Source organism: Dendrobates tinctorius, unplaced genomic scaffold, assembly GCF_039654945.1.
Source record: "Dendrobates tinctorius isolate UK_male_01 unplaced genomic scaffold, ASM3965494v1 ptg000380l, whole genome shotgun sequence".
In the NCBI taxonomy this organism is placed as follows: Eukaryota; Metazoa; Chordata; class Amphibia; order Anura; family Dendrobatidae; genus Dendrobates; species Dendrobates tinctorius.
This window is the reverse complement of record NW_027362046.1, coordinates 383,999-513,572: the sequence shown is the minus strand read 5'-3', so window position 1 is coordinate 513,572 and position 129,574 is coordinate 383,999. Positions and strand designations below refer to the sequence as shown.

The 129,574-nt window shown below is 47.1% G+C and overlaps 2 protein-coding genes across 2 annotated transcripts; both read left to right on the top strand.

Annotated features, from left to right (window-relative positions):
• The first annotated feature begins 12,844 nt into the window (after positions 1 to 12,844).
• On the top strand, positions 12,845 to 33,265 carry LOC141075911 (gastrula zinc finger protein XlCGF53.1-like). Its single transcript, XM_073563119.1, has 6 exons — positions 12,845 to 12,922; positions 13,052 to 13,231; positions 13,314 to 13,437; positions 13,521 to 13,618; positions 28,475 to 28,565; positions 33,252 to 33,265. Exons 1-6 carry the CDS (start codon positions 12,845 to 12,847, stop codon positions 33,263 to 33,265), a joined length of 585 nt encoding a protein of 194 aa, XP_073419220.1.
• A 92-nt stretch (positions 33,266 to 33,357) lies between these two features.
• Positions 33,358 to 115,691, top strand: LOC141075910 (uncharacterized). Its single transcript, XM_073563118.1, has 3 exons — positions 33,358 to 34,592; positions 34,648 to 34,684; positions 112,925 to 115,691. The coding sequence occupies exons 1-3, from the start codon at positions 33,721 to 33,723 to the stop codon at positions 114,356 to 114,358; spliced, it is 2,343 nt and encodes a 780-aa protein (XP_073419219.1). The 5' UTR covers positions 33,358 to 33,720; the 3' UTR covers positions 114,359 to 115,691.
• The last annotated feature ends 13,883 nt before the right edge of the window (positions 115,692 to 129,574 follow it).

Below are 129,574 nucleotides of genomic sequence, written 5' to 3'. Positions count from 1 at the left end.
CCCATATACCCGTCATACATATCCACCATCTCATAGTCCAATGCCCATATACCCATCATACATATCCACGATCCCATAGGCCCGTGCCCATATACCCATCATACATATCCTCCATCCCATAGGCCCGTGCCTATATACCCATCATACATATCCTCCATCCCATAGTCGAGTGCCCATATACCCATCACACATCCTTCATCTCATAGTCCCATGCCCACATACCCATCATACACATACTCCATCCCATAGTCCCGTGCCCATATACCCCATATACCCATCATACATATCCACCATCTCATAGCCCCGTGTCCATATACCCGTCATACATATCCTCCATCCCATAGTCCAGTGCCCATATACCCATCACACATCCTCCATCCCATAGTCCCGTGCCCATATACATATCCACCATCCCATAGTCCCGTGCCCATATACCCGTCAAACATATCCTCCATCCCATAATCAAGTGCCCATATACCCATCATACATATTCGCCATCCCATAGTCGAGTGCCCATATACCCATCACACATCCTTCATCTCATAGTCCCATGCCCATATACCCATCATACATATCTTCCATAACATAGTCCCATGCCCATATACCCGTCATACATATCCTCCATCCCATAATCAAGTGCCCATATACCCATCATACATATTCTCCATCCCATAGTCCCATGCCCATATACCCATCATACATATTCGCCATCCCATAGTCGAGTGCCCATATACCCATCACAGATCCTTCATCTCATAGTCCCGTGCCCATATACCCATCATACATATCCTCCATCCCATAGTCCAGTGCCCATATACCCATCACACATCCTCCATCCCATAGTCCCGTGCCCATATACATATCCGCCATCCCATAGTCCCGTGCCCATATACCCCATATACTCATCATACATATCCGCCATCCCATAGTCCCGTGCCCATATACCCGTCAAACATATCCTCCATCCCATAGTCAAGTGCCCATATACCCATCACACATCCTCCATCCCATAGTCCTGTGCCCATATACATATCTGCCATCCCATAGTCCCGTGCCCATATACCTATCATACATATCCTCCATCCCATAGTCCCGTGCCCATATACCCATCATACATATCCGCCATCTCATAGTCCCGTGCCCATATACCTATCATACATATCCTCCATCCCATAGTCCAGTGCCCATATACCCATCACACATCCTCCATCTCATAGTCAACCATTATGACATCATAATGAGCGGCGGAAGGGCTTGCAACCTATGATGACATCATGATAAACCGGAGAGACTAGAGTCTAGGCTAGTTAACAAAAAATTATCAAATTTTTATTAATCATAAAAAGTGACATAAAATGTCAGTATATGCAAAAAGACACTGAACACAATACACGAGTGAGCAGACAGTATGGAAAGGGGTACTTATATAATTAAAAGTGACCTCAAAACCCTAGAACGTGGCATGAATTTCCTACGATCACGCTTAGTACATACGGGATAAAGCAGATATATATGTGCTGCCACTAGTCACAGCAGTCTTAGTGGACAAAATAGTCCCAAGTATAACAAGCATAATGCTAAACCCCAGGTACCGAGGTTCCCCCAATTATAATCAATGTCGTAAATAGACAAATCCAATAGCACTAAATAATATGGAGGGGTACCGGACACTGCGGCATGTGAAGAGACTAAAGATCCATAGTTAGTGAAAGGTGTATTAGGCAGAACAATTGAGATAAATGAATCAACCAAAATACATCGCTAATATGTAATTACCCGTCATGCTTCCAAGCGTGAAGGCAGGAGGACAAACCCCGACGCACGTTTCGATGTGTAAATCTTCCTCAGAGGGCGTGGCTTTAATATGCCTAGGTTCCCATTTAAATACCCTACTTGTTTGCGAAGTTACCAATAGGAATGTAACGAAGCGAATGGGTGTCAATGTATCCGCCCATGAACGTCACACTTAATCCCAGTTCAATTGTTCCAGCTAGTCCCCAGAGGCGGAAAGGGCACCTCCACCAATGATATGCTCAGACATCAACGCTGACAAGCAGGAAGTGAGGGCGGTGACCCTCACTCCTGCCAGTTAAGTACACACACGTCACTTCCGCCCTCAGTACGGAGCGGTGAGTGGCAGTATGGGGGGCGGGTATTAACCCCGTGCCGCTGGTGAACCCGCACGTCACTACCACTCTGCTGCTGCGTCACGTGGGACGGCCGGCGCCTAGCCGTCACCAGGCGACGCAGTCATGCAGGAGATGGAAGGGACGCACTAAGAACATCCGGCAGTGAGATGGAAAGGACGCGTTAGGAGCATCAGGTAGTGAGGGAGACGTATAGGCATAGTAACCATGAACAGATTGCTTACAGGGAAAGTGATGATATAGGGGATATATCATGGAATTTGACCTATATCATCACTTTCCCTGTAACATTTTTGGAGCAGTTCCTCCATTTTCTGAGACCCGTAACATTGTTATTTTCCTCCGGTGGAGCTGTATGATGGATTATTTTCTGCTGGACGAGATAACGTCTTTATTAGTACAATTGTGATCGCTCGTTACAGCATTTTTTGTGGAATTGTGCCATCCATAAATACGTAATTTTGGCAATTCTCACATTTTTTCTATTTCCGGTGTTTACTGATCGGGTTAATTGTTTTTATGTTTTTTACAGAGCGGTAAAAGACACACAGGCAGTGCTGTACAAAAACCACAGATAATGTAACAAAAAAGAACAGCGAGCACTGAAGGAGATAAAAACTGCCAAGATCCTGTTATTAGAGAAGCCGATAAAGGCAATAATGTAGTGTTAGTAGCAATGGACAATATAGTAAGGAGCAGAAAGACAGCGATCAGAGAGCAGCACAGAGAAAAACAAGCGCTGATCCCACAAATAACGAGAAGGAACAACTAAGATCTTCTCTGAGATTTCACATAGAGAAGGGACGATTGTCTAATATCAGAGAAACTCTTCCCTGAATTTCCACACAAGCCGCATTGGTGTTATATTCCTAAAGTCCACAAAGACGCAGCGCCCCCACCAGGCCGCCCGATAGTGCGCGGGGTCGGATCAGTAACAGAATCTTTATCTACATTTATAGACCGGTGTCTGAGACCATTACTGAGAATAGCACCTGCTCACATCAAGGACACCGGAGATTTATAGAGAATTGTGTCCGGTATAGATTGGCAGGAGGGTTATAAATTGGCTTTGATCGACGTCGGGAGCTTGCACGCACGAATTCCACAAATCACAGGACTGGAAGCAATAAAAATCTATGGAAAACACTGCTGAAACAGATGACTATATTGGATTCATCCTGGAAAGCCTGAATGTTATATTGTCCCATAAGGCCTTCTCTTTTGGGAGCAGCTGGTCCACCCAGATGACGGGGACAGCGATGGGGGCGACAGATGCTGCAGTTTCACTAATTTGTTCTTGCCAGACTTTGAAAATAAATATATTTATAGTGTAAAACCCACCTGACACCTCCGTGCGGACCACCGGTACGTGGATGATGTGTTTCTGGTGTGGGCTGGGACAGAAAGGGGTTAATGATTTCATTACATATTTAATGAGGAGAATAAGGTTAATATGAGATTTATTCACAATTTGGACAGAATAACTTAGATTTCTCAGATGTGAATAATAAAATAGTGGATGGTAGAATAATAACCAGCACCTATAAAAACCTGCAGCCACCAATATGTCCCTCCATTCTAATAATGCGCACCTGGAACATACTAACAGAGGCCGACCATACAGCCGGTATCTGAGGCTGAGAACAATGAATAGTAGAGAAGAAGGTTTCCTACAACAAGCGGATGACCTGACAGACGACTTATTACACAGAGGTTATCCGCCAACATTATTACACTGTGCTAGAGAGATGGAGGAACCCATGTGGGTCTAGTTACAAGATCCAGGAGGAAGAGCAGAAAAAGGACGAGATAATAAAAGGTTTACTGTTACTTTTACACCTAATCCCAATATGAATGTAATAAAATCAGCGATAAACAGGAATTGGCATTTGTGAGGAGATAAAGATTTAGCCGTAGCAGCAAAGAACAACCCTCGATTGCTTCTAGAAGAAGCGGTGACTTAGATGACTTATCGCTACAGGAAAGATTCCAGGAGAAGAACAATAAAGTCACCTGGTTACATGGAAGACGTCCAAGAGGCCATTTCCATTGTGGGGATCGCTCCTTCTGTCATCTCCACCTTACAGGAGAAATCTGAGGATCGGGGCGATGACGGTAGATAAACTAATCACGGCAAGCGCTTTATGTCATATACTGCCCAGGACGATTCTTATATTGCCCCGACTATTAGACCGCGGCACATCAGGCTCAGAGAACATTTCCATTCAGTTACACAGGAAAAGGATCTGTGACATTAATGATATAAGAGAGGTCCATAATGCGGACCCCAATGTGCTGAGATCTGCAGGAATTGAGCCCGCTGATTATCCTGTACAAGGCGGTGACCAGAATAGATTACTACTAACAAGAGAAGCAGCATGGATTGTGGATTGCGATGCACAAGTTCCCCTTGGCCTCAGTGATACATTGAATATGTCTGTGTGGCTGTGATCTATGTTATAGTTCTTTACATTTTTATATTAATCATTTCTCTGTACTCACTGTAAATGTTTTGCAATTCTCAGTTAATCATTCCCTAACCCTTGTTATAAGGAAGTGGTGTAACCCCCTGACAAGCATGGACCGGTAGAAGCGCTAAGCAAGTGCGAAACGGCCGTAGTCCGTCAGGCTCTCTCCTCTGTATAGCTCCCTGCTACCTGCACGCCGCACTCTAATATGGTTTGATGTCACGTTTCACCATGGAATAAAATTGTAAGAAGGATCTGGGTGACAATTCTTTCAATTCCTTATGATTACTCTTATACGTATACACAATGGTGATGAATGGAAGGCCGCATTCAATACACCGGAGGGGCATACTGAAAATTTGGTGATGCCATTCAGATTAAACAATGCTCCGGCAGTCTTTGAAAATGTCATTTTTTTCTCCCCGATGGGTAGATTTGCGGTAGTTTACCTGATGATATATTGAGTTACTCACGTCCTCTGCAGGAGCATCATGAGCATGTCAGACAGCTGGGGTGGGAAAAACATTACCCAGCAATCCCTTTTTGACATTTTGAAGACTTCCATCATTGAAAAATGTCCTGGCACCAAGAAACATAAAAGAGAAGAAGTAAGATTTGCTAAAAATCGCCTGTACCGAATAAACTCATTACATGCAATCTGAAAACTTGCCTCTGCTGTGACTCGATCTGCCATGGTCTCTCTGAATTCACCCTTATTTCTACCGGTGAAATTTTCCCGACCAAAACTCCCATGTCATGTTCCACCAGTTATGTTACATACGTGATTATATGCTCATACCAGAAATTATATGTGGGAAGGGCGACCCAACCCCTCCACAAAAGGCTGAACTCACACCGTCCCAATACTCCATAGGGTTTTCTCCAACATGGGCTTTCACGTCACTGCACCATCAAACACAAGAAAGATTCCACACAACTGAGAATATTCCCCACAGAGGAGATTCCCCCACAGGATCAGAATCGCATTGGACAACTACATCGGGAAGAAATCTTCTGGATTTATAAACTAAACCCCCTTACTCCAAATGGCCTCAGTGAGATTACATATGTTACAGAGGCTCCTGCTGCACCAACCTGGGATAAGTCAGATCATCGCCGGATCCCCGAACACCTCCAGTGACCCGGCTCCACCAGCGCTGCCGATCCCCCCCCGGGTTTACTGAATTCGGACTGTGGGACAGACCCCCATTTGACACATTAACTTTTGCCCTATTATCCTTCTGAATATTTGGGGTGCGTCTTATGGTCCGGTGCGGCTTATAGTCCGAAAGATACAGTATATCTTTATTCATTCTTTTAGGTGACCGCACTTCATTCATAGGCACTTTATAATATAATTATTGTATGTAAGTGTGTTCTGTTTTCTCATGATCTATAATTTATCTGTGTGTGACAGACTTTCTCATGAACTTTGACATTTTGTGCTTTGTTGGTGTTTTTCACTCCAAAGACATAAATGAGATTTGGGCATTTTAGCTCCTGGTGTGGAGTCGATAGCACAATCATATGCCGCCATATAGTAGACGGCCGGTAACTGGGGAGAATTCCCTCCTGTGTGGGGTCTATTTCCCTCCAGAGAAATCACACGTTACATTCCACACATAACACTGTGTAGAGAAGGCGGCGCGGGGTAATTGTGCCAGTAGTGAGGGGCGAATAATGGCGGGAATGTCACTGACTGAGGAGAAGGCTCCATGGAGGTCTTCTCTCTGGAGATCATGTGACCCCTGACTCCTCCCCTCCTGTGACCTCATCACAGGTCCTGTGCACAGAGCAGCCATATATGTGGAGTGCGGCTCTGCAGGTTAGTGATGGGCAGTCCGGCTCTTCTGCCTCCTTTCCCCAGTTTTTTCCCTCCTGTCCCTTCACTATAAAGCCTGGGCCTCATTATACAGCTGTACAGGGGTCTAGTGAAGGCTTTTTAGCCCTTTCCTCAGACTGTAGCTCCTGGGCACAGGCCCTCACTCCTGTCCCTTCACTATAAAGCCTGGGCCTCATTATACAGCTGTACAGGGGTCTAGTGAAGGCTTTTTAGCCCTTTCCTCAGACTGTAGCTCCTGGGAACAGACCCTCCCTCCTGTCCCTTCACTATAAAGCCTGGGCCTCATTATACAGCTGTACAGGGGTCTAGTGAAGGCTTTTTAGCTCTTTCCTCAGACTGTAGCTCCTGGGAACAGACCCTCCCTCCTGTCCCTTCACTATAAAGCCTGGGCCTCATTATACAGCTGTACAGGGGTCTAGTGAAGGCTTTTTAGCCCTTTCCTCAGACTGTAGCTCCTGGGCACAGGCCCTCACTCCTGTCCCTTCACTATAAAGCCTGGGCCTCATTATACAGCTGTACAGGGGTCTAGTGAAGGCTTTTTAGCTCTTTCCTCAGACTGTAGCTCCTGGGAACAGACCCTCCCTCCTGTCCCTTCACTATAAAGCCTGGGCCTCATTATACAGCTGTACAGGGGTCTAGTGAAGGCTTTTTAGCCCTTTCCTCAGACTGTAGCTCCTGGGAACAGGCCCTCACTCCTGTCTCTTCACTATAAAGCCTGGGCCTCATTATACAGCTGTACAGGGGTCTAGTGAAGGCTTTTTAGCCCTTTCCTCAGACTGTAGCTCCTGGGCACAGGCCCTCACTCCTGTCCCTTCACTATAAAGCCTGGGCCTCATTATACAGCTGTACAGGGGTCTAGTGAAGGCTTTTTAGCCCTTTCCTCAGACTGTAGCTCCTGGGAACAGGCCCTCACTCCTGTCTCTTCACTATAAAGCCTGGGCCTCATTATACAGCTGTACAGGGGTCTAGTGAAGGCTTTTTAGCCCTTTCCTCAGACTGTAGCTCCTGGGCACAGGCCCTCACTCATGTCCCTTCACTATAAAGCCTGGGCCTCATTATACAGCTGTACAGGGGTCTAGTGAAGGCTTTTTAGCTCTTTCCTCAGACTGTAGCTCCTGGGAACAGACCCTCACTCCTGTCCCTTCACTATAAAGCCTGGGCCTCATTATACAGCTGTACTGGGGTCTAGTGAAGGCTTTTTAGCTCTTTCCTCAGACTGTAGCTCCTGGGCACAGGCCCTCCCTCCTGTCCCTTCACTATAAAGCCTGGGCCTCATTATACAGCTGTACAGGGGTCTAGTGAAGGCTTTTTAGCCCTTTCCTCAGACTGTAGCTCCTGGGAACAGGCCCTCACTCCTGTCTCTTCACTATAAAGCCTGGGCCTCATTATACAGCTGTACAGGGGTCTAGTGAAGGCTTTTAGCCCTTTCCTCAGACTGTAGCTCCTGGGCACAGGCCCTCACTCCTGTCCCTTCACTATAAAGCCTGGGCCTCATTATACAGCTGTACAGGGGTCTAGTGAAGGCTTTTTAGCCCTTTCCTCAGACTGTAGCTCCTGGGAACAGGCCCTCACTCCTGTCTCTTCACTATAAAGCCTGGGCCTCATTATACAGCTGTACAGGGGTCTAGTGAAGGCTTTTTAGCCCTTTCCTCAGACTGTAGCTCCTGGGAACAGACCCTCACTCCTGTCCCTTCACTATAAAGCCTGGGCCTCATTATACAGCTGTACAGGGGTCTAGTGAAGGCTTTTTAGCTCTTTCCTCAGACTGTAGCTCCTGGGCACAGGCCCTCCCTCCTGTCCCTTCACTATAAAGCCTGGGCCTCATTATACAGCTGTACAGGGGTCTAGTGAAGGCTTTTTAGCCCTTTCCTCAGACTGTAGCTCCTGGGAACAGGCCCTCACTCCTGTCTCTTCACTATAAAGCCTGGGCCTCATTATACAGCTGTACAGGGGTCTAGTGAAGGCTTTTAGCCCTTTCCTCAGACTGTAGCTCCTGGGCACAGGCCCTCACTCCTGTCCCTTCACTATAAAGCCTGGGCCTCATTATACAGCTGTACAGGGGTCTAGTGAAGGCTTTTTAGCCCTTTCCTCAGACTGTAGCTCCTGGGAACAGGCCCTCACTCCTGTCTCTTCACTATAAAGCCTGGGCCTCATTATACAGCTGTACAGGGGTCTAGTGAAGGCTTTTTAGCCCTTTCCTCAGACTGTAGCTCCTGGGCACAGGCCCTCACTCCTGTCCCTTCACTATAAAGCCTGGGCCTCATTATACAGCTGTACAGGGGTCTAGTGAAGGCTTTTTAGCTCTTTCCTCAGACTGTAGCTCCTGGGAACAGGCCCTCACTCCTGTCCCTTCACTATAAAGCCTGGGCCTCATTATACAGCTGTACAGGGGTCTAGTGAAGGCTTTTTAGCCCTTTCCTCAGACTGTAGCTCCTGGTCACCATGTGATCTCACCATGACCCTAACAAGCCAATTAAGGTGTGAAATCTTGGTCAAAATTATCTCAGTACACAAATCTCCAAGGGTGCTCAAAGTTTCATGGGTCGCCCTCCCAGGGCTGTGGGGTACTCGTTACCGGGCCGGTAACTCAGAGGGGAAGGTGTCACAGCAGCGGTGACCCGGTCCGTGGCCCTGGGCGTCCAATGTAAAAAGGGATTGAATGGTGGAATGTAGTTGATTAGATGAATAGTTCGTGACGCCACCTGTGGTGTTCGGCAATAGAGATGTAAGCCGACACTGCAGACAGATCCTCTGGGACTGATGGTGTGGTGCAGCAGTGAGGTTATAGCCCTCCACAGGCAGGGCTGTAGTCCCAGGGCAGAGTAGGTGAACTGACACGTAGATGGTGTACTGTCTGGCGCAAGGGATGTGGCAGTGCTGGGCAGGTTGGCGCAGGACTAAGTGGAGGACACCAGGGCATGTAGTTCCAAAACTTTACTCACAGTTTGTTGTACAAACAGGTGCCCGCCTCCGTGCCGTGTCCTCCGGGTCAGATACTCAGTCAACCTCCAGGCCAGATGGAATACTCCTTTCCAACACTCCGCCAACATGTGCCTTTCTGAATGTCTCCTCCTATAGCGCCATTAAATGAAGTACTCCTAGTACTGAGTTACACTGGAGTTCCTCCTGTCCGATGTTCTTATAAACTCTCCTTGTACGGCAGACAGCTGTAGCCTACTTCGGGGACTCCTTTCTACTAAGTCCCGGCTCACAATGCTGTTGTGCCCCCAAGTCTTGTGTGGGAATAAAGTGGTCACTACTTCTATTCCTCCGGTGTCTGCTGCAGGACCATTAGCATCCATACAACCTCGGGGACCGGGCCCCGGCCTTGCGCTTAGAACTTCTAGGAAGGGTTCTCTTCTAACCCAAGTCCTCTGTTCTCTTTTACTCCTCACGCTCCGTACTAATCTTCCATTCTATGGAGAATCAGGCTTTCAGTCTATGTTGCTCTCTCTTCCTTTCCCGTGCCAGCAGACCCAGGTCACTGGGATCTGCTGCAGCACTTCCATCCAGCTATCCCTCTCTCCGGGGATCTTCTTCTCTCTGACTCTTTAACCAACTGACTCCTCAATCCTCAACTCTTCTCGCTCTCTGTAATATAAACTAACTCCACCCACCTCCCAGCATGTTTCGTGTTCCAAGCAGGGAGCCACCAATGGGTGCTTTGCTATACTCCAAGCAGGGAGCCGCCGAAGGTGCTTTGCTACACTACTTTGAGGTGTGGGGTGCAGGTGTGGGAGTGTGGTCAGGTGTCTCCATCTTACCTGGATGGTGGGGTACCACACCTCAGGAGGAGGTGCAGTACCTCTGTGGCGACTGAGCCTCAGGGGCGCCACATTCGCATCGCCCCTTTTTTCTTTTTGCAATTATAAAATTATAAAAAAGTCTATATATATATATATTTTTTTATTATTATTTTTGCCTAAAATAAAAAGGCCATGTGTCATCTTAGAGGTTCGGCCTTTTAGAGATCATTTCATCTTCATCTTACTACTGCTCACAATAACGGTCATTTTGCCCCGGGGCGCCCACACTTTTACATGCCGCTGTCAATGCTTCATCCCGCTGGTGCTCAATATTTAATAGGGTCTTACTATTAAACGTAATGAAAAGTTCAGTGAATTTCTTTGAGCTGTTATTACTAGAGATGAGCGAATATCGTCGGAGAAGTTGTTATTGGCTAATATCACTTACCGAATAGCTGCATCGGGACCCCGGATCCCTGGAGCGCTCCCGATAATCAGCTGCATGTGTCGTCCTCCACGCAGGTGCTGTGACTATCACACAGCGCGACACATGCAGCTGACTATCGGGAGCGCTCCAGCACACTGAGTCCTGCACACACTGAGGCCCCTGATCATGTGACCCCTGACTCCTCCCCTCCTGTGACCTCATCACAGGTCCTGTGCGCACAGAGCAGTCATATATGTGGCAGACACTCCTGGATCTTCTGCTTTATGGGCCGGTTCCTCCTGTGAGTCCTATTAACCCTTTCACTCCCTGTATTCTCCTTTCTGACCAGGACAATATCTGAATTCGGATAGTGTAACAGGGATTTAAGCAATGTGGAAGGAAAAAATGACAATTTTACTTTTTTTACTCACAAAAATGTGACTTTAGCCCCAAAATTGGCAGTGTAACAGCGTAACATCCAGGAGATGTGGAGGGGGCCGTATGAGGGCAACAACCCAGCAGCAGGACAGCTACCTCCACCTTTGTGCAAGGAGGAACAGGAAGGAGCACTGCCAGAGCCCTGCAAAATGATCTTCAGCAGGCCACAAATGTTCATGTGTGTAAGGATTCCCAAGGGTGAACCCACTGGACCGTGGCAAGCGAACCTCCCCTGGGCGAGCGGACCAGGTGGACCACCCCCTATACAGGGAGCGTTTGGGACAGGCCCAGGGGAAACTACTCACCACGGCAGCTGGTACCCGAGGACGGAGGTGCACAGTAGAGGATGCAGCGGGCAGGCGGAAGGATGAGCTGGACTGGAACCGGCAGGACTGGAGGCCAGGAACGGAGGCTGAAGGATACAGGCAGGCAAGGCTGGAACGGCAAGACACGGGTCAGACGCAGGGCACAGGCTGAACACGGAGACGAGATGGCGGGCACTGGGAGGAACACAAGGAACGGTTAGACAGGAAGCACGAGGAAAGGGTAAGAGCAGCAGGAAAAAGGCAGGCAGGCTGGGGCCAGAGTCACAGGGAGAGGAAGTGACGATCAGGCGGTGAGCTGGAGGAAGAGGCTGCCTCTTATAGAGGCAGGAGTCTCCGGGTCAGGTCAGCAGGGTCAGGAGGGCGGGGAGAAGGCCTGGCTTGGCCTGTAGTGGGACCTGGAGCGCAGGGTGCGCATGCGCCCCGGGCCGAACGCCGGGACAGAGCGCGGGGTGGAGGATAGGCGTGCAGGTGAGCGCGCGCCCGCCACGGGAGCACGCCGGAGGCGGCGGGCGCACCCAGCGTGGGGAGAGGCGGCAGCAGGAGCCGAGGACGCGGCGGGAGCGGCGAGTGTGGAGCCGGCGGTGAGCGTGACAATGTGTCTGCACAAACGATTAGAAACTGACTCCATTAGGATGACCTGAGGTCCCGATGTCCACAGATGGGGGTTGTGCTCACAGCCCAACAACGTACAGGACGCTTGGCATTTGCCACAGAACACCAGGATTGGCAAATTCACCACTGGCGCCCTGTGCTCTTCACAGATGAAAGCAGGTTCACACTGAGCATATGTGACAGCCGTGACAGAGTCTGGAGACGCCGTGGAGAGCGATCTGCTGCCTGCAACATCCTTCAGCATGACCGGTTTGGCAGTGGTCAGTAATGGTGTGGGGTGGCATTTCTATGGAGGGTCACACGATGTTGGGCTGTGAGCACAACCCCCATGGAGACACAATTGTGCCTTTATCTGTAGATAAATTCCCAGTGGGGTGCAATTTCCAAAATGCAATAACTTAAGTGGGGAATTTATCTCTGTCAGTCCCTGTTATCTTGGCTGACCCTGGTCCCCAAAGACTCCTTCCCTTACAAGGGCAGTCCACAGCTGACCCTTAATGTCTAGCCAGCCCTGGACTGACCATGGGTGCCTCCCGACGCGTTTCTTCAAACGTATGACTCATCAGGGAAATGGCACCTATCGGGAGAAACCTTGGGCAGCATGTCCTTCCATATGAAGCAAGAGGCAGTGGTAGATGTCAGGGAAGAAAACTAAATACTGTAAAATAATAAATCTCCTCATATGTTTCCCTTGTTATCTCCAGTAATTGTATTATTACACAGGATTCTTATGATGTTACATCGGCTCATCTTCTTTTCATTCAGGTCTCTACAATATCGGATCCTCTCAGTGAAGATCTTCTACAGAAGAGAATTTTCCTGATTTACCCATCAAGGATGGATATGGACAGAGACAAGATGGCGGAGAGGATATTACACCTCACCCTAGAGATCCTCTTCCGTCTCACTGGAGAGGTGAGAGATTCTGATGACGTCACATTACATCATTCTTATCTATGGGAATAACAGATGGACAGAACTGGAGAGGTGAGGACTCTGGAAATGTCTGTAGTGAGATTTATTAATGTGTCTCTCCATTACCAGGATTACACAGTGGTGAAGAAGACCTCTAGTGATCGCTGTCAGGACCCTGTGTCTGAGGGATGGGGAAGACCCCTGAGCCCAATCACGGGGCCTCCACCTCACCCCCTGATCCATGAGGACATCAATGACCAGAAGATTCTAGAACTCATCTACAAGATGATTGAGCTGCTGACTGGAGAGGTGACACTGCTGGGAATGCTGGGACTTTATACAGTAACACTATGAAGGTATCGGGGGATGACGGTATCATTGTATGTGTCAGGTTCCTATAAGGTGTCAGGATGTCGCTGTCTATTTCTCCATGGAGGAGTGGGAGTATTTTGAAGGACACAAAGATCTGTACAAGAACGTCATAATGGAGGTTCCCCAGCCCCTCACATCTCCAGGTAATAGACAGGACTAAATACACACGGCCTATAATTATCTGTATGTAGAGAATGAATTCCGTCCCTGTATGTGTTTCCTCCAGATCTATCCAGTAAGAGGGCAACACCAGAGAGATGTCCCCGTCCTCTTCTTCCACAGGACTGTAAAGAAGAAGATCGCAGTGCTCCTCAGGATTATCAGGTAGATGGAGAGAAGGTGTCAGGAGTAGAGTTGAGCGACTATTGGTTTTTTAGGGTCGCGTTTCGTTTCGTGAAACCCGACTTTTCCAAAAGTCGGGTCGAGCAAGATCGTCCGATTATAGGGAAAAGTCGGGGTCGTCCCGAAACACGAAACCCAATGTAAGTCAATGGGGAATAAAAGTCGGCAGTGAGAGGAGGACAGGAAACACACCTACAGTGCTCATTTGAATGCCAAAAGCATCAATTCTTCTTACTTAAGCTTGTCAACCTTAATTAACTTCATAATACAAGTTACGCACTGAAAAATGGGGGTTATTTGGCTAAAGTTGTGGGGGGGGGGCTGGCTTCAGGTTTTCATGTGCCCTGGGCGAAAGAGCGCCCCTTTAACACATACCAAAACTCATCATGCTCCGATACGGCAGAGAAATAGCGGTATAGTACAATGAAAAATACTTCACTTTTTACATCTCATGACGAGGCCCATCTATTTCTCCATACAGAATCATTGGTCCCATATAATGTTTGAAACAGTATATGATGAGCTCCACATAATGCTACAGTATATGTTGGTCCCCATGGATGAAGCTCCACTGTCTTATGGGCCCAAATAATGCTCCAAACATTATGGGCCCCATTTCTAATGCTCTAGTGTATAATGGGCCCTGTAAATGCTGCTCCAGTGTCTGATGTCCACCTTTGGAATGTTCCAGTGTATGGTGGGCCCCATCTATCATTCTCCAGAGTAACGTGCTCCCCAAAAATTGCTGTCCCAACATTGAAAACAATCAAATAAGTCTCCTCGCTAGGGAATCCCTGTACTAGTCTGGACTCCTCGTCGTCCCCATCTTCCATCTCACTGCACAGTATTTCAACCTTGCAAGTGCTGTGATCCTGAGCAAGCAGGGGGGGCCCACTCGTTGGCGACGGCACTGGCACAGGGCCCCTGATAGTACGGTGGTGTGTCTGATGGCGGGTGGGCCGAACCTGCACTTTCATCTGCAGCTTCCTCTTTGTCACCGTGTAAGATGGAACTGTATATGGGAAGGGTAACCTGAGTTTCATCAGGGTCAGATTCAGGCCGTGTAGCGTGCGAGGGGAATGTAGTGGTCTGGGTCAATGTACCAGCAGATTCATCGAGCAGTGGCTGGGCATCAGTGCACTTGTGTCGCCCCCAGGAGTACGGTCGCCACAGTGGCATTACCTTCCTCCTAGGGAGTGTGATGTCATGCTTGGGAGCAACGAAGGATCTCTCTAGCAGGTTAACTGATTGGGCGGCGTTATTCCCACGAGTCATGACCCTCCAAACAGCGTTCATGAAGGCAAAGTGTTTGTTTTACGTGGGCAGTATGGTTGCAAAGCTGAACCTTAAAGGAATGTCCAGAAGGGCACCACCAGGAGTGGAGCCTACAGTTAAATTCGACTCCACCTGGGAAACCTCAACCATGCCAGCTACAGAACAGATGCACACATTGCAAGCTTAATTCCGTTAACGAACGAGACTCCGTCATGCCCCGCGGTCCGAGTCCGGCTTACTAGAGGGACACGTGAGGCTCTGGAACATGAGATTGGCCAATAACTGGTGTGTCATGCCCTTACATGTCCGTGGCTGCATGTGCGCTACAATGAAAAGGCCAGCGTTTGTCGCTTACAGGTGCAGATAACCCGCTGAACAACGTTAGTGATGGGGATCACTGATTACAATTATTATCCGCAAACAATGATTTCCCAGTAAGTGCAGGTCAACTGCAGTTCCGGAATTAGGCCTAACCGTCATTCCTGAAAAAATGAAAAACTTACGTGTGCAAACCACAGGTGCTGTAGCTTGCTTAACAGCTCGCCAGCCGTTCTCACGCCCAGTATGGATTACACGTGATTGCACAAAGGTTAGAAAGGGTACCGTATCCCCAGATAACATGTATGGATAGCGTACACATTCAAAATATATGTCTCAGGAGGCAGGCTCAGACGGTGTTAGGCCCAGTATGGATTGCACGTGATTGCACAAAGGTTAGAAAGGGTACCGTATCCCCGGATAACATGTATGGATAGCGTACACATTCAAAATATATGTCTCAGGAGGCAGGCTCAGACGGTGTTAGGCCCAGTATGGATTGCACATCATTGCACAAAGGTTAGAAAGGGTACCGTATCCCCGGATAACATGTATGGATAGCGTACACATTCAAAATATATGTCTCAGGAGGCAGGCTCAGACGGTGTCAGGCACAGTATGGATTTGACGGCCCAGATTACACAGCGGAGGAGCAGGGAGAGGTAAAGATTGCAAATGCTGGGGCCCTGCCCAAGCAAGGGGGGCCCACTCGTGGGCGTCGGTACTGGCACTGGGCCCCTCATAGTACAGCGGTGTGTCTGACGGCGGGGGTGCACCACCACCGTCAGAGACACTTGATTGCACTATGAGGGACCCTGTGCCAGTGCCCGCGCCCAAGAGTCGGCCTACCCACCTGTCCAGGGCAACGGCACTCGCACGGTGTCGTGCGCTAGGTGGTGACCCCGGCCATGGGGGGGGAGGCAGCACAGTTAGGGAGTTTTAGAAAGTGGCATATGTTGATGTTGGACATTCAGCTGATGCAAAAGGCGAAATAGGTGAAGTCCCAGGAAGAGGTGGACCAAAGCAAGCCATTTTTCTGTCACCCTATGTGTCATCAGGGGAAGGTGGGACAAAATCCTTGGAAACCCATGCATGGTTCATTTTAATGAAGGTTAGATCATCCACATTTTGGGTTGACAGACGGGTCCTTTTTTCTGTCAGGATTGATCCAGCTGCACTGAAGACTCTTTCCGATAGCACACTTGCAGCTGGGCAAGCGAGCTCCTGTAAGGCATATTGGGCCAATTCAGGCCAGGTGTCCAGTTTAGCGGCCCAATAGTCAAAGGGGAATGACCTGTGTGGGAGAACATCGATATGGGAGGAAAAGTAGTTTGTAACCATGGTTGACAACTGCTGTCTCCTGTCACTTTCCATCGATGCAGTATTACCAGTTGTGTGAGCGGTATTTGAAAAATCAGTCCACAACATTGTCATGAAACCCCTGTCTCCAACGCCACTTCTGCTGTGTGCACCACGAACACCTCTGCCAAGCTGCCCCCGGCCCGTATGGCTCGTGTGAGAACCATCACCGCTGCTGTGTGCGGGGAATGCCTCAAGCAACCGATTTACCAGAGTTGCTTGTTTATTAGCCAATATTAGGTCAAGGTTCTCCTGTGGCATGATGTTTTGTAATTTGCCTTTATAGCGTGGATCCAGGATGCTGGCCAACCAGTAGTCGTCATCGTTCATCATTTTGGCAATGCGGGGGTCCCTTTTTAGGATCCGCAAGGCATAATCTGACATGTGGGCCAATGTTCCCGGTGTCAATGATGCACTGCGAGTGCTGGTTGGAGGAGCACTTTCTGGCAAATCCACATCCCTCCAGTCACGCACAAACCCTGTACCAGACCTTGCCATGCCAACATTTTCACTTGCCCCACGAGATGCATCCTCCTCCCCTAAGTAATCATCCCCATCATCATCCTCCTCCTCCTCTTCTTCCTCCACCTCGTCCACGAGAGGTCCCTGAGCAGACAATGGCTGAATGTCATCAAGGATTCCCTCCTCCTCTTCCTCCTCATCAACATTGGGTGCAGACGCCTGCTCCTTAAGGTGTGTCAAAGTTTGCATGAGCAGACGCATAAGTGGGATGCTCATGCTTAGGATGGCGTCGTCTGCGCTTACCAGCCGTGTGCATTCCTTAAAACACTGAAGGACTTTACAGAGGTCTTTCAGCTTCGACCACTGCACACCTGTCAACTCCATGTCTGCTCTCAAAGTGCCTGGCCGTGTATCCTCCCACAAATGCATTATGGCCTGCCTCTGCTCGCACAGCCGCTCCACCATGTGCAGGGTGGAGTTCCACCTTGTTGCAATGTCGATAATGAGGCGGTGGTTGGGAAGGTGGAGCAATCGCTGCAGCTTCTGCATACGAACGGAGTGTACAGGCGACCGGCGGATGTGCGCGCACAGTCTTCGCACCTTCTGGAGCAGGGCTGTTAACTCCGGATAATTTTTGAGGAAGCACTGCACCACCAGGTTCAAGGTGTGAGCCAAGCAAGGTATGTGGCTGAGTTTTGAAAGGGCTATGGCTGCCACAAAATTACGGCCGTTATCACTAACTACCTTGCCTGCCTCAAGATGTACACTGCCCAGCCATGACTCAGTTTGTCACTTCAAGTACTCGGCCAGCACCTCGGCGGTATGTCTGTTGCCCAAACACATCATCTGCAACACAGCCTGCTGACGCTTTCCACTAGCTGCTCGATAGGGGGACACATCGTGTGCAACAGTGGCAGCTGCAGATGGAGTGCTCGTACGACTGCGCTCTGTGGACTAGCTTTCGCTTCTGGAGGAGGAGGAGGAGGAGGAGGAGGAGGGTGGAACGCCTACAGCCAACTGTTTCCTATACCGTGGGCTAGGCAGCACTGTCCCACCACCGCTGTCCCCTGTGGACCCTGCATCCACCACATTAACCCAGTGCGCAGTGATGGACACGTAACGGCCCTGGCCATGCCGACTGGACCATGCATCAGTAGTGAGGTGCACCTTTCCGCTCACTGACTGCTTGAGTGCATGGACAATGCGGTCTTTCACATGATGGTGGAGGGCTGGGATGGCTTTGCGAGAGAAGAAGTGGCGACTGCGTAGGTCATAGCGTGGTACTGCATAGGCCATGAGTTCGCGGAAAGCTGTGCTTTCCACCAACCGAAAGGGCATCATCTCAAACGAGATTAGTTTGGCAATGTGGGCGTTCAAACCCAGTGTACGCGGATGAGAGACTGAGTACTTTCTTGACCTACTCATAGTGTCTGGGAGGGTGAGCTGGACTTGAGAGCTGCATATGGTGGAAGTAGCGGTGGACAGGGCGGACTGAGAGAGGGTTGATGATGGTGATGGAGTTGGTGTTCTTTCTGATGGCCTAGAATCAGTCTTTCTTTGATATAACAGTGGGATTCCCTGACTGCTGTGGTCTTGCAACGACACCTCAACATTTGCTGCTGTGCTAACCGGTGGGCTTACAGTGGGGGAAACAATGTAGCGTTGCTGACTACCTTCGTTGTGATCAGTTGCACATGTGGCACTTGAGGTTTGGTGTTGTGTCCACGCTTGCAAGTGCATGCTGGTTAAATGTCTAAGCATGCAACTGGTATTCAAATTTTTCAGATTTTTCCCTCGGCTAAAGGTCTTTGCGCACTTCTTACAGATAACCTTGGCCTGATCATGAGGATTTTGTTCAAAAAAGTGCCACACTGCACTCTTCCTACTTTGGCAGAAATTTTGCGGCCTAGCACGCTGTGATCTTTTGACCCTCTGGACAAGCTGTCCAGCAACTCTTTTGATGTTTGGAACCTGTCTTTGGAGTGCTCCGGGCCTGCCAGATAACAGCTGTTGCGATGTCGATGTCTGCTGTGGATGCTCCTCATCTGAGCTATTGGAAGCAGCACCCTCTTCCCCCAATGGATGCCAATCTGGGTCAACAACTGGGTCATCCATCACCTCCTCTTCTATGTCATGTGCACCTTCCTCTGTGTCACCGTGTATGGTGGTATAGTGTGCGGGAAGGGGCACCTGAGTCTCATCAGGGTCAGAATCTGGCTCTGTACACTGCGAGGACAATGTAGTGCTCTGAGTGAATGTACCAGCAGAATCATCCATCAGCGGCTGTGCATCAGTGCACTCCATGTCAGATTCATCTTGGCCTGGGTAATTCACCATTTCACTTGATAATCCAGGCATGGTATGTGAAAACAGCTCCATGGAGTAATCAGTAGTATGGTCTGCGTCATCCTTCAATCTTGGTTGGGGTGAAGGACACAAGGAAAGGTGTGGTTCATGAACATGAGCCTCCAATGACGACTCAGTGCTTTTACTTTTTACAACTGAAGAAGAGGAGGCGATAGAGCTGGAGGCTGAGTCAGCAATGTAAGACAAAACCTTTTCCTGATGCTCTGGCTTTAAAAGCGGTTTGCCAACTCCTAGAAAACTAAGCGTTCGAGGCCTTATGTAGCCAGACGATGACGCAGGCTCAACACCTCCTGCATTTGGTCCTATTTTGCTCTTGCCACTACCATCAGATCCACCACCAACACCATCATTACCAGCTGCCAACCCCCGCCCAATTCCACGGCCTCTTCCACCAGCCTTCCTCATTTTTGGTAGAAATGTAGACAAAATCCAACAAACTATATAGTATGTAAAACAAGGTACAAGGTGTCTATAGGACAGGGGAGATTTTGAATTTCTGCACACACTTTTGGACACTGGACACTTTTGGATTGTGTGAGGCCCAATGAATATCTGAGCGCTATGTGACAGGCTCGATGGCACAGCTGTGACCTAAGTGACTAGAGGATAAGGGAGATTTTGAATCTCTGCACACACTTTTGGACACTGGACACTTTTGGATTGTGTGAGGCCCACTGAATATCTGAGCACTATGAGACAGGCTCGATGGCACAGCTGTGACCTAAGTGACTAGAGGATAAGTGAGATTTTGAATCTCTGCACACACTTTTGGACACTGGACACTTTTGGATTGTGTGAGGCCCAATGAATATCTGAGCGCTATTTGACAGGCTCGATGGCACAGCTGTGACCTAAGTGACTAGAGGATCAGTGAGATTTTGAATCTCTGCACACACTTTTGGACACTGGACACTTTTGGATTGTGTGAGGCCCACTGATATCTGAGCGCTATGTGACAGGCTCGATGGCACAGCTGTGACCTAAGTGACTAGAGGATAAGTGAGATTTTGAATCTCTGCACACACTTTTGGACACTGGACACTTTTGGATTGTGTGAGGCCCACTGATATCTGAGCGCTATGTGACAGGCTCGATGGCACAGCTGTGACCTAAGTGACTAGAGGATAAGTGAGATTTTGAATCTCTGCACACACTTTTGGACACTGGACACTTTTGGATTGTGTGAGGCCCACTGATATCTGAGCGCTATGTGACAGGCTCGATGGCACAGCTGTGACCTAAGTGACTAGAGGATAAGTGAGATTTTGAATCTCTGCACACACTTTTGGACACTGGACACTTTTGGATTGTGTGAGGCCCACTGATATCTGAGCGCTATGTGACAGGCTCGATGGCACAGCTGTGACCTAAGTGACTAGAGGATAAGTGAGATTTTGAATCTCTGCACACACTTTTGGACAATGGACACTTTTGGATTGTGTGAGGCCCAATGAATATCTGAGCGCTATGTGACAGGCTCGATGGCACAGCTGTGACCTAAGTGACTAGAGGATAAGGGAGATTTTGAATCTCTGCACACACTTTTGGACACTGGACACTTTTGGATTGTGTGAGGCCCAATGAATATCTGAGCACTATGAGACAGGCTCGATGGCACAGCTGTGACCTAAGTGACTAGAGGATAAGTGAGATTTTGAATCTCTGCACACACTTTTGGACACTGGACACTTTTGGATTGTGTGAGGCCCAATGAATATCTGAGCGCTATGTGACAGGCTCGATGGCACAGCTGTGACCTAAGTGACTAGAGGATAAGTGAGATTTTGAATCTCTGCACACACTTTTGGACACTGGACACTTTTGGATTGTGTGAGGCCCACTGATATCTGAGCACTATGTGACAGGCTCGATGGCACAGCTGTGACCTAAGTGACTAGAGGATAAGTGAGATTTTGAATCTCTGCACACACTTTTGGACACTGGACACTTTTGGATTGTGTGAGGCCCACTGATATCTGAGCGCTGTGTGACAGGCTCGATGGCACAGCTGTGACCTAAGTGACTAGAGGATAAGTGAGATTTTGAATCTCTGCACACACTTTTGGACACTGGACACTTTTGGATTGTGTGAGGCCCACTGATATCTGAGCGCTATGTGACAGGCTCGATGGCACAGCTGTGACCTAAGTGACTAGAGGATAAGTGAGATTTTGAATCTCTGCACACACTTTTGGACACTGGACACTTTTGGATTGTGTGAGGCCCAATGAATATCTGAACGCTATGTGACAGGCTCGATGGCACAGCTGTGACCTAAGTGACTAGAGGATAAGGGAGATTTTGAATCTCTGCACACACATTTGGACACTGGACACTTTTGGATTGTGTGAGGCCCAATGAATATCTGAGCACTATGAGACAGGCTCTATGGCACAGCTGTGACCTAAGTGACTAGAGGATAAGTGAGATTTTGAATCTCTGCACACACTTTTGGACACTGGACACTTTTGGATTGTGTGAGGCCCAATGAATATCTGAGCGCTATGTGACAGGCTCGATGGCACAGCTGTGACCTAAGTGACTAGAGGATAAGGGAGATTTTGAATCTCTGCACACACTTTTGGACACTGGACACTTTTGGATTGTGTGAGGCCCAATGAATATCTGAGCGCTATGTGACAGGCTCGATGGCACAGCTGTGACCAAAGTGACTAGAGGATAAGGGAGATTGGATTGCTTTTAAAAAAGCAGTTTGCGGAGCAGTGGGTAAACAGCAATGCCAGCCTGTCAGGAAGCCTTAAAAGGCAGCCCAACAACCAACACTACTGATACACCACAATATAGCCTCCCCTTGCACTGCACACACAGTGACTGGTGTGTTGTGCAGGCCAAATTGCTATCAGCAGCAGAAGCAGTTTTTTTTTCTTCTCAGCAGGACAAAAAAAAAAATTGGGCTTGCTTTTAAAAAAGCAGTTTGAGGCCCAATGAATATCTGAGCGCTATGTGACAGGCTCGATGGCGCAGCTGTGACCAAAGTGACTAGAGGATAAGGGAGATTGGATTGCTTTTAAAAAAGCAGTTTGCGGAGCAGTGGGTAAACAGCAATGCCAGCCTGTCAGGAAGCCTTAGAAGGCAGCCCAACAACCAACACCACTGATACACCACTATATAGCCTCCCCTTGCACTGCACACACAGTGACTGGTGTGTTGTGCAGGCCAAATCGCTAGCAGCAGAAGCAGTTTTTCTGTCTTCTTCCCTGCCTAACGCTCTCCCTACAGAATCAGCAGCAACCTCTCCCTATGCTAAGATCGGCAGAAGTAAGATGGCGGTCGGCGTGCACGCCCTTTTATACCCCCTGTGACGCCCACCAAAGCAAGCCAATCACTTGCATGCCCTTCTGAAAGATGGTGGTGACCCGTGCCTATGTCATCACGTTGCCCACAGTGTCCGTGGATCCTGATTGGCTGAAAAAGAGCGCAAAACAAACTTTTGAAACGCGACTTTGGCGCATAAGTCGCCGACCTCGTGGCCGACCTCATCCTAGGGTCGGGTTTCGTTTCATGAAACCCGACTTTGCCAAAAGTCGGTGACTTTTGAATTTTTTCGACCCGTTTTGCTCAACTCTAGTCAGGAGATCTCCCCTATGATGTGTAGACGGCTGTGAAGGTCTTGTGCTCAGTCTTGTTTTATCTCACCATCCTGGTAGCTCTTCTCTGAACTTGCTCTCGCTTGTCAATGTTTTTTTTTAACTTTGATGCCCAGAACTGGACATAGTGTTCCAGAAGAGATCTGATCAAGAAGGAGAAGATGAGAATAATTATTTGACGTAATGTAGACTCTATACTTCTCTTAATACATCACAGAACTTGTGTTGGCAGCGGATTACTCACGATTCTCTCCAAGCGTGTGACAACAGAACTTGCTTATTCAGGAACAATCAGGAAAAATATATGATAAGCTTAATAGATCAGGAATAAATCATTTGTTTGTCTCTATCTGTACAGCATCTGCAGCAGGCTGCTTCTCTCATTCACAGACTCAACAGGAAATACAGTCACATGCTCTCCCTGTGTGAGCCTCTGAGAGTTTTTTTTAAAACTTTATAAACAGCATACAAAACTAGCAACTAAACACTCATACACCCCCACTCAACAACTACTTATCCTGTTTTTCCCATTGCGGTTCTGAATTCCACAAACTTGGCTCTTGATAATGGCTTTGTCATGCCATCAGCTATCATCTTGTCAGACTCGCAATAAACAAACTGGAGTACACCACGTTCTACTAAGTCACGTAAGTGGTGATGTTTTACATCAAATTGCTTAGTCCTTGCACTAATCTTCTTACTGCTGGCAAGGTAGCTGTTGGTTGAGCTAATGGCTTGCCGAAATCTTCCAAAAGTTGTTTCAACCAAATTACATAAGCAGCAGACATATATTCTGCTTCTGTAGAAGATAATGCAACTGACACTTGTTTTCTGCTGGACTAAGAAATTGAATTTTCTCCTAACTTGAACAAGTAACCACTTGTTGATTTTCGATCACTTGAATCTCCAATTTGCATCCACATAACCTTTGAGTGTGAGATCTCCTGATGCAGATATCTTAACATTAACCTTTGAGTTTCTTTAAGATATTGAAGCATTCTCTTAATTGCATTCCAGTCACTCTGGCGTGGCTTGCTTACACGTCGACAGAGAATTCCGACTGTGGCCGTGATATCCAGACAAGTTGTGGTTGCTATGTACAGAAGCTCCCCCACTGCTTGTCTGTAACTCTCAGCCTTTGGCTTCTGATATTCCAAACTGGTTTAGGATTGTGGAAATTTTAGAGCTTTGGTTGAGAAGAAAACTCCCATCTTCCTATCTATGGATTTGGATTCCCAAATAATATGTCATATTTCCAAGGTTCTTAGTCTCAAAGTGCTGGTTGGGAATTTCTTCTAGCTTTGCAATTTATTTTTCATCTTAATAAGACATGATTACATCGTCTACATATAGGAGAACATACATCCACTCCTTTGCTACATTTTTCATATACAAACATGGATCAGCTTGAGATCTTTTAGATCTTTCATCCATCAAGACTTTGTTCATTTTTGAGTTCCAAGCTCTTGCCGACTGCTTAAGTCCATAGAAAGACTTTTGCATTTTACAAACAAGGTGCTCTTAAACAAAGTAACATAGTTAGCAAGGCCGAAAAAAGCCATGTGTCCATCCAGTTCAGCCTATATTCCATCAGAATAAATCTCCAGATCTACGTCCTTCTAAAGAACCTAATAACTGTAAGACACAATATTGTTACGCTCCAGGAAGACATCCAGGCCTCTCTTGAACCCCTCGACTGAGATCGCCATCACCACCTCCTCAGGCAAGGAATTCATCACCCTTTTTAATATACCCCTTGGGTTGGCTCATGTACAACTCTTCTTCAATGTCACCATGTATTTTTTTAGGGAAAAAATGGTATGTGGTCAGTTTGAGGAGCACTATGGCAATAGAGCACACTGCAATAAGTAGATAGTGAACAGCCTTTTATTAGACCTCTACGCGTTTCGGCAGCGGATCGCTGCCTTCCTCAGGTGATTTATCATTGTCACCATGTAGGAAGGCTGTTTTGATGTCAAAATGTCTCACTGTCATCTGTTGAACTGCAGCTACTGACATTAAAGTTCTGAATGTGGCTTGCTTCACAACTGGAGAAAATGTAGCATCATAATCTTCACCATACTTTTGCGAGTACCCTTTTGCGACCAATCTTGCCTTAAACCGGTGAACGCTACCTTCTGAGTCATATTTCTTTTTGAAGACCCACTTACATCCGATAGCTCTTTTTCCTTGTGGTAGCTCAGTAAGCTCCCATGTCTGGAGTTAGTGAAGGGACTCCATCATTAGCAGCATTTATCCACTTCTGCTTCTTGTGGACTGGCAGTTTTTGCATCTCTTGCCATGACTGTGGCTCTGGTTCAGGAAGAGTTCTGACCATATAAGAAAGTCATCTAGCTGGGATACCTTTGTTTGGCCTTTCTGATCTCCTGACTGGAGGTTGACTTGGTTTTTCTGTGTCTTCCTTGGTGGCTTCAGAGCTTATCTACACTTCAGTGTTTTCCATTACGGCATGTGGGTTTGGTGATTAAGATTCTTGTTCTTGCTTCTTAGGTTCAACAACTGGTGTAACATCATGGATTTTGAGCGATAGAGTTTTCATCAATCACTACATCTCTGCTGATTGTTGCTATGTTGGTCTTTGGGTGTAGGATTCTGCATCCCTTTTGAGTTTCCCTATAGCCCACCAGGACTCCTTGCTTTGCGTGTGTTTCCCACTTGGAACGTTTTTCTTTGGAAACATACACAAATGTTTTGCTTCCAAATATCCTGAGGTGCTTCAGGTTAGGCTTCTCACAGTTCCACAGCTCATATGGAGTTTTATTTGTGGCTTTACCTGGCACTCTGTTTTAAAGATAGCAAGCTGTCATGATGGCTTCTACCCAATACATTGTAGGTAGACTCGCATCAAACAACATACTTCTTCCACTTTCACAGAGAGTATGGTTCTTTCTCTCTGCAATTATTATTATTATTATTATACATTTTTATAGCGCCATTTATTCCATGGCACTTTACATGTGAAAAGGGGTAAATATAGACAAGTACAATAAACATGAGCAAAACAAGGTGCACACAAGTACAGAAGGAGAGAGGATCCTGCCCGCAAGGATCCTGCTTACATGCTGCGTTTTTATCTTGAATTCATCCAAAAGTGTGCCTTTAACATACTCTAGTGTCAGCTCATCATCTGGCCGTGCATCTAGTGCAGTCACAAGTCTGTCATAACTCTCTGGAAGACCACTTAATAGAAATGCAGCAGCATGAAAATCTTTAATTTCTTCTCCAAAACTCCTGAGACGCTCCACAATCTATAGGGTTTTTCTTATATAGTCCTGCATATTACGTCCATCACTTAGCTTAAACTGATATAGCTTTCTCATGAGATAAAGCTTATTGCTGAGATTTAATCTTTCATGCACTTTCTGTAACTCATCCCACATCTCTTTTGCAGTTGCACATTTGCGTATATGCACAATCTGATTATCATCTACACTGAGGGAGATCGTGCTTTGTGCTCTCTGATCCTTCTCTAGCCAATCACCTGATAATGGATGAGGCACTTGATCCTTAAGGTACTGTCACACTAAGCGATGTACCAGCGATCCCGACCAGCGATATGACGCGGTCAGGATCGCTGGTACATCGCTAAGTGGTCGCTAGTGAGCTGCCACACAGGCAGATCTCACCAGCGACATTGCTGGGGACGGGGATCGCTACTTACCTGTCACACCAGGCGATCCTGCGTCCTCCCGCCCGGCTCCACGCGTCGCTGGTCTCTCCACAGGAAGCACCGCAGGAAGCTGACGACGAGAAACAGTCCTGGACGTTCTCGCGCGACCAGCGATAACCAGCGGGGGAGCCGGTCGTAGGTAAGTATCAGACACAGCGATATCGCTAGCAATATCGCTATAACGTCACAAGTTATAGCGATATTGCTAGCGATATCGCTTAGTGTAACATGCCCTTTAGTGTATTTCTACCTATCTTCTCTTATTAACAGCATCTTTCCCTTGAATTTCCAGGACTGGTATATCTGGTTTTTGAGGCTTGGCACTGAGAACTTGACAGGATTGCTGCTAGTGGACATCTTCTCTATTGCTCTGTGCTGCTTTTGCTTTGGGCTATAGTTGCTGTGTTACTCTGGGCCCATAACCTGTTGGCGGATTGCTCACGATTCTCTCCAAGCATGTGACAACAGAACTTGTTTTTTCAGGAACAATCAAGAGCAATATACAGTTAGGTCCATATATATTTGGACAGAGACAATATTTTTCTAATTTTGGTTCTAGACATTACCACAATGAATTTTAAACAAAACAATTCAGATGCAGTTGAAGTTCAGACTTTCAGCTTTTATTTGAGGGTATCCACATTAAAATTGGATGAAGGGTTTAGGAGTTTCAGCTCCTTAACATGTGCCACCCTGTTTTTAAAGGGACCAAAAGTAATTGGACAATTGACTCCAAGGCTATTTCATGGACAGGTGTGGGCAATCCCTTCATTATGTCATTCTCAATTAAGCAGATAAAGAGTTGATTTGAGGTGTGGTGCTTGTATTTGGAAGCTGAAACTCCTAAACCCTTCATCCAGTTTTAATGTGGATACACTCAAATGAAAGCTGAAAGTCTGAACTTCTACTGCATCTGAATTGTTTTGTTTAAAATTCATTGTGGTAATGTCTAGAACCAAAATTAGAAAAATGTTGTCTCTGTCCAAATATGTATGGACCTAACTGTATGATAAGCTTAATAGATCATATATATTATACAAAGAATGGTTGCACTCTATCATGTTAAGGCATGTCAATGTGGAATATATGTAATTAGAATAGCAATACAGCTTTAGAATTATAGAAAAAATATATGAGACTCTTAGCATAAAATTTGGCCAAATATTATCTGCCCACCAGCCAACGTCAAGGCGGCCTCAAATCTGATGGCTGGTGGGCAGATAATATTTGGCCAAATTTTATGCTAAGAGTCTCATATATTTTTTCTATAATTCTAAAGCTGTATTGCAATTCTAATTACATATATTCCACATTGACATGCCTTAGCATGATAGAGTGCAACCATTCTTTGTATATTGTATATGGGGGTAGCTCCTCTTGGTATGCACCTATTCACATTAGTCTGGATGTGCCAGTCAGTTTTTTTGTCTCTTGTAAGCTTAATAGATCAGGAATAAATCATTTGTGTGTCTCTATCTGTGCAGCATCTACAGAAGGCTGCTTCTCTCATACACAGACACAGCAGGAAAACAGGAAATACAGTCACACGCTCTTCCTGTTTGAGCCTCTGGGAGTTTTTTTTAAGCTTTATAAATAGTTTACAAATTTAGCAACTAAACGCTCATAGACAGGAATGAGTTTTTGTACCAAACATATTTCAACAACTTGTTTAATGAGAACGGTGGAGATGGCAGGATTAGAGCTGATCATAGATGGGACTTCTCCATCTGTCGGTGACTTTTACAATATTTGTTTCAGGGTGAAGATCTGACCCATATTAATACTACAGAGACATATGTGAGGGGTGATGAGTGGTGTAAAGAGGAGATTCCCACATATGACTACCCAGGTGAGTAGTAACCACTGAATGCAGAGAAGTCACAGATTCCTCTCAGTCACCGGCTGTGGCTGCTTTATCGGTGATGTAGTCCGGCCGTATTACCATGATCACCATTTTGCCTCTAGACCACAACATTCTGCTCCACCCAAAACTGTTCAAATGACTTTGGGCATTGAAAGCCCTTTTCTATAGAACTTACAACCTGGAGGATCCATCTACTTTAAAATGCTGATGTTACCTGCCCAGATCTGTAAACTATAAAGCCAAATGACAGCGTACGTAGAATGTGCTGGCAAGTTAGAAGATCACTTGAAGAAAAATATTATGATGGGCCTGTAAGAGAAAGCGGAGGGTAATGATGCTAATGGCTTCCTAGAGTCCTGAGATCTAATTTCAGGGCTGAAATTTCATATCCTGAGATCTTGATACCGAAATCGCCATCAGCGCATGCGCCGCCCCCCGGCAGCCATGTTTACAGAGTCCACCGCACAGGACATGCGGGGGCTCTGGCATTTCACAAAATGTTGACAGAGTCCCCCCACAGCGGCGGACACCCCAGGCAGCAGCAACGGTGGCAACCCCGGGCAGCGGCAGCAGCAGCACCCCACTACTGCCTCCTCCAGCAGCGACACTATGACCCCACTTCACCACAGCAATAAGACGCATGGATTAAAAGAAGCGCCACCATGTTATTAAAAAAAAAATTCCTATTTTTCTCCTCAAAATTTGGGGTGCGTCTTATAATCAGGAAAGTCTTATAGTCCAAAAAACGGTAACATGTTTTTTATTCTAGTTCTTTTTGTACAGGTTCATTTTGTATGGTAGTTTGATGATGGTGTGTTCGGCCTGCCTCACTTATGTGAGTCTGCAACTACCTGGTAGCCTTTAAAATTATATCTCCATTACCTCTGCCAAATGCCTGAGATCTAAATTTAAGACACCTCAGCTCTGCACTATTATAAAAATGCTTTGTGAATGTCTAATATTTCTTCTTGAAACTCATCTGATGGAAAATATTGGCCATTACGATAGTTTAGATTGCCAAGAGCCACTGAGCCTCATACTCTAGTTACCCAGAGAGTGTTCACCAGGATAATAGGAAACAAATGGACCTTACAAATTATTTCCCAATGTCTCTTGAATCCAACAATCCCCTATATATGGTTGTACACTACTTTCTGGGCACATGGTAGGGGTAAGAAAGGAAGGAGCGCCATTTAGCTATTCGTACACAGACCTTGATGGAATAGTTTGCAGACACGATGTATTGGGAGCACTGTTAGTGATCACCTGGCAGATCAAAAGATGGCCACCACAAGAAGGCTTGGCTCTATCTACTCTATTTTCCAGATCCCAGTGACTGCCATGCTCATCTAACACCATTACATGGATCTGGGCCATTGTGTTACCTGCTATTCTGTGGAGTGAGATGGCAAGAAGAATAGTCAGGTAGTTGGCCATAACCAGGAGAGCAGAGAAAGTAGAAAATCAGAAGACACAAGTGTAATAATAATAATAATAATTTTTATTTATATAGCGCCAACATATTCCGCAGCACTTTACAATTAAGCGGGGACATGTACAGACAATAAATTCAATACAAGTTAAGACAATTCAAACAGTGACATTAGGAGTGAGGTCCCTGCTCGCAAGCTTACAATCTACAAGGAAATGGGGGGACACAGCAGGTGGAAAGTGCTTGTTAATTCAGGTCTGGCAATTATAATAGGGATTTTCATATAAAGCTGCATGATCCGGTCATCAGCCCGTGTGTTTAAGTGCAATAGACAAGTATCAAGTGCAGTTATCATGTGCATGAAGGGTGTGGAGACAGATGAATAGTAGGGTGCAGATTCAGAATAATATTTGGAAGGAGGGAACAGGGCAAAGTTAGCTTGCTGAGTAGTTGATGTGGTAGGCTTGTTTGAAGAGATGGGTTTTCAAAGCGCGCTTGAATAGGTCAGGGCTAGGTATCAGTCTGATCGCCTGGGGAAGTGCATTCCAGAGAGCTGGAGCAGCACGAGAGAAGTCTTGGAGACGGAGGTGCGAGGTTCGGATTACGGGGGATATTAGTCTTAGGTCATTTGTAGAACGGAGGGCACGTGTAGGGCGATAGACAGAGATGAGAGAGGAGATATAAGGCGGTGCAGAACAGTGGAGAGCTTTGTGGGTGAGAGAGATGAGTTTATACTGGACCCTGTAGCGAATAGGTAGCCAGTGTAATGACTGGCACAAGATGGAGGCATCGGTGAAGCGGCTGGACAGAAATATGACCCTGGCTGCCGCATTCAAGATGGATTGGAGAGGAGAAAGTTTGGTAAGAGGGAGACCGATCAGAAGAGAGTTGCAGTAGTCCAGGCGAGAATGAATAAGAGCGACAGTAAGAGTCTTAGCAGTTTCAAAGGTGAGAAAAGGTCGGATTCTGGAGATGTTTTTAAGATGCAGGTGACAAGAGCGACTGAGTGATCGGATGTACGGAGTAAAGGAAAGTTCAGTGTCGAATATGACCCCAAGACAGCGGGCATGCTGCTTGGGAGTTATGGTTGAACCCTCCAGGGTTATTTCGATGTTAGGTAGAGTGAGGTTAGTAGAGGGGAGAAACACAAGAAGTTCAGTTTTAGAGAGATTTAGTTTCAGATAGAGGGAGGACATGATGTTATAGACAGCAGACAGACAATCCTTGGTATTTTGAATTAGGGTAGGGGTGATGTCAGGGGAAGAAGTGTATAATTGGGTGTCATCAGCATAGAGATGATACTGGAACCCAAATCTGCTGATTGTTTGTCCAATAGGGGCAGTGTATAAAGAGAAGAGGAGGGGGCCTAGGACTGAGCCCTGCGGGACCCCGATAGTAAGGGGACGAGAAGAGGAAGAGGAGCCGGAAAAAGATACAGTGAAGGAGCGGTCAGAGAGGTAGGAGGAGAACCAGGAGAGGGCCGTGTCCTTGAGGCCTATAGAGCGGAGCATAGTGAGGAGGAGCTGGTGATCCACAGTGTCAAATGCGGCAGAGAGATCCAGGAGAATCAGCAGGGAGCAATGACCTTTCGATTTAGCTGTTATTAAATCATTAGAGACTTTAGTGAGGGCAGTTTCAGTAGAGTGTAAAGAGCGGAAACCAGATTGTAAGGGGTCGAGAAGAGAGTTATCCGAGAGATAGCGGATTAGACGGGAGTGGACCAGGCGTTCCAGGAGTTTAGAGATGAAGGGAAGGTTAGAGACAGGTCTGTAGTTAGCAGTGCAGTTCTGGTCCAGGGATGGCTTATTAAGTAAAGGGGTTATGATGGCATGTTTAAATGAGGAGGGAAATATACCTGAAGAAAGAGAGAGGTTAAATATTTTAGTCAGGTGAGTGGTGACCACTGGTGAGAGAGACTGCAGGAGCTGTGAAGGAATAGGGTCACTGTTGCAGGTTGTAGGCCGAGCAGAAGCGAGGAGCTTGGAAACTTCTTCTTCTGAAACAGGCTCAAAGATGTCTAGTGAGCTTGAGGTGCGGCAGGGAAGGGGATCCAGGCACTGAGGAGATAGGGCTGAGATATCCTGATGGATGTGGTTGATTTTTTCTAGGAAATAAGTGGCCAGATCCTCACCGCTGAGGTTGGTGATGGGGGCCTGTACTTTAGGTTTCAGGAGGGAGTTTAAGGTTTCAAAAAGTCGTCTTGGGTTGTTGGATAGTGAGGTGATGAGGGTGGTGAAGTAGGATTGTTTGGCCAGATGAAGGGCAGAGTTATAGGTTTTGAGCATGAACTTATAGTGGATGAAGTCTTCTGCTAAGAGAGATTTTCTCCACTGCCGCTCTGCACACCTCGAGCAGCGCTGAAGAAAGCGTGTTTGCGTTGTGTGCAGTCAGTGTGTAAGTGTGTAAGTGTAAGTAAGTGTAGTCAGTAAGCGGGCTGGGATTACACCAGGAAACAAATACACCAGCTGAGCACAGAGGACTGAACCAGAGGAGAACAAGGCTGTATCTGGCAGATTCCAGGAATATGCTTCAAGCTTTAGGAGGGTTTGGTGCTTTCTAATTGGCTTAAGCAGGTAGCAGATTACTACCAGATTGCTGGACAGCACACAAACCCATACTGCCAGGCTGGATGAAACTACTGGTCTCAGGCACCCTAATCTTAGTGGCTGGACAGAGCCAGCGCCACCCAGAGCTTCTGGTTTCAACGTCTCTTCTATTACCAGCAACGTCTGCACCATAAATAAGGCGCTGCTTGGTGATAGAATCAAACATCGCAGGAGCAGATTCCAGTGGAGAGGGGACACACCATCTGCAGATGCCCTAATATAACACAATTACAGGAAACTAAAGCAGTAGAAATCCCCATAAAGTGACTCCATTATGGAAATTATAACCCTCAGTGAATTATTCTATGGGAGTAGTGACACTTTACGGAAATTAGCTCGCACTGGATGTTGCAACATGAAAATTGCACATTTGCCATTTTATTATCCAACACATAATGCCCAGATTGTGCTCCAGGAAATACACACCGTAAATTAAGTGGGTTCTTCTCACTATAGTAATGCCACATATATGGATGCTAAATATGGTTTGGGCGCACTACAAGGCTCAGAAGAGAGTGGATATTTGACTTTGGGAGAGCGGATATTGCTGGATCGGTTTATGGAAGCCATGTTGCTTTTCAAGAGCTTTTGAGCCACAAATATTGTGGAAACCTTTTGGTTTTCCTCTGACAGATGATGGATCTTAGTGGTTTCTTGTGTTTCCGTGAGATGAGTAGAAGTTTTATTGGTATAATTTTCACCTATATAACATTGTTTGTTGGCTTTTTGTTCCATGTTTGGGAGGCAGAATGAGCAAACCATTGAACACCATGATGCACTGGTTCATGCTATGAGGCTTTCGATTAGACTGTGAACTGTCATTGTCTTGGTGAATAATTCAATATTTCTTAAAAAGCTTGTATTTTTTATGGACAGCTTAAGTAGAAATGTTCAAAAGTATAAAATTTGAGGATATTTTATTCAAAATTATTAATTGGTTTTATTTTTAGCAGATGAATGCACCAGGAGATCAGAGGGAACGCTGACATCTTCAATTTTTAAATCTGATGATCTTGAGCTCTCACAGGATACAACTGAAGTTAATGCTGTTACTCCAGATATACCATCATCCCTTCATAGCAAAGATCTGTCATCTGATCCTATGAAACCGGTCCCATCTTTTGGTTCATTACCAACTACTAAGGAAAATCAAAGTCACGATATAAGCATTAAAAAAATAATTGATTCTAAAGGAAAGGAGCCATTTTCATATTCAGAATATGGAAATAATTTTCTTGAAAAGACTTTTCTTAAACATGAAAAAATTGACATAACAGAGAATAGATTTTCCTGTTCAGAATGTGGGAAATGTTTTACTCAGAATTCACATCTTGTTACACATGAGAGAATTCACACAGCAATGAAGCCATATTCATGTTCAGAATGTCAGAAATGTTTTACTCAGAATTCACATCTTGTTGCACATGAGAGAATTCACACAGGAGAGAAGCCATATTCATGTTCAGAATGTGGGAAATGTTTTAGCCAGAAATCAGATTTGGTTAAGCACCATAGAACTCACACAGGGGAGAAGCCTTTTTCCTGCACAGAATGTGGGAAATGTTTTAGCAATAAATCAGATTGTGTTAAGCACCATAGAACTCACACAGGGGAGAAGCTTTTTTCCTGTTCAGAATGTGGGAAATGTTTTACAAAGAAATCAGATTTGGTTAAGCACCAAACAACTCACACAGGGGAGAAGCCTTTTTCCTGTTCAGAATGTGGGAAATGTTTTACCCAGAAATCAAATTTGATTAAGCACCAAAGAACTCACACAGGGGAGAAGCCTTTTTCCTGTTCAGAATGTGGGAAATGTTTTGTGAACAAATCATCTTTCTTAGTCACCAAAAAATTCACACAGGGGATAAACCTTTTTCATGTTCTTAATGTGAGAAATGTTTTCTACCTAAAACACCACGAGAAAACTGAAAGTGAGAATTTCAGAGCATATAACCGATATAATCTCTCTTGGCAGTTCTAAATCGGACATGTCCTTTTCCTCTAAACATTTTATTTCTCAACATCAAAGGAATATTTCTTCACTTCAAGCGGTCGGATTTGAGAAAGTATGTGTTCCATCAAGAGATGGGGATTTTAAAAGACGTCTAGTGACCAGAGAAGCTTTCTGGATGTTCCAGCTGAAAACCTGCGTTCCAAATGGACTGAATGCACGAAAGGAAATTATGTTCCATAATTGATGTGCATATTTTTTACATTGGAATCCTCTATATATCTATATTCGTTTATATTTAATTGGTATATTTTATACTGATTTGTTTTTAATATTTTTCTGTTTTTGTATGACTGATTTTATTGCTATTATGCACCATGTGTGTTTAAACTGTGATTGGTGGGAGGTGGTATATATTCAGCATGGTGTTCACTTGAAAGTAGCTTGGAAAAAGAACTTATTGTTCGAAACGCGTTGCTATTGCTACTCCGCTATGATGGGGCTTGTCCGTGTATCTCTGTTCTTATGCCTTCAATAAATTTTTTGCATGTTTCGAAGCTGGATATTTTTTTCTTTTGGACCGTTTTCACGTGTGTTTACACGGAATCCGAGCCTCCTTGCATCACCATTAGCCAGGACAGGTGAGCTGGTCTTTTTCACTCGCTGTGTATAATGGCAGACAGTTCCAAGGAGAGGGAATGAACGTCTGAAGTGTGAAGCAGCTAAAAGGTAACCCAGACAGGGAAGATTAACTGAGAGACTGTATAGCCTGATGGCTAGATAAAGCATAGCCTGTGTGACCACAGGCCTAAAGGTGCAGAGCTCCACTATGAAGATTCATTGTTGTCTGCTGTAAGAATGTTCTGTTTTCCTCATGCTGCCACGGTTTATGCTGATTAAACAACAGAATATAACTCCAAGTAAATCAAACTTCTGTGACATCAACCTGTCCACTTAGAAAGCAACACTGATGACAATCAATTTCACATGCTCTTGTGCAAATGGAATAGACAACAGATGGAAATTATTGGCAATTATCAAGACACCCTCAATAAAGGAGTGGTTCTGCAGGTGGGGACCACAGATCACATCTCAGTACCAATGCTTTCTGGCTGATGTTTTGGTCACTTTTGAATGTTGGTTGCGCTTTCACACTCATGGAAGCATGAGATGGACTCTACAACCCGCACAAGTTACTCAGGTAGTGCAGCTCATCCAGGATGGCACATCAATGCGAGCTGTGGCAAGAAGGTTTGCTGTGTCTGTCAGCGTAGTATCCAGAGGATGGAGGCACTATCAGGAGACAGGCCAGTATACCAGGAGACATGGAGGGGGCCGTAGCAGGGCAACAACCCAGCTGCAGGACCGCTACCTCTGCCTTTGTGCAAGGAGGAACAGGAGGAGCACTGCCAGAGCCCTGCAAAATGACCTCCAGCAGGCCACAAATGTGCATGTGTCTGCACAAATGGTTAGAAATCGACTCCATGAGGATGGTCTGAGTGCCCAACGTCCACAGATGGGGTTGTGCTCACAGTCCAACAACATGCAGGATGCTTGGCATTTGCCACAGAACACCAGGATTGGCAAATTCGCCTCTGGCACCCTGTGCTCTTCACAGATGAAAGCAGGTTCACACTGAGCACATGTGACAGACGTGACAGAGACTGGAGACGCCATGGAGAGCGATCTGCTGCCTGCAACATCCTTCAGCATGACCGGTTTGGCAGTGGGTCAGAAATGGTTTGGAGTGGCTTTTCTTTGGAGAGCTGCACAGCCCTCCATGTGCTCACCAGAGGTAGCCTGACTGCCATTAGGTACCGAGATGAGACCTCAGACCCCTTATGAGACCATATGCTGGTGCGGTTGGCCCTGGGTTCCTAATGTGGCACAATGCCAGACCTCATGTGGCTGGAGTGTGTCAGCAGTTCCTGCAAGATAAAGGCATTGAAGCTAGGTACTGGCCTGCACGTTCCTCAGACCTGAATCCAATTGAGCGCATCTGGGACATCATGTCTCGCTCCATCCACCATCACGTTGCACCACAGACTGTCCAGGAGTTGGAGGATGCTTTAGTCCAAGCCTGGGAGGAGATCCCTCAGGAGACCATCTGCCGCCTCATCAGGAGCATGCCCAGGCATTGTATGGAGGTCATACAGGCACGTGGAGGCCACACACACTACTGAACATCTTTTCCTTATCATGATACATTTCCACTAAAGTTGGATCAGCCTGTAATTTTATTTTCCACTTTGATTTTGAGTATCATTCCAAATCCAGACATCCATGGGATATTCATTTTGATTTACATTGATAATTGATATGTTTTATTGTTCTGAACACATTCCACTATGCAATGAATAAAAATTTGCAACTGGAATATTTCATTCAGAGATATCTAGGATGTGGTATTTTAGTGTTCCATTTATTTTTTTGAGCAGTGTATAAGCCCATATATATCGGGAACTAGAGTATATCAGGTTCTGGGATTTAATTATATTTTTAATAACAACTTCATTCACGATTATTTACTTCATTCATTGTTCATTACATTTTCTTAATAAATTATCATATCTCTTTGTTACACATCCTAATACTGATTTACTTACCGTATTTATATTTCTATATTTTAATGAAAACCTTTTTTATGAGTGTATACACTTCACAACAAACACTTTTCCATATATTTTATTATCCATCACTGTTTTTTAAGCTGCTTTTATCTTTATATTTATGACGAAGTCAGCTTACTCTGAGTCGTTTTCTTTAGAGTGGACCCTCTGGGTCGTGGCACCTAGGGCGAGCTGACCTTGTGAGGAACCACCCCCTATACAGGGAGTGTCAGGGGCAAGACCAAGGGGGTGAGCCACCATGACTGCTGGAACCAGACGGCCGGCTCAGGTAGACACTAAGTGAGAGTGTCTGATGACAAAGGATGTGCAGGAAACAAGGCAAGACATGAATTCAAGGTATCTTAAGGCGAACTCAGGGTAACATCAGGTGCAAAACGTGATAACAGGAAAAACACAGCAAGGTGCGTGCATGGGCACGCCAAGGTCCATGGCATGGTACGTGCCAGGTGGCACGCCTGGGTACAGGCAAGGGCTCGATGGCATCGGACTCCAGACAGCTGGCAACGATCAACAGGATCAGGGCATCAGGCTGCGGACATCATCTCTGGACATCAGGCCGCTGTCGTCAGGCTTACGCTCTCTGGCAGGTACCGGGCATCCGGCAGGCAAAGCAGGGTTCAGGCAAGGAGGCACGACAGAGGTCGAGACAGGGTGCGTGTTAGGGAACACACCAAGGTCCAAGGCAAGGTTCCAGGCAGGGTGTGTGCTAGGGGCACACCAGGGGCAAGGTGCAAGTGTAGGGGACACGCCAAGGTACAAAGTTCAAAGTACAAGACACGGTGCGTGTGTAGGGAACACGCCAGGGTTCAAAGTCTGAGATCCTGCATGTGCAGAAGGGCACGCCAGGGTTCAGGCTAAGGCAAGGGTCTGCGTGTGCTAGGAGGCACGCCAGGGTTCAGGCTAAGGCAAGGGACTGCGCGTGCTAGGAGACATGCCAGGGTTCGGGCTAGGGCCTGTGCGTGCAAGAGGGCATGACAGGGTTCACGCTAGGGCCTATACCTGCAAGAGGGCATGACATGGTTCAGGCTAGAGCCTGTACGTGCAAGAGGGCACGATAGGGTACATGTCAAGACCTGTGCGTACTTTTAGAGTAGCACGGGGAGGTATGCCAATCAGCAGGCTATGGCCTGCGCGTGCTAAGAAGGCACGCAATGCCCAGTGCAGAGACAGCGTGGGTGCAAGGAAGCACAGAGAGCATAGCTGAGGCACTGGCTAGCTGATCGGACTGAGGCACAGACAGCTGGGCAAGACTGAGGCGAACCAGGCAGAGGCATAACAGGCGACACAGCTGTCACTGGCTGACGAGCACGGCTGATGCACAAGCAGGCGGGCACGGCTGAGGCACAGACAGGAGGCTAGAAAGGCCAGGCGTGTGCAAAGGGCACTCGAAGAAACAAAGCAAAGCAAGAAGCAAGGCAAGGCACAGAACAAGGAGCGGAACATAGGCAGAAGCACAGAGCCGGTCAGAGAGAGTATAGGACTAGCAGCGGAGCGTAGGCCGAAGCCCAGAGCGGGTCAAGGCAGAGCCTTGAGACTAGCCTGGAAATGTGCAAGAGAGCACCATAGGGCAGAGTAAGGAAAACCAGGCAGAGACAGAGAACGTGGAGGTACTACAAGGCTCAGAATAGCAAAGGCCAGACATGGCGAAACAGGCAAAGGCAGAGAACATACGAAGTACTACATGTCCAAGAATAGCAAGGACAAGACATGGCAAAAAACAGGCAAAAGCAGAGAACATAGGAAGGACTATAAGGCAAAGCATAGCAAGAACAAAACATGACGCAAAAGACAACACTAGACAAGGCATGGGACAAGAGGCAGAGAACAAGCACAGAGCGTGTGCAGAGACACACAACAGGGCAGAGTGCAGGGGCACAGAATACAGGGAGCGACCGAGCAGACCATGCAGCCATGTAGGGAAGCAACATGATACTCAGGCCCCGACCATAGGAAGGGGCGGTCTGATATAGCACTTCCGGGTCAGGACCGGGGAGGACTTCCGGTTCAGATCCTCCAGGATCATAAAGAGGATCACATGGTCGAGTCCTCCAAGACCATAGAGAGGACCACATGGTAGAGTCCTCCAGGACCATAGAGAGGATAGTTGGGTCAGACTGTGCTGGACCATAGAGAAGGTCACATGGTCAGAGTCTCCAGGAACAGAGAGGATTGCTGGATCAGACTGTGCTGGACCATAGGAAAGGTCACATGGTCAGGGTCTCCAGGATCACAGAGGACAGCTGCAGGCAGAGCAGAGACGGATGGCCACACAGCAACGACGTGCAGCCACGAGGTAAAGCACACATGCGCACTGGCAATGGCAGGCAGCCATGAGATGAGGCGCGCGTGCACACTGCTCCAGGAATCTTGCAGCACAACAGTCATGAGGTGCGTGTGCACGCTGCTCCAGGGATCTTGCAGCATAAGACATAACGGGCATGATAGTTTGGTGCACGTGCACACTGCTCCAGGAGTCATGCGGCATACCAGACATGGCGGGCATGACAGTTCGGTGCGCGTGCACGACAGTTCGGTGCGCGTGCACACTGCTCCAGGGGTCATGCGGCATAACAGCCATGGCGGGCATGACAATATCTTTACCATATCTCTTTTTATTCTCTTTTCTTATCCGTTGCACAGTTGCACTTTCACTGGTCACTTGGTGATGTCACATTTGGCACTTTTCACATGCATTGTTTTGTTTCCGGACTCACCTCACTATCACTTTACCTGATTGATCGCTACCAGATGGCTCTATGCAGCATTATTCATCTTGGACTTACCAACAGGCATTCATCCTGAACCTCCTGCTTCACTGGGGATGCTAAATGCTCTCCATGGCAACGAGTCCATCCAGCATCATTCCGGTCACTCTCCCTCGGTGACTCCATCCAATCGGAGGTGCCTGGAGGCGGAGTTACCCGGGATAGCGTGTAACGCTGTTTCCTGGATCCTGCACATGACACACCACCCGGGGGCGTCACAGATACAATTACCCATGTGGGGTATACTCGCTCCCTGTGACCTCTGATTGGCATTTGCCCCAGGTCGTTCGGTTTACACCAATAAGCCATCAGGGGTATGTCCCCACCACTATTAGGTGTCACGCCAATAACATGAACCTGGACAGGAAATGGCTGGTATAAGCAATAACCACCGATGTGATTGGCTTACACTCACGCCAACGCTCACATGCTGACACACGCTCACACTCACAAGCTGACACTCACTCTCACATACTATCTATTCCTAACACTGGAGTGGCTTATAAACTTATGAAGTATATAGTTTGAGGTCTGGGATCTGCCAATATGTGGCTAGTTTTCTGTTTCGGATAACATGACACATAATTTTAGTTTTTTTTTGTCTAGTTTCTCTTGAATGTAGATCAATATTAAAGTCTCCTGATGAGTCGCCTTTGGTGAGGACAATGAAACCCTTAAAAATGAGAGGCTTGAAGAGTGGGTGTGTATACATCACCTCACCCTATATACTGAACTGTGGGGTTCATGTTTTTTCTATTAGTCACCTACTGACTAACCTTCAGGGGGAGAATTATAGGTATAGTTTTACATTTGGAATTAATAAAGTTTAGTTTTATCCTTTTGTCAGCAAATGATAAGAGACAACCCATTTAAGAAAATTCAAATTTGGTTAAAACTATTCCAACATTATGAACATAAAAAAGGCTTCTCCCCTATGTGACGTCTCTGATGTTTATTAACAGCTGATTTCCAAGTAAAATATTTCCCATATTAAGAAAATGAAAAAGGCTTCTCCTCTTTGTGACTGCTCTGATGTTTAACAAGAAGCGCTTTCTGGTTAAAACATTTCCCACATTCTGAACATGAAAAAGGCTTCTCCCCTGTGTGAGTTCTTTGGTGTTCATCAAGATTCCATTTCTGGCTGAAACATTTCGCACATTCTGAACAGGAAAATGGCTTCTCCCGTGTGGGTTCTTTGATGGCTATCAAGATCTATTTTCCGTTTAAAACATTTCCCACATTCTGAACATGAATGAATGCAGGGATTGAAGCTTGAGGAAGATAATTTGCATATTCCAGGTGCCTTCTAGGAAAAGCAAAGTCTCCATAAGCAAGAAGATCGATGGGTACAGTCGGGACCAGCTGCTTGGACAGCATCGCCAAACCAAGGATGGAAGCTTGAGGAAGATAATTTGCATATTCCAGGTGCCTTCTGGGAAAAGCGAAGAGTCTTCCTAAGCAAGAAGATTGTTGGGTACAGTCGGGACCAGCTGCTTGGAAAGCATCGCCAAACCAGGGATTGAAGCTTGAGGAAGATAATTTGCATATTCCAGGTGCCTTCTGGGAAAAGCGAAGAGTCTCCCTAAGCAAGAAGATCGTTGGGTACAGTCGGGACCAGTTGCTTGGAAAGAATCGCCAATTTTTGCCTCTAGGACATTATTGCAAGACAGCTTGGCTGATTGAGTAGATTACACAAGAAGGTTACACACAATAGATTGCACAAGAAGGAAGGCACACAGCAAGTCAGCAGGATCTAGGAGCAACATGGCAGATGTGAAAACCTACATGGTGAACTGCAACATGTGCTACATGTTCACAGATCAACCAGAAGAAGAATCCAACTTCACCTGCCAGAAGTGTAGACTAGTGGCCCTTTTAGAAGAAAAGGTGCGCAGTCTGGAAAAAAGAATTGCAACTTTGAAACTCAAAGAAAATGAAGACTTCCTAGACAGAACAGAAGCATCTCTACTGGTCACAGAAGGTGAAGAAAGTGTCAGAGAACCTCCAAAAGCAGACGAATGGGAGGATGTGACGAAAAGAAGCAAGAAGACCATAGAGACATCACCAACCACTCAACTGACAATCCGATACCAAGGCCTTGTGGAGGACGAAGATGGCACACCTAAGGATGAGGCACCACCAGCAAGCAAAGAAAAGGGCACACAGCAACACCCAGAAGTGACAACAAAAAGTACAGCGAAGAAGAGTGGTAGTGGTGGGAGACTCATTACTGAGAGGCACAGAGGCAGCCATCTGCAGACCGAACATAACTGCAAGAGAAGTATGCTGGCTCCCAGGTGCGAAGATCAAGGATGTGACTGATAGGATACCAAAGCTCATCAGTTCCAGGGGCGTCCACCCATTTCTTCTGATACATGTTGGCACCAATAAATTCATGGACTTCTGTGCGCTGCCAGATAAATTCACCAATCCAGTTTGTGAGAAAGATTAACCGTTTATTTCCCAACGCGTTTCAAAGTGTATACCACTTCTTCTTCAGGGGATGACATATATGATCAGATAGAACTGTCACAGATTATATACAACCAGGATTCAAAAATTGGCGCCAATGATCACGTCATCTAGTACAAATGTCAAAGATGACATGTGATCATTGGCGCCAATTTTTGAATCCTGGTTGTATATAATCTGTGACAGTTCTATCTGATCATATATGTCATCCCCTGAAGAAGTGGTATACACTTTGAAACGCATTGGGAAATAAACGGTTAATCTTTCTCACAAACTGGATTAGTGAATTTATCTGGCAGCGCACAGAAGTCCATGAATTTATTCCATAATCTGAAGCTTTAAGCGGTCGCAGAGCTGACCTTTGGACGTGCAGCAAGCAGACTACTGATCCTACATGCCTGAACCTCTCCTGAAAAGGGTGAGTAAATTCTAATTTTTTCTTCTGGATATAACTCGGATAAGACCCTATTGCGCTATTTTGTTCCTTTAGTTTGATCACAATGTTGGCACCAATGACACGGCAAGGAAGGACCTATCGACAATCTGCAGGGACTTTGAAAAGTTGGGGAAGTAAGTAAAGGAACTGGATGCACAGGTAGTTTTTTCTTCTATCCTTCCAGTAGACTGGCATGGCACCAGATGGAACAGGATCCTTGATGCGAACTGGCTAAGACGATGGTGCAGACAACAAGGATTCGGATTCCTGGACCACGGAGTGAATTACCTGTACGACGGACTCCTCACCAGAGACGGACTACACCTCAACAAACTTGGGAAACACACATTCGCCAGAAGACTCACTACACTCACGTTAAACTAGAAGAAGAGGGGACGGGAAGAAAAACGTTAGACACAAACATGAAGCCAGAAATGATACTGATGAATGATGTGAGGTGCGGCAAAGATCCAAGACAACATACTTGGAAGGAAGGTAAGAAAATTTCTAAAACAATCCACAGGGAGGAGATGGAAGAACTAGAAGTAGAAATATCTACAAGTAACTATGACATAGTGGGAATAACCGAGACATGGTTAGATGAAAGCTATGACCGGGCAGTTACCTTACAGGGTTACAGTCTGTTTAGAAAGGTTCATAAAAATCGGAGAGGAGGAAGGGTTTGTCTTTATGTAAAGTCTAAAGTCGACTTTGAGGGAGGATATTCGCGAAGGGAATGAGGATGTCGAGTCCATATGGGTCGAAATACATGGAGGGAAAAATAGTAACAAAATTCTCATTGGGGTCTGTTACAAACCCCCAAATATAACAGAAATCATGGAAAGTTTACTACTAAGGCAGATAGATGAAGCTGCAACCCATAAAGAGGTCCTTGTTATGGGGGACTTTACCCGGATATTAACTGGGAAACTGAGACCTGCGAAACCCATAAAGGCAACAGTTTTCTGCTAATAGCCAAGAATAATTATCTTTCACAATTGGTTCAGAATCCAACCAGAGGAGAAGCACTTTACACCTAATACTATCTAACAGACCTGACAGAATAACAAATCTGCAGGTTGTTGGGCATCTAGGAAATAGCGACCACAATATTGTACAGTGTCACTTGTCTTTCGCTAGGGGGACATGTCAGGGAGTCACAAAAACACTGAACTTTAGGAAGGCAAAGTCTGACCAGCTTAGAGATGCCCTTAATCTGGTGACTGGGACAATGTCCTCAGAAATAAGAATACACAAAATAAATGGGAAATGTTTAAGAATATCCTAAATAGGCACTGTAAGGCCTTTCACACTTCAGTTATTTGCATCAGTTACAATCCGCCAAAAAGGCGGAAAAGCGGATCCGTTCTCAACTGATGTGAACGGATGGCACAGGATCCGTTTTGAGACGGATCCTGAAAAACGCTGGCTGGGGAGAGAGAGAGAGAGAGAGAGAGAGAGAGAATTTTTTTTTTGTCCGGCACCTAGACAGAATTTCGGGTTAAATAAGTGTCTGGAGGATCCGCTGGGAAAAAAAACGTTACAAGCCCCATTTCGAAATCTTTGAGAATGGAAACGGACAGCAACATTATGGCGGATCCTCACAAAAACGGATGCAACGGACAGCAATCCGTCAGGATCCGCCACTAATGATATTCAATGGGGAAAAAAACGGATCCTCAAAAGAAAATTGCGGATCCGTTTTTTTCAAAACCTGGCGGATTGTGACTGATTGTAAAAAACTGAAGTGTGAAACAGGCCTAAGCGGTTTATACCTTGTGGGAATAAAAGGACAAGAAATAGGAAAAACCCAGTGTGGCTAAACAAAGAAGAGGGGCAATTACCAGTAAAAAGAAAGCATTTAAACTACTAAAGCAGGATGGCACAGTTGAAGCTCTAAAACACTATAGGGAGAAAAATACTTTATCTAAAAAACTAATTAAAGCTGCCAAAAAGGAAACAGAGAAGCACATTGCTAAGGAGAGTAAAACTAATCCCAATCTGTATCAACTACATCAATAGTAAAAAAATCAAAAGTGAAAGTGTAGGCCCATTAAAAAATTGTGAGGAAAGAATGGTTGTAGATGACGAGGAAAAAGGTAATATATTAAACACCTTCTTCTCCACGGTATTCAAGGTGGAAAATGAAATGCTAGGTAAAATGCCAAGAGACAAAGAAAACCCTATATTAAGGGTCACTAATCTAACCCAAGAAGAGGTGCGAAACCGGCTAAATAAGATTAAAATAGGGTCCGGATGGCATACACCCACGAGTACTAAGAGAACTAAGTAATGTAATAGATAAACCATTATTTCTTATATTTAAGGACTCTATAGCGACGGGGTTTTTCCACAGGACTGGCGGATAGCAAATGTGGTACCAATATTCAAAAAGGGCTCTAAAAGTAAACCTGGAAATTAAAGGCCAGTGAGTCTAACCTCTATTGTTGGTAAAATATTTGAAGGGTTTCTGAGGGATGTTATTCTGGATTATCTCAATGAGAATAACTGTTTAACTCCATATCAACATGGGTTTATGAGGAATCGCTAATGTCAAACCAATCAGTTTTTATGAAGAGGTAAGCTATAGGCTGGACGTGGTATATCTTGATTTTCCAAAGCATTTGATACCGTGCCACACAAGAGGTTGGTACACAGAATGAGAATGCCTTAGTGATAGAAAGCAGAGGGTGGTTATAAATGGTATATTCTCTAACTGGGTTGCTGTGACCAGTGGGGTACCGCAGGGGTCGGTTTTGGGACCTATTCCAATCAACATATTTAGCAACGATCTGGTAGGTTTACACAGTAAAATATCGATATTTGCAGATGATACAAAACTATGTAAAGCCGTCAATACAAGAGAAGATAGTATTCTGCTACAGATGGATCTGGATAAGTTGGAAACTTGGGCCGAAAGGTGGCAGATGCGGTTTAACAATGTTAAATGTAAGGTTATACACATGGGAAGAAGGAATCAATATCACCATTACACACTGAACGGTAAACCACTGGGTAAATCTGACATGGAGAAGGACTTGGGGATCCTAGTTAACGATAAACTTACCTGGAGCAGCCAGTGCCAGGCAGCGGCTGCCAAGGCAAACAGGATCATGGGGTGCATTAAAAGAGGTCTGGATACACATGATGAGAGCATTATACTGCCTCTGTACAAATCCCTGGTTAGACCGCACATGGAGTACTGTGTACAGTTTTGGGCACCGGTGCTCAGGAAGGATATAATGGAACTAGAGCGAGTACAAAGGAGGGCAACAAAATTAATAAATGGGATGGGGGAACTACAATACCCAGAGAGATTAGCAAAATTAGGATTATTTAGTCTAGAAAAAAGACGACTGAGGGGTGATCTAATAACAATGTATAAATATATAAGGGGACAATACAAATATCTCGCCAAGGATCTGTTTATACCAAGGAAGGTGACAGTCACAAGGGGGCATTCTCTGCGTCTGGAGGAGAGAAGGTTTTTCCACCAACATAGAAGAGGATTCTTTACTGTTAGGGCAGTGAGAATCTGGAATTCCCTGCCTGAGGAGGTAGTGATGGCGAACTCAGTCGAGGGGTTCAAGAGAGGCTTGGATGTCTTCCTGGAGCGTAACAATATTGTATCCTACAGTTATTAGGTTCTTTAGAAGGACGTAGATCTGGGGATTTATTATGACAGAATTCTATAGACTGAACTGGATGGACTAATGTCTTTTTTCGGCCTTACTAACTATGTTACTACGTAATATGGTTTCTCTCCTATGTGAGTTCGCTGGTGGCCAACAAAATGTGATTTACGTGCAAAACATTTCCCACATTCTGAACATGAAAAAGGTTTCTCCCCTGTGTGAGTTCTCTGGTGACTAATAAGATTCCCTTTGTGGTTAAAACATTTCCCACATTCTGAACAGGAAAACGGCTTCTCCCCTGTGTGAGTTCTCTGGTGGTTAACAAAATGTGATTTATATGCAAAATATCTCCCACATTCTGAACAGGAAAATGGCTTCTTTGATTCAGGAGCAGCTTGTTTTTCATTGCCTCTTTTGTGACTTTGATTTTTCTTAGTAGTCGGTAATGAATCAGAAGATGGGACCTGTTTCATAGGATCAGATGAGAGATCTTTGCTGTGAATGGATGATGATATATCTGGAGTAACAGCAATCGCTTCAGTTTTATCTTGTAGGATCTTAATATCATCAGATTTAAAAGTTGAAGATGTCAGCTGTCCCTCTGATCTCCTGGTACAGTCATCTGTTAAGATGAAAAACATTTTTTTTTAATAAAATATCCTTGAGTTTTATATTTTTGAACATTTCTACTTAAACTGTCCATAAAAATGGCAAGCTATGTAAAAAAGTCTTTATTTATTTACCAAGACAATAACAGTTCACAGTCTAATAGAAAACCTTGTTGGATGAGCCAGTAGTGTGTGGTGTTCAACTGTTTGTTCATTCTGCCTCCCAAATATCGAACAAAAAGAAACCAATCAATGTTATGTAGGCGAAAATAATACCAATTCTCATCTCACAAAAAACAAGTCCCCACTCAGGTCCATCATCTGTCAATGGAAAAACAGAGGTTCCCACACTATTAGTGGCTCAAAGGCTGTTGAAAAGCAACAGAGTTTCTATAAACCAATCCGGCAAAATCCGCTCTCACTTCGGAGTCTTGCAGTGTGCGCAAACAACATTTAGGATCCCTGTATTTACCAATATTATAGTGAGAAGAACCCACTTAATTTGTGGTGTGTGTCTCCTGGAGAACAATCTGGGCACTATGTGCTGGGTAAGAAAATGGCAAATGTGTAATTTTCACTCTCCAACATCCACTGCGTGTTAATTTCCGGAAAATGGCTGTGGAGTCAAAATATTCACTCCTCCTACACACATGGTCAATGTTGTTGGTACCCTTCATTTGATGACAGAAAAACCCACAATGGTCACAGAAATAACTTGAATCAGACAAAGTAACAATAAATAAAAAATCTATGAAAATTAACAAATGAAAGTCAGACATTGCTTTTCAGCCAGGCTTCCACAGAATTAAAAAAAATAAATAAATAAAACTCATGAAATTGCCTTTACAGAAATTATGGTGCCCTTAACTTAACCACTTCATGACTGCCAACGATAGATAAATGTTGGCGCTTGCGCCGTTTGTCTACTGTTGGCAGTTTTATGCTCATCAGGACCCCCACGTATCTTATAACGATTCCGGCGCACATCGCTTCCTGTGACCCCCGCCCTCATCGACATCTGATTGGTTCAGGTCCTTATGACGTCAGCGTCACACCAGCCAATGAGACAAATCACTAGGAAAGTTTGTTGTAGCAGTGAACTTTCCCGGGTGATCTGTCTCATAAAAACGCTGTTTCTCCTCAGATCTCTGGTCAGTGAGAGATTAGAGGAGAAACAGTGTTACAAGAGCTGCTGGGAACAGCTGTGTCAGTCAGCGATTGTGCTATAAAGTAAAAAACAGATAAGGCAGGTTAGGATTAGTGCTATAGTTAGGGTTAGTGTTAGGCTAAAGTTAGGGGTAGAGTAAAGAATTAGGCTTTTCTCAATTGTCTCCCCAATAATTTGGTCACATCAGTCATGTCAGTTTTCTATTTCCGGGAAAAAAAATGAAAATGAATAAAATGGCCCGTCAGTATTATAGTACAGAGGAGGCTTATGCACTTTTATGTTCTGACAGTGAAGAAAGTGCAGTGTCAGATGGCGATGTGGATTTCGAGGGATTTAGCAGCAGCGACAGTGATAGCTCAGAAATGAGCAGTGATTCTGGTCCATCCTCACACACAAGGACCAGTACAACAAGAAGGACAAATAGCGCTTCTGGAGAAATGTCTCCAACTCAGGGAACAATGCCCAGTACTAGCGCTGTCCCTAGTGCTCGTGAATTGGCGCACACCAATGTCCAAGGGGCTTTGCCTCTTGATGTAGCATTTCCCAGATGGGAGGCTTCGGATTCGGCTACTCCATTCATCCCTAATTTTAATGCCATTCCTGGTATAAATGTGGAGGTGGAAAATTTTGGACTAATTATATTTATTAGTTGTGACAGATACAGTTGTGGCCAAAAGTATTGACACCCCTGCAATTCTGTCAGATAATACTCAGTTTCTTCCTGAAAATGATTGCAAACACAAATTCTTTGGTATTATTATCATCTTCATTTAATTTGTCTTAAATGAAAAAACACAAAAAGAATTGTCCTAAAGCCAAATTGGATATACTTCCACACCTAACATAAAAAAGAGGGTGGACAAAAGTATTGGCACTGTTCAAAAAATCATGTGATGCTTCTCTAATTTGTGTAATTAACAGCACCTGTAACTTACCTGTGGCACCTAACAGGTGTTGGCAATAACTAAATCACACTTGCAGCCAGTTGACATGGATTAAAGTTGACTCAACCTCTGTCCTGTGTCCTTGTGTGCACCACATTGAGCATGGAGAAAAGAAAGAAGACCAAAGAACTGTCTGAGGACTTGAGAAACCAAATTGTGAGGAAGCATGAGCAATCTCACGGCTACAAGTCCATCTCCAAAGACCTGAATGTTCCTGTGTCTACCGTGCGCAGTGTCATCAAGAAGTTTAAAGCCCATGGCACTGTGGCTAACCTCCCTAGATGTGGACGGAAAAGAAAAATTGACAAGAGATTTCAACGCAAGATTGTGCGGATGTTGGATAAAGAACCTCGACTAACATCCAAACAAGTTCAAGCTGCCCTGCAGTCCAAGGGTACAACAGTGTCAACCTGTACTATCCGTCGGCGTCTGAATGAAAAGGGACTGTGTTGTGAGTTCATTTTCCCCTTCACTACTGAGGCCCGATGAACTCCCTCTTCTGGTAAGGAAAGGTAGTGAGCCTGATTATCAGCCACCTGAGCCTAATAATGATGACTGGCTGAGTGGAGTTACGGACTGGATATAAGGCTGCCGACGCCCTTCTGCCCTGCGGGTGATTTCTCTGTGGGATCCTTGGAGACCAGTCTGAATTCCTGCTCTTCTAAAGCTAAGTTTTTCTGCTCTGCTTTTTGCATTTGTGCTTTGACTTTGTTTGCTTTGTTTTTCTGGACTTCTGCCATTCCCTGCTGGGGTGAGCTGAATTCCTTTAGCTCTGTCTTCTGAAAATACCTGAGTGCTCATATAGTTTTTGAAGCCTAGCTGCTTCAGGGTCTTTTTCCATACCAGCTGTTGGCTTACGTCTTTGATAGGATTTTGGCAGATTGCAGACAGCAACCTTCCTTTCCTGTCCTGTTTACTTCAGCTTGGGCCCCATCGTTTGCTCAGCCTATCTTTCTATCTGTGTGAGTGTTTTTTCATCTTGCTTCACCATCATTATATGTTGGGGGCTGCCTTTTACTTTGGGGTCTGCTCTGGGGCAGTTTAGATTTCCTTTTCTGTCTTTAGGCTATTTAGCTCTCCGGCTGTGATAGAGGGGTCTAGGGCACTGTAGGAACCCCCCACGGCTACTGCTAGTTGTGTTGATAGGTTCAGGGGTCTGCAATCTGATAGTTGCCAACTTCTCTGGTTTTCTGGACGTAGCTTCTATTTTTGTGTCTGCTTCCTACGGTGACTCATTCATAACAGGACTGTATGGTAGGAGACCCAGGAAGACCCCACTTCTTACCCCGAGACATAAAAAAGCCAGGCTGGAGTTTGCCAAAACTTACCTGAAAAAGGCTAAAACATTTTGGAAGAATGTTCTCTGGTCAGATGAGACAAAAGTAGAGCTTTTTGGGCAAAGGTATCAACATAGAGTTTACAGGAGAAAAAAGAGGCATTCAAAGAAAAAACACGGTCCCTACAGTCAAACATGACGGAGGTTCCCTGATGTTTTGGGGTTGCTTTGCTGCCTCTGGCACTGGGCTGCTTGACTGTGTGCATGGCATTATGAAGTCTGAAGACTACCAACTCATTTTGCAGCATAATGTAGGGCCCAGTGTGAGAAAGCTGGGTCTCCCTCAGAGGTCATGGGTCTGCCAGCAGGACAATGACCCAAAACACACTTCAAAAAGCACTAGAAAATGGTTTGAGAGAAAGCACTGGAGACTTCTATGGTGGCCAGCAATGAGTCCAGACCTGAATCCCATAGAACACCTGTGGAGAGATCTAAAAATGGCAGTTTGGAGAAGGCACCCTTCAAATATCAGGGACCTGGAGCAGTTTGCCAAAGAAGAATGGTCTAAAATTCCAGCAGAGCATTGTAAGAAACTCATTGATGGTTACCGGAAGCGGTTGGTCACAGTTATTTGGCTAAAGGTTGTGCAACCAAGTATAATGCTGAGGGTGCCAATACTTTTGTCTGGCCCATTTTTGGAATTGTGTGTGAAATGATCAAAGTTTTGCTTTTTGCTTCATTCTCTTTTGTGTTTTTTCATTTAAGACAAATTAAATGAAGATAATAAAACCAAAGAATTTGTGTTTGCAATCATTTTCAGGAAGAAACTGAGTATTATCTGGCAGAATTGCAGGGGTGTCAATACTTTTGGCCACAACTGTAGCTTGCTAGAGCATATTGTCCTACAAACAATTTTATATGCGTCCCAATTCATCAGCCAGAATCCACGATCCTATTATGCTAGGTCAAATTTATGGACACAAACTAATGTCCTAGAAAAGAAACAGCTTTTCACATTTATGAGGGGAAACACAGCCAACTAAACCCACCAGGATGCCCTACTTATCTGGGGACATCGGGAAAAATGGTTTTGAGCCTTTTTTTTTTTTTTTTATAAAAAGGCTACAATCTATATGTTGACAACTACTACACCAGCATACCTCTATTTAAAAGTCTGGTTGAACATAACATAGGGGCTTGTGGGACCATTCGCAAAAACCGTCAGGGGTTTCCACAATCATTGGTCAGCAAAAAGTTCCGAAAGGGGCAGTCAGGGGCTTTACACAATGGAGAGCTGCTTGCCCTTAATATTAAGGATAAATAAAATATTTTTATCCTGAGCTCGATCCACACAGATGCCACAAGGGCCACTGCAGACCAACAGGGATCCACTACTCCAAAACCTGTGTCTGTCATTGACTACAACAAATATATGGGGGTGTGGACCTTGCAGATCAGGTTCTACAGTCATACCAGGTGTCAAGAAAATCATATATCTGGTATAAAAAGTTAGTCATGTATTTGTTTCAGGTGGCTACATATAATTCTTTTGTGTTATACAAAAAAGCCAGAAATGCAGATACTTTCCTTGATTATCAGGAAAAGGTCACTGAAAATCTTGTTTTTGACAATGTTGTCTGCCTCCTACGGTGACTCATTCATAACAGAATCACCCGCCACACCGCTGATCCTAGGGTACTCAATAGCAGGAAAGAATTGCAGAAAAAAAAAAAAAAAGTGTGTATATTTTTTCCTCTATATCTCTGAGGCCGTAGGGGGAATTTTCTTTTTCTCTCAATGGAGATAAAGCAATTGTCTGATAGTGTGGAGCAGCTCGCTGCGGAAGTGCGGGGAATTTCCGCCTACCTTGCTCATTCACATGCTGCTGAACCAAAGATTCCTACACCTGATGTATTTTTTGGGGATCGGTCTAAATTTTTGAATTTCAAAAATAATTGTAAATTATTTTTTGCCTTGAAGCCTAACTCGTCAGGGAGCTCCGCGCAGCAGGTTAAAATTGTCATCTCTTTGCTGCGTGGCGATCCCCAGGATTGGGCGTTTTCTTTGAAACCAGATGATCCTATTCTGACTAATGTGAATGCATTTTTTCAAGCCTTGGGGTTGTCGGTGTGCCTTTAGTGAGGCTCCGGTGTTTTCCACCTCTCCTCAGTCGCATGATGTTCCTGATTATTTGGCGGACTTTTATGATGTATTTAGTGAGAATGAGTCTGCGTCTCTGCCTCCACATAGGAGTTATGACTGTGCAATTGAACTGAGCCCGGGGGGTGTAAATTTCCCAAGGGTCGGCTCTTCAATTTATCTGTACCCGAGCACGAGGCTATGCGATCCTATATTAAGGAGGCATTGGAGAAGGGTCATATTAGACCATCCTCGTCACCCTTAGGTGCCGGGTTTTTTTTTGTAGCCAAAAAGGATGGATCATTAAGACCTTGTATTAATTATCGTGCCCTCAACAAAATTACTGTTAAATATCAGTATCCGTTACCCCTGATTTCGGATCTATTCTCTAGAGTTAAAGGTGATGCTGGTTTACCAAGCTTGACCTCAGGGGGGCATATAATCTTATTCGCATTAAGCATGGGGATGAATGGAAGACGGCGTTTAATACTCCGGAGGGACATTTTGAGTACCTGGTGATGCCTTTTGGGCTCACTAATGCCCCTTCTGTCTTCCAGTGCTTCATGAACGATATTTTCCGAGATTTTGTCGATAAATTTTTGATTATCTATCTGGATGATATTTTGATCTTCTCCAAGGATTGGGATTCTCATGTGGAACATATTCGGACTGTGTTCCGGATCTTGAGGGAGAATTCCCTGTATGTCAAAGGATCTAAATGCCTTTTTGGAGTACAGAGGATTTATTTTGTCCCCGTCAACTATTGAAATGGACCCGGCCAAGGTACAGGCCATTTACAATTGGGTTCAGCCCACTTCTTTGAAGGCCCTCCAGAAGTTTTTGGGTTTTGCTAATTTTTATCGGAAATTTATAGCAAAATTTTCTAGTATTGCCAAGCCATTGACTGATTTGACTAAGAAGGGTGCTGATGTGTTAAATTGGTCTCCGGAGGCTGTTTCTTCCTTTCAGGAGCTTAAGCGAATATTCACCTCCGCCCCGGTTTTGCGGCAACCTGATGTCTCACTTCCGTTCCAGGTAGAGGTGGATGCTTCTGAGATTGGTGCAGGAGCTGTTTTGTCCCAAAAGGATCCTGTAACATCTAAAATGAATCCCTGTGCTTTCTTTTCCCGAAAGTTCTCTCCATCTGAACGTAACTATGATGTGGAGAATCGGGAACTGTTGGCCATGAAATGGGCATTTGAGGAGTGGAGACATTGGTTGGAGGGAGCTAAGCATCAAGTCGTGGTCCTCACTGACCACAAGAATTTAATTTACCTAGAGTCGGCTAAGCGCTTGAACCCTAGACAGGCTAGGTGGGCCTTGTTTTTTACACGTTTTGATTTTGTGGTTTCTTTTCTTCCTGGAACTAAGAATGTCAAGGCTGACGCCCTCTCTAGGAGCTTCTTTGCTGATTCTCCTGTGGTGACCAAGCCTGCTACCATCTTAGGCGAAGGGGTAGTTCTTTCTGCCATCTCGCCCGATTTGAGACATGCTCTGGAAGAGTTCCAGGAGGACAAACCTGAGCATTGTCCCAGTGGAAAGTTGTATGTTCCTGACCAGTGGAAGAAGAGAGTGATGTCTGAAGTTCATTGCTCTGCTTTGGCTGGTCATCCAGGTATTTTTGGTACTAGAGATCTGGTGAGTCGGTCCTTTTGGTGGCCCTCCTTGTCTCGTGATGTCAGGAATTTTGTGCAGTCCTGTGGGACGTGCTCCCGGTCTAAATCGTGTTCTCGCTCTAGTGGGTTGTTGATGCCTTTGCCTGTCCCCAAGAGGCCATGGACCCATATTTCAGTGGATTTCATCTCTGATATGCCTGTCTCTCAAAGGATGACTGTTATTTGGGTGATTTGTGATAGGTTCTCTAAGATGGTTCATCTTGTACCACTCCCTAAGTTGCCGTCTTCCTCTGAGTTGGTGCCCCTGTTTTTTCAACAGGTGGTTCGCTTGCACGGGATTCCTGAGAACATTGTATCTGACAGAGGAGTTCAGTTTGTGTCTAGATTTTGGAGAACTTTCTGTTCCAAGCTGGGAATTCAGTTGTCCTTCTCCTCTGCTTTTCACCCTCAGACCAATGGGCAGACAGAGAGAACAAACCAGACCTTGGAGTCATATTTGAGATGCTTTATTTCCGCTGATCAGGATGATTGGGTTTCATTTTTGCCCTTGGCCGAATTTGCTTTAAATAATAGAGCTAGTTCTGCCACTTTGATGCCACCTTTTTTTTGTAACTTTGGGTTTCATCCTCGATTCTCTTCAGGGCAGGTGGAGCCCTCTGCCTGCCCAGGTGTTGACACTGTGGTGGAGAGAATGCACCAGATCTGGGACCAAGTGGTAGATAAGTTATCTCTCTCCCAGGAAAAGGCCCAGCGGTTTTCCAACCGACATAGGACCATTGGTCCCCAGTTTAAGGTTGGTGATATGGTGTGGTTATCATCAAAAAATATTGCTATGAAGGTGGCTTCTCCTAAGTTTAAGCCTAGATTTATTGGACCTTACAAGATTTTGGAGATTATTAATCCGGTCTCTTTTCGTTTGGCTCTTCCTGTCACATTTAAAATCCATAATGTGTTTCATAAGTCCTTGTTGAAGAGGTTTGTTCAACCTGTTGTTCCGGGGGTGGCACCTCCAGACCCTGTATTGGTTGAAGGTAACATGGAATATGAGGTAGAGAAAGTACTGGATTCCCGTCTGGCTAGACGGAGACTCCAGTATTTGGTTAAGTGGAAGGGTTATGGTCAGGAGGATAATTCCTGGGTCTCTGCCTCTGATATTCATGCCAAAAGATTGGTGCGTGCCTTTCATCGGGCTCACCCTGATCGCCCTGGTGGCGTGGTTGAGGGTTCGGTGACCCCTCCTCAAGGGGGAGGTACTGTTGTGAGTTCATTTTCCCCTTCACTACTGAGGCCCGATGAACTCCCTCTTCTGGTAAGGAAAGGTAGTGAGCCTGATTATCAGCCACCTGAGCCTAATGATGATGACTGGCTGAGTGGAGTTACGGACTGGATATAAGGTTGCCGACGCCCTTCTGCCCTGCGGGTGATTTCTCTGTGGGATCCTTGGAGACCAGTCTGAATTCCTGCTCTTCTAAAGCTAAGTTTTTCTGCTCTGCTTTTTGCATTTGTGCTTTGACTTTGTTTGCTTTGTTTTTCTGGACTTCTGCCATTCCCTGCTGGGGTGAGCTGAATTCCTTTAGCTCTGTCTTCTGAAAATACCTGAGTGCTCATATAGTTTTTGAAGCCTAGCTGCTTCAGGGTCTTTTTCCATATCAGCTGTTGGCTTATGTCTTTGATAGGGTTTTTGGCGGATTGCAGACAGCAACCTTCCTTTCCTGTCCTGTTTAGTTTAGCTTGGGCCCCATTGTTTGCTCAGCCTATCTTTCTATCTGTGTGAGTGTTTTTTCATCTTGCTTCACCGTAATTATATGTTGGGGGCTGCCTTTTACTTTGGGGTCTGCTCTGGGGCAGTTTAGATTTCCTTTTCTGTCTTTAGGCTATTTAGCTCTCCGGCTGTGATCAAGGGGTCTAGGGCACCGTAGGAACCCCCCACGGCTACTGCTAGTTGTGTTGATAGGTTCAGAGGTCTGCAATCTGATAGTTGCCAACTTCTCTGGTTTTCTGGACGTAGCTTCTATTTTTGTGTCTGCCTCCTACGGTGACTCATTCATAACAGGACTGTATGGTAGGAGACCAAGGAAGACCCCACTTCTTACCCCGAGACATAAAAAAGCCAGGCTGGAGTTTGCCAAAACTTACCCGAAAAAGGCTAAAACATTTTGGAAGAATGTTCTCTGGTCAGATGAGACAAAAGTAGAGCTTTTAGGGCAAAGGTATCAACATAGAGTTTACAGGAGAAAAAAGAGGCATTCAAAGAAAAAAACACGGTCCCTACAGTCAAACATGGCAGAGGTTCCCTGATGTTTTGGGGTTGCTTTGCTGCCTCTGGCACTGGGCTGCTTGACTGTGTGCATGGCATTATGAAGTCTGAAGACTACCAACAAATTTTGCAGCATAATGTAGGGCCCAGTGTGAGAAAGCTGGGTCTCCCTCAGAGGTCATGGGTCTGCCAGCAGGACAATGACCCAAAACACACTTCAAAAAGCACTAGAAAATGGTTTGAGAGAAAGCACTGGAGACTTCTAAGGTGGCCAGCAATGAGTCCAGACCTGAATCCCATAGAACACCTGTGGAGAGATCTAAAAATGGCAGTTTGGAGAAGGCACCCTTCAAATATCAGGGACCTGGAGCAGTTTGCCAAAGAAGAATGGTCTAAAATTCCAGCAGAGCATTGTAAGAAACTCATTGATGGTTACCGGAAGCGGTTGGTCGCAGTTATTTTGGCTAAAGGTTGTGCAACCAAGTATAATGCTGAGGGTGCCAATACTTTTGTCTGGCCCATTTTTGGAGTTGTGTGTGAAATGATCAAAGTTTTGCTTTTTGCTTCATTCTCTTTTGTGTTTTTTCATTTAAGACAAATTAAATGAAGATAATAATACCAAAGAATTTGTGTTTGCAATCATTTTCAGGAAGAAACTGAGTATTATCTAGCAGAATTGCAGGGGTGTCAATACTTTTGGCCACAACTGTAGCTTGCTAGAGCATATTGTCCTACAAACAATTTTATATGCGTCCCAATTCATCAGCCAGAATCCACGATCCTATTATGCTAGGTCAAATTTATGGACACAAACTAATGTCCTAGAAAAGAAACAGCTTTTCACATTTATGAGGGGAAACACAGCCAACTAAACCCACCAGGATGCCCTACTTATCTGGGGACATCGGGAAAAATGGTTTTGAGCCTTTTTTTTTTTTTTTTATAAAAAGGCTACAATCTATATGTTGACAACTACTACACCAGCATACCTCTATTTAAAAGTCTGGTTGAACATAACATAGGGGCTTGTGGGACCATTCGCAAAAACCGTCAGGGGTTTCCACAATCATTGGTCAGCAAAAAGTTCCGAAAGGGGCAGTCAGGGGCTTTACACAATGGAGAGCTGCTTGCCCTTAATATTAAGGATAAATAAAATATTTTTATCCTGAGCTCGATCCACACAGATGCCACAAGGGCCACTGCAGACCAACAGGGATCCACTACTCCAAAACCTGTGTCTGTCATTGACTACAACAAATATATGGGGGTGTGGACCTTGCAGATCAGGTTCTACAGTCATACCAGGTGTCAAGAAAATCATATATCTGGTATAAAAAGTTAGTCATGTATTTGTTTCAGGTGGCTACATATAATTCTTTTGTGTTATACAAAAAAGCCAGAAATGCAGATACTTTCCTTGATTATCAGGAAAAGGTCACTGAAAATCTTGTTTTTGACAATGTTGTCTGCCTCCTACGGTGACTCATTCATAACAGAATCACCCGCCACACCGCTGATCCTAGGGTACTCAATAGCAGGAAAGAATTGCAGAAAAAAAAAAAAAAAAAAAAAGTGTGTATATTTTTTCCTCTATATCTCTGAGGCCGTAGGGGGAATTTTCTTTTTCTCTCAATGGAGATAAAGCAATTGTCTGATAGTGTGGAGCAGCTCGCTGCGGAAGTGCGGGGAATTTCCGCCTACCTTGCTCATTCACATGCTGCTGAACCAAAGATTCCTACACCTGATGTATTTTTTGGGGATCGGTCTAAATTTTTGAATTTCAAAAATAATTGTAAATTATTTTTTGCCTTGAAGCCTAACTCGTCAGGGAGCTCCGCGCAGCAGGTTAAAATTGTCATCTCTTTGCTGCGTGGCGATCCCCAGGATTGGGCGTTTTCTTTGAAACCAGATGATCCTATTCTGACTAATGTGAATGCATTTTTTCAAGCCTTGGGGTTGTCGGTGTGCCTTTAGTGAGGCTCCGGTGTTTTCCACCTCTCCTCAGTCGCATGATGTTCCTGATTATTTGGCGGACTTTTATGATGTATTTAGTGACAATGAGTCTGCGTCTCTGCCTCCACATAGGAGTTATGACTGTGCAATTGAACTGAGCCCGGGGGTGTAAATTTCCCAAGGGTCGGCTCTTCAATTTATCTGTACCCGAGCACGAGGCTATGCGATCCTATATTAAGGAGGCATTGGAGAAGGGTCATATTAGACCATCCTCGTCACCCTTAGGTGCCGGGTTTTTTTTTGTAGCCAAAAAGGATGGATCATTAAGACCTTGTATTAATTATCGTGCCCTCAACAAAATTACTGTTAAATATCAGTATCCGTTACCCCTGATTTCGGATCTATTCTCTAGAGTTAAAGGTGATGCTGGTTTACCAAGCTTGACCTCAGGGGGGCATATAATCTTATTCGCATTAAGCATGGGGATGAATGGAAGACGGCGTTTAATACTCCGGAGGGACATTTTGAGTACCTGGTGATGCCTTTTGGGCTCACTAATGCCCCTTCTGTCTTCCAGTGCTTCATGAACGATATTTTCCGAGATTTTGTCGATAAATTTTTGATTATCTATCTGGATGATATTTTGATCTTCTCCAAGGATTGGGATTCTCATGTGGAACATATTCGGACTGTGTTCCGGATCTTGAGGGAGAATTCCCTGTATGTCAAAGGATCTAAATGCCTTTTTGGAGTACAGAGGATTTATTTTTTGGGATTTATTTTGTCCCCGTCAACTATTGAAATGGACCCGGCCAAGGTACAGGCCATTTACAATTGGGTTCAGCCCACTTCTTTGAAGGCCCTCCAGAAGTTTTTGGGTTTTGCTAATTTTTATCGGAAATTTATAGCAAAATTTTCTAGTATTGCCAAGCCATTGACTGATTTGACTAAGAAGGGTGCTGATGTGTTAAATTGGTCTCCGGAGGCTGTTTCTTCCTTTCAGGAGCTTAAGCGAATATTCACCTCCGCCCCGGTTTTGCGGCAACCTGATGTCTCACTTCCGTTCCAGGTAGAGGTGGATGCTTCTGAGATTGGTGCAGGAGCTGTTTTGTCCCAAAAGGATCCTGTAACATCTAAAATGAATCCCTGTGCTTTCTTTTCCCGAAAGTTCTCTCCATCTGAACGTAACTATGATGTGGAGAATCGGGAACTGTTGGCCATGAAATGGGCATTTGAGGAGTGGAGACATTGGTTGGAGGGAGCTAAGCATCAAGTCGTGGTCCTCACTGACCACAAGAATTTAATTTACCTAGAGTCGGCTAAGCGCTTGAACCCTAGACAGGCTAGGTGGGCCTTGTTTTTTACACGTTTTGATTTTGTGGTTTCTTTTCTTCCTGGAATTAAGAATGTCAAGGCTGACGCCCTCTCTAGGAGCTTCTTTGCTGATTCTCCTGTGGTGACCAAGCCTGCTACCATCTTAGGCGAAGGGGTAGTTCTTTCTGCCATCTCGCCCGATTTGAGACATGCTCTGGAAGAGTTCCAGGAGGACAAACCTGAGCATTGTCCCAGTGGAAAGTTGTATGTTCCTGACCAGTGGAAGAAGAGAGTGATGTCTGAAGTTCATTGCTCTGCTTTGGCTGGTCATCCAGGTATTTTTGGTACTAGAGATCTGGTGAGTCGGTCCTTTTGGTGGCCCTCCTTGTCTCGTGATGTCAGGAATTTTGTGCAGTCCTGTGGGACGTGCTCCCGGTCTAAATCGTGTTCTCGCTCTAGTGGGTTGTTGATGCCTTTGCCTGTCCCCAAGAGGCCATGGACCCATATTTCAGTGGATTTCATCTCTGATATGCCTGTCTCTCAAAGGATGACTGTTATTTGGGTGATTTGTGATAGGTTCTCTAAGATGGTTCATCTTGTACCACTCCCTAAGTTGCCGTCTTCCTCTGAGTTGGTGCCCCTGTTTTTTCAACAGGTGGTTCGCTTGCACGGGATTCCTGAGAACATTGTATCTGACAGAGGAGTTCAGTTTGTGTCTAGATTTTGGAGAACTTTCTGTTCCAAGCTGGGAATTCAGTTGTCCTTCTCCTCTGCTTTTCACCCTCAGACCAATGGGCAGACAGAGAGAACAAACCAGACCTTGGAGTCATATTTGAGATGCTTTATTTCCGCTGATCAGGATGATTGGGTTTCATTTTTGCCCTTGGCCGAATTTGCTTTAAATAATAGAGCTAGTTCTGCCACTTTGATGTCACCTTTTTTTTGTAACTTTGGGTTTCATCCTCGATTCTCTTCAGGGCAGGTGGAGCCCTCTGCCTGCCCAGGTGTTGACACTGTGGTGGAGAGAATGCACCAGATCTGGGACCAAGTGGTAGATAAGTTATCTCTCTCCCAGGAAAAGGCCCAGCGGTTTTCCAACCGACATAGGACCATTGGTCCCCAGTTTAAGGTTGGTGATATGGTGTGGTTATCATCAAAAAATATTGCTATGAAGGTGGCTTCTCCTAAGTTTAAGCCTAGATTTATTGGACCTTACAAGATTTTGGAGATTATTAATCCGGTCTCTTTTCGTTTGGCTCTTCCTGTCACATTTAAAATCCATAATGTGTTTCATAAGTCCTTGTTGAAGAGGTTTGTTCAACCTGTTGTTCCGGGGGTGGCACCTCCAGACCCTGTATTGGTTGAAGGTAACATGGAATATGAGGTAGAGAAAGTACTGGATTCCCGTCTGGCTAGACGGAGACTCCAGTATTTGGTTAAGTGGAAGGGTTATGGTCAGGAGGATAATTCCTGGGTCTCTGCCTCTGATATTCATGCCAAAAGATTGGTGCGTGCCTTTCATCGGGCTCACCCTGATCGCCCTGGTGGCGTGGTTGAGGGTTCGGTGACCCCTCCTCAAGGGGGAGGTACTGTTGTGAGTTCATTTTCCCCTTCACTACTGAGGCCCGATGAACTCCCTCTTCTGGTAAGGAAAGGTAGTGAGCCTGATTATCAGCCACCTGAGCCTAATGATGATGACTGGCTGAGTGGAGTTACGGACTGGATATAAGGCTGCCGACGCCCTTCTGCCCTGCGGGTGATTTCTCTGTGGGATCCTTGGAGACCAGTCTGAATTCCTGCTCTTCTAAAGCTAAGTTTTTCTGCTCTGCTTTTTGCATTTGTGCTTTGACTTTGTTTGCTTTGTTTTTCTGGACTTCTGCCATTCCCTGCTGGGGTGAGCTGAATTCCTTTAGCTCTGTCTTCTGAAAATACCTGAGTGCTCATATAGTTTTTGAAGCCTAGCTGCTTCAGGGTCTTTTTCCATATCAGCTGTTGGCTTATGTCTTTGATAGGGTTTTGGCGGATTGCAGACAGCAACCTTCCTTTCCTGTCCTGTTTAGTTTAGCTTGGGCCCCATTGTTTGCTCAGCCTATCTTTCTATCTGTGTGAGTGTTTTTTCATCTTGCTTCACCGTAATTATATGTTGGGGGCTGCCTTTTACTTTGGGGTCTGCTCTGGGGCAGTTTAGATTTCCTTTTCTGTCTTTAGGCTATTTAGCTCTCCGGCTGTGATCAAGGGGTCTAGGGCACCGTAGGAACCCCCCACGGCTACTGCTAGTTGTGTTGATAGGTTCAGAGGTCTGCAATCTGATAGTTGCCAACTTCTCTGGTTTTCTGGACGTAGCTTCTATTTTTGTGTCTGCCTCCTACGGTGACTCATTCATAACAGGACTGTATGGTAGGAGACCAAGGAAGACCCCACTTCTTACCCCGAGACATAAAAAAGCCAGGCTGGAGTTTGCCAAAACTTACCCGAAAAAGGCTAAAACATTTTGGAAGAATGTTCTCTGGTCAGATGAGACAAAAGTAGAGCTTTTTGGGCAAAGGTATCAACATAGAGTTTACAGGAGAAAAAAGAGGCATTCAAAGAAAAAAACACGGTCCCTACAGTCAAACATGGCAGAGGTTCCCTGATGTTTTGGGGTTGCTTTGCTGCCTCTGGCACTGGGCTGCTTGACTGTGTGCATGGCATTATGAAGTCTGAAGACTACCAACAAATTTTGCAGCATAATGTAGGGCCCAGTGTGAGAAAGCTGGGTCTCCCTCAGAGGTCATGGGTCTGCCAGCAGGACAATGACCCAAAACACACTTCAAAAAGCACTAGAAAATGGTTTGAGAGAAAGCACTGGAGACTTCTAAGGTGGCCAGCAATGAGTCCAGACCTGAATCCCATAGAACACCTGTGGAGAGATCTAAAAATGGCAGTTTGGAGAAGGCACCCTTCAAATATCAGGGACCTGGAGCAGTTTGCCAAAGAAGAATGGTCTAAAATTCCAGCAGAGCATTGTAAGAAACTCATTGATGGTTACCGGAAGCGGTTGGTCGCAGTTATTTTGGCTAAAGGTTGTGCAACCAAGTATAATGCTGAGGGTGCCAATACTTTTGTCTGGACCATTTTTGGAGTTGTGTGTGAAATGATCAAAGTTTTGCTTTTTGCTTCATTCTCTTTTGTGTTTTTTCATTTAAGACAAATTAAATGAAGATAATAATACCAAAGAATTTGTGTTTGCAATCATTTTCAGGAAGAAACTGAGTATTATCTGACAGAATTGCAGGGGTGTCAATACTTTTGGCCACAACTGTAGCTTGCTAGAGCATATTGTCCTACAAACAATTTTATATGTGTCCCAATTTATCAGCCAGAATCCACGATCCTATTATGCTAGGTCAAATTTATGGACACAAACTAATGTCCTAGAAAAGAAACAGCTTTTCACATTTATGAGGGGAAACACAGCCAACTAAACCCACCAGGATGCCCTACTTATCTGGGGACATCGGGAAAAATGGTTTTGAGCCTTTTTTTTATTTTTACAAAAAGGCTACAATCTGTATGTTGACAACTACTACACCAGCATACCTCTATTTAAAAGTCTGGTTGAACATAACATAGGGGCTTGTGGGACCATTCGCAAAAACCGTCAGGGGTTTCCACAATCATTGGTCAAAGAACATTTCCGAATGGGGCAGTCAGAGGCTTTACACAATGGAGAGCTGCTTGCCCTTAATATTAAGGATAAATAAAATATTTTTATCCTGAGCTCGATCCACACAGATGCCACAAGGGCCACTGCAGACCAACAGGGATCCACTACTCCAAAACCTGTGTCTGTCATTGACTACAACAAATATATGGGGTGTGGACCTTGCAGATCAGGTTCTACAGCCATACCAGGTATCAAGAAAATCATATACCTGGTATAAAAAGTTAGTCATGTATTTGTTTCAGGTGGCCACATATAATTCTTTTGTATTATACAAAAAAGCCGGAAATGCAGATACTTTCCTTGATTATCAGGAAAAGGTCACTGAAAATCTTGTTTTTGACAATGTTGTCCCCGCCAATCCTTTAGAATGTGAAGATGTCAGAAGACTCACTGAGCGACATTTTATTGCACTCATCCCAGTAACTGAAACAAGAAAGAACCCCCAGAGAAGATGTCGTGTATGTTCCTAGAGAGGAATGAGGCATGATCCCCGCTATTATTACCCACAATGCCCATCACTGCCAGCCTTATGCCTCCATGACGGCTTTACAACCTTCCACACAGAACCACGTTTTTGAACTGTTTTGACATTCAAGCATTTGGATTATTTAGTGACAGACACATTTGAGTAGAGCTGACTTAACAATTTCCGGGGGTAGGTGGGGGGAGGTCTCCAGAGACACAAGCTGGGCACAATATATTGGGCACTACAATGACATTTTTGCAATTTTTGCTCTGAAACTACAAGTTTCTGGAAATCATCCATGTAGTGAAACTGGTCACTATATCCATAGATGAATTCCCAGAGGGGTGTCACTTCCAAAATGGGGTCACTTCAGGGGGGATTCTGTTGTTCTGGCACTTAGCAGCTCTCCAAAGTGCCATAACAGCAGAATCCCCCCTGAAGTGACCCCATTTTGGAAATGACACCCCTCTACGCTTTTACGCTTGCAAAAGTAAAAAAAAAAATAGGTGTAAAGGAAAATTTTTATTATAGAAAAGAAAATGTTTATTTTTTCCTTCCACATTCCATTCATTCCTGTGAAGCAACTGAAGGGTTAATAAACTTCTTGAATGTGGTTTTGAGCACCTGGAGAGGTGCAGTTTTTACAATGGTGTCACTTTTGGGTATTTTCTGTCATATTGACCCCTCAAACTCACTTCAAATATTAGGTGCTCCCTAAAAAAATGGTTTTGTAAATTTTGATGTAAAAATGAGAAATCGCTGGTCAACTTTTAACCCTTATAACTTCCTAATGAAAAAAAATTGATATAGTTGATATAGATGCTACTGCGCAGGCGCCGCCATCACCGGTGACATTTTGCTGGATGTAATTTTTTTCTAAGCCTCACAATAGCCACAATATTATAGGCAATATCACGAATAATATCAATGCTATTATATGCATTATGTAATAATGGGGGGCAGGTCAGTGAGGGGTCAGCGACCTGTCATAAGCCAATACAGATGAATATGTAATCAGAGCACCACATAAAGCCCCGCCCACAGCCCCACCCACAGCCCCGCCCCAGAGCACGAGAATCTCATTAACTGAAAACTACAAATACAGATTACACAACAGTAAACCAGAGTTGCCCTCATTTATGGTGGACCATTGGAGCTACTATGGATCCTGCGCAGAAGATTAGAGAAAATAATATTGCTCCCCATTTCAGGAGAGATTGTGCAGGAATCTGAATTCCTTAGGATCAAAATCAATGTAATTGGTTGTAAGTCCTATAGAAAAGGGCTTTCAATGCCCAAAGTCATTTGAACAGTTTAGGGTGGAGGAGAATGTTGTCGTCTAGAGGCAAAATGGTGATCATGGTAATACGGCCGGACTACACCACCGATAAAGCAGCCACAGCCGGTGACTGAGAGGAATCTGTGACTTCTCTGCATTCAGTGGTTACTACTCACCTGGGTAGTCATATGTGGGAATCTCCTCTTTACACCGCTCATCACCCCTCACATATGTCTCTGTAGGATTAATATGGGTCAGATCTTCACCCTGAAACAAATATTGTAAAAGTCACCGACAGATGGAGAAGTCCCATCTATGATCAGCTCTAATCCTGCCATCTCCACCGTTCTCATTACACAAGTATAAAACATATAATACTGGTGGATAAAACAAGACTGAGCACAAGACCTTCACAGCCGTCTACACATCATAGGGGAGATCTCCTGACACCTTCTCTCCATCTACCTGATGATCCTGAGGAGCACTGGGATCTTCTTGGTTACAGTCCTGTGGAAGAAGAGGACGGGGACATCTCTCTGGTGTTGTCCTCTTACTGGATAGATCTGGAGGAAACACATACAGGGACTGAATTCATTCTCTACATACAGATAATTATAGGCCGTGTGTATTTAGTCCTGTCTATTACCTGGTGATGTGAGGGGCTGGGGAACCTCCATTATGACGTTCTTGTACAGATCTCTGTGTCCTTCTAAATACTCCCACTCCTCCATGGAGAAATAGACAGCGACATCCTGACACCTTATAGGAACCTGACACATACAATGATACCGTCATCCCCCCGATCCCTTCATAATGTTACTGTATAATGTCCCAGCATTCCCAGCAGTGTCACCTCTCCAGTCAGCAGCTCAATCCTCTTGTAGGTGAGTTCTAGGATCTTCTGGTCATTGATGTCCTCATGGATCAGGGGGTGAGGTGGAGGCCCCGTGATTGGGCTCAGGGGTCTTCCCCATCCCTCAGACACAGGGTCCTGACAGCGATCACTAGAGGTCTTCTTCACCACTGTGTAATCCTGGTTATGGAGAGACACATTAATAAATCTCACTCCAGACATTTCCAGAGTCCTCACCTCTCCAGTTCTGTCCATCTGTTATTCCCATAGATAAGAATGATGTAATGTGACGTCATCAGAATCTCTCACCTCTCCAGTGAGACGGAAGAGGATCTCTAGGGTGAGGTGTAACATCCTCTCCGCCATCTTGTCTCTGTCCATATCCATCCTTGATGGGTAAATCAGGAAAATTCTCTTCTGTAGAAGATCTTCACTGAGAGGATCCGATATTGTAGAGACCTGAATGAGAAGAAGATGATCCGATGTAACATCATAAGAATCCTGTGTAATAATACAATTACTGGAGATAATAAGGGAAACATATGAGGAGATTTATTATCTTACAGGGTTTAGTTTTCTCCCCTGACATCTACTAATAAAACCTATATATTTAGGCCACAGACAACAAGCAGTTTCCTCCTCGGAGTCGGCAGCTGAACACGTTCCTCATAGACTCATCTTCCATAACGCTAATTCTCGTCTCATTTACCGACACTGGAATCGGCATTAGCAATACTGCAGGAGAGATTCATTACACGCGACATGAGAAATAACTCCTTCATGATGAGGACGACATCTTCATCTCCTACTGCGGCTCTAGAGACAGATGTGGCCAGAGTCGGTCACTGCCTCCATCCCCACCGGCCGTCTATATGAAGGTTTCCCGTCTTCCCCGCACTGGAATCTTCTCTCACGTTAGATCTCAGCTCTGAGTCACACACAGAAGTTTGAGGCTTTTCTGGAAGAACAGGACAGGAGAGATCTGAGGCCGATGTCTCCATGTACAGGGTTTCCCCTCGGGATAAGAGGCTTTTCTATCCCTTTCCCCCAATTAGAGGGGACACCTGTGGATATCGGGGTCTTTACCGGCTGCAGTCCTGGGGGGATTTACTCGGTAACGTGGACGTTGGACAAACGTCACCATCAATTCCCATCAGAGTGAAGGAACATCGCTCCTCTATTCAGCTCTATGGATCCAGGATGAAATCCACTGCGGCCCCTGCAAGAAAAGAGCGAAGTCTGGTGAGACCCCCGAGGCCGGAGATTTCTACAGCTGCTCTGTGCACACAGGACCTGTGATGAGGTCACAGGAGGGGCGGAGTCAGGGGTCACATGATCAGGGGCCTCAGTGTGTGCAGGACTCTGCTGTGCTGGTTGTCATGGTGCTGGATGAGGGGAAGTTTATGTGTGGGGTCAGGAGGGGTTTACAGGGTGGATGTAGCAGAGCCGTGTGTGTACGAGGTGTACGGAGCGGAGCCGTGTGTGTACGAGGTGTACGGAGCGGAGCCGTGTGTGTACGGAGCGGAGCCGTGTGTGTACGGAGCGGAGCCGTGTGTGTACGAGGTGTATGGAGCGGAGCCGTGTGTGTACGAGGTGTACGGAGCGGAGCCGTGTGTGTACGGAGCGGAGCCGCGTGTGTACGAGGTGTACGGAGCGGAGCCGTGTGTGTACGAGGTGTACGGAGCGGAGCCGCGTGTGTACGAGGTGTACGGAGCGGAGCCGTGTGTGTACGAGGTGTCTGGAGCGGAGCCGCGTGTGTACGAGGTGTACGGAGCGGAGCCCTGTGTGTACGAGGTGTACGGAGCGGAGCCGTGTGTGTACGAGGTGTGCGGAGCGGAGCCCTGTGTGTACGAGGTGTACAGAGCGGAGCCGTGTGTGTACGAGGTGTACGGAGCGGAGCCGTGTGTGTACGAGGTGTCTGGAGCGGAGCCGCGTGTGTACGAGGTGTACGGAGCGGAGCCCTGTGTGTACGAGGTGTACAGAGCGGAGCCGTGTGTGTACGAGGTGTACAGAGCGGAGCCCTGTGTGTACGAGGTGTACGGAGCGGAGCCGCGTGTGTACGAGGTGTACGGAGCGGAGCCGTGTGTGTACGAGGTGTACGGAGCGGAGCCGTGTGTGTACGAGGTGTACGGAGCGGAGCCGCGTGTGTACGGAACGGAGCCGCGTGTGTACGGGGTGTGCGGAGCGGAGCCCTGTGTGTATGAGGTGTACGGAGCGGAGCCGTGTGTGTATGAGGTGTACGGAGCGGAGCCGTGTGTGTACGAGGTGTATGGAGCGGAGCCATGTGTGTACGAGGTGTACGGAGCGGAGCCGTGTGTGTACGAGGTGTATGGAGCGGAGCCGCGTGTGTACGAGGTGTACGGAGCGGAGCCGTGTGTGTACGAGGTGTACGGAGCGGAGCCGTGTGTGTACGAGGTGTACGGAGCGGAGCCGTGTGTGTACGAGGTGTACAGAGCGGAGCCGTGTGTGTACGAGGTGTACGGAGAGGAGCCGTGTGTGTACGAGGTGTACGGAGCGGAGCCGTGTGTACGTGGTGTACGGAGCAGAGCCCTGTGTGTACGAGGTGTATGGAGCAGAGCCCTGTGTGTACGAGGTGTACGGAGCGGAGCCATGTGTGTACGAGGTGTACGGAGCGGAGCCCTGTGTGTATGAGGTGTACGGAGCGGAGCCGTGTGTGTACGAGGTGTATGGAGCAGAGCCGTGTGTGTACGAGGTGTACGGAGCGGAGCCGTGTGTGTACGAGGTGTACGGAGCGGAGCCCTGTGTGTAAGAGGTGTACGGAGCGGAGCCCTGTGTGTACGAGGTGTACGGAGCGGAGCCGTGTGTGTACGAGGTGTACGGAGCGGAGCCGTGTGTGTACGGAACGGAGCCGCGTGTGTACGGGGTGTGCGGAGCGAAGCCGCGTGTGCACAAGGTGTACGGAGTGGAGCCGCGTGTGCACAAGGTGTACGGAGTGGCGCCGCGTGTGTATGAGGTGTACGGAGCGGAGCCGTGTGTGTGCGAGGTGTACGGAGCGGAGCCGTGTGTGTACGAGGTGTACGGAGCTGAGCCGCGTGTGTATGAGGTGTACGGAGCGGAGCCGTGTGTGTATGAGGTGTACGGAGCGGAGCCGTGTGTGTACGAGGTGTACGGAGCAGAGCCGTGTGTGTACGAGGTGTACGGAGCGGAGCCGTGTGTGTACGAGGTGTACGGAGCGGAGCCGTGTGTGTACGAGGTGTACGGAGCAGAGCCGTGTGTGTATGAGGTGTAAGGAGCGGAGCCGTGTGTGTATGAGGTGTACGGAGCGGAGCCGTGTGTGTACAAGGTGTACGGAGCGGAGCCGTGTGTGTACGAGGTGTACGGAGCAGAGCCGTGTGTGTATGAGGTGTAAGGAGCGGAGCCGTGTGTGTACGAGGTGTACGGAGCGGAGCCGCGTGTGTACGAGGTGTACGGAGCGGAGCCGCGTGTGTACGATGTGTACGGAGCGGAGCCGTGTGTGTATGAGGTGTAAGGAGCAGAGCCGTGTGTGTACGAGGTGTACGGAGCGGAGCCGTGTGTGTACGACGTGTACGGAGCGGAGCCCTGTGTGTACAAGGTGTACAGAGCGGAGCCGTGTGTGTACGAGGTGTACGGAGCGGAGCCGTGTGTGTACGAGGTGTACGGAGCGGAGCCGTGTGTGTACGAGGTGTACGGAGCGGAGCCGTGTGTGTACGAGGTGTACGGAGCGGAGCCGTGTGTGTACGAGGTGTAAGGAGTGGAGCCGCGTGTGCACAAGGTGTACGGAGTGGCGCCGCGTGTGTATGAGGTGTACGGAGCGGAGCCGTGTGTGTGCGAGGTGTACGGAGCGGAGCCGTGTGTGTACGAGGTGTACGGAGCTGAGCCGCGTGTGTATGAGGTGTACGGAGCGGAGCCGTGTGTGTATGAGGTGTACGGAGCCGTGTGTGTACGAGGTGTACGGAGCAGAGCCGTGTGTGTATGAGGTGTAAGGAGCGGAGCCGTGTTTGTACGAGGTGTACGGAGCGGAGCCGCGTGTGTACGAGGTGTACGGAGCGGAGCCGCGTGTGTACGATGTGTACGGAGCGGAGCCGTGTGTGTATGAGGTGTAAGGAGCAGAGCCGTGTGTGTACGAGGTGTACGGAGCGGAGCCGTGTGTGTACGACGTGTACGGAGCGGAGCCCTGTGTGTACAAGGTGTACGGAGCGGAGCCGTGTGTGTACGAGGTGTACGGAGCGGAGCCGTGTGTGTACGAGGTGTACGGAGCGGAGCCGTGTGTGTACGAGGTGTACGGAGCGGAGCCGTGTGTGTACGAGGTGTACGGAGCAGAGCCGTGTGTGTACGAGGTGTACGGAGCGGAACCATGTGTGTACGGAACGGAGCCGCGTGTGTACGGGGTGTGCGGAGCGAAGGTGCGTGTGCACAAGGTGTACGGAGTGGAGCCGCGTGTGCACAAGGTGTACGGAGTGGAGCCGCGTGTGTATGAGGTGTACGGAGCGGAGCCGTGTGTGTGCAAGGTGTACGGAGCGGAGCCGTGTGTGTACGAGGTGTACGGAGCTGAGCCGCGTGTGTATGAGGTGTACGGAGCGGAGCCGTGTGTGTATGAGGTGTACGGAGCGGAGCCGTGTGTGTACGAGGTGTACGGAGCGGAGCCGTGTGTGTACGAGGTGTACGGAGTGGAGCCGTGTGTGTACGAGATGTACCGAGCAGAGCTGTGTGTGTACGAGGTGTACTCCCAGCTTCGGTCACAGACGCCTCTGTGTATGCTGTATACACCCGTATACCCCAGCTTCGGTCTCAGACCCATGTGTACACTGTATAAACCCATATACCCCCAGCTCCAGTCGCAGACGCCTCTGTGTATGCTGTATACACCCGTATACCCCAGCTTCGGTCTCAGACCCGTGTGTACACTGTATACACCCATATACCCCCAGCTTCGGTTACAGACCCCTGTGTATGCTGTATACACCCGTATAACCCCAACTTCAGTTGCAGACCCCTCTGTATGCTGTATACACCTGTATTCCCCAGCTTCGGTCGCAGACCCCTCAGTGTGCTCTTTATACACCCGTATACCTCCAGCTTCGGTCGCAGATGCCTCTGTGTACACTGTATACACCCGTATACCCCCAGCTTCGGTCACAGACCCCATGTCTCTCACACTGTATACACCCGTATACCCCCAGCTTCAGTCTCAGAACCCTGTGTGTATGCTGCATACAACTGTATACCCCCAGCTTCTGTCACAGACCCCTCTGCGAACTCTGTATACACCCGTATGCCACCAACTTCAGTCGCAGACCACTCTGTATGCTGTATACACCTGTATACCCCCAGCTTCGGTCACAGACCCCTGTGTTCACTGTATACACCTGTAAATCCCCAGCTTGGGTCGCAGACTCCTGTGTACGCTGTATACACCTGTATACCCCCAGCTTCGGTCACAGACCCCTCTGTGTATGCTGTATACACCCGTATACCCCAAGCTTCGGTCACAGACCCTGCATCTCTCACACTGTAGAACAGACACCGGACACACACGGTAAAACTGCGGTCGTCGGTCTCTCATCTCTCGCACTTATACTGATAACATAAGATGGAGTCAGACGAACCCTCCTACAAAACGTGAGAACAAAGTCATTACTACAGGACTGTGGGAGAAAGGGATTTATTCTACAAGAAACGCTGGGGCCACAAATAAGAATAACATAATGTCGCTCATCTTCTCTTTCACCATAGATCTTGACAGTGAGGGCGACTTCCACTTTGCCGCAATGTGGATTTTAGTGGCCATACATAAGTAGTTTACTAGCTTCTGAAAGCTTTCTGGAAGCTGGGAAGGCCTGGTTCTCAGTAAAAGGGTAGAAGGTTCCAGATCAACTGGTCCACCATACATCTGTGCTATCAGACGCTTCACCTTCTCCCAAAGCCCAGAAACCACCATACAAGACCACCAAATATGTCTCATGTCACCAGATATTCCACAGCCCCTAAAACAGTCTCCCGAGATTTTAGGAAAAATGCTGTGAATTTTTTCCAGTACATAATAGACTCTGTACAATAGTTTTAAGGAGGTCTCCACAAGGGAAGTCTGGTGACTACCTCTTGATATGGTGTCATAGCTACGATACCATTCATCAATTGTCTATTCAAACCCCAGATCCTCCTCCCACTGTAACATATACTTCAATTTTTTATCATTTTGTGGAGAATTTATAGCATAGTAGATCAATGAGATCGTTCCCCTGCCCAAAGGGTCATTTAGACATTAATTTTCAAAACTCCTTGCCCTGAGAGTAGTACCACTCGGGAGGATCTGCTTTGCAAAGTGGAAGATCTGGTTCAATCGCATTACCTCCCTAACTGGAGGGTCACATTTTTGAACAAATTCCTGTCTATCAAGTAAGATATTAAATGGGGAACACAAATGTTTAAGTATATGCATACCTTTCAGCTTCCACCAAGAAAAAATTTGTGGCTCAAGGCCTGGAAGGGAACATGGGGTTTTGTAATATAGCTGTCAGGGGAGAAGGGATTGATTGTAAGTTATATTGAAACCGGACTTTCCTCCAAAGAAGCAACGAGTGGACTGTAAAAGGAGCCACATTCATTAACCCCCGTGGAAGTCGGTCTGTGGTCCACATTAGGCCTGATAAAGAGAATGGTTTGGAGAGAAATGATTCCAGAATAACCCATCTCGGACTATTGGGATATGAACACGCACTTATTAATGGAGCAATCTGTGCCGACTTGTAATAAAGTGTAAAATTAGGGAGGGATAAACCCCCTTCTTTACTGTGACGGAACATCAGTTTTTGCACAATTCTGGGTTGTTTTCCGAGCCAAAGAAACTTAGACATCGTAGAGTGTAAATGAGTGAACGTTCTGGCTGGTACCATAATTGGGAGGGACCTAAATAGATGTAAGAAGCGAGGCAGTGACACCATTTTTAATGCCTGTATTCTGCCGAGCCAGGATAACTTTGAGGAAGCCCATCTATCCAGGTCCCTCTGGAAGTTATGGATCAGTGGAGTGTAATTCCACCGAAACAGAGGTGACCTGTTGGCTGTTAAGTTGATATCCAGATATGTTAGATAATGTTCTTTGTCTATAAACCCAAAATGGGAGGCTATATTAGTTTACTTTGTCTTAGGAAAATTTACAAATAATGCTTCGGATTTATCAATGTTAATCTTTAACCCTGAAATCTTCTCAAATTTGTGAAGGAGAGAAAACAAGTGAGGGAGTGTAGTGTGGGGACGTATTAATGTTAGCAGGAGATCATCCGCAAAGAGGCTGACTTTATATTGGTCTCCCATATTCTCAGGGCCCAGGATATTCTGATCTCTCCTTATTGCTTCCACAATGGGTTCCATTACAAGTGCAAAAAGATCCGGAGATAGAGGACAGCCCTGCCTGGTACCCTCTGAATATTAATTGGAGGGGGATGTGGTGACGGGAGTTTTACATAAGCGATAGGGCTATCATATAACAATTGGAGGCACTTTATAAGTTTAGGGGAGAATCCGACTTCCGATAGAACCGTAAAGAGATATGTCCAGGACGCCGAATCGAAAGCCCTCTCAGTATCTAATGCAAGCAGGAGAAGTCGCTTTCGCTGTAGGTTAGTTGTATGAATAATATTTAACGCTCTCCTAATATTATCTGGGGCCTGTCACGCTGGTATAAAACCAACCTGATCCCGGTGGATGAGGTGAGGGAGGATTTTATTGATCCTGTTAGTCACAATGGATGTAAAGATTTTGAAGTCAATGTATAAGAGGGATATAGGTCTATAATTTGTTGTGAGATGATCTTTCTTAGGATTAGGGATTACGGTTACATGCGCCACGTAGAACTCAGGGGGCAGCTGTGAGCCATTTAGTAGTGAATTACAGAGGTTTTTATATGTGGTGTCAGCACATCGCTGCATTTTTTATAATATATTGCTGTAAGACCATCCGGTCCCGGGGCCTTCCTCTTTTTAGTTTTTTGATTGTTGAAACTATTTCCTCCTCAGAGATGTGTAAATGGAGTTGTTGTGCCGCGGACTCAGTCAGGTTAGGTAGATGTAGTGTGTGAAGGAATGATTCCAGTAGTGAGGGGGGGTGATTGTGGGGGGAATACAAACTCTGGGAGTATTCATTATAAGTGCTATACATGACATCGGGGTGGGCTGAGGTCTGACCCTTAGGGTCTTTTATAGAGGAGATTATATGCAGTGACTCTCTCATTCTGAGCTTACGAGCGGCATCTTATTAGGCTTATTGGCATGGTGATAAAACGCGGCTTTACTCCAAGTTAGCGCCTCTCCGTTCTGGTGGTGAGAATGGCGTCTAATTGTCATTTCATATCTTGTATTTGTGTAGAGAAGTATAGGGGTGAAGAGCGCTGATTGGCCAATTCTAACTCCTGCAGTTTCTCCTCCAGTCTGGGCTGTAATTCAGACCTTTCTTCTTCCTGTCGGCCGATAACTTATCACAGAACCGGGAATAGATTTTCTGTGCGCGAGTCACATTGCTCCAAGTGAGGCCTCCTCCGCTGTGTGAGTTTAGGGGAAATTTGTTATATCTTCTCTTATAGCGGTTACATTAGAGATGTGGGCATTTTAGCTCCTGGTGTGGAGTCGATAGCACAATCATATGCCGCCATATAGTAGACGGGCGGTAACTGGTGAGAATTCCCTCCTGTGTGGGGTCTATTTCCCTCCAGAGAAATCACACGTTACATTCCACACATAACACTGTGTAGAGAAGGCGGCGCGGGGTAATTGTGCCAGTAGTGAGGGGCGAATAATGGCGGGAATGTCACTGACTGAGGAGAAGGCTCCATGGAGGTCTGCACTCCGGAGATCATGTGACCCCTGACTCCTCCCCTCCTGTGACCTCATCACAGGTCCTGTGCACAGAGCAGCCATATATGTGGAGTGCGGCTCTGCAGGTTAGTGATGGGCAGTCCGGCTCTTCTGGCTCCTTTTCCCACTTTTCTCCCTCCTGTCCCTTCACTATAAAGCCTGGGCCTCATTATACAGCTGTACAGGGGTCTAGTGAAGGCTTTTTAGCCCTTTCCTCAGACTGTAGCTCCTGGGAACAGACCCTCACTCCTGTCCCTTCACTATAAAGCCTGGGCCTCATTATACAGCTGTACAGGGGTCTAGTGAAGGCTTTTTAGCCCTTTCCTCAGACTGTAGCTCCTGGGAACAGACCCTCACTCCTGTCCCTTCACTATAAAGCCTGGGCCTCATTATACAGCTGTACAGGGGACTAGTGAAGGCTTTTTAGCCCTTTCCTCAGACTGTAGCTCCTGGGCACAGGTCCTCACTCCTGTCCCTTCACTATAAAGCCTGGGCCTCATTATACAGCTGTACAGGGGTCTAGTGAAGGCTTTTTAGCCCTTTCCTCAGACTGTAGCTCCTGGGAACAGGCCCTCACTCCTGTCCCTTCACTATAAAGCCTGAGTCTCATTATACAGCTGTACAGGGGACTAGTGAAGGCTTTTTAGCCCTTTCCTCAGACTGTAGCTCCTGGGCACAGGTCCTCACTCCTGTCCCTTCACTATAAAGCCTGGGCCTCATTATACAGCTGTACAGGGGTCTAGTGAAGGCTTTTGTAGCCCTTTCCTCAGACTGTAGCTCCTGGGCACAGGTCCTCACTCCTGTCCCTTCACTATAAAGCCTGGGCCTCATTATACAGCTGTACAGGGATCTAGTGAAGGCTTTTTAGCCCTTTCATCAGACTGTAGCTCCTGGGCACAGGTCCTCACTCCTGTCCCTTCACTATAAAGCCTGGGCCTCATTATACAGCTGTACAGGGGTCTAGTGAAGGCTTTTTAGCCCTTTCCTCAGACTGTAGCTCCTGGGATCAGGCCCTCACTCCTGTCCCTTCACTATAAAGCCTGGGCCTCATTATACAGCTGTACAGGGGTCTAGTGAAGGCTTTTGTAGCCCTTTCCTCAGACTGTAGCTCCTGGGCACAGGTCCTCACTCCTGTCCCTTCACTATAAAGCCTGGGCCTCATTATACAGCTGTACAGGGATCTAGTGAAGGCTTTTTAGCCCTTTCATCAGACTGTAGCTCCTGGGCACAGGTCCTCACTCCTGTCCCTTCACTATAAAGCCTGGGCCTCATTATACAGCTGTACAGGGGTCTAGTGAAGGCTTTTTAGCCCTTTCCTCAGACTGTAGCTCCTGGGATCAGGCCCTCACTCCTGTCCCTTCACTATAAAGCCTGGGCCTCATTATACAGCTGTACAGGGGTCTAGTGAAGGCTTTTTAGCCCTTTCCTCAGACTGTAGCTCCTGGGAACAGACCCTCACTCCTGTCCCTTCACTATAAAGCCTGAGTCTCATTATACAGCTGTACAGGGGACTAGTGAAGGCTTTTTAGCCCTTTCCTCAGACTGTAGCTCCTGGGCACAGGTCCTCACTCCTGTCCCTTCACTATAAAGCCTGAGTCTCATTATACAGCTGTACAGGGGTCTAGTGAGGGCTTATTAGCCCTTTCCTCAGACTGTAGCTCCTGGGAACAGGCCCTCACTCCTGTCCCTTCACTATAAAGCCTGGGCCTCATTATACAGCTGTACAGGGGTCTAGTGAAGGCTTTTTAGCCCTTTCCTCAGACTGTAGCTCCTGGGAACAGGCCCTCACTCCTGTCCCTTCACTATAAAGCCTGAGTCTCATTATACAGCTGTACAGGGGACTAGTGAAGGCTTTTTAGCCCTTTCCTCAGACTGTAGCTCCTGGGCACAGGTCCTCACTCCTGTCCCTTCACTATAAAGCCTGGGCCTCATTATACAGCTGTACAGGGGTCTAGTGAAGGCTTTTTAGCCCTTTCCTCAGACTGTATCTCCTGGGAACTGACCCTCACTCCTGTCCCTTCACTATAAAGCCTGGCCTCATTATACAGCTGTACAGGGGTCTAGTGAAGGCTTTTTAGTCCTTTCCTCAGACTGTAGTTCCGGGGAACAGGCCCTCACTCCTGTCTCTTCACTATAAAGCCTGAGTCTCATTATACAGCTGTACAGGGGTCTAGTGAGGGCTTATTAGCCCTTTCCTCAGACTGTAGCTCCTGGGAACAGGCCCTCACTCCTGTCCCTTCACTATAAAGCCTGGGCCTCATTATACAGCTGTACAGGGGTCTAGTGAAGGCTTTTTAGCCTTTTCCTCAGACTGTAGCTCCTGGGAACAGGCCCTCACTCCTGTCCCTTCACTATAAAGCCTGAGTCTCATTATACAGCTGTACAGGGGACTAGTGAAGGCTTTTTAGCCCTTTCCTCAGACTGTAGCTCCTGGGCACAGGTCCTCACTCCTGTCCCTTCACTATAAAGCCTGGGCCTCATTATACAGCTGTACAGGGGTCTAGTGAAGGCTTTTTAGCCCTTTCCTCAGACTGTATCTCCTGGGAACTGGCCCTCACTCCTGTCCCTTCACTATAAAGCCTGGCCTCATTATACAGCTGTACAGGGGTCTAGTGAAGGCTTTTTAGTCCTTTCCTCAGACTGTAGTTCCGGGGAACAGGCCCTCACTCCTGTCTCTTCACTATAAAGCCTTGGCCTCGTTATACAGCTGTACAGGGGTCTAGTGAAGGCTTTTTAGCCCTTTCCTCAGACTGTCGCTCCTGGGAACAGGCCCTCACTCCTGTCCCTTCACTATAAAGCCTGGGCCTCATTATACAGCTGTACAGGGGTCTAGTGAAGGCTTTTTAGCCCTTTCCTCAGACTGAAGCTCCTGGGATCAGGCCCTCACTCCTGTCCCTTCACTATAAAGCCTGAGCCTCATTATACAGCTGTACAGGGGACTAGTGAAGGCTTTTTAGCCCTTTCCTCAGACTGTAGCTCCTGGGAACAGGCCCTCCTGTCCCTTCACTACAAAGCCTGGGCCTCATTATACAGCTGTACAGGGGTCTAGTGAAGGCTTTTTATCCCTTTCCTCAGACTGTAGCTCCTGGGAACAGGTCCTCACTCCTGTCCCTTCACTATAAAGCCTGGGCCTCATTATACAGCTGTACAGGGGTCTAGTGAAGGCTTTTTAGCCCTTTCCTCAGACTGTAGCTCCTGGGAACAGGCTCTCACTCCTGACCCTTCACTATAAAGCCTGGGCCTCATTATACAGCTGTACAGGGGTCTAATGAAGGCTTTTTAGCCCTTTCCTCAGACTGTAGCTCCTGGGAACAGGCCCTCACTCCTGTCCCTTCACTATAAAGCCTGGCCTCATTATACAGCTGTACAGGGGTCTAGTGAAGGCTTTTTAGTACTTTCCTCAGACTGTAGTTCCGGGGAACAGGCCCTCACTCCTGTCTCTTCACTATAAAGCCTTGGCCTCGTTATACAGCTGTACAGGGGTCTAGTGAAGGCTTTTTAGCCCTTCCCTCAGACTGTAGCTCCTGGGCACAGGCCCTCACTCCTGTCCCTTCACTATAAAGCCTGGGCCTCATTACACAGCTGTACAGGGGTCTAGTGAAGGCTTTTCAGCCCTTTCCTCAGTCTGTAGCTCCTGGGAACAGGCCCTCACTCCTGTCCCTTCACTTTAAAGCCTGGGCCTCATTATACAGCTGTACAGTGGTCTAGTGAAGGCTTTTTAGCACTTTCCTCAGACTGTAGCTCCTGGGAACAGGCCCTCACTCCTGTCCCTTCACTATAAAGCCTGGGCCTCATTATACAGCTGTACAGGGGTGTAGTGAAGGCTTTTTAGCCCTTTCCTCAGACTGAAGCTCCTGGGATCAGGCCCTCACTCCTGACCCTTCACTATAAAGCCTGGGCCTCATTATACAGCTGTACAGGGGTCTAGTGAAGGCTCTTTACTCCTTTCCTCAGACTGTAGCTCCTGGGATCAGGCCCTCACTCCTGTCCCTTCACTATAAAGCCTGGGCCTCATTATACAGCTGTACAGGGGTCTAGTGAAGGCTTTTTAGCCCTTTCCTCAGACTGTAGCTCCTGGGAACAGGCCCTCACTCCTGTCCCTTCACTATAAAGCCTGGGCCTCATTATACAGCTGTACAGGGGTCTAGTGAAGGCTTTTTAGCCCTTTCCTCAGACTGAAGCTCCTGGGATCAGGCCCTCACTCCTGTCCCTCCACTATAAAGCCTGAGCCACATTATACAGCTGTACAGGGGACTAGTGAAGGCTTTTTAGCCCTTTCCTCAGATTGTAGCTCCTGGGAACAGGCCCTCACTCCTGTCCCTTCACTATAAAGCCTGGGCCTCATTATACAGCTGTACAGGGGTCTAGTGAAGGCTCTTTACTCCTTTCCTCAGACTGTAGCTCCTGGGATCAGGCCCTCACTCCTGTCCCTTCACTAAAAAGCCTGGGCTCATTATACAGCTGTACAGGGGTCTAGTGAGGGCTTTTTAGCCCTTTCCTCAGACTGAAGCTCCTGGGATCAGGCCCTCACTCCTGTCCCTTCACTATAAAGCCTGAGCCTCATTATACAGCTGTACAGGGGACTAGTGAAGGCTTTTTAGCCCTTTCCTCAGACTGTAGCTCCTGGGCACAGGTCCTCACTCCTGTCCCTTCACTATAAAGCCTGGGCCTCATTATACAGCTGTACAGGGGTCTAGTGAAGGCTTTTTAGCCCTTTCCTCAGACTGTATCTCCTGGGAACTGGCCCTCACTCCTGTCCCTTCACTATAAAGCCTGGCCTCATTATACAGCTGTACAGGGGTCTAGTGAAGGCTTTTTAGTCCTTTCCTCAGACTGTAGTTCCGGGGAACAGGCCCTCACTCCTGTCTCTTCACTATAAAGCCTTGGCCTCGTTATACAGCTGTACAGGGGTCTAGTGAAGGCTTTTTAGCCCTTTCCTCAGACTGTCGCTCCTGGGAACAGGCCCTCACTCCTGTCCCTTCACTATAAAGCCTGGGCCTCATTATACAGCTGTACAGGGGTCTAGTGAAGGCTTTTTAGCCCTTTCCTCAGACTGAAGCTCCTGGGATCAGGCCCTCACTCCTGTCCCTTCACTATAAACCCTGAGCCTCATTATACAGCTGTACAGGGGACTAGTGAAGGCTTTTTAGCCCTTTCCTCAGACTGTAGCTCCTGGGAACAGGCCCTCCTGTCCCTTCACTACAAAGCCTGGGCCTCATTATACAGCTGTACAGGGGTCTAGTGAAGGCTTTTTATCCCTTTCCTCAGACTGTAGCTCCTGGGAACAGGTCCTCACTCCTGTCCCTTCACTATAAAGCCTGGGCCTCATTATACAGCTGTACAGGGGTCTAGTGAAGGCTTTTTAGCCCTTTCCTCAGACTGTAGCTCCTGGGAACAGGCTCTCACTCCTGACCCTTCACTATAAAGCCTGGGCCTCATTATACAGCTGTACAGGGGTCTAATGAAGGCTTTTTAGCCCTTTCCTCAGACTGTAGCTCCTGGGAACAGGCCCTCACTCCTGTCCCTTCACTATAAAGCCTGGCCTCATTATACAGCTGTACAGGGGTCTAGTGAAGGCTTTTTAGTACTTTCCTCAGACTGTAGTTCCGGGGAACAGGCCCTCACTCCTGTCTCTTCACTATAAAGCCTTGGCCTCGTTATACAGCTGTACAGGGGTCTAGTGAAGGCTTTTTAGCCCTTCCCTCAGACTGTAGCTCCTGGGCACAGGCCCTCACTCCTGTCCCTTCACTATAAAGCCTGGGCCTCATTACACAGCTGTACAGGGGTCTAGTGAAGGCTTTTTAGCCCTTTCCTCAGTCTGTAGCTCCTGGGAACAGGCCCTCACTCCTGTCCCTTCACTTTAAAGCCTGGGCCTCATTATACAGCTGTACAGTGGTCTAGTGAAGGCTTTTTAGCACTTTCCTCAGACTGAAGCTCCTGGGATCAGGCCCTCACTCCTGACCCTTCACTATAAAGCCTGGGCCTCATTATACAGCTGTACAGGGGTCTAGTGAAGGCTCTTTACTCCTTTCCTCAGACTGTAGCTCCTGGGATCAGGCCCTCACTCCTGTCCCTTCACTATAAAGCCTGGGCCTCATTATACAGCTGTACAGGGGTCTAGTGAAGGCTTTTTAGCCCTTTCCTCAGACTGTAGCTCCTGGGAACAGGCCCTCACTCCTGTCCCTTCACTATAAAGCCTGGGCCTCATTATTCAGCTGTACAGGGGTCTAGTGAAGGCTTTTTAGCCCTTTCCTCAGACTGAAGCTCCTGGGATCAGGCCCTCACTCCTGTCCCTCCACTATAAAGCCTGAGCCACATTATACAGCTGTACAGGGGACTAGTGAAGGCTTTTTAGCCCTTTCCTCAGATTGTAGCTCCTGGGAACAGGCCCTCACTCCTGTCCCTTCACTATAAAGCCTGGGCCTCATTATACAGCTGTACAGGGGTCTAGTGAAGGCTCTTTACTCCTTTCCTCAGACTGTAGCTCCTGGGATCAGGCCCTCACTCCTGTCCCTTCACTAAAAAGCCTGGGCTCATTATACAGCTGTACAGGGGTCTAGTGAGGGCTTTTTAGCCCTTTCCTCAGACTGAAGCTCCTGGGATCTGGCCCTCACTCCTGTCCCTTCACTATAAAGCCTGAGCCTCATTATACAGCTGTACAGGGCTCTAGTGAAGGCTTTTTAGCCCTTTCCTCAGACTGTAGCTCCTGGGATCAGGCCCTCACTCCTGTCCCTTCACTATAAAGCTTGGGCCTCATTATACAGCTGTACAGGGGTCTAGTGAAGGCTTTTTAGCCCTTTCCTCAGACTGTAGCTCCTGGGCACAGGCCCTCACTCCTGACCCTTCACTATAAAGCCTGGGCCTCATTATACAGCTGTACAGGGGTCTAGTGAAGGCTTTTTAGCCCTTTCCTCAGACTGTAGCTCCTGGGAACAGGCCCTCATTCCTGTCCCTTCACTATAAAGCCTGGCCTCATTATACAGCTGTACAGGGGTCTAGTGAAGGCTTTTTAGTCCTTTCCTCAGACTGTAGCTCCTGGGAACAGGCCCTCACTCCTGTCCCTTCACTATAAAGCCTGGGCCTCATTATACAGCTGTACAGGGGTCTAGTGAAGGCTTTTTAGCCCTTTCCTCAGACTGTAGCTCCTGGGAACAGGCCCTCACTCCTGTCCCTTCACTATAAAGCCTGGGCCTCATTATACAGCTGTACAGGGGTCTAGTGAGGGCTTTTTAGCCCTTTCCTCAGACTGAAGCTCCTGGGATCAGGCCCTCACTCCTGTCCCTTCACTATAAAGCCTGAGCCTCATTATACAGCTGTACAGGGCTCTAGTGAAGGCTTTTTAGCCCTTTCCCCAGACTGTAGCTCCTGGGATCAGGCCCTCACTCCTGTCCCTTCACTATAAAGCCTGGGCCTCATTATACAGCTGTACAGGGGTCAAGTGAAGGCTTTTTAGCCCTTTCCTCAGACTGTAGCTCCTGGGAACAGGCCCTCACTCCTGACCCTTCACTATAAAGCCTGGGCCTCATTATACAGCTGTACAGGGGTCTAGTGAAGGCTTTTTAGCCCTTTCCTCAGACTGTAGCTCCTGGGAACAGGCCCTCCTGTCCCTTCACTATAAAGCCTGGCCTCATTATACAGCTGTACAGGGGTCTAGTGAAGGCTTTTTAGTCCTATCCTCAGACAGTAGCTCCAGGGAACAGGCCCTCACTCCTGTCCCTTCACTATAAAGCCTGGCCTCATTATACAGCTGTACAGGGGTCTAGTGAAGGCTTTTTAGTCCTTTCCTCAGACTGTAGCTCCTGGGAACAGGCCCTCACTCCTGTCCCTTCACTATAAAGCCTGGGCCTCATTATACAGCTGTACAGGGGTGTAGTGAAGGCTTTTTAGCCCTTTCCTCAGACTGTAGCTCCTGGGAACAGGCCCTCACTCCTGTCCCCTCACTATAAAGCCTGGGCCTCATTATACAGCTGTACAGGGGTCTAGTGAAGGCTTTTTAGCCCTTTCCCCAGACTGTAGCTCCTGGGATCAGGCCCTCACTCCTGTCCCTTCACTATAAAGCCTGGGCCTCATTATTCAGCTGTACAGGGGTCAAGTGAAGGCTTTTTAGCCCTTTCCTCAGACTGTAGCTCCTGGGAACAGGCCCTCTCTCCTGACCCTTCACTATAAAGCCTGGGCCTCATTATACAGCTGTACAGGGGTCTAGTGAAGGCTTTTTAGCCCTTTCCTCAGACTGTAGCTCCTGGGAACAGGCCCTCCTGTCCCTTCACTATAAAGCCTGGCCTCATTATACAGCTGTACAGGGGTCTAGTGAAGGCTTTTTAGTCCTTTCCTCAGACTGTAGCTCCTGGGAACAGGCCCTCACTCCTGTCCCTTCACTATAAAGCCTGGCCTCATTATACAGCTGTACAGGGGTCTAGTGAAGGCTTTTTAGTCCTTTCCTCAGACTGTAGCTCCTGGGAACAGGCCCTCACTCCTGTCCCTTCACTATAAAGCCTGGGCCTCATTATACAGCTGTACAGGGGTGTAGTGAAGGCTTTTTAGCCCTTTCCTCAGACTGTAGCTCCTGGGCACAGGCCCTCACTCCTGTCCCTTCACTATAAAGCCTGGGCCTCATTATACAGCTGTACAGGGGTGTAGTGAAGGCTTTTTAGCCCTTTCCTCAGACTGTAGCTCCTGGGAACAGGCCCTCACTCCTGTCCCCTCACTATAAAGCCTGGGCCTCATTATACAGCTGTACAGGGGTCTATTGAAGACTTTTTAGCCCTTTCCTCAGACTGTAAATCCTGGTCACCATGTGATCTCACCATAACCCTAACAAGCTAATTAAGGTGTGAAACTTTGATCAAAATTATCTCAGTACACAAATCTGCAAGGGTGCCCAAAGTTTTGCTTCGCCCCTTTTTCCTTTTTGCAATTATGAAATTTTAAAAAGTCCATATATATATATATATATATATTTTTTTATTATTATTTTTGCCTAAAATACAAAGGCCATGTGTCATCTTAGAGGTTCGGCCTTTTAGAGATCATTTCATCTTCATCTTACTGCTGCTCACAATAACGGTCATTTTGACCCGGGGCGCCCACACTTTTACATGCCGCTGTCAATGCTTCATCCCGCTGGTGCTCAATATTTAATAGGGTCTTACTATTAAACTTAATGAAAAGTTTGGTGAATTTCTTTGAGCTGTTATTACTAGAGATGAGCGAATATCGTCGGAGAAGTTGTTATTGGCTAATATCACTTACCGAATAGCTGCATCGGGACCCCGGATCCCTGGAGCGCTCCCGATAATCAGCTGCATGTGTCGCCCTCCATGCAGGTGCTGTGACTATCACACAGCGCGACACACGCAGCTGATTATCGGGAGCGCTCCAGCACACTGAGTCCTGCACACACTGAGGCCCTTGATCATGTGACCCCTGACTCCTCCCCTCCTGTGACCTCATCACAGGTCCTGTGTGCACAGAGCAGTCATATATGTGGCGGACACTCCTGGATCTTCTGCATTCTGGGCCGGTTCCTCCTGTGAGTCCTATTAACCCTTTCGCTCCCTGTATTCTCCTTTCTGACAGGACAATATCTGAATTCGGATAGTGTGACAGGAATATAAGCAATGTGGAAGGAAAAAATGACAATTGTACTTTATTTCCTCACAAAAATGTGACTTTAGCCCCAATATTGGCAGCGTAACAAATCCTTATTTTCCCCGCTGTAGTTTGTAGACTCCATATACAGATCCCTTAAGTGCGAAAAGAGCTGAATTCCCCACTTAAGTTATTGCATTTTGGAAATTGCCCCCACTGGGAATTTATCTCCAGGTAAAGGCACAATTGTGTCTCCATGGGGGTTGTGCTCACAGCCCAACATCGTGCGGCCTCCAAAGAAATGCCACCCCGCACCATTACTGACCACTGCCAAACCGGTCATGCTGAAGGATGTTGCAGGCAGCAGATCGCTCTCCACGGCGTCTCCAGACTCTGTCACGGCTGTCACATGTGCTCAGTGTGAACCTGCTTCCATCTGTGAAGAGCACAGGGCGCCAGTGGAGAATTTGCCAATCCTGGTGTTCTGTGGCAAATGCCAAGCGTCCTGTACAGTGTTAGGCTGTGAGCACAACCCCCATCTGTGGATGTCGGGCACTCAGACCATCCTCATGGAGTCAGTTTCTAACCGTTTGTGCAGACATGCACATTTGTGGCCTGCTTAAGATCATTTTGCAGGGCTCTGGCAGTGCTCCTCCTGTTCCTCCTTGCACAAAGGTGGAGGTAGCGGTCCTGCTGCTGGGTTGTTGCCCTCATACGGCCCCCTCCACATCTCCTGGTGTACTGGCCTGTATCCTGGTAGCACCTCCAGCCTCTGGACACTACGCTGACAGACACAGTAAACCTTCTTGCCACAGCTCGCATTGATGTGCCATCCTGGATGAGCTGCACTACCTGAGCCACTTGTGTGGGTTGTAGAGTCCGTCTCATGCTACCACAACTGTGAAAGCACAACCAACATTCAAAAGTGACCAAAACATCAGCCAGAAGCATTGGTACCGAGATGTGGTCTGTAGTCCCCACTGCAGAACCACTCCTTTATTGAGGGTGTCTTGATAATTGCCAATAATTTCCATCTGTTGTCTATTCCATTTGCACAGCAGCATGTGAAATTGATTGTCAATCAGTGTTGCTTCCTAAGTGGACAGTTTGATTTCACAGAAGTTTGATTTACTTGGAGTTATAGTCTGTTGTTTAAGTGTTCCCTTTATTTTTTTGAGCAGTGTATATAGATAGAGAGATTTTTTTTCTTTACGTTGGAGGGGCCAATTCCAGCTATTGCTGTGGGATCTGTGATTTCTATCTACTCCACTGTGTACAGGATAATAGAGTATAATAAAGTAGTTATGGACGTGACGTAACTAACATTGTGCAGTGACTCTGCTTTCCATATAGTGATGGATATTTCTTGTTGCTGAAACTGTGATTTTTTTCCACTTTAAACCTTTTTTAAACCCCTCTGATCAGTGCGATCATACAACATACAAGCCTCTGATGGCTCCGGTGATGCCCTGTACTCCTGTAGTGCCGTGTATCATCACTGCCTGTCAGTGTAATACTAACGCCCCATACACATGAGATCAGAGTTGGCTGAGCGGTCATTTGGCAGACGGCGATCTCTCCCGACTCCCCCATACACACAAATATTCCAGCTTTCCTGTGGTCTGTATGAGAGAGTCGCCTCCAGACTCCTCTAGAGGAGGATTATCTACAGGAAGAACAAACGGATTATCCTCTGAAATTCAGGATGCCGGATCCTTCTCTGCCCTGACATCATCTGTCGGGAGGCCCCCAAATACATTATATGGTCGGCCAAACCCCCCGAAATCAGAGCTTTCATGGAACTTTAGTCTACTGTGTATGGGGGCGTTATAAGGTAACTTATTGGACGCTGCCTCTGGCCCGGCCTAATAGACCTTCATACATTGCAGCCCAGACCCCATTATTAGGCATGTAAGTATCGTAGTAACTAGGCCGCCCCATACTATCGAGTACTTGGGGGCGGGGGGCATTCAGCCAAACTCAGTCACACCTTCTTAGATGCCATGTTTGCTTTTCAGGGTTTTTGTTGAAGCCTCATCTGTGCCGTCCCTGCGGTGTACATCTATGTTCTGGGGCCCAAAAAGATTCATTTCTTTTTAATAAATGTTTAACATGTTAACAATTATATAATGTGTCTTCTGCTTTTTGCTTATTTTTTTCTTCTTACAAGAATTGTTGGAGACAATTTTTCTTTAGAAACTTTTTAACCCCTTAACCCCCAAGGGTGGTTTTCACATTCATGACCAGGCCAATTTTTACAATTCTGACCACTGTCCCTTTATGAGGTAATAACTCTGGAACGCTTCCATGGATCCCGGTGATTCTGACACTGTTTTCTCGTGACATATTGTACTTCATGTTTGTGGTAAAATTTCATTCATATAACTTGTGTTTATTTGTGAAAAAAATGGAAATTTGGCGAAAATTTTGAAAATTTCGCAATTTTCCAACTTTGAATTTTTATGCCCTTAAATCACAGAAATACTGCACACAAAATACTTAATGAGTAACATTTCCCACATGTTTACTTTACATCAGCACTATTTGGGAATCAAAATTTTTTTTTGTTAGGAAGTTATAAGGGTTAAAAACTGACCAGCCATTTCTCATTTTTACAACACCATTTTATTTTTACGGGCCACATCACATTTGAAGTCACTTTGATGGGTCTATATGATAGAAAATACCCAAAAGTGACACCATTCTAAAAACTGCACCCCTCAAGGTGCTCAAAACCACATTCAAGATGTTTATTAACCCTTCAGATGCTTCACAGGAATTTATTGAATATTTTAAAAAAAATGAACATTTAACTTTTTTTCACAAAAAAACTACTTCAGGTCCAATTTTTTTATTTTACCAATGGTAACAGGAGAAATTGGACTGCAAAAGTTATTGTGCAATTTGTCCTGAGCACACTGATACCTGATATGTGGGGAGGAACCACTGTTTCGGCGCATGGCAGACCTCAGAAAGGAAGGACCGCCGTTTGACTTTTTCAATGCAAAGTTGGCTGGAATTCAGATCGGACGCCATGTCACGTTTGGAGAGCCCCTGATGTACCTAAACAGTGGAAACCTCCCACAAGTGACCCCATTTTGGAAACTAGACCCCCCAAGGAACTTATCTAGATATGTGGTGAGCACTTTGAACCCCCAAGGGCTTCACAGATGTTTCTAAAGTACAGCCGTACAATTAAAAAATCATTTTTCTCGTTCGCCTTATTGGGGGACACAGAGACCATGGGTGTATGCTGCTGCCACTAGGAGGCTGACACTATGCAAAAAAAGGTTAGCTCCTCCTCCGCAGTGTACACCCCACCGACCGGCAGGAATTTCCTCAGTTTAGCTTAGTGTCAGTAGGAGGTGGACACGGGTCCTTCATTGGACCCATATCTACCTCGATGTGCGTTGTTTCAGGTCTTAGGCGGGATACAGTGTGAACGGTCACAACTGTACTCCCACAAGAGACTATGAGTACGGCATGTACTGTCACCCCGTATCCTCATAGTTCTCCGGGCGGACCACGGGCTCAGCACAGGACGTGCCAGCGAAGACGGATGGTCCTTGCCCCCTGCCACCCACCCACTCGCCCACCAGAGCCTGTCGGTTGGACAAGGCGCAAAGACGGAATGGACAGACAGCGTGGGATATGGAAGGTACCTTTATTGGACCGGAAGAAGACACCACCGCTCCCAGAGTCTCCACAAGGACGCCAAAGTAGCGCCGCAGGTTATCCGCGGCCGGCGCTTCCCAGTCGCCGCATCCCTTTTGGCCCCAGCTGCGGTGCCGGCTTTCTTCACCCCACCGCCGGTATTTTTGCGTAGGGTGGCGTCTGGGAGCAGGGCTAGGGCGGCATTCTTCTTAGGGGCGGGCGCGGCTGTGCCGCAGTTCTTCCGCGCCGCCCCGTGCTGACAGGCGGCCGCCGTGTCTAATTTAGCCTCCGGCTTCAATTTGGGCCTTCGCTCCCGTCGCTGCCACGCCCCCATCCGCTCTCCTAGGCCGTTGCCTTCCTAAGCCCTCCCACCACCTCTTCAGGCTTGTGGCTGGGAAGGGGGGGCTGGTTTTCCCTCTGGTGGAGGCGACTAGCTCCGCCCTTCTTCTTGCACAGAAACCGCGCTTTTACTTCCTCATGTCGGGCTGTCGCCATCTTTGCAGCCTGACAGCCGGAGACCAAAGCAGAGACCAGCGCTTTCTGTCGATCCCTGGCCAGTTGCAGGAGCCTAATTCATCTCTTTCGGGGTCACCAGACCGTGAGTACTTCTGCATCTGCAGACTGACACCCTACTCTGCCTTTCTGTCCCCCAACCTTCCAGCAGTTCCACAGGTTTTCATCTTCTCTTCCTTCACCATGTCTACTTCTAAGCCTGATCGTGGCCGTCCGCCAGTCCCCACGGGCACCCTAGTCCAGTTCTTCGCATGCTCCTCTTGCAATCGCAAACTTCCCTCAGGTCAGCCTACTCCCATCTGCCTGGACTGCAGCAATCCCGTTCAGCATGACCCCGTCCAGGAACCACCTATTGCGCCACGGGAAAGCGAACCACCCATTCCTGGCTGGGCCTCGTCTCTTTCACAATCTGTGGCCGACCTCACCAGGGTGTCTCAGTCCCTAGTGGCCGTTCTTGACAAGTTGCCCCTGGACACTTTTGCAGGGTCCAGCAGGTCACAAGACGCTTCATCTGAGCCAGCTAGCAGAAGCCGCAAAAGGCCCAGGCAGGATCTCCGGCCGGAATCCTCTCCTGGCCCATCATCTGCACCTAGTCCTTCACAGCAGTCGCCCTCCCGTGCCTCCTCACCCAAGTCAGGTGAAGCGTTCTCGGATATGTCTTCTGAAGGAATTGTAGAGCTGGAATCTGGCTAGGACGCGGACATGAAAGTTACAGTACAGAACCTCATCGCGGCAATTAACCACACCTTCAAAATCTCTGACTCCCCTGCGAAATCTTCAGATCAGGAGGTTTCGTTCAGACGGGAGGAAACACCCTCCAGGGTATTTCCTTTTCATTCCGAGTTTGGAAAGATTTTTACAAGAGAAAGGGAAGATCCGACCAGACGCTTTCAAAGAGGAAAGCGTCTCGGCGTACTGTACCCGTTTGCTAAAGAGCTCATGGATAACTGGTCTGCCTCTCCCTCGGTGGACCCGCCCGTGTCCAGACTGTCTAATAGCACGGTTCTCCCGCTTTCAGGTGTGGCGTCTTTAAAGGATTCTAATGATAGAATTATAGAATCCCTGGCGAAGTCTGCCTTCGAAGCGGCTTCGACGGCGGTATGCCCAATCTTTGCTTCATCTTGGGCAGCAAAGGCCATAGCTACTTGGGCAGAGGATCTTCGTCAGGGCATCCTAGAGAAAGCACAACCAGATCGATTGGCCGATCCCGCCAATCAGATTTCCCATGCGGGGGATTATCTGCTTTCTGCTTCTTTGGATGCCGCATCCTGCACAGTTCAGGCGTCAAGCAACGTCGTGGCAATCCGACGTACAATTTGGCTCAAAGCTTGGCAGGCGGACTTGTCATCTAAAAAGTCTCTTACTAATCTGCCTTTTCAGGGAGTACGCCTCTTTGGATCCCAATTGGACCAGATTATTAAGGACGACACCGGAGGCACGAGTTCCCTCCTCCCTCAGTCCAAGCCTCGCAGACCTCCACTAAGGCGTCAGTTTCGACCCTTTCGGGCTTTCCGCCGTTTCAATACGGCGGAGACATCCTCCAACCAACAAAGGCCGCAGGCACGCCAAGATAGGAAGAAAGTTTCATTCAGACCCACTCCCTCCTGGCGATCCCACTCTTCACAGGGCAGACCATCCAGATCCAGATCTGGACGGTCCACTTCAGCATGACTATCCTCTGACTCCCGAGGGTCCCTTCCAATTGGGAGGTCGACTCTTGTTCTTCAAGGACGTCTGGCTGGCCTCAGTAGAGGACACCTCGGTCAGGGAGGTCGTATCGTCAGGATACAAGATAGAGTTCGTCTCTCTTCCACGGGATCGTGTTTTCAAATCCCGTCCTCCAAAAGATCCAGCCTTGATCCCGGGGTTCTTTACGGCCATCGCCTCTCTCCTCAGTTCCGGGGTGATTGTGCCTGTTCCCGAATCGGAGCAGTTCACAGGGTTTTATTCAAACCTATTCGTGGTGCCGAAAAAAGACGGGACGGTTCGACCCATCTTGGATCTCAAGCGGCTCAACAAGAGAGTCCGTCTTCGCCGCTTCTGGATGGAGTCGGTTCGTTCGGTAATCGCTTCCATGGAGGAGCAGGAATTCATGTGTTCAATAGACATCCAAGATGCCTATCTACATGTTTCCATATTCTCCGGACATCAGAAGTTCCTGCGTTTTGCGGTTCGCCAGGAACATTACCAGTTCGTTGCGCTGCCCTTCGGTCTCGCCACCGCTCCCAGAGTCTTCACGAAGATCATGGCTGCGTTGATGGCCTTGTTGAGGATCAGAAGTCTCGTTCTTTTTCCATACCTCGACGATATTCTGAAAAAAGCTCCCTCTTTTCACCAGGCGCGCCTAAGTTTGAAGATCGTCCTAGACACTCTTTCCAATTTCGGGTGGATCGTCAACAGGAAAAAGTCCTGTCTGGTTCCTTCTCAATGCCTTGTGTTTCTGGGCCTACTGTTCGACACTCGTCGGTCAAGGGTCTTTCTTCCACGAGAGAAGATTCTCTCCCTGCAGCAGGATGTACGATCGCTGCAGACCACACGATATCCGTCCCTCCGAACAACCATGAGGGTCCTGGGAAAGATGGTGGCGGCGATAGAGGCAGTTCCCTTTGCCCAATTTCACGCCAGACCTCTCCAACACGCCATTCTGTCAAGGAGGAACAGGTCTGCTCTGTCCCTGGATCACCCTGTTCGTCTTTCATGCCGGATCAAGCGGTCTCTCAACTGGTGGTTGACGTCATCTCTCATCCTCTTGGGGCGGTCTTTTCTTCCCATTCACTGGCAGATTGTAACAACGGATGCCAGCCTCCTCGGATGGGGGGCAGTGTTCCGCAATCACACTGTTCAGGGTCGTTGGTCGACTCGGGAATCAGCCCTGCCGATCAACGTCCTAGAGATACGAGCAATTTATCTGGCTCTCGTCCACTGGGAGAGGCTCCTCAGGGGCCTGCCTATCCGCATTCAGACAGACAATGCCACAGCGGTGGCATATGTCAACCGCCAAGGAGGAACACGGAGTGCCTCAGCCCTGGCAGAAGTGTCCAAGATCCTTCAGTGGGCAGAGATTTCGGTACCGACAATCTCCGCGGTACACATTCCCTGCGTGGACAACTGGGCCGCCGATTTTCTCAGCCGCGAGGGTCTCGCGGCAGGAGAGTGGTCCCTACATCCGGAAGTGTTTCTTCAGCTTTGCCGTCGTTGGGGGACCCCGGATGTAGATCTGCTAGCCTCTCACCTCAGCAGGAAAGTCCCACAGTTTGTATCCAGGGCTCGAGATCCTCTCGCAGTGGACGCCGACGCTCTGGCCATTCCTTGGTCGCAGTTCGAGCTCCCCTACCTGTTCCCTCCCCTGCCCCTTCTTCCCAAGCTGTTGAAGAAGATCAAAGCAGAAGGAATTCCAGTCATTCTCATCGCCCCGAATTGGCCCAGAAGGTCTTGGTTCGCGGACATTGTCAACCTTCTCGCGGACGCCCCCTGGAAGCTTCCAGACAGGGCAGATCTGCTGTCTCAAGGCCCGTTTTGCCACCCCAATTCTCGGCCGCTCAATTTAACGGCGTGGCTGTTGAGACCGAGGTTTTGAAACGAGCAGGATTCTCCGGTCGAGTAATTCATACCATGATCCGAGCCAGGAAGCCATCGTCTTCCAAGATTTACTACCGTACTTGGGAGGCCTATTTCACTTGGTGTGAGGCCAATAACATCGCGCCCATGTGCTTTTCGCTCCCTTCCGTTCTGGCGTTTCTTCAGGCAGGGCTGGATGCGGGGCTTGCTCTCAGTTCCTTGAAGGGTCAAGTTTCGGCGCTGTCCATTTTATTTCAGAAGACGTTGGCCTCCCGCCCTCAGGTCAAAACCTTTCTTCAGGGCGTGGCTCACACGGCTCCTCCGTACCAAGCGCCCGTGGATCCATGGGATCTTAATTTGGTTCTTGAGGTTCTGCAAGGTTCTCCTTTTGAATCTCTCAGGGATGTTTCCCTTTCTCTCTTTTCTTGGAAGGTAGCTTTCCGGGTGGCCATCACTTCCATCCGGCGCGTGTCGGAATTAGCGGCTCTTTCTTGCCGCTCTCCTTTCTTGGTACTTCACCAGGACAAGGTAGTTCTACGGCCTCCGCCCTCTTTTCTTCCGAAGGTGGTGTCCTCCTTTCACCTCAATGAGGATATTGTTCTGCCGTCCTTCTGTCCAAGTCCTACTCACCCTCGGGAGCGGTCCCTGAACAAGCTGGATCTGGTCAGGGCGATGAGAATCTATCTGTCTAGGACGACTTCCTTGCGGAAGACAGACTCTCTTTTCATCATTCCAGATGGGGCGCAGAAAGGTCACCCGGCCTCCAAGGCTACTATTGCTCCCTGGATCAGATCGGCAATTTTGGAGGCCTACTGGGTTAAGCATCGAGTGGCCCCTCCGGGGATCAGAGCGCACTCTACCCGGGCAGTTGGTGCTTCCTGGGCGGTACGACACAGAGCCTCCACGCTGCAGCTTTGCAAAGCTGCAACCTGGTCATCGGTTCCCACGTTTGTGAAATTCTACAAGGTCCACACCTACGCTTCGGTGGATGCCAGCCTAGGTAGGAGGATTCTGCAGGCAGCGGTGGTGAGTCCACCGGCCTGATGGAAGTTTGTTTCCCACCCCAGGGACTGCTTTGGGACGTCCCATGGTCTCTGTGTCCCCCAATAAGGCGAACGAGAAAACAGGATTTTTGGGTTGCTTACCGTAAAATCTGTTTCTCGGAGCCTTTATTGGCGGACACAGCACCCTCCCATGTTCTACAACTCCTGTTCTTACTTTGGTTGATTGGTTACAGTTGAGTTGTTTGTTCTGTTCTCAATCTGTTCTGTTACTTCTCCTACTGCTTTCTCACTAACTGAGGAAATTCCCTGCCGGTCGGTGGGGTGTACACTGCGGAGGAGGAGCTAACCTTTTTTTGCATAGTGTCAGCCTCCTAGTGGCAGCAGCATACACCCATGGTCTCTGTGTCCCCCAATGAAGGCTCCGAGAAACAGATTTTACGGTAAGCAACCCAAAAATCCTGTTTTTTTTCGACAAAAATGATCTTTTTACCCCCAATTGTTATTTTCCCAAGAGCAACAGGACCCCAATAGTTATTGTGCAATTCGTCTTGAGTACGATACGTGGGGGTAAACCACTATTTGGGCGCATGGCAGAGCTCGGAAGGGAAGCAGCGCCATTTGACCTTTTTGGCTGGAATTGAGATCGGACGCCATGTCGCGTTTGGAAAGCCCCTGATGTGCCAAAACAGTGGAAACCCCCCAATTCTAACTCTAACCCTAGCCCTAATGGGAAAATGGAAATATTTTTATTTTTTATTTTATTATTTTTCCCTAACTAAGGGGGTGATAACGGGGGGTTTCATTTACTATTTATGGCAGGTTTTTATGTTTGGCGACTGTCGCATGCTAAAAGGTGCTTTTTATTGTAAAAATAGTTTTTGCATCACCACATATTGAGAGCTATAATTTTTCCATATTTTGACCCACAGAGTCATGTGAGATCTTATTTTTTGCGGGACGAGTTGACGTTTTTATTGGTACCATTTTCGGGCTTGTGACATTTTTTGATCGCTTTTTATTCCGATTTGTGGGACGCAGAATGAACAAAAACCAGCATTTCATGAATTTCTTTTGGGGGGTGCGTTTACACTGTTCTGCGTGCGGTAAAATTGATAAAGCAGTTTTATTCTTCGTGTCAGTACGGTTACAGCGATTCCTCATTTATGTCTTTTTTTATGTTTTGGCGCTTTTATGCACTGAAAACAATTTTATATAAAAAATAATTATTCTGTGAGCTATAACTTTTTTATTTTTTCGCTGATGATGCTGTATGGTGGCTCGTTTTTTGCGGGACAAGATGACGTTTTCAGCGGTACCATGGTTATTTATATCCGTCTTTTTGATCGCGCGTTATTTCACTTTTTGTTCGGCAGTATGATGATAAAGCATTATTTTTTGCTTCGTTTTTTATTTTTTAAGAGGTTCAATAAAGGGGTTAATTAGTGGGACAGTTTTATAGGGCGGATCGTTACGGATGCAGCGATACCAAATATGTGTACTTTTATTTATTTTTTTTTTAAAAAAATGAATTTATTAGGGAATATATATATATTTTTTAAATTTATTTAGCGATTTTTTTTTTATTTTTTTTTTTTATAAATTATTTTTACACTTTTTTTAAACTTTATTACATTGTCCCAGGGGGGACATAACTGTCATGTGACAGATCGCTGATCTGTCACATCACAGATCGCTGTGAGAGATCAGCGATCTGTCACAGGCAGTGCTGCAGGCTTCCTCATGCTGGCGCTTTGCAGCCATGAGGAAGCCGCCTCCCTGCAGGCCCCCGAAGGTCCCCGCCACCAATTTGGATTCGGGGACCTGCAGGGAAGGAGACCCCCGCAGCAGTGCTGCACATCGCGCTGCTGTGGGGGTCTCAGGGAAGCACGGAGGGAGCCTCCTTGCCGATGCTTCCCTAAACCCCCGGTACACTGCGATCGTGTTTGATCGCAGTGTGCCAGGAGTTAACGTGTCGGGGGCGGTCCGTGACCGCCCCTGACACATAGTGTCGGGTGTCAGCTGTGATAATCAGCTGACACCCGGCCACGATCAGCTGCATTCCCCCCGTGAGCGCAGCTGATCGTGCTAGACGTACTATTCCGTCCTTGGGACTTAGGTCTCAGGTCACATGGACGGAATAGTACATCTAATGTAGGAAAGGTGTTAATATCGGCTTTTTCTGGAGTTTTTCCTGTAATATGGGAAAGCCTAAGGCCAGAAATAAACCCCATAAATCACTGTACATGGAGACTTTGGGATCAGATCATTTCTGTCCGCGTTGATTGTGGAAACTAAAAATCTTCTCTAAAAGCCTCAAACTTCTGTGTGTGACTCAGAGCTGAGATCTAACGTGAAAGAAGATTCCAGTGCGGGGAAGACGGGAAACCTTCATATAGACGGCCGGTGGGGATGGAGGCAGTGACCGACTCTGGCCAAATCTATTTCTAGAGCCGCACTAGAAGATGAAGATGTCGTCCTCATCACGAAGGAGTTATTTCTCATGTCGTGTGTAATGAATATCTCCTGCAGTATTGCTGATGCCGATTCCAGTGTCGGTAATGAGACGAGAATTAGCGTTATGGAAGATGAGTCTATGAGGAACGTGTTCAGCTGCCGACTCCGAGGAGGAAACTGCTTGTTGTCTGTGGCCTAAATATATAGGTTTTATTAGTAGATGTCAGGGAAGAAAACTAAACCCTGTAAGATAATAAATCTCCTCATATGTTTCCCTTATTATCTCCAGTAATTGTATTATTACACAGGATTCTTATGATGTTACATCGGATCATCTTCTTCTCATTCAGGTCTCTACAATATTGGATCCTCTCAGTGAAGATCTTCTACAAAAGAGAGTTTTCCTGATTTACCCATCAAGGATGGATATGGACAGAGACAAGATGATGGAGAGGATGTTACACCTCACCCTAGAGATCCTCTTCCGGCTCACTGGAGAGGTGAGAGATTCTGATGACGTCACATTACATCATTCTTATCTATGGGAATAACAGATGGACAGAACTGGAGAGGTGAGGACTCTGGAAATGTCTGTAGTGAGATTTATTAATGTGTCTCTCCATAACCAGGATTACACAGTGGTGAGGAAGACCTCTAGTGATCGCTGTCAGGACCCTGTGTCTGAGGGATGGGGAAGACCACTGAGCCCAATCACGGGGCCTCCACCTCACCCCCTGACCCATGAGGACATCAATGACCAGAAGATCCTAGAACTCCTCTACAAGATGATTGAGCTGCTGACTGGAGAGGTGACACTGCTGGGAATGCTGGGACATTACACAGTAACACTATGAAGGGATCGGGGGGATGACGGTATCATTGTATATGTCAGGTTCCTATAAGGTGTCAGGATGTCGCTGTCTATTTCTCCATGGAGGAGTGGGAGTATTTAGAAGGACACAGAGATCTGTACAAGAATGTCATAATGGAGGTTCGCCAGCCCCTCACATCTCCAGGTAATAGACAGGACTAAATACACATGGCCTATAATTATCTGTATGTAGAGAATGAATTCAGTCCCTGTATGTGTTTCCTCCAGATCTATCCAGTAAGAGGACAACACCAGAGAGATGTCCCCGTCCTCTTCTTCCACAGGACTGTAACCAAGAAGATCCCAGTGCTCCTCAGGATCATCAGGTAGATGGAGAGAAGGTGTCAGGAGATCTCCCCTATGATGTGTAGACGGCTGTGAAGGTCTTGTGCTCAGTCTTGTTTTATCCACCAGTATTATATGTTTTATACTTGTGTAATGAGAACGGTGGAGATGGCAGGATTAGAGCTGATCATAGATGGGACTTCTCCATCTGTCGGTGACTTTTACAATATTTGTTTCAGGGTGAAGATCTGACCCATATTAATACTACAGAGACCTATGTGAGAGATGATGAGTGGTGTAAAGAGGAAATTCCCACATATGACTACCCAGGTGAGTAGTATCCACTGAATGCAGAGAAGTCACAGATTCCTCTCAGTCACCGGCTGTGGCTGCTTTATCGGTGGTGTAGTCCGGCCGTATTACCATGATCACCATTTTGCCTCTAGACCACAACATTCTCCGCCATCCAAAACTGTTCAAATGAAATAAACTGGGAAACTGAAACCTGCGTATCTCAGAAAGGAAACCAATTTCTGTCAGTGTCCAAGGATAATTATCTGTCACCACTTGTGCAGGGCCCAACTAGAGGGACGGCCCTTCTGGACTTAATTTTAAGCAACAGGCCAGATAGAATAACAGAAGTACGAGTCGATGGATGTGATGAACAGCGGTAGTTATCCCACCGCTGCCACCAATATGTGACGAACAGCCCACCGTTGGGCAGAGATGCAGGAACTGGTCTTTGATCATAAGGTCCCGTAGCTGCTCAAAGGATTCAAACCGACAGTCCGTGGATCCACTGGTCAAAGTGGGTCCTGAGTCCTTGCACTACATCACTGTAGCTATCATGTGGGCCACGTTGGAGGTGTCGGAACTTCTTTCGGTATACCTCAGGTGTCAGCCGATATTTGGTGATCAGCGCCTCCTTTATGGCGCGATAGTCATCATGCGCTTGCGGAAGAGAAGCAAACGCCTCCAGAGCTTTGCCTTTTAGCCCTGGGGTCAAGTACCTGGCCCATTGGTCTTCGGGCAGTCAGTACTGTCTGCAGGCTTTCTCAAAGGCTCACAGAAACGTGTCCAAGTCCCCATCCTTTTCCATCACGGGAAAATGCTCTGGCTGGGGTTTAGGAGTCTGGACGCTGCTGGGCTCACCGCTTCGGGCTGTGGGGGTATGCCCCCCTTGTCGGAGCATCTCCAGCTCATGGGCTCTCTGAGCCTCAGCTTGGCGCTCAGCTCTCTCCGCCTCTCGCTCGGCTCTCTAAGCCTGGGCCTGGCGCTCGGCTTGGGCCTCCTGCCGATATTGCTGGATCAGCCTCCCCCGTGCCTCACTGTCTTCGGCAGGGAGTGCGTCCAAGGCCTCTTGCAGGTAGGGGTCCAGCGTGCTCTGATTGAATGTGGGGCCAGCGTTCATGAGTGGAGCCTCTGCTGCAGCCCCATTGCCACTTGGGCCAATGTCTGCGCCCGCTGGATTCTGGTCGTTGTCCAGCTGCACTAGACCCACGATCATTTGATCTTTGGTTCCGCCTGCGGCGTCTATGCCTCAGTACGTGCATAACCCAGTAAGGGTGTCCTTTTTCTGCTGCTGATACCACTCCACTCTCATCTGCGCCATGGTTGCCAAATGAAAGATAGAAAAGAAAAACGAAGAAACGGGAGGGGATACTTGCAAGTACACACTAATGTCTCAGGACTAGTAACCACTGAGTCTGTTCTCCAAAACCTATGATGCAGGATTCCCGCAGGGACCGTGTAGGTTTTTAGTGAGAGGAATGATTGCTCAAACCAAATCACTAATGCTCTAGGATTATCCCACCGCTCTGCCACCAATATGTGATGAACAGCGGTAGTTATCCCACCGCTGCCACCAATATGTGACAAACAGCCCACCGCTGCTCGTCCGATACGGCGACTGACGGGGGTCCCGCTGCCACCAAAACGCGACGGACAGCGGACCCTGTGTCACCACTATGTCACAGTCCCACCACTGACATGGGTGTATCAGCGGACGGAGGGACGAGACACACTGCCGGCACACGGCTATCACAGGCACAGTGGGGGGGCTTATCTTAGTTATCCCACCACTGGCACCATGTGACCAAAAATATCCAGCAAGCTAATCTCGCTCTACAATTTGCTGCAGGGGAGTATTTTGGGTGCCCCACCACTGCTATCAATCTTCTAAGTACTGCGGGGATTTATGTACATCCCACTTCCTCAGTTCCACTTCGGAACTTGCAGCTCTCCGGCGCCCCCCTTACCCTCAGGTCAGTCAGGGAACTGCACCTAGGATAATTGGTTGCCGGACCGGCTGCCTGTTGTGAACCGGAAATTAGGCTTCTGCAGTAAGGGAATTATCAATGCTGTGGCAGCAGCCCCTCATTCAGCAATATAAGACCCTTCTGTACTGCCAGCAAGCCGCAATAGCCATACACAACGCGCTGCCACCAGTCACAGTTACTTAATTCACAGTGTTAAATTAAGAGGGTCCGTGGCAAACCCCTTGAATTAGTAGCGATTATCTATCAAAGGCGTATAGTTCGATTCTTAGAGCATGGAGGCAGACTAAATATCAAATCATTTATTTTCCGAAAGAGGACAGTGATTACAGATAAGTTGCTATAAAGTTGAGACATTAATTATGTACAGTTACAAATATAAAATAAAAGATGGATGAACATAGAAAGTACACTCACGGTTGTTCATGGCTCTTTAGGCAAAACCATGCGGCGGAGAAAGAAGGCGGAGCCACACATCTCCACTCATCTGGAGTTCTTGTCAGCACGAGGATTGGAGCCCTCCTCTGCTGGTTTTGCCAAGGGAATGCCTTATAGACTCTGCGATGTGACATCACGGAGAGGTGCATTCTGGGTTAATCCCACCTCTCTCATCCAAGTTATAATTTGGCTACAAAACTTAGATTAGCTATAACTTTATGGGAGAAGCTGGTATGGACTCATCAGTGGTATCATGTTTCCCAGCATAATGAGCCCATCAAGAAAACATCAAACATCTATGCGATATGACCGTCCATTTGGGAGCAAATCATATCTCAGGGTCTGGACATGTTAGAACTGCGGAAGTGACACTGTAGCGGAGCTGGGACCGCTCAGATTACCAAAAGATGATTTTCATATCTCTACTTTGTACGGTTTTCACAGGGCAGGCTCTTAAAGGTTTACTTCTAACCTTGATTTCAGACAAAGACCCTTTTCCCGAACTTTTTTTTTTTTCTTTCAGTTGAGGCTGAGAGAAGCCAAATGGTGTGACAGGAAGTGTCCTGGTTTATAGCACTTGTGGGGAAGGGAAACTACTACAGTGTACCATGTAACTCAGAAGGGGAAGAGAGGGGGCTGCAGCCCCACTGCCAGGCTGGCAGTTTTCAATGTCATAGAATGCCGGATTTTTCTGGAAAGTTCCAACCGAAAACATCATATCTTGTAGACATTGTACATCACAATGGGCACCTAGGGAACAGTGAGCACAATATAATACAATTCCACTTGTCCTTCAGTAAGGTGCCCTGGAAGGGGGTTACAAAAACGCTGGATTTCAGGAAAGCAAAGTTTGATGAGCTTAGATAGGACCTTCGCCGAATTGATTGGGACAATGTCCTCAAAAATAGGAGCACAGAACATAAATGGGAAATATTTAAATCAGTTTTACACACCCACTGCGAGCTAGCCATACCGTACAGAAATAAAAGGGCTAGGAACAGGAGAACATCAATGTGGCTAAATAAGGATGTAAAAAGGGCAATAAATAACAAGAACAAGGCATTTAGGAAGCTAAAACAAGAAGGCCATGAAGAAGCATTAAAAAGTTATAGAGAAAAAAATAAAATGTGTAAAAAACAAATACATTTAGCAAAAGTGGAAACTGAGAGACTCATTGCTAAGGAAAGTAAAACAAACCCCAAACTATTCTTTAATTATATAGGCAGTAAAATGATTAAAATTGATGGTGTCGGCCCTTTAAAGAACAATGAGGGTGAAATCATAGAGAGCGATATGGGAAAAGCAAATGTTTTAAATACTTTTTTCTAAACAGTGTTCACACAGGAAAAGGATTTGCCAGAGGAAATGCAGAGTGATAATGTAAACTCCCCATAAAGTATTACCTGCCTAACCCAGGAAGAAGTGCAGAACCGCCTTAGTAAGATTAAAATTGTCAAATCACCAGGCCCTGATGGCATTCACCCTCGGGGATTAAGGGAGTTAAGTAATGTGATAGACAGGCCTCTATTCCTTATATTTAAAGACTCTATAGAAACAGGGTCTGTTCCTTTTGATTGGCGGCAAGCAAATGTGGTACCAATATTCAAAAAGGGGTGTAAAAGGGAACCTGAAAACTATAGGTTGGTAAGCTTAACATCTGTTGTGGGTAAAATTTTTGAAGGGTTTCTAAGGGATACCATTATGGAATATCTCAATGTTAATAAATGTTTAACTCCATATCAGCATGGATTTATGAAGGATCGCTCCTGTCAGACTAACCTGATCAGCTTCTATGAGGATGTAAGCTCTCAAATGGACCAAGCAGAATCATTGGATGTCATTTATCTTGACTTCTCTAAAGCATTTGACACTGTCCCACATAAAAGATTGGTAAGTAAGATGAGAAATCTTGGGCTAGGGGAAAATGTGTGTAGATGGGAAGGTTGCTGGCTTAGTGATAGAAAACAAAGAGTGGTTATTAATGGGGCACACTCAGATTGGGCCAGGGTCACTAGTGGGGTACCACAGGGGTCTGTATTGGGCCCCCTACTATTTAATATATTTATTAATGATCTAGTGGATGGCTTACACAGTAAAATATCAGTATTTGCAGATGATACAAAACTATGTAAGGTAGTTAACACAAAGGAGGACAGTTTGCAACTACAGACAGATTTGAGTAAATTGGAGAATTGGGCTGAAAAATGGCAAATGAGGTTTAACACAGATAAGTGTAAGGTTATGCACATGGGAAGGAGAAACAGATGCTACAATTACTTACTAAATGGGAAACTGCTGGGGAAATCAGACATGGAAAAAATAGGGTCATGGGATGCATTAGAAGAGGTCTGGGGGGGGCGTGGCCTGAGCGGCATGTGAGGAAGACGTGTGCCCGCTGAGCTCCCGCATATACCTGCTTAATTCAGCCGTTCTGTCCCCACAGCACGGCTAGTATAACCCCTGGAGGCTGCACCGGAGACGGTAGACACCGCGGGGCACCGGAGATCGCTGCTTCACCCCAGGATATGGGGAAAAGAGGTCAGAGAAGGGTGGCAGGAGAGGCCGGAGCGGGGAGCCAAGATGGCGCCGCCGCCGCAGCGCGTGCCTTAGAGGAGGCGGCAGAAGACAGCGCAGCTAGGAACAGGGCAGTGGCGGCCAGGCTGCAGCGCTTTGCCCGCACGGCCGAGGCAGAGCAGGAGTCTCTCCAGGATTCTGATATGGACCAGGAGACTGTGGCAGAGGACATGAGCCCGGGAATGGGGGAGGAGGAGGAGGCTGCCCATGCCAGAGTGCAGGGGGGGAAGGGAGCTGAGCCTAGCTGGAGTGATCTGGTGGAAAGAAATAAACAGCACCTCACAGCCTTGCAACTACAAGTTCCAGACAAGCCCACCAACAAAGATGTAATGCTGGCAGTGGTGCACTGTGGGACTGCGATCTCACATGTCTTGACACAACTGGGCTTTCTGCAGGAGTCCATGCAGACTGTGCGACATGAACTGCACAGTGTTAGAGACAGAACAAGCCAGCTGGAAAAACGTATGGGTGCTGTGGAGAATTCGGCCTCTGACTCAGGACAGCATTGTACAGAGCTCAAGAAGGACATGGCAGCTGTCTGGGCTAAAACTGACGACCTTGAAAATAGATCCAGAAGGAATAATGTTCGTATTGTGGGCATGCCAGAGCGCTGTGAGGGAAAGAATCCTACTGCCTTCATTGAAACATGGCTTAAGGAAAAAGTAGGTGAGGACAATCTAACACACCTATATGCAGTGGAAAGAGCACACAGAGTCCCGACTCGGGCCCCCCCCCTGGTCATCCACCAAGACCTGTGCTGGCTAAAATCCTCCATTATAGAGATAGAGACGTTATCCTTAGATACTCAAGAGAACACCCTGACCTTACAATAGAAGGATCCAGAGTCTCCTTTTACCCGGACTTTTCGCCGGAAGTTCAGAAGATGAGAGCGAAGTTCACAGACATCAAGAAGCGTCTGAGAGCCTGTGGCGTCAAGTACTCCATGTTTTTCCCGGCTAAACTGCGTGTAGAGGCCTGGAATAAAACCCACTTTTTTCTGGACCCCAGGGAAGCCGTGGACTGGTTGGACCTTAACGAGTGACAGTTGAGGAAGGAGGGGAAGGAGCAGGAATGTGGCTGATGGTATCTTGGCTCGCTCAGTTATTATGGAGCCTTGCGGTTGAAGTCTGCGGTCCTGAGGCAATGGACTGCCTAAGAAGTTATATTTTTGTTTATTCTTATATTACTCTGTTATATGCTGTTTTTTAAGAATTTGTGGTCCTTATGGGGCCTTGGTCTGAATACGGATAAGGAAAAATGCAAAGTGCTGTGGGGTTATATCCTGTCAAATGCGGGTAGTGAAAAGGAACTGAAGCGCCTGCTGAATGGGGTGGAAGGGTTCGACAGCACCCTTACTTGTTGCACCCTTGGTTCAGCCCAAGGAATTGTTGGAGGGTGTTCTTTGGGGGGAGGGGGGAGGGATTAGGTTCAAAATGTCCTTTGGCATACTTGTACATTTCAATATTGGCTATGGTACGGCCGGGGGGGAGATGGTAGGCAATATGCTATGGTACGATAATGGCTGACTTTAAGATACTTAGTTGGAATATCAGGGGGTTAAAGTCGCCGGTAAAACGACAGGCCATATTCTCCTTCATAACGGACCAGAAGCCGGTGGTTGTTTGTTTGCAGGAGACGCATCTCACACAGGAGACGCTGGGAATCCTGGATAAGAGATGGGTACAGGCGGGCTTTCACTCTACTCATTCCCAATACTCTAGGGGGGTTAGTATATTGATTCACTCCAGGACTCAATTTAAGTGTCACCGGGTGGTGGTGGACACAGAGGGGCAATTTGTTCTTCTATCTTGTACAATCTTTTCTACCTCACTGGTGTTGATATCTATATATATACCTCCGCCATATAGCAGTAGAGTTATCTATGAAGTTCTTGCCATTCTGAGAGATTTTCTGGGGGTTCCGCATATGGTGGTGGGAGATTTTAATAATATTCTGGATTCACACTGGGACAGGGGTAGCCATGAACCTTTGAGGCTGGGAGGTAATCTTACGCCATTTGGGGTGCTCGTGCGGGAGATAGCTTTGACCGACTTGTGGAGATGCCGTAACCCTGGTGTCCGTCAATTCTCGTGCTTCTCCTCTACTCACTCCTCCCTGTCTCGCATCGATCTGGCCCTGGGTGATGATCTTATGCTGGGAAAAACTTTAGAGGTTAAATATCTGGCGCGAACGGTATCTGATCATTCGCCTGTTTCAGTCATGCTTGGGGGGGGCGGGAACAGGAGCAGTGATAGACCTCTCTGGCGCCTCAACCCGTTTTGGCTGCAGCTAATCGATAAGAATAACGGCTTTATCCCTGAGTTGCAGGAATATCTTAGTTTTAATAGAGGCTCGACTTCTAGTGGGATCGTCTGGGAGGCCTTAAAGGCGTACTTAAGGGGAATGTACATACGAGAGATTTCTAAAATAAAGACCGCCTCCAGGGCAAAATCACAACTTGTATTCAAGGAACTGGAAGATGCGGAAAGGGCCCTTGCAACACAGAGCACACCTGCCACTCGGAAGCGGTTGGGGGAGGCGCAGTCAAAGGTGACCAAACAGACATTAGAGGCGGCGGCGCAAAAACGGCTGTTTCAGTCTACTCAATATTTTGAGAGTGGGGAAAGTGTGGGGCATTTGCTTTCTGTCGTGACATCGGCACAGAGAGGGTCTGCGACTATAGCGGGTCTTCAGGATGTGAATGGGCGACTACTCACTGACGCACCGGGGATTTTAAAAATTCTGGAGACTTTTTATGCTGACTTATATTCCTCACATGCTAGAGCCCCGACAGAGGATGTTGTTGCCTTTTTGGAGGCTGCCAATCTCCCAAGGCTGACTCCTGAGGACAGACACTTTCTAGATAGACCTCTAAGTCTGGACGAGTTGGAGGAGGCTCTGGGAACCATGTCCAATGGTAAGGCACCTGGGGTAGATGGGTTGCCAGCTGAGGTGTACAAACGGTATAGAACGGTGTTGCTCCCTGCTCTATTGACAGTGTTTAATGATAGTTTGGAACGGGGTGTTCTCCCACCGTCTATGCGAGAAGCTGTCATTGCCGTGCTGTTGAAGAAGGATAAGGATCCAACTCTGCCCGCGTCGTATAGGCCCATCTCCCTCTTGACGCTAGACATTAAACTTTTAGCGAATGTCCTGGCCATTCGACTCTCAAAAGTAGTAGCTGTGTTGATACACCCCGATCAGACGGGGTTTATGCCCAACAAATCGACGGCTATGAATATTAGGAGATTATACCTGAATATGCAGGTGAGGGCTGATAATGCCGGGAAGAGGGTGGTTCTGTCCCTAGACGCCGCTAAGGCATTTGATAGTGTGGAGTGGGACTATTTATGGGCGACGCTTCACTGTATGGGCTTTGGCCCGGGCTTTATTGGCTGGGTCAAGCTCTTGTACTCGGAGCCGAGTGCTCGGCTGAGGGCTAATGGTCAGTTGTCTGACCCTTTTTCATTTCATAGAGGAACAAGGCAGGGATGCCCTTTATCCCCGCTGCTGTTTGCTCTCACGGTGGAGCCATTGGCCTCGAGGATAAGATCGGATGCTGGCATAGAGGGATTCCGGTATGGGGAGCATGAGGAGAAGGTAGCATTATATGCGGATGTCCTGTTGTTATTTTTAGCGGACGCGGACAGATCATTACAAAACACGATGACACTTCTTGGGGCGTTTGGGGAGGTCTCGGGTCTGGTTATTAACTGGGAGAAGTCTGCGCTCCTCCCACTGGACTCATGCTCCTGCAGTGTGGTAGGTGTGCCGGTTGCAACGTCCCTCCAATATTTGGGCATAAGAATATCCAATAAGCTGACAGACTATGAGAGCCTAAATCTTGTTCCGCTGTTGGACAGGATCAAACAGAAGGTTAAGGCCTGGGCAAAGTTACACCTCTCTGTTGTGGGAAGAGTGAATCTTTTGAAGATGGTAGTTATGCCGCAACTATTATATGTCCTTCATAACTCCCCTGTCTGGCTTCCCCAGAACAGGTTTCATAAAATTAATATGATTTTTAGAGAGCTCATCTGGCTGAAACAAGGCGCGAGAATTAAACTTGAACACTTGCAAAAACCTAAAGAAGAGGGGGGACTTGCGTTGCCCAACCCATGGCTTTATTTTCTGTATTCCCAATGCCAGCATGTAGCGGGAGGAATGGAGGGCGAGTTGGTGGATCTGGTGGGAGGTCAGAAGATCCTTCAATTTCTAGTGGGGCGGGGATCACTGGTGTCGAGTCTGGAGTCGGGTAGATTTCGATCCCTTGCACTCAGGTTCCCTACGGTGCTTCTAATGGTTAGGGTATGGGATAAGCTGAGGCAGCTGAGAGGAATACGCGGTCTTACAAAGTACTCCCCCATATGGGACAATCAGCATTTGCCATGCATGAAAACGCTCAGAGGCTTTGCTCACTGGAGGCGGATTGGCATATGGTGGGTGTCGCAGCTGGTGGAGGGAGGGGTCTTTAAAACTTTTGAGCAATTGGGACGGGAATTTCCCCTCCAACGCTCTATGTTTTATCAATATTTGCAGCTGCGTCACGCGTATATGGTGCAGAGCAAAAAAGTTGACCTAACCGTACACCGTGACGTCATTGTCCATAGGCTTGGTATGCAGGGGTCCACCAGGGGACTGATTTCGATGGTGTATGGTGGCTTACTTGGACAGGTCCTGTCAAGGCATCCTATTGGTGCACTGACAAAGTGGGAACAACAGCTGGGTACGATATCAGCGGAACAGTGGGACTCGATTCTACAGATGATTCCCAGATTATCTCTTAATGAGCCTGGCCGCCTGTCTCATCTATATATCCTCTATAGGACATACAGGTCTCTTGAATGGTTGTTCAGTAGAGGGTTATGGTTGGATTCGAGGTGCCCCAGGTGCACGATGGATAATGCGGACATTTTACATACGATGTGGACATGCTCTTGCCTGCAAATATTCTGGATCGTGGTCCTTAGCCTTATACACTTGGTCACGGGACAGGATATTCCCAGGGACCCCACGGTTTGTGTTTTGGGCTATGTTGATGAGGTGGGAGGGGATCAATACCTTAAAATTGCTGTGGCCAGAATGCTATTTGTGGCCCGAAAGCTGATAGCTTATCACTGGATTTCTGCCAAAATCCCCTCAAGAAAAGAATACATTAATAGGTTGAACCAAATATTATATAGGGAAAAATTTGTGTACCTCAGGAGGGGTGTGCCGCATATTTTTGGGAAAATTGGAGGGATGGTTGAAGGTTCCCGGCCTGGCTGCCTCAAATCTCCTAGATTAATGGGTGGGCCCTGGAGGTGGTCTCCTGTCGGTTGCTAATCGTCATCTCTCCTATGATATTGTTGTATGATGGAATTGGGTTTATTCGCTATGCACCAGTATATATGCCATCGGACAAAGGGAGGGGGGTGTTATGGGGCAAGGGAATGTTTGACAACATGTTGTAAGTTGTACATGCCTGTCATTTCTAAAACTTTTAATAAAAACTATCTGATTAAAAAAAAAAAAGAAGAGGTCTGGGGACACGAGATGAAAACGTAATTCTCCCTCTGTACAAATCACTCGTCAGACCACACTTGGAGTATTGTGTGCAATTTTGGATGCCGGTGCTCAAGAAAGACATTACTGAACTTGAAAGGGTTCAAAGGCGGGCTACTAAAATGATAAATGGAGTTGGTTCAATACAATACCCAGAAAGGTTATCAAAATTAGGTCTGTTTGGATCGCCCCCTGTTGTTGGCAGGGCAGGGCCGTAGGGTACTCGGTAGCGGGCCCGTTGATCTCAATGGGAGTTGTCACGGCAGCTGTGACCCGGTCCATGGCCCTGGGCGTCCATTGTAAAAGGAAGATTGCAAGTGCGTTCGGATAATGTTTAAAGTTTATGAGTGGATGATTCGTGACGCCACCTGTGGTGCTCAGCAATGGAGATGTTAAGCCGACGCTGCAGACAGATCCTCTGGGACAGATGGTGTGGTGCAGCAATGATGTTGTGGCCCTCCACAGGTAGGGCTGTAGTCCCAGGGCACAGTAGATGAAGAGATAGGGAAGAGACGTAGATGGTGCAGTGTTAAGCACAGAGATGTAGCAGTGCTGAGTTTGTTTGCGCAGTAATAAGCGGAGGACACCAGGGCATGTAGTTCCAAAGCTTTATTCACAGTCTGTTGTGCGTACAGGTGCCCGCATCCGTGCCATTTCCTCCAGGTCAGGAGCTCAGCCAACTTCCAGGCAAGATGAAGCACTCCGTTCCAACACTCCGCCAACATATGCCTTTCCTGAACGTCTCCCTTCTAGCACCTATTTGAAGTACTCACAGTACTGAGTTACACTGGAGTTCCTCCTTTTAGATGTTCTTTGAACTCAACTTGTACGGCAGACAGCTGTAGCCTGCTTCGGGGACTCCTTGCTACTAAGTCCCAGCTCACTCAAGTTGCTGTTGTGCCCCCAAGTCTTGTGTGGGAATAAAGTGGTGACAACTTCTATTCCTCCGGTGTCTGCTGCAGGACCATTAGTATTCATACAACCTCGGGGACCTTACCCCGGCCTTGCGCTTAGAACTTGAGGAAGGGCTCTGCTCTAACCCTAGTCCTTAGTTCTCTTCTCCTTACGCTCCATACAAAACAATCTTTCTTATGGAGAATTAGGCTTTCTGAATATCTCTTTCCTGTGCCAGCAGACCCAGGTCACTGAGGTCTGCTGCAGCACTTCCTTCAATCCATGCCACTCAGGGGATCTCCTCTCACCAACTGCTCCTGAATCCTATCTTCCCCGCTCTTTGGTGCAGACTAAACTCCACCCACCTCCCAGCACTCTTCGTGTTCCAAGCAGGGAGCCACCAAAGGTGCTTTGCTACACTACTATGTTGTGTGGGATGCAGGTGTTGGAGTGTGGTCAGGTGTCTCCACCTTACCTGGATGGTGGGGTACCACACCTCAGGAGGAGGTGCAGTACCTCTGTGGCGACTGAACCCTCAGGGGCGCCACATATTTACTCTAGAAAAGAGAAGACTTAGGCGAGACCTAATACATATGTACAAGTATATCAGAGGGCAATACAGAGATCTCTCCAATGAACTGTTTGTACCAAGGACTGTGACAAGAGCAAGGGGGCATTCTGTTCGTTTGGAGGAAAGACAATTTCTGCACCAGCACAGAAGAGGGTTCTTCACGGTAAGAGCAGTGAGGCTCTGGAATTCTCTTCCTGAGGAAGTGGTGATGGCCAACTCACTGAATGAATGTAAGAAAGGAATGGATGCTTTTCTTGTGAGTAACAGTATAGAAGGTTACGAATAACAGAATATTATAGGTAGATGGTTGACCCAGCTTAGGGGAAGGAATTTTTTTCCCTATGGAGAAAATTGGCTTCTACTCTGTGGGGTTTTTGCCTTCCCCAGGATCAACAATGCAGAACAGCTGCACTAAAAATAGGCTGAACTAGATGGACATAAGGTCTTCCTTCAGCCTTCAAAACTATGTTACTAGCTTACTTTGGGCATTGAAAGCCCTTTTCTATTGAACTTACAACGTGGAGGTTCCACTTGGTATTAGAAGACGCTGACCGTTACCTGCCCAGATCTGTAACTATAAAGCCAAATGACAGCGTACGTAGAATGTGCTGAGAATATAGAAAATCACTTGAAGAAAGGTATTATGCTGGGCCTGTAAGAGAAAGCGGAGGGTAATGATGCTGTTGGCTTCCTAGAATCCTGAGATCTTATCGGATGAATCTTCTCTCCCTTCTGTGCTGCTGAATGTCTCATGGTCCCTACAAGACCAGGTCCAGTCTTTCTTGCCAAACTTCCCTTTTATGATTGATATAAAGAAAATTCTCCAAAGAAGCATTTTTAGTCCATTACTGTAAGTACAAGAATTGTGCCTCATGTAGTTTCAATCAGCAGAGACGGCTCCCACTAAATTGGAAAGAAACAAGAGAATGCTGGAGTCCAGATCTAAAGCAGTGCAAACTTTTATTGACAAAAAACAGGCACATATAGAGTAACAGAACAATCATGATAGTATAATAAAAAGGCAATAAATGAAGGCCCGGAGCCCACTGAGACAGACAAATCAGCAACAAATAAATTTGTTATCATGTGAAATGCACTCAGGCCCTTTGTAAGGGAAATGGATTAGTGCAGGTAAAAAGTGCTGGGGAGTCTGCACTGAAAAGAGTTAATCCACAGAAGTCTATGGCACTAGACCCTGGCAGTATGAATCTCTAGTGCTGTGGCAATGAGTATGACCCCCACTGATATCTAATTCGCTGTGGACAATATAATCTGAAAATGCAGCATATCATAAGGGGGCAATAAGACATCACCACCGGACCAGCGTCCCCGCAGTAGCGAGTGCAGTACAATCCAGGCAGAAAAACGACCAGCACTGTGTATTATATCTATTGCACAGATACCCAAACGAAGGGGAAGAGAAATATCATTGTATGGACATACCCATCATGTCCTGGTGCAAAGAGAGCACTGATCTGTGCACCCCAACACGTGTTTCGCGGTGAAAATACCGCTTCCTCGGGGGGGGCATATAATATTGTGGCTATTGTGAGGTTAGAAAAAAAATTACATCCAGCAAAATGTCACCAGTGGCCCCTGTCCAGTAGCCTCTATCTCTTACTTATAGATGCTCCTGTGCAGGCGCCGCCATCGCCGGTGACATTTTGCTGGATGTAATTTTTTTCTAAGCCTCACAATAGCCACAATATTATAGGCATTATCACCAATAATATCAATGCTATTATATGCATTATGTAATAATGGGGGCAGATCAGTGAGGGGTCAGCGACCTGTCATAAGCCAATACAGATGAATATGTAATCAGAGCACCACATAAAGCTCCGCCCACAGCCCCACCCACAGCCCCGCCCCAGAGCACAAGAAACTCATTAACTGAAAAATACAAATACAGATTACACAACAACCACAAGACGGATTTCATCACCAGGTATCACTGTAATCAGTATAACGGCGCCGACCTGACAGTGTCTGTAGGTTACTGAGCACAATCCTGCTGACAGGTTCCCTTTAAGACATCTCAGCTCTGCACTATTATACACAGTTCTCTATAAATGTGTAATATTTCTTCATGAATCTCATCTGACAGAAAATATTGGATCTTACGATAGTTTAGATTGTGACGTCACCGAGCCCCATACTCTAATTACCCCAGAGAGGTTTCACCACTAGCTGCTCATTTATTACTGATGGAGACTGTGGAGTTTGATCATTTCAGTAGATGTTATTGTCTATAGTCACAGTGTTTGATTACAGTAGTGTCCACAATCCTCTGATTTAACCTCTTCCTGCAGCCAGTTTTGTGTTCTTAATCAGACCCCATTATTAATATCTGACGTGTGTCACTTTATGTGGTGGTAATTTTGGAATTATTCACAAAGGATAATAGGAAACAAGTGGATCTTACAAATTATTCTCCAGCTTCGCACTGTACCCTACATACAATTGTACACTACTGTCTGGGCACATGGCAGTGTTCAGAAGGGAAGGAGCGCCATTTAGCTATTTGAATGCAGATCTAGCTGGAATAGTTTGCAGACACAATGTATTCGGAGCACTGTTCATGGTCACCTGGCAGCTCAAAAGATGTCCACCATGAACATGCTTGGCTCTACTCTGCTTTCCATATCCCAAGGATTGCCTTGCTTATCGCCCTATAACACCCTTACATGGATCTGGACTTGCACTGGGACCCCTAGGCTTGGACCATGGTGTTACCTGCTATTCTGTGGAGTTAGATGGCAAGAAGAATAGTCAGGTAGCTGGGTCAGAACCAGAAGGACAGAATACAGAATCAGAAGACACAAGAGTAGTCAGTAATCGGGCCACAGTCACTGCAGGGGATAAATACACAAGCCGCAAGCTGAGCCCAGAGGACTGAACCAGAGGAGAACAACGCTGTATTAGTGGACACATCGCGATTTAACATGTCCCTTTTGTCACATTATTTTCAGGGTATCATCATTTCTGTCCAGGCCTATTTAATGTGTGGAAGCCTGGTTGAAAGCAATGTCTGACTTTCATTTATTAATTTTCATAGATTTTTTATTTATTGTTACTTTTGTCAGATTCAAGTTACCATTGTGGGTTTTTCTGTCATCAAATGAAGGGTAACATCAATTTAGACCACGTGTGTAGGAGGAGTGAATGTTTTGACTCCACAGCCACTTTCCAGAAATTAACACGCAGTGGATGTTGGAGAGTGAAAATTACACATTTGCCATTTTCTTACCCAGCACATAGTGCCCAGATTGTGCTCCAGGAGACACCGCAAATTAAGTGGGTTCTTCTCACTATAATATTTCTAAATACAGGGATCCTAAATGTTGTTTGCGCACACTGCAAGACTCCGAAGTAAGAGCGGATTTTGCTGGATTGGTTTATAGAAACCTTGTTGCTTTTCAACAGCCTTTGAGCCACTAATAGTGCGGGAACCTCTGTTTTTCCACTGACAGATGATGGACCTGAGTGGGGACTTGTTTTTTGTGAGATGAGAATTGGTATTATTTTCGCCTACATAACATTGATTGGTTTCTTTTTATTTGATATTTGGGAGGCACAATGAACCAACAGTTGAACACCGCACACTACTGGTTCATCCAACAAGGTTTTCTATTAGACTGTGAACAGTCTTTGTCTTGGTAAAAATTAAAGTTTTTTTACATAGCTTGCCATTTTTATGGACAGTTTAAATAGAAATGTTCAAAAATATAAAACTCAAGGATATTTTATTAATAAATAATAATTGTTTTCTATCTTAGCAGATGACTGTACCAGGAGATCAGAGGGACAGCTGACATCTTCAATTTTTAAATCTGATGATCTTGAGATCCTACAAGATACAACTGAAGTGATTGTTATTACTCCAGATATATCATCATCCATTCACAGCAAAGATCTGTCATCAGATCCTACGAAACAGGTCCCATCTTCTGATTCTTTACTGACTACTAAGGAAAATCAAAGACACAAAAGAGGCATTAAAAAACAAACTGCTCCTAAAGTAAAGAAGTCATTTTCATGTTCAGAATGTGGGAAATGTTTTAATAAGAAATCATATTTTGTTAGACACCAAAGAGCTCACACAAGGGAGAAGCCCTTTTCCTGTTCAGAATGTGGGAAATGTTTTAACTGGAAATCAGAATTTGCTACTCACCAGAGAACTCACACAGGGGAGAAGCCTTTTTCCTGTTCAGAATGTGGGAAATGTTTTAACAATAAATCAGATTGTGTTAAGCATCAGAGAACTCACACAGGGGAGAAGCCTTTTTCCTGTTCAGAATGTGGGAAATGTTTTGCACATAAATCACATTTTGTTACCCACCAAAGAACTCACACAGGGGAGAAGCCTTTTTCCTGTTCAGAATGTGGGAAATGCTTTAACCAGAAATCACATTTTGTTACTCACCAAAGAACTCACACAGGAGAGAAGCCTTTTTCTTGTTCAGAATGTGGGAAATGTTTTAGCGAGAAATCATATTTGGTTAAACATAATAGAACTCACACAGGGGAGAAGCCTTTTTCCTGTTCAGTATGTGGGAAATGTTTTGCACATAAATCACATTTTGTTACCCACAAGAGAACTCACACAGGGGAAAAGCCTTTTTCCTGTTCAGCATGTGGGAAATGTTTTGCACATAAATCACATTTTGTTATCCACAAGAGAACTCACACAGGGGAGAAGCCTTTTTCCTGTTCAGCATGTGGGAAATGTTTTACACAGAAATCATATATTGTTAATCACCAGAGAACTCACACAGGGGAGAAGCCTTTTTCCTGTTCAGAATGTGGGAAATGTTTTAAACAGAAATCAGTGCTTCTTACTCACCAGAGAACACACACAGGGGATAAGCCTTTTTCATGTTCAGAATGTGGGAAATGTTTTGCACTGAAAAAAAATGTTGTTACCCACCAGAGAACTCACACAGGGGAGAAGCCTTTTTCCTGTTCAGAATGTGGGAAATGTTTTGCATATAAATCAGATTGTGTTAGGCACCAGAGAACTCACACAGGGGAGAAGCCTTTTTCCTGTTCAGAATGTGGGAAACGTTTTGCATATAAATCAGATTGTGTTATCCACCAGAGAACCCACACAGGGGAGAAGCCTTTTTCATGTTCAGAATGTGGAAAGTGTTTTAACCACAAAGGGAGTCTTGTTCCACACCAAATAAGTCACAGAGGGGAGAAACCTCTTAAATGTTAAATAAATCTTGATCACCATCAGAGATCCCACACAGGGGAGAAGCCTTTTTACTGTTCATAATATGGGAAATATTTTAACCAGAAATGGAATCTAACTAATAATATTTATTTTTATATAGGGCTAACATATACCGCAGCCCTTTACAGTTTGCACACATTATCATCACTGTTCCCAATAGGGCTTACAATGTAAATTACCTATCTAGTCTTTGGAATGTGTGAGGAAACCCACGTAAACATGAGGAGAACATACAAACTCCTTGCAGATGTTGTCCTTGGTGGGAGTTGAACCCAGGACTACAGCGCTGCAAGGCTGCAGTGCTAACCACTGAGCCATCTCACCATAGAACTCACACGGGGAGAAGCCTTTTTGCTGTTTAGAATGTGTGAAATATTTTAACCGGAAAGCGCTTCTTGTTAGACATCAGAGCAGTCAAACATGAAAGAAGCCTTTTTCATTTTCTTAATGTGGGAAATATTTTACTTGGAAATCAGCTGTTAATAAACATCAGAGACGTCACATAGGGGAGAAGCCTTTTTCTATTTTCATAGTGTTGGAATAGTTTTAACCAAAATTGAATCTTCTTAAATGGGTTGTCTCTTGTCATTCCTCATGTTTGCTGACAAAAGGATAAAACTAAACTTTATTAATTCCAAATGTAAAACTATACCCATAGTTCACCCCCTGAATGTTAGTCAGTAGGTGGCTAATAGAAAAAAACATATACCACACATCTCAGTATATAGAGTGAGGTGACATATACACTCACTCTCCAAGCCTCTTATTTCTACGTGTTTCATTGTGATCACCAAAGGCGTCATCAGGTGACTATTTAATATTGATCTATATTCAAGCGAGACTAGACAAAAAAAACTTAAACTCATGTATCATGTTATCCAAAACAGAAAACTAGCCCCATATAGGCAGATCCCAGACTTCAAACTATATACTTCTTATAGTTTTTACATCACGAGGGACATGGATCTATCATTCTACAGGAAACAACCTAGGGGTTTTCAGCCTCGGTTGGAAGAATACAGATCTGCTCCATTGACCATCGCTGAACCATGGATATGTTTGGAGAAGCCAGGTTAAGATCCTCGGATCAACTGGCCTTTTACCTTGTATGGACTGTATGGATTGTCATCTTCCTACACTTGTCGTTACCTCATCTCTGTGTGTGCCACAGGTGGGGTAGTGATCCTGGGAGCGAATCAGCGGAAGGCTGAGACTCTGTAATGTGCACTCTGTTGGGTATTTTGCTGGGACTGTTCTATGTGTTATCTGCCTGTTTTATGGTTCAATAAAGCATTGCCACACTGTTTTACCCTCACTGTGTGTTGTCTGAGTAGCGTTATGCCCATATTAAAGGGACAGCCGGCATTTGGTGGGACAATTCCTGTTCCATGTGTTTTCGGCCACAGAACCGGGGCGCCCGCTGACCACCCCATGTTTCCACAGGCATGCTTCAATAGTCTCAACGGGAGGCTAGAAGCTGCTATAACCCGATCAGCTCTGCTACATACAGGCAATGATCACTTCACCTGCATGTAGCAGAGTTGCTCACTTGCTATGAGCGCCGACCACTGGGCAGTGCTCATAGGATCCGGCAGTGACAGCCATACAGGTCTGCTGGAGACCTCTGGTTGTCATGCCAACCCATCAGTGACCCGCGCTCACATGACAGGGTCACCAATGTGCGGGACTTCTGGCCCATCATGTGTGAGAAAAGATGTAGGCTCAGCGCCGGGGCCCACATCAAAAGGAGGGAGTCCGATATCAGCGTACATTTACACCTGATGTCAGAAAGGGGTTAAAGGGGATTGTTTATACAGAGACAGAAGTGGTAATTAATCATGTGTACATACAAATAATTACAGAAATACACAGCTTCTAATGTTAAATAGTATATAGTTACCACAAGAAAATATAATTTGTGTAAATCAAGTGTAGATATTAGTGTTGAGCATTCCGATACCGCAAGTATCGGGTATCGGCCGATATTAGCTGTATCGGAATTCCGATACTTAGTTCCGATACTTTTTTCATATCGAATACCGGAATCGGAAGTTCCCATTATGCTAGGAGCTCGCTCGATTTGATTCAGCCAATGGGGATCCTCAAAAGTGTGGGCACATCCTGTTAGGCATGTAGGCATGTTAACTACTGGCATGGCTGTGATTGGCTGCTGAAATGATGTCATGATGCACTATAAAAACCGTTGCAGCCGCCATTTCTGGTCACTCTGCTGTGAATTCAGTTAGGGACAGGCTGCTGTTGAAGACTGTGAGGGACAGTTAGAAATAGCGATCATCCAAAATATCTATTGCTCTACCCAGGCTACATAATCCACCACTGTAGCATTTTTGTAGCCCAGCAGCGCTGTTTTAATAGCTGTCTGCAAGGGCTGTGTGAGTGCAGACCCACGCTGTGTAGTGTGTCCTGCAGGCACGTCTGCTTGTAGGCCGCCCAGCGTGTGTCTCTGCCTCATACACATTTTTCTTTTATTGCTGCTTTTTTTTCTCCTGTATAGTGTGCTTCCATACGTATCCATATACGTTGGCTGCAAACACTAAAGGAGTGGACAGCGGAGCCTTTCAGCAGCCTTTCAGTGCTATAGCCCATTTCTCTGCACTGTTTTTGGTTGATAGGTCTCTCTGTGTGTGAGTGCAGCTCACGTTGCAGTGTGTTCTACAGCCATAGCTGTAGTCCGCTCAGCGTGCGTCACTGCCTCATACATAGTCCTTTTTTTGCAGCTAATTTAGACAGATTTTTTCTCCTATATTAGTGTGCTTCCAACCGCATCCATTGTCATTGGTTGGTTGCAAACACTATATAGGATTAGATAGAGGAGCCTTTTTGCTGGCTTGTGCCCTTCAGGGCCAGCCAGACAGACTAGTATCACCCTATTTTGTGATACTATAGCTTTCAAACTTTGGTCACATCCTTTTCTTTCGCCCCCCCCAAAAAAAGGAAATAAAGTTCACCAAACACTCCACTTTACAGTTGTCTAGGCCACATTAGATCATATTAAAGTGTAGTACACACACTCTTAGCCAAATTAGTGTTTCTTATACTGGTTAGCAGGTGTTCAGGAATAAGAACACTAAGCGCCCCCTTTTTTACTTTTCTGCCTATCAGTCTACCAAGATGAAGAAGGCAGGGAGTAAGGCACGTGGTCGTGGCCGTGTAGTTTCAACAGGGAGAGGACGGGGGGATTCAGCAGGGAGAGGACGTGGGGATTCGGTGTCTCATGCGGCCACCAGTGACCCGGCATCCCCCACTTTTACCAGGCAACAGTCCTTCATGCGCAGCTTTGTAGGACCTCGCCGTACCCCACTGCTGCGTGACGAACAAATTGAAGCCGTTGTCGGATGGATGGCAGCTAACGCATCCACTTGAATGACTTCCGCATCCTCCCAAGGCCAGAGCACTGAAGAGCAACCATCTGTCTCTTCACCACCTGCCAAATTGCCCAGGCAGTCTGAGAGCCCTGGACAGGAGCCATCTCAATCTTTACTTCTGTTCTCAGAATCTGTTGGCTTGGAAAGAGGTGGCCAGCAAGCAGCATTCTAGAGCGTGAAGAAGAGGGAGTATGCAGTGATGCGCAACTGCTTTGTCCCTCTGAATCTGAAGAGGCGGGTGGGCCAGTGCCTATTGTCAGCACACCTCAGTGCTCATCTGATGATGATGAGACTCAGTTGCCAATTTCTGGTGCGTACGGTGCTGGCGAGACAACTCAGGACCAGCCGGTGCTTGAAGAGGGGAGTGGAGATGATGAGGTCCTTGACCCATCATGGCGTCAGCCACAGGAAGGTGGTGGGAGCAGCTCTGAGGAAGAGATTCCCCGAACGGCCAAAAGAGGAGGGAGAGGGCGGGGGCAGACTTGGTTGCCTGTAGCCTCCACTTTGGCACCCGTGAGGAGCAATCCTCTTCCAAAACACAAAACGGGCGCTCCCAGGACTTGCAGTGCGTGGTCTTTTTTTGACACAGTTGCAGATGACATTTGCTTTGTCAAATGCAAGCTGTGTCATCAGAAAGTGAAACGAGGGAAAAATGTGAGCAACCTCAATACTACAAATATGTGGAAACATGTGCGTACCAAGCACGAGGTGGAGTTACACACACACACTGAAGATGTAGGCCAACCTTCAGCAGCACCTACCACCTCTTCAGCTCGTGTTGGGGCCTCTTCCTCCAGCTCACACACAGCTGGTTCGGCTTCCTCACTGGAACGCCATGGAAGAACCACTGCCACTGTTGTCCAGAGACCCAGTGAAATTCCACCCACTGAACCACGTTCGCAGTCATCATCACACTCCCAGGCCACTCACCAGCAATCGGTAGCACAGGCATGGGAGAAAAAGCGGCCATACTCGGCAAACCATCCCCGAGCACTGGCTCTGAATGCCGGCATTGCCAAACTACTGGCCCTTGAGATGCTGTCATTCAGGCTGGTGGAGACTAACACCTTCCGGAACTTTATAACATTGGCAGTTCCACAATACAATGTGCCCAGCCGCTTTTATTTCAGCAGGCAAGCCGTCCCTGCCCTGCAAAAGCATGTGGAGGGAAAAATTAAAAATGCGCTACTAAATGCCGTCAGTAGCAAGGTCCACCTGACCACCGATGCGTGGACCAGTAGCCATGGACAGGGACGATACCTTTCCCTCACTGCCCATTGGGTCAATGTTGTGGAGCCGGGTACAGATCTGGAGAGTGGCTCTGTACGTATTCTGCCAACTCCAAGGATTGCAGGAATGCAGTCTGTACATATTGAGTCCTCCTCCTACTCAGCACTGCGTGAGCCTGTTAGGCTAGATATGAACACAGGTGTGGCCAAACGTCAACAGGCCGTCCTTAAATTAATTTCTTTGGGGAATCGGAGCCACACAGCACAGGAGCTCTGGAATGCCATCAAGAGCGATGTGTGGTTTGTGCCAGCGAATCTCCAGCCAGGTTTGGTAGTGAGTGACAATGGCCGAAATCTAGTGGCAGCTCTGGGCCTAGGCAACCTCACTCACATACCATGTCTGGCACACGTGCTCAATTTGGTCGTGCAGAGCTTTCTGAGGGACTATCCGGATCTTGATGCACTGCTGCACAAGGTTCGCCTAGAGTGTGCTCACTTGCGGCGTTCCAGCATGGCAAGATCGCGCATTGCATCTCTGCAACGCCGATTCCGCCTGCCAGAACATTGCATCATATGTGACCTCCCCACCAGGTGGAATTCAACGTTACATATGTTGGAGCGGTTGTGTGAGCAGCAGGCAGCAGTAATGGAGTACCAGCTGCATCAGGCGCAAACAAGTCGCACTGTGCGCCGGACACACTTCACCACCACTGAGTGGGCCACTATGAGGGACATCTGCCAAGTTTTGCGTGCCTTCGATGACTCCACGCGGATGGCCAGTGCAGATGATGCACTAGTCAGCATGACTGTCCCCCTCATCTGTCTGCTTCAAAAAACCTTACAAGCACTAAGTGAGGAGGTTTTTGAAGAGGTCGAGGATGAGCAGTCAGAAATGCCATCTGCTTCTGGCAAGTCTGCGCAACGTGCTTCCACACAAAGGCCGAGGCAGGGGACACTTAGTGAGGAGGATGACGAGGAGTCAATGGAGGAGGAGGAACACATCTCTCCAGAGGAGGGAGGTACACAAGGCTCTAGTAGTCAGTGTGTACAGCGAGGGTGGGGTGATGCTGAGCAGGCAGAGATGCTGCCTCAAGCTGGGGACAGCGTTTCCGGTCCAGTTGGCAGTCTGCAGCACATGGTTGATTTCATGCTGCAGTGCTTGTTAAATGACCGCCGCATCGCCAACATTCTCCACACGGCTGATTATTGGGTGTACACCCTCCTAGATCCTCGCTACCGGGGCAACTTACAAAGCCTCATACCACAGTTGAACCGGGAGCGAAAAATGCGGGAGTACCAAGAAACACTTGTGCAGGCCATCATGTTCTCCATTCCCCCCGCAAGTGTTGCTGGTAGTGCTTTTCAAAGCAGCCATGTGGGTAGAGGCAGTGGAGGAAGCTCTGCACAAAGAGGTAGCAGAGGCAGTGCCGCAGGACAAGGCAAGGCCAGTATGGCCCAAATGTGGAAAAGTTTTGTGGGACCGCCACAAACGGCTACACCATCACAGATGGCTCCAGTCAGCAGGAGGCAACGTTTCCGTCAGATGGTGACAGACTACTTGTCTTGCCCTGTTAGTGTTCTCCCAGACGGCTCTTCCCCGTTCAAGTATTGGGTCTCTAAGCTGGATACATGGCCAGAGCTTAGCCAGTATGCATTGGAGGTGCTGGCTTGCCCTGCTGCCAGTGTATTATCGGAACCTGTCTTTAGTGCTGCAGGTGGTGTGGTAACAGACCGTCGCACGCGACTATCCGCCGATAATGTTGACCGGCTTACTTTCCTGAAAATGAACAAGGCCTGGATCTCACCTGAATTTGCCAGTCCTCTTCCAGAATAAATAATTGGCTGGCAACAGGATCCAGGTCTCCTGTTGTGTTCATGTTTCTATGACCTGAACTTTATTTCCTGGGCTACAGCAACACCCGTTGTTGCTCAGAAGTGCTGTCCACACAGACAAAACACTCGCTCATGTGTAAGTGGGGTTCGGTAACGTCAGCTGATCCCCTGCTGTGTGTACGGCAAAGTGTCCTGCTCCCTCCACAGTCAAACAACCTCAGATTTACACCTGGCTCCAAGTAGGCCTCGGCCTACTACCTGATTTTCCCTGGGCTCCGACACCACCAGTTGGTGCTCAGAAGTGTTGTCCGCACAGACAAAACACTCGCTCATGTGTAAGTGGGGTTCGGTAATGTCAGCTGATCCCCTGCTGTGTGTACGGCAAACTCTCCTGCTGCCTACAACTTCTGACTACCTCTGATTTAATATGTTCTCTGATTTGCCCTCTGTCTCCACTCTGTTTTGAGTATTTCTTCTGGCCTACAACACCGCTTGTTTCTGCTCTCAAGTGCCGTCTGCACAATCCACACTTGTTCCTGTGTTACCTGGGTCCTGTAACATCTGCTCATCTCCAGAGGTGAGCACGGCAATGTCTCCTGCTTTGTCTACATTCCCACTACTTGTAGTGGAAATGTGGACAGAGCAGGAGACATTGCTTGACTCACCTCTAGGGAGAAGCTGCTGTTACAGAACCCCAGTAACACAGGAACAAGTGTGGGTTGTGCAGACGGCATTTCAGAGCAGCAACTGGCGTGGTTGGAAGCCAGAGGAAATACTCGAAACAGAATGAAGACAGAGGCCTAATTGGAGTACGTTGACAGTTAGTAGTAGTCTAGAAACAATCGCAAACTGCCACCAAGTAGGCCTCGGCCTACTACCTGATTTTCCCTGGGCTCGACACCGCCAGTTGGTGCTCAGAAGTGCTGTCCGCACAGACAAAACACTCGCTCATGTGTAAGTGGGGTTCGGTAACGTCAGCTGATCCCCTGCTGTGTGTATGGCAAACTCTCCTGCTCCCTCCACAGTCTAACAACCTCAGATTTACACCTGGCTCCAAGTAGGCCTCGGCCTACTACCTTATTTTCCCTGGGCTCCGACACCGCCAGTTAGTGCTCAGAAGTGCTGTCCGCACAGACAAAACACTCGCTCATGTGTAAGTGGGGTTCGGTAACGTCAGCTGATCCCCTGCTGTGTGTACGGCAAAGTGTCCTGCTCCCTCCACAGTCTAACAACCTCAGATTTACACCTGGCTCCAAGTAGGCCTCGGCCTACTACCTGATTTTCCCTCGGCTGCGACACCGCCAGTTGGTGCTCAGAAGTGCTGTCCGCACAGACAAAACACTCGCTCATGTGTAAGTGGGGGTCAGTAACGTCAGCTGATCCCCTGCTGTGTGTATGGCAAAGTGTCCTGCTCCCTCCACAGTCAAACAACCTCAGATTTACACCTGGCTCCAAGTAGGCCTCGGCCTACTACCTGATTTTCCCTGGGCTCCGACACCGCCAGTTGGTGCTCAGAAGTGCTGTCCGCACAGACAAAACACTCGCTCATGTGTAAGTGGGGTTCGGTAACGTCAGCTGATCCCCTGCTGTGTGTACGGCAAAGTGTCCTGCTCCCTCCACAGTCAAACAACCTCAGATTTACACCTGGCTCCAAGTAGGCCTCGGCTTGCACCCTGATTGTCCCTGGCTTCCAACAACGCTAGTTGGTGCTCGGAAGTGCTGTCCACACAGAAAAATACACTTGTTCATGTGAAAGTGGGGGTCAGTAACGTCAGTTGATCCCCTGCTGTGTGGAGGGCAAAGTGTCCTGCTCCCTCCAAAGTCAAAATACCTCAGCTTTACACCTGGCTCCTAGTAGGCCTCGGCCTGCACCCTGATTGTCCCTGGCTTCCAACAATGCTAGTTGGTGCTCGGAAGTGCTGTCCACACAGAAAAACACACTTGTTCATGTGAAAGTGGGGGTCAGTAACGTCAGCTGATCCCCTGCTGTGTGGAGGGCAAAGTGTCCTGCTCCCTCCAAAGTCAAAATACCTCAGCTTTACACCTGGCTCCTAGTAGGCCTCGGCCTGCACCCTGATTGTCCCTGGGCTCCAACAATGCTAGTTGGTGCTCGGAAGTGCTGTCCACACAGAAAAACACACTTGTTCATGTGAAAGTGGGGTTCGGTAATGTCAGCTGATCCCCTGCTGTGTGGAGGGCAAACTGCTGCTTCCTCCAAATTCAAACAACGTCTTATCTTAAACTGCCTCCAAGTAGGCCTCAGCCTACAAAATGACTATCCCTGGGCTCCAACATCGTCAGTTGTTGCTCGGAAGTGCTGTCCACACAGAAATAAACACTCGTTCATGTGAAAGTGGGGGTCAGTAACGTCAGCTGATCCCCTGCTGTGTGGAGGGCAAAGTGCTGCTGCCTCCAAATTGTAACTACTTCAGATTTAAACACTCTCTGATTTGGCCTCTGTCTCCACTCTGTCTCTAGTATTTCCCCTGACCTCCAACACCGCCAGTTCCTGCTCACAGTTGCCGTCCACGCATTCCACACGTGTTCCTGTGTTACTGGGGTTCTGTAACGTCAGCAGATCCCCCAATATGTGTCCGCCACTGTCTCCTGCGCTGTCCACCTTCCCACTGCAAGCGGTGGGAATGTGGACAGAGGAGGAGACAGTGGCAGGCACTCATCAGGGGATCTGCTGACATTACAGAACCCCAGTAACCCAGGAACACGTGTGGATTGGGCAGACGGCTACTGTACGCATAAACTGGCGGTGTTGGTGGTCACGTGAAATCCTGGAAACAGAGTGGAGACAGATGCCTAATTGGAGCATGTTGACAGTCTGTTGTAGCCTACAAACAAGCTAAAACTGCCACCAAGTAGGCCTTGGCCTACACCATGATTGTCCCTGGGCTCCAACAACGCCAGTTGGTGCTCGGAAGTGATGTCCACACAGAAAAAAACACTCGTTCATGTGAAAGTGGGGTTCGGTAACGTCAGCTGATCCCCTGCTGTGTGGAGGGCAAACTGCTGCTTCCTCCAAATTCAAACAACGTCTTATCTTAAACTGCCTCCAAGTAGGCCTCAGCCTACAAAATGACTATCCCTGGGCTCCAACATCGTCAGTTGTTGCTCGGAAGTGCTGTCCACACAGAAATAAACACTCGTTCATGTGAAAGTGGGGTTCGGTAACGTCAGCTGATCCCCTGCTGTGTGGAGGGCAAACTGCTGCTTCCTCCATATTCAAACAACGTCTTATCTTAAACTGCCTCCAAGTAGGCCTCAGCCTACAAAATGACTATCCCTGGGCTCCAACATCGTCAGTTGTTGCTCGGAAGTGCTGTCCACACAGAAATAAACACTCGTTCATGTGAAAGTGGGGGTCAGTAACGTCAGCTGATCCCCTGCTGTGTGGAGGGCAAAGTGCTGCTGCCTCCAAATTGTAACTACTTCAGATTTAAACACTCTCTGATTTGGCCTCTGTCTCCACTCTGTCTCTAGTATTTCCCCTGACCTCCAACACCGCCAGTTCCTGCTCACAGTTGCCGTCCACGCATTCCACACGTGTTCCTGTGTTACTGGGGTTCTGTAACATCAGCAGATCCCCCAATATGTGTCCGCCACTGTCTCCTGCGCTGTCCACCTTCCCACTGCAAGCGGTGGGAATGTGGACAGAGCAGGAGACAGTGGCAGACACTCATCAGGGGATCTGCTGACATTACAGAACCCCAGTAACCCAGGAACACGTGTGGATTGGGCAGACGGCTACTGTATGCATAAATTGGCGGTGTTGGTGGTCACGTGAAATCCTGGAAACAGAGTGGAGACAGATGCCTAATTGGAGCATGTTGACAGTCTGTTGTAGCCTACAAACAAGCTAAAACTGCCACCAAGTAGGCCTTGGCCTACACCATGATTGTCCCTGGGCTCCAACAACGCCAGTTGGTGCTCGGCAGTGTCTTTGGCACGGGTACTCCCTGTTGCCCAGCCTGTTTTCAGCACGCCTGCTGTTTCCGAGTAGTGTCAAGGTCACTATGCCACCAATCCGTTGTCCTGTCGCCTTGCGGCCGGGTTAGCCGACTCTACAGTGCCTGCAGTTTAGGTGACTCCTATGTGGGCTGCGGGAACTGGCACTGAAGGCTGGATCCGTAGTGCCAATGGGACATGGACCCCCTGTAGGACTGTGGGTTTTGGTAACTGCGGCCGGCTTGCGGCCTGGCTACTTTGCTTTGAATGGGTACCTTCTGCTACCCACCCGGGTTCCAGCACTGTCTGCTGGTTCTCGCCAGAGCCTTTGGCCTAGGTGCCTCCATCTCGGTATCCGAAGTCCAGCACCGTCAGCTGGTCCTTGGTAGTGCTTTTTAGCACAGGTACCTCCTGCCTAGTAACCGTGGTCCAGCACTGTCAGTTGGTCCTCGGTAGTGCCATTGGCTCTTGTTCCTTCTGCTACCCATCCGGTTGCCAGCACTGTCTGCTGGTTCTCGCCACAGCCTTTGGCCTAGGTGCCTCCATCTCGGTATCCGAAGTCCAGCACCGTCAGCTGGTCCTTGGTAGTGCTTTCTAGCACTGGTACCTCCTGCCTAGTAACCGTGGTCCAGCACCGTCAGCTGTTCCTCGGTAGTGCCATTTGCTCTTGTAGCTTTTGCTACCCATCTGGGTTCCAGCACCGTCAGCTGGTTCTCGGCAGTGTTTTTGGCACGGGTACTCCCTGTTGCCCAGCCTGTTTTCAGCACGCCTGCTGTTTCCGGGCAGTGTCAAGGTCACTATGCCACCAATCCGTTGTCCTGTCGTCTTGCGGCCGGGTTAGCCGACTCTACGGTGCCTGCAGTTTAGGTGACTCCTATGTGGGCTGCGGGAACTGGCACTGAAGGCTGGATCCGTAGTGCCAATGGGACATGGACCCCCTGTAGGACTGTGGGTTTCGGTAACTGCGGCCGGCTTGCGGCCTGGCTACTTTGCTTTGAATGGGTACCTTCTGCTACCCACCCGGGTTCCAGCACTGTCTGCTGGTTCTCGCCAGAGCCTTTGGCCTAGGTGTCTCCATCTCGGTATCCGAAGTCCAGCACCGTCAGCTGGTCCTTGGTAGTGCTTTTTAGCACAGGTACCTCCTGCCTAGTAACCGTGGTCCAGCACTGTCAGTTGGTCCTCGGTAGTGCCATTGGCTCTTGTTCCTTCTGCTACCCATCCGGTTGCCAGCACTGTCTGCTGGTTCTCGCCACAGCCTTTGGCCTAGGTGCCTCCATCTCGGTATCCGAAGTCCAGCACCGTCAGCTGGTCCTTGGTAGTGCTTTCTAGCACAGGTACCTCCTGCCTAGTAACCGTGGTCCAGCACCGTCAGCTGTTCCTCGGTAGTGCCATTTGCTCTTGTAGCTTTTGCTACCCATCTGGGTTCCAGCACCGTCAGCTGGTTCTCGGCAGTGTTTTTGGCACGGGTACTCCCTGTTGCCCAGCCTGTTTTCAGCACGCCTGCTGTTTCCGGGCAGTGTCAAGGTCACTATGCCACCAATCCGTTGTCCTGTCGTCTTGCGGCCGGGTTAGCCGACTCTACGGTGCCTGCAGTTTAGGTGACTCCTATGTGGGCTGCGGGAACTGGCACTGAAGGCTGGATCCGTAGTGCCAATGGGACATGGACCCCCTGTAGGACTGTGGGTTTCGGTAACTGCGGCCGGCTTGCGGCCTGGCTACTTTGCTTTGAATGGGTACCTTCTGCTACCCACCCGGGTTCCAGCACTGTCTGCTGGTTCTCGCCAGAGCCTTTGGCCTAGGTGCCTCCATCTCGGTATCCGAGGTCCAGCACCGTCAGCTGGTCCTTGGTAGTGCTTTTTAGCACAGGTACCTTCTGCTTAGTAACCGTGGTCCAGCACCGTCAGTTGGTCCTCGGTAGTGCCATTGGCTCTTGTTCCTTCTGCTACCCATCCGGGTGCCAGCACTGTCTGCTGGTTCTCGCCACAGCCTTTGGCCTAGGTGCCTCCATCTCGGTATCCGAGGTCCAGCACCGTCAGCTGGTCCTTGGTAGTGCTTTTTAGCACAGGTACCTTCTGCTTAGTAACCATGGTCCAGCACCGTCAGTTGGTCCTCGGTAGTGCCATTGGCTCTTGTTCCTTCTGCTGCCACTACGGGTTCCAGTACTGTCAGCTGGTTCTCGCCAGTTTCTCAGCCTTCTTGTACCTTCTGCTACATTTCCAAGATCAAGCTTTTTGAAATTGTCTTTGGTAATCCTTATTGATCTCCATGACGACGACCCTGATGACGACGACCCTGAAGACCACACCAAAGAAGACCAGAAATATGACCCTAAATAATATGACCAAGAGGACAAAGAACATGAAGACAACCACCAAGATACAGAACAAAAGACAGAAGAACAAGAAGCAGAAGAAGCAAAAGCAGAAGAACAGAAAGCAGAAGAACATTAAGCATAAGACTAAAAATCAGCATAGAAGATATCAAAATTATAAGCAGAAGAAGACTAAGCAGTAAATGGGGGTGAGTCCGTTCCTCCTCGTGGTGCCCCTGGAAAATGCCTGCTGCTGCAGGCCAAACTGAACGCGGACAAATCCTGTTGTAAATCTTTTGTGACAGGCAGAACGTAAGGTGTAATCTTATAACTTTTATAGATAAGTACTACAGGAATGCCTGTCACCATAAGAAAATGAAGAAAAAGAAGAATAGGAAGAAGATTAAGAAATAGCATATGAAAATTAATAATAGCTGAATAAGAAGAATATGAAGAATGGAAAAAAAAATAATGGGAAGAAGGTGAAGAAGAAGAAGATGAATAAGGTGAAGAAAAAGTTGATAAAAAAAATGCTACTGCTGCGGATCATGAAGGAGAAAGTGTGGGAGAAGTACAAAAGAAGGTGAAGAGCATGGAAGTTGTGAAACATACATATCTGACAAAATATAAAAAAGTTAACATAGTCAATATCTTTTTAACTCCGAACGTCTTGAAAAAAAAAATTGGAATTAATGCTATGCCATGTGATTTGAATAAACCACTATGCTTTTAATGTCTCCTCCACCTCCCACAATACATTCTACATGATTCTTATTTGTTTTCAATTATGTAGAATTAGCCAACAAGGAAATAAAGGGCTTTTTTTAATTCCGATACCGGAAGTCCCATTGACTTGAATGGGACTTCCGGTATCGGAATCAGCGATACCCGATATTTTTTTCGTATCGGGCGATACCATCCGATACGATATTTTTGGGTAACGAACGGTATCGCTCAACACTAGTAGATATAAAAATTCAGGCAAATGTCAAATGTTCAAAAACACAGCAAAGAGGCAGAGATGCTTACCTGCCCAGGCCTCCAAGCAAATGCACTGTCAGGGTGAGTGGGCCCATATAGTTAGGATGGGGGCAACACAGGTACAAGAATACCGATGAGACAACCGCTCACAACCTACCAATGTGTGGAGGGGCGGTTGCTTGGTATATTAATGCACAATGAAGACTTGTATGCTCTGCTGTTCACACAATGGTAATGCACATCATCCAGGCCAACAGCCTATTAGTTACGCCCATACTATTAGATCAGGCGGGCTGCCTAGCGCTATCCAAATGCATCCAATGTGAACAGACACCACAGTTTACAAGACTGAATGGGCCCAACTGCACCCTGAAAAATAAAGTGCAAACAACACATATAAAAAATATGAGAGGTATTAGTAAATATTTTGGCCAAAATACGTAAGCAAGTAACCCACGTCATGTGTTGGCCTAAAAAAGTGTCAAAGGACTCACAGAAATTGCTTCTTCTACTTCACCACTGCTGCTGCTGCTAATGTTTTGGCGTTGAAGAATTGACTGTCCAGAGGTTGGAAGTCTACAGCTGCGATGTGAACGGTGTGCTTCACTGGTGTCTTGGGGAAAAGCTCTCTTAAGGTTGTGTAAAAGTGTGTTTTGATACTCCAGCATTCACTGTTCCCTTTCTAGGGCAGGAATCATCTGGCAAAATTTGGTTTTATAACGTGGATCTAATAAAGTGGCAACCCAGTAGTCAGCATTATTCCTAATCATAGCTATACGGGGATCATGTTGCAGATAGTACTGCAAGAAGGCGCTCATATGTAGGGCTCTACCATGAGGTCCAAGCCCATGCTGTGTTGGTGGCTGGGTAACAATGAGGCTCGTTTCCTCCATCCCATCCCTCCAACCACGAACAACAGAGAGGGGAGGATTATCCTCTTCATCTGACAGTTGCTTGCCCATCACCTCTTCCTCCTCCATTTGTTCCTCAGATCTTGCACTTTAGATAACAGCTTGTCTGTTATCACCAACCCCCCTCGATCACAGTAATCCACCCTCCCTTGGCACCCACCTGTGTGGCAACAGTCTTGAACTTAGAGACAATATTATCCCTTCTACATCCTCTGCTTCCTCCTTTTCTCCTCTTCATCTAGGACCACCATCTCTTCCCGCAGGCTATTCAAAGTCTTCTCCAGCATATAGATGACCGGACTAGTGATGCTGATGATGGCAGCATCAGTGGTAACCATCTCAGTAGATATTTCAAAACAGTGCAGAAGGGTGCAGAGGTCCTTAATCTGTGTGCACCCTGTAAATGTGACATGCGCCATGTCCGTACTGCGCTGGCCCAGGCTATACGACATGACATACTGCATCAGGGCTTGTTGCTGCTGCCACAGTCACTGCAACATGTACAGAGTGGAATTCCACCGTTTATCAATGCAAGTCGATGAGGAGAGGGATACGAATGGCAGAAATGAGCACACAGCTTACGTGCTTTC

Coding starts and splice junctions, on each gene's coding strand:
- LOC141075911 (XM_073563119.1), top strand. CDS start 12,845: ATGGATATGGACAGAGACAAGATGGCGGAGAGGATATTACACCTCACC. Junction 13,438..13,520: donor CCAGCCCCTCACATCTCCAG/GTAATAGACAGG, acceptor TGTTTCCTCCAG/ATCTATCCAGTAAGAGGGCA. Junction 13,619..28,474: donor GTGCTCCTCAGGATTATCAG/GTAGATGGAGAG, acceptor TATTTGTTTCAG/GGTGAAGATCTGACCCATAT.
- LOC141075910 (XM_073563118.1), top strand. CDS start 33,721: ATGAAACCGGTCCCATCTTTTGGTTCATTACCAACTACTAAGGAAAAT. Junction 34,593..34,647: donor CGATATAATCTCTCTTGGCA/GTTCTAAATCGG, acceptor TCAACATCAAAG/GAATATTTCTTCACTTCAAG. Junction 34,685..112,924: donor AAGCGGTCGGATTTGAGAAA/GTATGTGTTCCA, acceptor TTAGCAGATGAC/TGTACCAGGAGATCAGAGGG.